Source organism: Vigna unguiculata, chromosome 1, assembly GCF_037176805.1.
Source record: "Vigna unguiculata cultivar grain cowpea cultivar isolate G323 ecotype 2 chromosome 1, ASM3717680v1, whole genome shotgun sequence".
NCBI classification, from domain to species: domain Eukaryota; kingdom Viridiplantae; phylum Streptophyta; class Magnoliopsida; order Fabales; family Fabaceae; genus Vigna; species Vigna unguiculata.
In genome coordinates this window covers 3,577,760-3,721,938 of record NC_140792.1, presented here as the reverse complement: position 1 = coordinate 3,721,938, position 144,179 = coordinate 3,577,760, and the positions used below count along the sequence as shown (strand labels likewise).

At 33.3% G+C, this 144,179-nt stretch overlaps 7 protein-coding genes and 3 pseudogenes across 16 annotated transcripts; 5 read left to right on the top strand and 5 right to left on the bottom strand.

Annotated features, from left to right (window-relative positions):
• Positions 1 to 14,513: 14,513 nt before the first annotated feature.
• LOC114194175 (protein LNK2-like) lies at positions 14,514 to 28,936 on the top strand. Of its 5 annotated transcripts, XM_085667644.1 has the most exons (9): positions 14,516 to 14,831; positions 15,791 to 16,043; positions 19,106 to 19,448; positions 19,615 to 19,747; positions 20,308 to 20,617; positions 25,592 to 26,296; positions 26,399 to 26,556; positions 27,898 to 28,271; positions 28,344 to 28,651. In XM_085667644.1, exons 3-8 carry the CDS (start codon positions 19,376 to 19,378, stop codon positions 28,238 to 28,240), a joined length of 1,722 nt encoding a protein of 573 aa, XP_085523770.1. In that variant the 5' UTR covers positions 14,516 to 14,831; positions 15,791 to 16,043; positions 19,106 to 19,375; the 3' UTR covers positions 28,241 to 28,271; positions 28,344 to 28,651. The 5 variants fall into 5 exon arrangements, with proteins under 5 accessions (XP_085523756.1, XP_085523744.1, XP_027940106.1 ...); XM_085667630.1 differs by lacking the exon at positions 15,791 to 16,043 and having other exon boundaries at positions 14,514 to 14,831; positions 28,352 to 28,651; XM_085667618.1 differs by lacking the exons at positions 15,791 to 16,043; positions 28,344 to 28,651 and adding an exon at positions 28,737 to 28,936 and having other exon boundaries at positions 14,515 to 14,831.
• LOC146888631 (uncharacterized) lies at positions 17,355 to 18,661 on the bottom strand (annotated as a pseudogene).
• A 3,594-nt stretch (positions 28,937 to 32,530) lies between the features above and the next one.
• On the bottom strand, positions 32,531 to 34,587 carry RPB5E (RNA polymerase II fifth largest subunit, E). The gene is made up of 4 exons (XM_028047929.2): positions 34,189 to 34,587; positions 33,944 to 34,120; positions 33,230 to 33,343; positions 32,531 to 32,849 (listed from the first exon to the last, which is right to left on the bottom strand). Exons 1-4 carry the CDS (start codon positions 34,411 to 34,413, stop codon positions 32,724 to 32,726), a joined length of 642 nt encoding a protein of 213 aa, XP_027903730.2. The 5' UTR covers positions 34,414 to 34,587; the 3' UTR covers positions 32,531 to 32,723.
• An 18,412-nt stretch (positions 34,588 to 52,999) lies between these two features.
• Positions 53,000 to 54,090, top strand: LOC146888630 (uncharacterized; annotated as a pseudogene).
• Positions 54,091 to 65,324: 11,234 nt separating this feature from the next.
• On the top strand, positions 65,325 to 90,449 carry LOC114173722 (protein LNK2-like). Of its 4 annotated transcripts, XM_085667485.1 has the most exons (9): positions 65,325 to 65,545; positions 65,671 to 65,781; positions 75,610 to 75,952; positions 76,121 to 76,250; positions 76,806 to 77,115; positions 81,676 to 82,362; positions 82,465 to 82,622; positions 89,412 to 89,785; positions 90,251 to 90,449. In XM_085667485.1, the coding sequence occupies exons 2-8, from the start codon at positions 65,758 to 65,760 to the stop codon at positions 89,752 to 89,754; spliced, it is 1,995 nt and encodes a 664-aa protein (XP_085523611.1). In that variant the 5' UTR covers positions 65,325 to 65,545; positions 65,671 to 65,757; the 3' UTR covers positions 89,755 to 89,785; positions 90,251 to 90,449. The 4 variants fall into 4 exon arrangements, with proteins under 4 accessions (XP_085523611.1, XP_085523635.1, XP_085523592.1 ...); XM_085667509.1 differs by having other exon boundaries at positions 65,491 to 65,781; positions 76,124 to 76,250; XM_085667466.1 differs by lacking the exon at positions 90,251 to 90,449 and adding an exon at positions 89,866 to 90,165 and having other exon boundaries at positions 65,492 to 65,781.
• A 2,094-nt stretch (positions 90,450 to 92,543) lies between these two features.
• On the bottom strand, positions 92,544 to 94,762 carry LOC146888629 (uncharacterized; annotated as a pseudogene).
• On the bottom strand, positions 94,693 to 97,816 carry LOC114164174 (DNA-directed RNA polymerase V subunit 5C-like). 2 transcript variants are annotated; one of them, XM_028048746.2, is made up of 5 exons: positions 97,490 to 97,816; positions 97,246 to 97,422; positions 96,543 to 96,656; positions 96,010 to 96,161; positions 94,693 to 95,112 (listed from the first exon to the last, which is right to left on the bottom strand). In XM_028048746.2, exons 1-4 carry the CDS (start codon positions 97,712 to 97,714, stop codon positions 96,036 to 96,038), a joined length of 642 nt encoding a protein of 213 aa, XP_027904547.1. In that variant the 5' UTR covers positions 97,715 to 97,816; the 3' UTR covers positions 94,693 to 95,112; positions 96,010 to 96,035. The 2 variants fall into 2 exon arrangements, with proteins under 2 accessions (XP_027904547.1, XP_027904540.1); XM_028048739.2 differs by lacking the exon at positions 94,693 to 95,112 and having other exon boundaries at positions 95,861 to 96,161.
• A 6,160-nt stretch (positions 97,817 to 103,976) lies between these two features.
• On the top strand, positions 103,977 to 107,848 carry SKIP5 (SKP1/ASK-interacting protein 5). 2 transcript variants are annotated; one of them, XM_028048681.2, is made up of 6 exons: positions 103,977 to 104,233; positions 105,143 to 105,287; positions 105,371 to 105,449; positions 106,576 to 106,634; positions 107,277 to 107,430; positions 107,509 to 107,848. In XM_028048681.2, the coding sequence occupies exons 1-6, from the start codon at positions 104,017 to 104,019 to the stop codon at positions 107,656 to 107,658; spliced, it is 804 nt and encodes a 267-aa protein (XP_027904482.1). In that variant the 5' UTR covers positions 103,977 to 104,016; the 3' UTR covers positions 107,659 to 107,848. The 2 variants fall into 2 exon arrangements, with proteins under 2 accessions (XP_027904482.1, XP_027904474.1); XM_028048673.2 differs by having other exon boundaries at positions 107,277 to 107,848.
• Positions 107,849 to 112,424: 4,576 nt separating this feature from the next.
• Positions 112,425 to 120,142, bottom strand: LOC114164126 (uncharacterized). Its single transcript, XM_028048661.2, has 11 exons — positions 119,934 to 120,142; positions 119,776 to 119,832; positions 119,444 to 119,598; positions 118,771 to 119,046; positions 118,216 to 118,345; positions 115,130 to 115,237; positions 114,917 to 115,019; positions 114,713 to 114,838; positions 113,379 to 113,566; positions 113,136 to 113,264; positions 112,425 to 112,696 (listed from the first exon to the last, which is right to left on the bottom strand). Exons 2-10 carry the CDS (start codon positions 119,826 to 119,828, stop codon positions 113,168 to 113,170), a joined length of 1,236 nt encoding a protein of 411 aa, XP_027904462.2. The 5' UTR covers positions 119,829 to 119,832; positions 119,934 to 120,142; the 3' UTR covers positions 112,425 to 112,696; positions 113,136 to 113,167.
• Positions 120,143 to 135,861: 15,719 nt separating this feature from the next.
• Positions 135,862 to 141,441, top strand: LOC146888628 (uncharacterized). The gene is made up of 3 exons (XM_085665236.1): positions 135,862 to 139,776; positions 140,164 to 140,294; positions 140,421 to 141,441. Exons 1-3 carry the CDS (start codon positions 135,862 to 135,864, stop codon positions 141,439 to 141,441), a joined length of 5,067 nt encoding a protein of 1,688 aa, XP_085521362.1.
• The last annotated feature ends 2,738 nt before the right edge of the window (positions 141,442 to 144,179 follow it).

Sequence of the window (144,179 nt, the reverse complement as noted above, 5' to 3'; positions counted from 1 at the left end):
TCGTAGAACATGGATAACATGGTGGTGGTTGTGTGGTATGGAACCAAAGGATAAGATTCCTTTGATGAGTTTATGCATATATATATATATATATATATATATATATATATATATATATATTTGATTTTCCCAGCTTTGGAAATGTAAACACTTGAAGTTTAAATTACATTTATTATGAATGACGATTAAAAAAGATTTTAATTTTCCGCATTTTGGAAAAGACATTTAATTAAACGTGACTTTATTATTTATTTTATTCTATATTATTTAAAATTAGTAATATCCAACCCGGATGTTACAGTTCGTATTGGGGAACTCCATTAGGTGTTGCGGAGTGTAGTCTGTAACAAGATCATTCTCACGTGTGGACTATAGGTGGTAGCCTGTAGTTGGAGGGGGGAGTAGACACTCATGGCAACAAGTATTAATCAATGTAATCATCAAAGGGTGTAGAATCAAGAGGCGTCCAAAGGAAGATTTGAAAGTTGGGTTTAAGAGTTGGGGTCTAATAAGGGACATGGGTTTGAAATTGTTATTTCACTGTATATTGTGTTTTATTTTATTTGATTTCAGTCTATCTGTGTGTGTTTGGCGATGATCATGTAACTCATTACATGTGAGCAGATGTTGATGCAGGTGAGCACTTGGACATTTAAAGCCGAAGAGGGGCCAGCATGGGGACTTTTTCATGGACTTATTTTTATGGATTTTCTCGTTTACTTTGTAATCATTTTCTATTAACTGTTTCGATAATTGTAAGCGTTGAATGCATTTATGGATTTTTTATATTTTGGCATTGATGAAATAAAGTTGAAAATTTTCTCGTGTTTTTGGGAAAGTAGCTTTAATATATGCGGTTTGAATTTATTTTTTATCTTATTTAATTTTTTAAATAAGAAATATCCGGCTAGGACGTCACACATTAGAACCTGAAGATGTTTATACTTGTGTTTCCTAAAGAGGGTTAAATTCGTGATACTTTGAGATGTTTGTACTCATTACCTAAAGAGGTTGATTCTCGTGTTAATCAAGAGATTTGATTAGTTGAATTTCTTAAACAACTTGCTTAAGAGACTAGACGTAATTAGAGGTATTACCTAGAGATTGTGTGCATTTTTCTATGTCTTACTCTTTATCTTATTTTACTTACAATAGTATGTCTATGCAAAATGATCACGTAATGTTTCCAAAATCTATTCATCTTCCCTTTTAGAGCTACCTTATACCACCAACCTTGTCATCCACCATGTCCATCTTCACAAGTGGTCACGATATAGAGGCAAATGATAAGTAGGGAAGCGAAAAAGAGAAAAATAGAAAAAAGTCAAACACCAAACAATGGCAGACTTTTGAAGTGACAAAGGGGGCCATGGCCCCCAATTTCTTTATATCTATATAATTTTTATGTTATTTTAAATATTTATTTTAAAATTTAATATTTTTAATATATTTTAATATTTTAATATTTTTTTATATATCCATATCTATATAAAGGAAAAATTATTTTTTTAATTGTCCACATTTATTTTTTCATTTTACTTTTTAAATATTTAAAAAAAATTATTTTATTAATATTATCTTTTAAGTAATTATTTATTTAATTTAACTATTTTTTTATTTGACTTTTTTTAAAATTTAATCATTATAAATGAAAAATAATTATAGTAAAATTATAAAATTATTTGTATTTAATTTGATAATTATAATGATAACAATAATTATAATTTTATTCTTTTTTATTATCACAAAAAAGTAAATGTAATGTTTTACTAGTTTGTGTAAAAATTTTGGAATTATTCTTTTGATTCATATTTTCGTTCAAAAATATCAAGTTGGTCCTTCAGTCATTTTTAGTCTCAATTTGTTCTTGAATTTTGACAAAATGATACAATTTCGTCATTTTTTGTTAAATTTCTTGAATCAGATCAAGGTTTTTTCATCAAAATTGAAATTGTGAATAAGGATGATTTGTTTTATTGGTGTAATGGACATAATCCTATGTCAATTTTGATGAAAAATCTTTGCCCCACGCTTCAAGAAATTTAATGAAAGAATCAAATTGCATCAATTTTTAAAAAATCGGGACGAAATTGAGACTTGAAAAAATTAAAAGATCTACTTAACATTTGGATGAAAAAATGAATGAAAAGAATAATTTAACCAAAATTATGATACTCAAAAATATATTGGTTGAAGATCCATCACTAACACTAGATATAGACATAGAAGTTCGAAGTGGATAATAGTAAACTCGTAAAGGTAAGGTGTATAATAGTATACGGGTGAAGGTAAATGACTTAAAAGACACAAATGTTGGACAACTTTCACAATATTAAGTGAGGATAGATGGGTAAATTCAATGGACTTTTTTAAAATAGTTAATAGTATAAGATTAATCTGTACTGAGTAATCACATATGAACATTATAAAAAAATAGTTTTATTTTTTTATTTAGGGTAAGTTTTTCATGTTACAATTAAACACCAAACGTATCTTTCAATAAAAGTTAAAAAGCTATAACTTTATAAAAGGCTATATCGTCAGATTTCTTTTCTTTTCTCAATCAAGATTTAAAAAAAAAAAAAAAAGGAACAAATTTGATTTCGAAGTTAGTTATTTAATTTAGCTGAAAAGGGAAAGTCAGAGGAAATAGGTTGATCATGTGCTGATAGCTAATTTCATATAACTGTTTCTTCGTTGCCTCTCCTTATCATTGATGGCACCCTAAGGATAATCTATAAAGAAGTATTGTGACACTAGACCCATGAATAGAAGAGATCTAAAAAATTGTTAGTTGCAATATTTGAAAATATAAATTTTTAATTCAAAATTTAATATCATATTAAATTTAAAAATTGCGTAATACAAAATCTTATTTATTATTAAAAAACAAAAAATATTTTTTTATATTTTAAAAATTATACATGTATGTATTTAAATTAAATTTTATGTATAAATATAGGCTTTATTTATTAACCTAGAAAATAAATGTGAAAACCCACCCTTTATACCGATCAAACTATTGAAAACATCAATGTTTTAATGCCATATCTTGCACCTTTCTTAAGCATGTGCTTTAGCTCAACACCACACAAACAAATACAAAAAATCTAGGTCACTTTCAATGCTCACACATCTTATCGTTGTCCACCAAATTATAAGCAATCAAAACTCTTTCTCATTCTCATTCATGTGTATATGAAGAGAAATTATGTGATGCCTTTAAATTTTGAAAGTTTTGGTAGAGTTAGTTTTTATACATCAAGAGTTATTAAATTGTTGTCTTCTTGCTATTGTTTCATTTAATAAATAAAATAATTACGTATTTTGATCTAATATTTTAAAAATTACTATTATTTTATTATATATATATATACATATATATATATATATATATATTAATCATTTTATTAAAAGCATAGTTTTAGTTATTTTTTGTTGATATACATCTTGGATACTTAAAATTCTATACAAATTTTTTCCTTTATATATATTATTATTTAATATATTGATAGACTCCTTTAAACGTTTACTAAGATAAAATTTTTAAATGATGATCAATTTTAATGATTAAATATATGTTTAAGGACCAATTTAAGACTAATTTTTTATTTAGAGACCAATTTTTTTGGTAACTAAAATCTTGATAACTAATGTTAATGATTAATTTAGATACAAATTCATAAAAAAACAAATTTAATTATTAATTTAAAGACCAATTATAATTTTATGAAACTATTTAAGTTATTAATAATTTTAAATTTATAAATTAATACTTAAATTGATCATTATTGTAAAATCCTAAAAAATGCTATTTTAAAAGTGATAGTGGTTTAAAAATAGTGAGACTCAATTATTTTAATATTAAAAGGTTTTAGCATAAATAAAATTGTTATAAACGAATCTCATTATTTTAAAACACACCATCTCTCTAGGAACCGCTTCTCTAGAGCTCTCTAACTTCTCTTTAAGAGTTATGTCTTTCTGGTCGTTTGGTTGAAGAACCCAAACCATAGGATTGATCCTCTCGGTGAACTCTTTCATTTGGACCGATCAATTTTTTCGTTCACGTAAGTTAAGTTTTTGTTGTCTTTTGGGTTTTTTCTATTTTCTGTTGCATGTAAGCCCTCTTCCGCTTGCATGCATCATTTTATTTATCAGTATGAGTCTCTGCTGATCAGCGATCATAATAGTATGTCCTAATCGTTCTTGTGATGTTTTTGTGTGTAGATAGAGCATCATGTGGAGTTTGAGACCCTGTGGAGTTAGAGAAGTTTGACGTTTATAGAGTTGTTTAAGAAAGATACCAAGTAAAGGAAGCTAATGTCTATTATGTCTCACAAACCTGTTACGAATGTTATTATGTGATTATTTTGTAATTGACTGATGTGTTTGATATGTGAATTGGGTTGTGATGTTTGAAAACGATAAATTCTTAGGTTATATCTGTTGTTTGAGAAAAATCGTATGTTATGGGTGCAATTGGATGCAATTGGTGTGAATATTTTCATAGAATTAATGTTTGATAGTCGAATGGTCTCTAGTGAAGGCTTTGGAGTTGTATGAATTGGTTGAATAGGTATAATTTTGCCTAAATCAGCTTTTGCAGAATTGTGTAGGTTTGCTCACCCGTTGGGCGAATGAGTTGATCTGCATAATTATGCAGAATATTGATATGCAAAATTATGCAAATTTGCAAACTCGCTGGGCGAATTTCCAAGTTGGAATTTCCAGACCTGGACCAGTGGTTGAGCGAGTGCCACTAGTTGGGCGAGCATAGGCCAATGGCTGGGCGAGTGCTACTCGCGAGGCGAATTTCCATGTTAGGAAATTCCAAACCTGGACAAGTGGTTGGGCGAGTGCTACTAGTTGGGCGAGCATATACCAGTGACTTGGCGAGGGATACTTGCTGGGCAAGTAAGTACATACTTAAAATTTTCATTCTTGAGTGATTTGAATGGTATTTTTGTGGTTATAGAAGCTTTTTAATTATCATGAATGATAGGTATATGATATAAGAATGTTTATATGAGACTAAGTTGAGATTGGTTTATGCTAACCCAAGGAGGATTAGCAGTGGTAGTGTGTGCATTGAAGTAGGGATTGTCTTGGCAGTTATCCGGACACTCTAATAACCATTCAAATTCTCAAGTAGAGAGGAATGAGGTATGTAGTGAGAGGAGCAGGAGATCCTAGCTTAAGGGTTTTTCCTTGACCATAGGTGTTATCGGACTAACCTTGTATGTGGTAGAGTTTTACTTTGTATATGTCGCTCTGCAGAGCATGAGATGCCAATACAAGTGCAAAACTGACTGGACCCAACCTCAATGCATGTATCCTGATTAATTGAGTTGTAGTTTATAAATATATGTATGTGAATATCTGCTTGTCTGTAATTGTTATATATATATATATATGTATATATATATATATATATCAATATTATATGGTTTGAGAAAATTCTTTAAAAGGTATTAGCTTACCCTTTTTTTGTGTTTTTGTCTTGTGTTGTATGTTTTCCTTTTGCGATGATCAGCTATTCGGTGGGAGCAGTGGTGGTTGCAATATCAGAGGCACCTCTAGAGGTTGAGAGCCATCTTTTAGGTCGGAAAGAAGTCTCAGTGAGAAATTGTTGTAAGTGATTAGTTTGCGTTTAGAGTTAGAAATGTTGGTTTGTATAATTGATATATTTATATAATCGTATCATTTGTAAGACTGTATTAATATACTTTATACATTTTATTATCTGATGTAAACACTAAGGTGAAACATCCTATTTTATTAATTTTAAGCTACTAAAATTGGGATGTTACAATTATAGTGTCTAATTATATTTTATCATTAAAATATGTCATTATTCAAAAAATATCTTCCAGTATTTTGGATAGATCATCATTCATTCCTTAAATTATCTCTTTCAAAAGTTCATCTTTTCAAAGTCTATAATTATGCATAAGTATTTTATATTTGTACTTTTTCATATATATAATATTTAAATATATAAAAAAATGATAATAATAACATAGGTCAAGAATTTATTTTAAAATGCTAATTATAATTGAAATAATAATAATAATATCATATGGTTGAAAAATGATATAATTATAATTTTTAAAATCACTATATTTATATCAATATAGAACCACAATCAAATTAATTTTAACCATAAAGGGATGTTTCTTTATACTTTTGTTTAATTAATTGCCCCTTTTGTTTTTATATGTTCTTGTTTTTTCATTACTGTGTTGTAAAGTTTCATTATGAATGATAATTAATGCGATATTAAAATAAATATTTGTCATGGAGGTTTTATATACAATATCAAAGCTTTTTAAGTACTTTAAAGAATTCAGAGTTTCAATTTTGAGAAGACGTGTTGGGTAGTAATTACGAATGTCAAAGCTTATGAAATGTGGCATGAAAATAAGACTTTTGTGTAATCAAAAGTAGTGATATTGAAAAAATGGAAGCAAAATTGAATTCCACTATAACTAGTTTCCAACTTTTTTACCTTTCTACTCCTGCTTTTAGTTACCTTGTATTCTAGAATATTTAAACTCTTTTTGTAGAGTTTTTTCGTCAGTTTTCCAATCAATACAATTTTCTTTCTTTCCTCTGCTTTTCTGTTTCTCTAATCTAATATGGTATCAGTTTGTAACCCTACCTTCCGCATCTAGTTTTTTTTCTTTTCTTTCCTTGTGTTCTTCATGGCTTCTCCTGTCGCCGTCAATCCTCCTACCGCTGTCCCAGTCTTGGATCCCCATGATCCTCTCTTCCTTCATCATGGTGATCATCCAAGCCAGAGTCTTGTTTCTACGCCTCTGAATGGTGACAACTTTGGTTCTTGGAGGCGCGCAGTCACCATTGCTCTTGAATCGAAAAACAAAATGGGTTTCATTGATGGATCCCTTCCCGAACCCACCGACCCAACCCATCTTTCTTTGTGGAAAAGAAATGATAGCATAGTGCATTCTTGGCTTCTTAATTCAGTAACGAAAGAAATCGCAACCAGCATCATCTACTTTCTACTGCTGCCATCTTATGGGAAGATTTAAATTCTCGATATAGGCAAAACAATGGTCCTAGGGTTTTCTAGTTGAAGAAAGTGATTTTCCCTTGCCAACAAGGCTCAATGTCTATAAGTCAATACTTTGCCATGATCAAAAGTCTCTGGGAAGAATTGGGTGATTTTCAACCATCTCCTTCCTGCACTTGCGGTGGCGTTAAACCCTTGATCGACTATCTGCAGTCTGAGCATGTCATGTCCTTTTTAATGGGCCTCAATGACAATTTTTCCCAAATCAGCGCTCAAATTCTTCTAATGGATCCTATTCCTTCCATTAGCCGTGTGTTTTCTCTTGTGGTTCAAGAAGAAAAACGACAAGAGGTTGGTGTTCTAACACAACAATCTTCACATATTGCTTTTGCTATTCCTCAATCCCAAAACAAACCACAACAATCTAGTTCCACAAAGAAAGAGCGACCAAGATGTAGTTACTGTAAGATTCTTGGTCATACTGAAAACAAGTGCTACAAGAAACATGGATATCCAGTCGGATACAAGAAACCCAATTCTGATGTTCACCAAGTCACGAATCTCAACAAAGGAGTGACCCCAATGCAGCTTACTAAAGCTCAATATGATCAACTCCTAATTCTTCTTCAGAATCAGGTAGCACCTGTTGGTTCTTCCCAGCAACCACATCCTTCTAATTCACCTAAAGACGGTATGTATAGTTTCTCCTTTTTTAAAAATTTAGCTTTCACCACATATCCAAATAAAGGAAATTCCTCTGTCTGGATTCTTGATTCAGGAGCGACTATCCACATTACATGTTCTTTGGATAATTTTATTTGCTTTAGTACTTTAGAAAATCAATCTGTATATCTTCCTACTGGGAATGTTGTTCCTGTTAAAGCCATTGGCACAGTTAAGTTAAATGATCATATCATTCTTCACAGAGTTTTATTCATTCCAGATTTTAAAGTCAACCTTATATCTGTAAGTTCTCTCACTCAATTTACACAAAACAAGATTCTATTTGACAATTGTTCTTTTGCCATATAGGATCCCCAGGCATCGAATGTGATTGGCAAGGGTAGCATCCTGGATGGCCTCTATATTTTTCAAAATACCTTCAATAAACTTTGTAGCACCTTGTTGCCTTCTTCTATTAATCTTGTTAACAATATGCATACGCATACGAATACTTTGAAATGGCACTATAGATTAGGCCACTTATCTGATGACATTCTTAGATTGATTCATGTTGATAAAAATCTGCATTTGCCTAGTAATTTTTCTTGTAAAACTTGCAGTGTATGTCCCTTTGCTAAGCAAAAACGTCTTCCCTTTACTTGTCATAATCACTTCTCTGATGCCTGTTTTGATTTAATCCATTATGACATTTGGGGACCCTTTCATACCCCTACTTATGGCAATCATCGTTTTTTTCTTTCAATAGTTGATGATCATAGCCGTTTCACTTGGATTTTTTTACTGAAATCTAAACAACAAGCCTCTATTTGTATTAAAAAAAATTCCTATTTGTTAAAACTCAGTTTCAGAAATCCATAAAATGCTTAAGAAGTGATAATGCAAAGGAATTTTTGCTAACTGATTTTCTCGCCTCTGAAGGAACTTTGCATCAATTCTCATGTCCTTATACATCAGAACAAAATTTTGTTGTAGAAAGAAAACATCAACATTTGTTAAATGTGGCTAGATCTTTGTTATTTCAGTCTAATGTTCCTATTGTCTTTTGGGGTGACTGCATTTTAACTGCTACATATATCATCAATGGGATACCATCTCCTGTTTTAAATAATTGCAGCCCTTATCAAATTCTTTACAATATTGCTCCTGACTATTCCAACTTTAAGATTTTTGGGTCTTTATGTTATGCTACTACCCAGAAACATGAAAGACACAAGTTTAGTCCCAGGGCTGAACCTACTATTTTTATTGGTTATCCTACTGGGGTCAAAGGTTATAAGTTGTATGGCCTTGAATCTGGAAAAATTATTATCTCTAGAAATGTGATTTTTCATGAAAATATTATGCCTTTTATCATGCAACATCACAACTCTACATCAAAATTAAATCAGACTAGTGACCCTTTTATCCATACTGTTATTCCTCAGCCTGCAAATGATTTTTCTCCTGCCACAAACTTTTTTCAACCACTAAGCACTGAAAACAGTCATCCTTCTCATAATGAACCTAATCATAATGACAATAATGATTTGACTGATCAACCTAATATTCCTAGAAGATCTTCTCGGAACATTCATCCTCCTGCTTATTTAAATGAATATATTGCTTCTATGCCTAACTTGCAGTCATCTAATTCTATATGTCACTCCATTTCATACGATAAGCTTTCTACTGCATATCGCAATTTTGTTATGCAAATCAGCAGCATTTATGAACCAACATATTATCATCAAGCTGTTCGTTTCCTTGAATGGCAAGCTGCTATGGATAAAGAGCTTGAAGCAATGGATACTAATCACACATGGGATATTGTTCCTCTACCTAAAGACAAAAAGGCCATCAGCTGTAAGTGAATTTACAAGGTAAAATATAATGTTGATGGTACCTTAGCCAAAAGAAAAGCTAGACTTGTAGCACGTGGGTTTACACAAGAAGCAGGTATTGATTTCCTTGACACTTTCTCTCCTGTTGCTACTATTACTATTGTACATGTTCTTTTATCTTTGGCTGCCATTAAACAATGGAATTTTATTCAGCTAGATGTACAAAATGCTTTTCTGAATGGTTATATAGATGAAAAGGTATACATGAAAATACCACAAGGTTAAAAGACCCCACAAAATGCTAATGGTAATCTTGTTTGTCGGTTAAATAGATCTTTGTATGGCTTAAAGCAAGCATCTCGACAATGGTTTAAACATTTTTCTACATCACTAAAATGTCATGGTTTTATACAATGCACTAGTGATTATTCTCTTTTCCGTTATGGTGAAAAAAACAACATAGTTTTTTTGCTAGTATATGTCGACGATATCATTCTTGCAGGACCAAACACAGATTGTTTAACCAGCTGCCAAAACATCCTTCAGAATCTTTTCAAGCTCAATGTTGTAGGAGATCTGAAATTTTTCCTTGGGCTTGAAATTGCAAAATCCAAACAAGGCATTAATCTATGCCAAAGGAAGTATATCATCCAACTCCTACAAGATACTGGTTTTCTTAATGCCAAATCTGCTGTTATCCTAATGGATCCCAATCTACATTTGACCTCCACAGATGGTGACTTGCTGCCTGATCCTTCTGCATACAGACGACTACTAGGCATACTCATGTACATTTGTATCTCTCGACCTGACATTTGTTTTGCTGTCAACAAGCTCAGCCAGTTCATGAACCAGCCTCGAACACCGCATCTTCTTGCAGTTCATCAGATTCTCCGCTACCTGAAGGCCAATCCTGGACAAGGGCTTCTTTTCTCTTCTCAATCTAGTTTCACCCTTAGTGCTTATGTGGATGCTGATTGGGGCAGTTGTTTAGACAACAGAAAATCCACCACTGGGCTATTGCTTCTATCACTTCAGAGTTACTTTGGCTCAAGCAACTCCTCCAGTTCTTTGACCACCAACCGCAAAAGGTTCTTCTTTTATGTGACAATGTTTCTGCCATCCATCTATCATCAAATCCTGTTTCACATCAGAGGTCTAAACACATAGACATTGATGTCCATTTTGTGAGAGAACACGTGGAATCTGGTTTCCTAAGGCTTATCCACGTAAAGTCACATCAGCAAGTTGCAAATCTCTTCACTAAATCCTTACCACATCAAAAGTTTGCACCGCTCATCAGCAAGTTGGCTCTCCAAAACATTTTTGCTCCAACTTGAGGGGGGCTTTTACCTTTCTACCCCTGCTTTTAGTTACCTTGTATTCTAGAATATTTAAACTCTTTTTGTAGAGTTTTTTCGTCAGTTTTCCAATCAATACAATTTTCTTTCTTTCCTCTGCTTTTCTGTTTCTCTAATCTAATAAACTTCAAAGTTGTTATTTTACTATTTTAAGTTTTAGTATTTTAGATTAAACTAATATTTTGGTATAAACTTATTGTCTTTTCCGATTTTTTTTTTAATAATTCCCCTTTTACTATAGGAGACATAGTTGCTGAAAACTAAATTGATATTATAATAACCAGTTAATCTAATCTAAACAATATATAATTCAATATTTAATCCACCATACACAATTACTACTACAATTATTGAAATCACAACAAGAAATGGTTGATGATGTCTTCAAGAATTAATAATATGTGAAGGATTTTAGAGATAAATTAACAAGTTTCTCACGAACATAAGTAATTTTAAGTTTATGTAATATAGAAATAAAAACATAATAAGATTATTATTATTTGACAATAAGGTGCTCGTAACAAAGAAATATTACATATATTATTGAGAACTTGAATAAATTTATGTTTTTGTATTCACACAATTGAAGATGATTGTTGAGAAGATGTGATAAACGCCTCACACACCTTAAATCTTGTAAGAAACTTCACATGACTTTGAATCATTTGAGTTAGCGGAAGACATTTCCTCTTGACAAATGATTCTATGAGTTTGCTTTCTCTTTGCTTGAGGATATGAGAAGGATTTTAGCTGTTGAAACGCGAATATTATCTCTTGGTATTCTTCATGTTTTTGCTTAGACAAAGGACCTTGCCCTTACATCTATGAAACTCATAAAAATTATTGGGTTCATATAATATGGCTTTTCTTTGGAAAATTGGCAATCGAAGGAAATTTTTCCATTGTACATGGAATTGACACACCTTTAACTCTGAATGATTACACCAAGAATAAGTCTCGTGGATTTGTTTCTCGTATATTAGTTGATGTTGATTTGTTATCTAAATTATCGAACCAAATTTTGGTAGAAACTCAAGATTTGCATTTTATTACTAATGTAGAGTATGAGAAATTGTCTCTATTTTGTTCAAATCGTAAAACGATTGGTCATGACTTATCTAATTATAGAAGATCAATACAAGATGTTAAAGCTAATTTTGGTGGCGAGAAAATAATTGGTGCAAAAATACAACAACGTTATCGTCTTAAGGGTGACATTGTTTCTCAAGATTCGGTTCTTGTGGCTCAATCTATCATGGTGGTGCAACCTGTGTTGGAGCCTATAGGGCAACCTCAATGGAGTTGGGCAAAGCTTGTGGTGGAGCCTGTGGTGCAATTGTCGGTGTAACTTGAGGTGCAATCTGTTGTTGAGTTTGTGGTATAATCTATGGTGTAGCTTGTGGTGCATCAATTTGTGGTGTAGCAAGTCCAACATCTGATACAACCTATTGTGGTTAAGTTTGTTATGTTGCTTATTGGATAGTCTTAGCATGTTGTTATAGTTCAACCTAATAATATTCGTGTTATAAGTACATATATATATATATATATATATATATATATATATTCTTTTGTTAGTAATTTAAATGTTTTTAATGATAGTGAGACAGTGGAGTCTAGTTTCTTAACTGACATGCCTTCTCTAGAAGATTTCACTCCCGTTGTAAATAGTTTGCAGGGCTTACAACAACTTGATTCACATCATCCTAATTCTGAGATAATTCCTAATTCTGAGATAATTCCTAATTCTTTGTCATTTAAGGAAGATCGTCTTGCAAAGGAATTCAATTTAGCTTTTAAATGGACTGATATGGTTCATGAGGGAGAAGATTCTAATACTAAAACAAGTGATGAGCCACTTCAAACTATTAGGAAACCCGTAGGGGTAAACTACCAAAGAAAGTAAATATTAAATCCTTCAAAGGAAAGACTTCTAATCAACAATAATAAGTTTTAGTATATTATGGTTTATGGGTTAGAAGTTTGACATATTTGATATTACTAATCAGTTTATTTCATTTGATGTTATGATCAATGGTGATAGGTTGTTCGTGTTTCATACTAATACGTGACATGTAGATTTCAAAGTTTCTCATGTTCTTTGTGATGGAAATCATTATGGGATAAGTTAGTCATCTTGGATTTTATTAATAGGAAACAATTTAAGTACTCTCCATGTATTTATTTAGAATATTTTCTAATAGATTTTCATGAGGTGTAATTTCTTATCATGTGTTTGGTGTGACCACCCCATGTTTTATTCTCATTTTTTTTTATATATTTCTAATAAAATTTTCACGTAATTGCTATTGTCAACATAGCTTAAATATGAAAGTTTAATGATACTTGACATAAATTTATTTGGAAATGTTATAATAATAGTGTCAACATACATATATAAAAGGGAAATAATAATTTAAAATATTAACATAAATTTATATGTCATACAACATATACATGTCAATGTAAAAAATACCTTTTGTGACAAAAATAAAATTGTTTCAAAGAATGAGAAGTTCTACCTAAAAAGTGGAACTCTTAGGACAAATTTTATGGTATAAATTCTATAATAGTTAAATAATACAAAATGTAAAAAGATAAAAAATGTCTAAAGAAAGTAGTTAAAAAAAGAATAAATTAAATATCTTTTTAGTTTCTACATTTAGATATAAAATTGAAATTTGTTCTTGTATCAAAATTTTGATATATTTTGGTATCCAAACTTTGAAAATAAATAAATATTATCATTTTTAATCAATAAATTAAAATCATTCATTATGTTAAATTTGAAAATTAAAATATATCAAAATTTAAGATAAACAATTTTCAATTTTGTCTATGATGAAAACTTTTAACTTTATCTGGACGGTCATCATATTATTTAGTGTTTTTTTTTTCTTTTTACCACAAAATATGATATTTAAAATCTAAATATTTTCAACAATTAATTAATAAACATCGAAAATATAATATGATATATATATATATATATATATATATATATAATTATTCTTTTTAATCACTTGATGAAGAAGTGGATAATGGCAAATTGTGTGTGAACATATTATTTTCCATTTACAGTAGCTACATTTCAAAGCTGGATTTTCTTCCTCCCAATTTTGTTAGAATCAGTTAAAAGCAGAGTCCTCTAATATTAGATGTTACACAACATCAGCACAAGAACCAAACTGTCCTGAAGGAGAAAACGGTTTATGATTTGAATTTGAATTTGATTAATGTTTGGTTGTAGTTGGAAATGTGAATAGAAAATCGTCGAAGTTGATTTTTCCTCACGGATAATATGGACACAACCACACCAGGCCCACCTGAAAGCGACCCCTTAAGCGACCCAAGCCACCAAACAGATCTTTGGTGGGCCCCACACAGCTCCCAAGGTCTCCAACACAGAAAAAAAAACCCAAAACGACACTGCCAGATCATAAAACGCAAAATCTAGAGGCAGAAGACTTAACCAATGAAATTTTAGTATTTGATAGAGCAATTCCTGGCCACTACTTCAGATACGTTTTCACTCACACGTGTCGCACGCATGAGACCCACCCTCCAATCCTTAACCAATCGCATACCCACGTGACGTCACGTGCAATCGACCCCATACCATTTCTCTACACATCTTACTCTGTTTCTTTTCCTTTCTCGAATTTTGCTTTGCTGAAGGTCCGTGCTGCTTCTTCGTCTTCTTCGTTTTTTTTACTTGTTGCATGTTTGTTTGTTCCTCTGTTGATCAGTGAAGTGCGAAGCGACACCATTTCGCTCTCAACTTGGTTTGATGGAGTGCGTTTCTCTGTGATCTCAAGGGGAATCCGGCGATGATTGTGTTAATGCTGTGCCTGATGCTTGATTCTAGTTTCGGTTTTGCGAGTTTGTTTCCTCCAATTATATGAGATGTTTGATTGGAACGACGAAGAGGTGTGTACATTTTTTCAACATTTTACTTTTCTTTTGGAATTTTTTAGTTTAATTTTTTTGTTAGTATGTGATTCGGTTTCTAGTGTAATTTTGTTGGTATTAGTAGACCTGCTTAGGTTCTTGTTGTTGAAATGAATTTGATGATTTGTAGTGTGTCAGTGCGTGGTGGTTTGAATATGGAATATTACTGGATTGAGGTGAGGGATGTTGTTTGTTTAGCTGTAAAATTACTTTTCTGTTTGGTTACATGCTTATGTCGTGCAAATATTGGGATGTCGTGGAGGCCTAACCCTTAGCTAGAGATAGGTAGAGAGAGACAGATATTGCTTAATACTTAGTTTGTTTAGATGGCCATAGCGTTCTTTACACTAGTGACTTGGGTGATGACAAAGTCCTGATATGGTCAAATACATGAGACGACCTGTTAGCCTTCTGTAGGAAGAAGCCTTGGAAAGTAAGTCACCATCATGACCATCTAATTTGAGATTTGGATCCAGGGGAGTGGAAGATGGCGTGGCACTAAAAAGACACTGTCATTGTAATCAGGGCACTAAAGCACTTGGCTTACTCATGAGAGCTGCTATTATAAGTGAAATATGCGTATGAAACATGTGATTGCTGGGAAGTTTGACCATAAAATTTCTTAAAGTAATGAAACATGAAACACCGGATGTATAAGTGCTGAGTCCGGAAGTTGGAGCTTGTATGCCACGGAACCTATTTTATGTACAACTTCAAAGGGTCCAATATAACGTAAACCAAGCTTAGAGTGTTTATTTATGCAATGCTACTGAATGTTGCCTGTAGGGCTGCAGTTTAACCAAAGCGAAATCACCAACTTGCAATTGTACATCACGCCTGTGTTTATCAGCTTGTTGCTTCATATAATTCTGGGATTTGAACAAATGTTGTCTTAATTGAGTAAGCAATTGATCCCAGGCTTTCAAATTTTCCTGCAGTGAAAGAGGGTCTGATGGTTGCAACTTATAACGAATAATAGATGGTGGAAGGCGACCAAAAACTGCTTGAAAAGGTGTCATGCCTAAGCTGTGGTGGAAAGAAGTATTGTACCACAATTGAGCCCATGGTAGAAAGGAAACCCATTTTTTTAGATTAGCATAGCTAAAGCAGCGGAGATACATTTCAATAGTCTTGTTATGGTTCTCGGTTTGTCCATCAGATTGTGGGTGATATGAAGAACTCATAGATAAGGTAGTACCTTGAGCTTTGAACAATTGCTTCCAAAAGGCACCCATGAATACTCAATCACGATCAGAAACAATAGATGTCGGAAAGCCATGGATTTTAACAATGTGAGAAATAAAGGCCTCAACAACAGAGTGATTATTAAAGTCTGATTTCATAGGAATGAAATAGCCAAACTTTGAGAATCGATCAATGACCACAAAAATAGTGGTAAAGCCTTGGGACATAGGCAAATGAGTAATAAAATCCATTGCAATCTCTTCCCAAATTTGATGAGGAATGGACATCAGTTGCAGCAGTCCAACAGGAACCACATTAGCAGTCTTTGCTTGTTGGCATACAAGACACTAATTAACAAATTTTCGTATATCATTTCTCATTTTAGGCCAGTAAAAATGTGCAGCAATCTTGGCTAGTGTTCTTCGAAATCCTGCATGCTCCCCAATTTTAGAGTTGTGATATCCTAACATTATCTGTTGTAATAAAGAATCAATACCAGGCAGCACAATGCGGTTTCTTATAAGAAATAAGCCTTCATGAATGGTGTAAGCGGTGGACTGCAGCTTACCCAACAAACAATCCTGATAAAGTTTGAGCTAATTAGCATGTTGTTGCGTGAATTCAATTAACATTTGGGACCAATTGGCAACAGGTTCAGAAAAATCCATCAACCAACTTAGTGAAAAAGCATCTGCGGGAACATTCTCCTTACCAGGACTGTACTGGATGATAAAGTCATAACCTAAAGATTTTGGGAGCCATTATTGTTGTTCAGGTGTGTGTAAAGATTGCTCTAACAACTCGTTTAAACTTTTCTGATCAGTCTTGATAATGAACTTATGGTCGAGAAGGTAATGTTGGAATTTAGCAAGTGTTGTAGCAATAGCATAGAATTCTCTAGTATAATCATCAATGGCAACGCCATGTTGCGAAATTGTGTGGCCCAAATAGTCAATCTTTTCAACACCAGAAGAGCACTTAGAGTGCTTAGCACATAATTGATGCTGTTTCAGGATGTAAAGAACCTTTTCTAAGTGAGTGAGATGATCATGCCATGTAGAGCTATAGATCAAAATATCATCAAAGAAACCTAAGACAAATTTCCTCAAAAAGCCAGCAAAGATGTCATTCATGAGACTTTGAAAAGTCCTTGGGGCATTGGTTAAGCCAAATGGCATAACCAACCACTCATAGTGACCAAAATGTGTCCGGAATGCAATTTTAAAGTGGTATGCAAGATTGAGCAAAATCTGGTGGTAACCCGATCTTAAATCCAATTTGGAAAAGAAGGAAGCTCCATGTAGTTGATCAAGTATTTCATCCACAGTTGGAATTGGAAAGTATCTTTAATCGTAATTGCATTAAAGCCCGGTAATCAGTGCAAACTCTCCATGAACAATCTTTCTTTTCAACTAAAATCATGGTGGAAGAAAAGGGGCTCTTACTAGGTCGAATAAGACCATCCTTCAATAATCCTTTCACCAAGTTTTCAATTCCTTCCTTTTGGCAATGCAGGTATCGGTAGGGTTTAACTTTGACAAGTGGCGACCCCTCAACTAAAATAATGGAATGGTCATGAGATCGGGGAGGAGGAAGTGCAGTAGATGGATCAAAGACCACATGATAATTATGTAATAGGGTAGCTAAATCTCGGTCCAGAGGATCAGAAAGATCCAAAGTGTGACTAGAGTGAGGAGAGTCATTGAGTAACTGCATGTTGTACACCTCCACAATAGAGTCTGTGTTAATCATGCGTCGAATGTGATGAAGTTGGGCGCATTCAGGGGAAACAGTAGGCTCACCCCGTAAGGTGGTAAACTGGTCATTCCACATAAATTTCAACTGTAAAGTATCATAATCAGCTATATGAGGTCCAATGTCTTCAACCAAGTAGTGCCTAAGATTAAATCAACACCTAAAATTGGTAATAAGAATACAGGAATGTGAAATATGTTCCCTTGAGCTTGGACTTTAAGGTCTCGAATAAACCCTTCTGCAGTCATATAATTCCCATTGCCAACCAATACCTTAAATAAGATAGCAAGCTCTATTGGTAATTTCAGAAATTTAGTGTCTTTGGGCTGTAAGAAATTGTTGGAACTGCCCCCATAAATGAGAACTGAAACTGGCATTGTGTTGATATAAGCCATGAAACGAATGGTGCCAACTCCCATTCCTCCTTTCAGAGCTTTTAAGGACAAATGATGATTGTCCACCTCCATACCCTGTAGTTCCTTAGCTGGTTGAGACTCGTAAAGAACAAATTCATCATTTTCTTCAACCTCTAATTGCAACAACATGAATTGTCGATTTAGACATTTTTGATTAAGGCTAAATTTCTCATCACAAAAATAGCATAAGCCTTTTTTCCTAGATAATTGCATCTCAGCAGGACTATTTTCTTAACCCCTGACTATCGGAGTGGAGGTCCTGGTGGTGTAGGTAATAGAAGTGAGATTTGCCACAGGGGAAAATGTGTTTGAAATCATTTCCAGCTTGTTGTGTGTATCTGTCCACCACCAAACAGGACTTGTATTGGTCATTGTTGCTGTCTGGTTTATATTTAAGCCTATATATCCAATGACATCCAATGCAATTTTTGTTGGGATGAAGTGGTGGATGAAGACAACAATTGAATCAAACATTCAAAACCAAACAAAAATTGCATTGTACTTGATACATCTGACATAATCTAACCAATTAGAAGGAGGCAAAACTTAAAACTTTGCACACTACCTGATTTTCATGAGTAGCTAAAAGTTATAACAAGGGAGGAGTGAAGTGATTTGACGATCACTCTAATATCCATTAATCATAACCGTATTAATATTTTCTATGTGATAATACCAAATCAGTTGGGTGTTTTATTGACATACACAATTAGTTGAAATGTTGAGTGTAGTTGTTAGTACAATTTTTGTAAATTTTGTTGTCTTTTTCACTTGCTTTGCACAATACTATTCTTCTTGGTGTCTATTTATGTTACTACTGTCAACATCTAGAGTGTACTTTTGTTAATTTATTTTCAAACTCATCAATAAAAATGTTTAATGATGGATTGTTTTCAGCTAGCTAACATAATATGGGGTGAAGGAGGTGAGAGTGATGATCATATTGTGCCTTATCCAGAGGTAAATGAAGATGTTAGCAACAAGAAAGAATTCAATCAGGAAGCTTCTACAACTAAGCTCACAGAGTTGAAGAGACCAGAGGCTAAAACTGATTTTTATGAAAGAAAGCTTGGAAGCAGTTCCAACCTTGATAATAGTGTAGAATTACCTGTCTCAGGATATGGAACACATGTCTGGCCTAACTTGTCTTTGTCCAGTTCAACTAAAATGGACCAGGGATCTCTTGGTACTGAAGTATCTAAAAATTTAAGAGAACTTGGCAAATTCAGTTCAAGAATTGGTAAAATTGCTATTTTAAGGAATTCTGACCAGAAACCTGTCAATTCATTTTTGTATTTATGTAGGCCCTTATCTATTGATGTTTTTTCTGCTTGTCTCACAAAATAGTAAACATGCAAGATACGTAGTTATTCTTGGCCATTTCTAATTGTACTAATGTTTGACAGAAGAATCTAAACAACATGATGAAAAGGATGCTGAAATTTTCCGAAGTGGTAATGAAGGTAAAGAGCAAGGTGATTTTGTTGATTATGAATGGGCCAACATAGGAAGTTTTGATGACCTTGATCGAATTTTTAGGTAAAGTAAATTTTCTCTGTTGTATTATATAATACATGTGTCTTATAGCATTATGTCACCAATGTATTTAATATCATTTCACTCTTTTTACTTAATTACTGAAGCCTAAAATGGTGTAAACTTTTCTCTCTCCTGTCGTCATATTTATGAAAACTGTGGTAGTATTCATCACTTTTCATAACTGCTCTCACTTTGCTCAATCATACTTTTAGTTCCTTCTATCAAACATGAATCGAAAATTATGAAGGTTCAGCGATAAAGTAATAATTAAAAGTGAAAAAAGGGGATTACATTATGAGTTTTTTTTAACAATTTTACATTTTAAACTAGGATGACTTCATTTTGCCTAAGTTTCAATTTAGAAATCTAGTCACTTGATAGTTTTACACCCCATTGTTTTCTGCATATGGTGCATGTGATGGATAACATCGGAAAGAAGTTTCGTAGTTCTGATTAACAGTGAATATTTTTAGACATACATCTATTCTTACAATTATTAGTCATTTATTTCACAGTGGCATCTATCTGACTGAATATTCTCACAAGTGATGATTTTGCAGCAATGAGGACCCTATATTTGGTCATGTAAGTCTTGATAATTCTAATGACCTTTGGTCCTCCAAAGATGTGAGCAACAATCCAGCACCTTTACCATTGGATACACCAAGTTCTTCTGGTGCTTTGAGGAACGGAACAAATCCTTTGGAAATCAAAGAAGAGTATGTTCAATGTAATGATGACAAATCGTTGGACCTCAGCTATGAGAAGATTGGGATTCCTGCATCCCAAGTTTTACAAAATTCGTGCGCAATCCCAGCTAATGAGGGAAATGATGGAGTTAGAAGCAAGCCTACAGAAAAGGAACATCAGGTATGCCAATTTTCCCAATGATAAAATCTTTTTATTATTTATCTATTTGTAAAGTGGACTAAATGAATAATTGTTTCACTTTTCTTCTTTAGACAATATGGTCAATAGTAATTTATTGTAATATAGTTGGTGTTTGAGGAAAAGGGCAAAAGTGGGACCCTTGGGACAATTTATGAAGGAAATAGAAGTTGGATTAAGTTTACAGGGAAACCTTTGCAGGGAGTGAATCCTTTATGTTGGATGCATTTGCAACGGACAATCTTGTTTTTCTTTTACACAAATGAATATGCAACGGGGAAGCTTCTACATCAATAGGTTCCTCCATTTGTTTGCCTATGGCAACTCATGCTTAGACCATGTAAATCTGATTATCGATTCGCTATAAAACCAAGGTACATTGTATACAACAAAGGGGTTGTTGTGAAGCTAAATATTAGGAGTTAAAAACAGAAAAGAATCCCTGAACATTAACTAAACTAGATCTTATAAAAAGAGAACAATGTTTTCTCTCAATAATTAACCATTCCTTTATTATTAGGATTTGTTGAGAAGTGGATTTAAGTCTAACTGAACCTCACAAAATCGGCTTGTAAGGTGAGGTTTGCATCTTACTTATATTCTATTAAATGGTCTTATCTCTTGTCAATGTGGGACTTCCAACACATCCTCTCACGCCGAGGTATATACATCTTGTATGTGGGACTAGAAATGAGTGATCCAATAGTGGTCCGAGATAACGGGTGGAATTATATGCCCAAAAAATAGAAATATTGTTAGGATAGACTGTTTTTTTAACTATGGCTCTGATACCATGTTAAGAAGTGGACTTTAAGCCTAACTCAATCTCACAAAACTGGCTTGTAAGGTGAGGTTTGCACCCAACTTAATATATTATGAAATTGCCTTATCTCTAATCGATGTAGGATTTCTAATAGGATTAAAATAATCCAATTATTTCAGAACCATTTAAACAAAATCAAACAATCCCCCTCAATCTGATGAATAGATGTCAATCATTCCCAGCCTGTAATTATTTGAATCAAATTCTGACTTTAGTAATGACTTTGCAAACATATTAGCTTCGTGTCACTTGGTTGGCACATAGTGTTGGTTGAAAGTTCCTGGTCCAATTTGACTTTATGTAGTTCAGGTCAATCCTCACATTCTTCATTCTATCACATTGAACAGGCCTGATAGCTGGTTTGCTATCAATGTAGAACTTATAGGAGCTTCAAGTGGAATAAATTGATCTTATAGTAACCTATATATTGAAATAAGCTCATAGACATTGCTAGGAACCAACAATTGAAGAGAGAGAAAACTTTATTGAATAGCTTGAAAAGAGCAAGAAATAAGACTCTCCTCCATGGGTTTCACTTTCACATAGCGCCACTGCTCAAATTACACTAAAAAAAAATGTGAATCACTTCTATCTTTCTTACCTTATTTATATCTAACTAGTCCCTCTAACCAACTAACCCACTAATATTCTAACCATCTCAATAAATTGTATCTTATAACATAACAATACACCTTCCTCCTAAAATCAACATTATCATTATTGTTGAAATTGTGGATTCCAAGTTCATCTTCATCTCCTTGATCTTCACTTGCCCTCCTTGGGAATGAGAATCCACTTGCTACTACACCCAAACTCAAGTTCAATGACTTAGGTGGTGGTGAGGACAAAGGTTGAATATGTTTAATAATAATCATTAAGAATCCTCAAAACCTTCCTTTTGTCTTTCCAGCAAACTTATAGTCATAGATGCAACAAAGATTATTGATAAAAGATAACCCAAAAAATTTGCATTTGAATTTTCTAAAACCATTGATGCCCCACCTATCGGAGGTGGTTGAATCTTCATCTTGTTTCTTGAGTAAGCCTACTACCTAGTCATCTAGTAGAAAACGAACTTCGTGCACCCACATTCTTTACAATTCGCAACATCGTAAGTAGTGTTGGTCAAAATCCATGGTTGTTGGGCGTGGTGGCGCTGGGTGCAACTCCCTGGTGGCGTTGAGTGCAGTTTCTCGGCGGGACTATGTTGCTTCTTATTTTATCTTTCATCTCTCTCAAGAGCACTTTACCTTCTTCACCAAGTAGGGTGACTTAGCTTCTTGTAACATTAAGAGTTGTCCAAATTTGCTTTTTCTATGATGAAGTTTTAGATAATTCATCTGTGCACCTTTCAAAGACGATTTATAAGCTTTTTCTATCTTCAGTTGCACCAGCACACATTTAAATGTCCAAAGAACATCTATGTTGTTATGTAATATCTGTAAAAGTTAGCTCATAGACTATATCATCTAGTGCACTTCATTTGTCTAAAACACTTATCATCTAACATGGCTTAAAAAGCTGATTTTAACATATATTTTTATTCAAAGCTCATTTTACCCCATTTGGAGAAATCCTACTTAAAACACTATATTTAAACATAATTACTATAAACAAAGCTAAGATTAGACCATGTATGAGTGCACAAAACGCACTCATAAATGCCTTTGTTAGGAGCAACTTTTGAGATATCCATACAAGATGTGCCAAGAGAAATATTAGGAGTACCAACAGTATCATTATGAGACGGTTCTCATATGAAAGAGACAAAATATGACTCAAGAGATTCAAAAGACCCAACTTCAAAAGAACCTTCCCCCTGAAGTTGAGGATATATGTAAAAAGATTTAGTTTCATCAAAAGTGACACCCATGGAGGTAATAAACTTTTGACTCGGGGGATGGTTACAATGATATCCTTTTTATTAGATGCATAATCAAGGAATATGCATTTAACAACTCTAGGATCTAATTTTTCACGAATTTAGTTTCATCAAAAGTGACACCCATGGAAGTAATAAACTTTTGACTCGGAGGATGGTTACAACGATATCCTTTTTATTAGATGCATAACCAAGGAATATGCATTTAATAACTCTAGAATCTAATTTTCCACGAATTTAGTTTCCTCAAAAGTGACACCCATGGAGGTAATAAACTTTTGACTCGGAGGATGGTTACAACAATATCCTTTTTATTAGATGCATAACCAAGGAATATGCATTTAACAACTCTAGAATCTAATTTTCCATGAATCTGACTATGTATATGGACAGACACAACACATCCAAACACTTAACTATAAAGACTAGAGACAAAAGGAACGGATGGAAATAAGAAGATTGTTATTCAATTGATTCATTTGAATCAATGCATTAGCCTCTGTATATAAAGAACTCTAACACTAAAATAAAGTGATCTCTAGAATCTTCTAACACTAATATTCTACCAACTTCTAGTAATGCAATTAACATCCTATTTACTACAATTTTCTTTGAATTTCATCCTCATATGTTTTGTTAAATCTTAGGTTACAATAGTGAAATTTTTCTTCAAGGCAAGACTGGGGCAGATTCTCAGGATACCAAACACAAATTCTTAGAGTATTGAGTAAAAGAGAAAAATTAATTATAATTACTCTAAAGTTTACAAAATGAATGTAATTTATCAATTTAAGTAATATATTTTGTTACTAACTTTGATCACAAATGTTCCCTTCAGCAACTATCAATATTGGTAATAAAATATTTATTGTGTATATTGCATAATTTGTGTTTAAAATGATATTATTTAGAGAAGTAAAAGATAATTACATCAAGCCGTTATAACAAAGTTGGGATTGATTAGCATCTTTGATCCAACTTAAAGGGGGTGTGTTGATAATCATGTATTTTGTTCTTTTGCTCAGCAGTGTTGATAATCATGTGTAATTTGTGTTCAAAAGGTATGTCCTTTACCGTATGTACTAGGGTTAGTGATAGTCACCATGTTGCTGTTGGAATGGACAACTGCTAGTTGTAAATGATACATGGGCAAATGACCCTTAGTTCATTTATATTATTGGTTTCATCTATAAGTGCACCGTACCAACATTCCTTGTTTGATATGTCTAGTCTTGTCACTTGTGAACTAATTTGGTTGTTTGGTTTCTATACCTTCTCATTTTGGCAATATAAATTTTGTTATGTCGAAAAACAAGTTACATTATTCAGGAGTTTATAGAGTAGTGGATATTGTTAGGAATCCAAGTGTGAGTCTAAGTCCCACATTGACCAGAAATGAGAAAGTAGAGCACTATATAAGAATAAAGACCCATAAATCCATTGCCTTAAGGTTTTGGGTTAAGAGTGGTGTCAATATCTTATGTGGTTAGGCTCAGATCTCATTGGTGTTGTTCTCCCCAGTGAAACCCCCTCTTAAAAACCTGACAAGTGGTATCAGAGCTGATGGTTAAAACCGGCTTAAACGAGTGCAGTATGGTCCTAGTATCAAAAGTCTTCCTGACAAAGGTCCCAGGTAAGAGTTCCAGGTAAGCGTGAAAAGGGCAGAAAATGAGTACTCGTGGAGTACTCGTGGTTGGGCAGCTTCCGCTGGAGGGGGAGTGTACCAATGTGGTTGAAGGGACTCACCCTTGAGGGGGAGATTGTTAGGAATCCAAGTGTGAGTCTAAGTCCCACATTGACCAGAAATGAGAAAGTAGAGCACTATATAAGAATAAAGACCCATAAATCCATTGCCTTAAGGTTTTGGGTTAAGAGTGGTGTCAATATCTTATGTGGTTAGGCTCAGATCTCATTGGTGTTGTTCTCCCCAGTGAAACCCCCTCTGTAAAACCTGACAGATATTTGTCTTGGTTCTAGGTTGAGGAAATTTGAAATATGCAATTTAGCTTCTTTAGAAAGCACCGGTTCTTTCCCTGATGGATATCTTTTTTGCTTAAACATTTTTGTGTTTAGAATTGTACTTATATTTGTCCTTTGGTGTATTTTTATTCTGATTAGATGTGTATGTCTATCATACATGGCTAAATCCCGTTGGCATAATTATGTGCTACAGCTCTAGCAGAAGATTTATACGTGTTTCCTTCTCAAAGTCAAGTAAGTATCTGATCTCTTTCATTTCATATATATGCAGGTTTTTAGGCAAAAGAATCTTCTGAAAACTCGGAAAAAATCACAGGTAAAACAACAGGAGAATAACTTGCAAGATTTTTATGGTAATTGGTCTCCTTCAGCAGCACCAGCAAGACAATTTGAAAATGAATTATCACCATCTGTCATACAATCTTCTCCCTCTCCAATTCTTGGTCAACAAAATCAGATCCAAGGAGCTGAAACCTTATTTCAGAATATTGTAAATCCATATGTGTCTTCTTCTGTGTATGAGAACCTTACTAGTACATATCCTGCTATGCCAATGCTGTCGCAGACTCTGTCAGGTGATCTTAGGCAGCAGCCTGTGCTTTCTGGGTACGAAGTGTCTCCTGGTATAGTGAATCCTGTGAAAAATTCTGTGGACTCAGTCAAACCTCAAATCATGACTCCTCAGGAGAAAATTGAAAAATTGAGGAGGCGGCAGCAAATGCAGGCAATGATTGCTATTCAGAAACAACGGCAACAATTGGGCCATCAAGTCCCTAGTAATACCAAATCAAGCACCCAGAAATGCCCTCCAGACATCCAAAGTCATCTCAGTGACGGGACTGACGAAGATCTAAGAATTCTTCCTGCTCCAGATCCACCTATTGAACAAGATGATTCTAATACAATGTCAGTGGCAGTTGGAAATGATTTTGTTGAAGACACCATATTGTGCCAGCTTCAGGATATTATATCAAAGGTATGGTTGAATTGATACTAGCTAATATTATAATATATTTAATTGTTTCCTTGTATACTAATCTTGATATGGCTACAATGCCGAGGCAAACTTTTTCTACAGTTGGACCTCAAAATAAGACTCTGCATCAGAGATAGTTTGTTCCGGTTGGCACAAAGTGCAACTCAAAGGCATTATGCTAGTGATACTAGCAGTACAAACAAAAGTAGCAGAGACCAACTTGAAGTTGTAGCAAGAGAAGAAAGCAATACACAAAATAGGTAGGAAAGCTACCAAATGCACTACAACTTTAAAGGCCATTACTTTTGCTTTTACAAAGAGCACTTATTATGAATTCAGTATCATTCCATCATGATTCATCAAAAGCAGTATACGAGGAAAATGCCGTAGGTTTATGTGAAAATTTCTGGTGTTACCGAGTTCTATGTTTTTCCTTTTACCTCACTAATGGACAGATGGACAAATTTAAACACAGAAAAAGTTGGGAGTACATTATAAGTAAGCTATCTGGTGCTTGAGTTTCTTGCTATTATAGCCTTGGAAGTTCAAATCTTCATCTATGGTGAAGTAGAAAAGTACAAAACATTGTAGACACAAATATTTTGGTTAAATTACACCAACCCTAGCAGAGAATTTCGTTCAAACCATTACAATATCTGTCACAAGCCCAAGCCTAATTCCCCTAAAGCCTATTTTCATTAAAAACAACCAAGTAAATTGAAATAATCATCAATGCAAGTTGGAAAGATTCGTTGGAGGTAGAGGTGCATAGTAGGAGGTTAATAGGAGATTTGGTATGTTGGTGGAAGGGTCGCACCATAGAAAGGGAGGCATGACCACAGCTAATATGGGTTGGTAGTCATTTGTAGAACTCTTCATGCGAAGAGGGCAAACTGCAGCAGAAAAAAATAGGGGAAAGGGAAAGAATACCAAAGCTCTTGAATTTAGATTCTTGGCTCTTGCAATCCAGCTAGAGGATCATGTTCTTTGAAATTGGAAATCGCTATCCTCTTCATCCAAGATTAACACTTCTGCTATTTGACCCTGCCTATGTTTAAGTATTTTTTTTTTTTTGGGTGGTGGGATCCCATCTTCAACTGATTTTTAATCTCTATCACATTTGTCCTGGTTTAGACCCTCCAATGTCCATTGTACAAGAAGAATTTTTATGTAGCCTATGAAACTCTTGTTTTTTTTCTTGATTTTTGAGATTTTACTCACAGGAAACCATGTTTGCTAGCCACCTTCTAGGATTCCATTGGGAACTATACCTGGAGTATTGCTTATTCATGTGCAGGAGTTGTTTCACTCATGTCTAGGAAGTGTGGCACTTTTATTCATAAATAGTAGTTAAAGGTTAGACCAAGTAAACATCAATTCGTGGAGTAGGGCTTCATTTCACAGTTTTCCTTATTTGATATTTCAGTATTATCTCCAAACTGCAGTATAACTATAAGCATGTTTATCTTGTAAAAAAGCAATGAATTTTAGAACCGTCATTGTTTTTACTGTATCAACCATGATCTCAAGTAGGTTGATTGTACTTTAAAGATGCTATGTTGCTAACTATTTTTACTGTATGAACTATGTTGGTATTACAGATATGCCAGGATGCCAGATGTTGAAACAGAGACGAATCCCATTGATAGAACCGTAGCCCATTTACTTTTTCATAGTCCTATGGAGCTAACCCAGAACTATTCTGACAAGCTTGAGTCACCTGTTTCTACTAAGGTGCAAAGTGAAAGCAAAGCAGCTAACCTGGTGAACTTTCCCATGAGTTGCTTACCAGATGAGGACTCGAAAAACAATCAACAACTTTCTCACCTTGAGCTGAAGAATTCCTGGTTTGATACCCAGTCTATGGATCAAATTAGAAACAGTCCCTGCGTAGACACTTCTGAGAATGCATCCAACACACAGGAACTTGAAGCCTCTCAATGAAGAAGAAAGAGGGCTCTCCAGATATTTGAGGGTAAATGCTTCCTTATTTCTTTCAATTATATATGTATTTACTGGTAATTCAAATGTTTTATTTTATTGTCAGCCACTCAGATCATAAGCAAGCACAATTATGGCTGTAGAATCCTGGGAACCAGTTTCATGGTTATCATATTATTATCGTTTCTTCTGTTTCAAAACATGACGGAGTATGTATATCTGTATCCGACCATACTTAAGGTCGCGAGTGCTATGTTGTTTCGTTCATAACTGCAACAAAATGTTTCGCACTCAGATGTTAAATTTAAGTCTTTGACTGACTGACTTAGACCAGGCCTTAAAGTTTGTGTCGTATTTCTGTATGTACTGTCACCATTTGAAATTGAGTCATAAACTTGCGATATTTTATTTGAATTTAAGTTTTTCACCGTTTCTTTCAAAACACTAACCGAGACATATCAAGCCATAATATTTGTATTCATTTTAATTAAATTTTCAGGTTGACTGGCAGTCTTATATGGGACAGTTTACTCGGTTAGTCTCCCCATTTCCCTTTGATTGTATTTCAAGTCGATGCTTATATTTTGCAATGCTTTTTGAAGGCAAAGTAGATTGTTAGTGGCATTTTGATAGTCCACTCAATACGTGCTGTAAGATTAATTACCTGATTTCAGTAAACTATTTTCGTCCTTGCCTGCAGCTTGAGTGCATGATATAAGCTAAAAAAAAAAGTCATCTATTTAATTCTCAGATTTTTTGTTTGTTACCGCTTTTTATTTTGTCTGATGTTGAAGACTGTTCAGGTTCTTAATATGAAAGAAATAGATTATGGGGAGATAAGGGCGATGAGGAGAGGGGACATGGTTAGGATTGCGCAACCAATCTATAACCTTCCACGGTCTTACTGAGGGTTGCTTCTACATGTTTCTTTTTATTTAAAACTCTTTTTCTTTTTTCCCTATAGAATAGGGAAAAGATTTCTATACAAATAATAAATACCTGAAGCATAGTAAGATATATCAGGTTTCTTCCTGCACCTCCCTTTTTTCTCCCAACACCCCATAAAACACTTAATTCCCGAAATACTCCTCTACTCGGTCCCTCACCCCCTCACCCCTCACTGTTTGCCGGCGAAGAATGATGGCGGCGCTGCAAGCACGATAAATGGTCCATGTTTAGAGATGGTGTAGGCAACGAAATCAAGAAACACATGACTATATGGCAACTATGGTGACGAAGAGTTGAAAAGGTGGCGCAAAAACACAGGACTAGGACCCACATTTTGCATGTGAATATTACAGAACATGGAACTTTTGCAAATGAACATTACAAAAGTTAGATCGAATCAACGACGAGAGGAAATTTAGGAAGAATGTTATCCTCTACAAAATTCACAGTAAGGAAGGTAAGATTATCGTCAAAGGAGATTGTCATAGAGGTCTAGAAAATATAAGACAAGAAAGTTGTTGACAAAAAGGTTGGTGGGAATTTTTCCCAAAGAAATTGAAAAATTATAAAATAATATAATTATACCATTATTTCAATCATTCTTAGATCATCATATTACACTATTAAAAAAATTAAAATAAATAAATAGATAATTTAAAGGTGATAAAAGTGATGGGTTAAAAATAAAAAAAAAAATTGATCAAAATATCACTGTCTTTTTTAAAATATTACATTATAAATTATTTTAATAAAATCTTCATGTTTATTTAATATGAACTTATTTAAAAAATTATAAATTATAAAATAATAAATTTTAAGTGGTAAAGATTAAATAAAACGGCAGGCAAGATAACACTTCAATCATTGAGTTATCGGTACAGAAAAATCATAACACTGAAAGTATGGAGTTAATCAAAACATCATCTCATTAACAGAAACATGTGACATAGAAACTTAATTAAAAAATTTTAAATTTTTGAGAACTCAATATAATACAAAAATATAAAGACTCATTTTTAAAATCAAAAGATCTGAATGAAATAACTATATATAAAAGTTAAAATTAATATTCTTCGATTATAAATATTTTTAATAATTATTAAAGTGTATTCAAGACACACTAAAAAAAGTCATATAAGAAAATAGATCAAATGATTTAAGACAGCTTCTTTTAATTATTACTTTCAATAACTTTTAGTTAGATCATCTATACTCAATTTATAACGAAAATTTCTATTTCTTAAATAATTTTTAAAAAGTATATCAATATTACTCTAATTATATTTATCTGAATTAAAGTAATATATAATTCTTAAAATGTATACAAACTATAGGATTACCTTTTGTTACTTTTTTTATTATTTAAATTACATAAGTAGAAGGTAATGCATGTGTATAACTCAAAGGTTAGATTATGAAAAATTAAAAAATATTTGAATGTTCAATAGTTGGTGGTATTTTTTGGTTTCATCTTTAAATTAAGGAACCCATATCTTCTATGTTTTCATTTTTTTTACCAAAATTTTATTATTATAATAATTAATAAAATTTTATTATTAAAGTTATAATATTTTTCTTTTAAAAAAAGTATGTACATAAAGCAAGTTATGTTTTATTCATTAATTCATATAATGTTGTTATGTTTATTCAAGGAACAACAGTTTAATTTCCCATCACAGTAATTATTAGTTATTGGGTGCAGTTATTTAAAAATCAATTAAATTAGTTACAATTATATAAATAATTGAGATCAAATTGAGACTAAAAAAATGGAAGACCTTGATATTTTTGGAAATAGTAACCAAAAAAGTAATTAAACAAAATATTTAATAAGATATTTTTTATTTTCTTTCTCATTGTCTTCTTAGTTTTTCACTCTCGTTTTTTTTTTTGAAAAAAAAATAAAGTTATATATATATATATATATATATATATATATATATTATTTTTGTTCTTATTTCTTATTTGTTTCTTTTCTTTCTTCAATAATAAGATGTAACTCTCTTATCTTACTTTATAATGAAATATTAGTTAACAGTTATTAAAATTAATTTTTTTATCTCATGAGTATCTTGTATATTCATTTTTTATTTTTATAGAAGTAAAAAATTATGTATTATATATTTTTTCATAACCGATTTTTATTGTGATTTGACTACCATATATTTTTCTTTTAATAATTATGTTTCTTAATTTTTTATTAGATTATAACAAACTATTTTTTAATATATTTAAAAAAAGTATATCGATGAAGAATAAAATAATAAATATTTTTATAAAAGGATAAAAGAAAAACTATGTGGAGATGAAAAACAATATAGATTCTACTTCTTCACATCTTTTGAAATATTATACCAATGATCCAATCTAATGATTTTGAAAATATTATACTAATGATTCAATCAACATCAAATAATCATATTACTTTGATCCCTCCAACACTCTTGATCAAGATCCGCCACCGGTCTAGAACAAACCTATATCAGGTTATTTGATGTAAAAATGATTTTTTTTTTTTTAAGTTTGAAGTTCAAATTTTTATACTACATGTTTCAAATGAATATTTTTTATTACCGGCTTTCTATTTCATAAACAAATAAAAAAATATAACCTATACACGTAATACAAATATCGCATCATTTTTATTTTGGTATCTTATGCAATAAATATTATAAAATATCAAATTATCTTCGATTGTCAAAAAGAAATTATATTAACGCATTTTACCAATTTATAAAAATCACGCTTATCGAATAAAAAAAATTATCACATGTTCCCTCATAAGACCTATATATACTTTTAAATTGGTCGACACAATAAAGAATATTTTTTATATTTTAAAGAAAAATCAAGATAGAATATTTGATATAATTTGAAATTTGTTGTTTTGAATTCTATTTTTCAAAACCTTCAAAAGCATTAAAACATTGTGAGAAAAAAAAGTTAATGAAAAGAATTAAAATAAAGGAACTCGAGACGTAAATAACATTGAAAAGTAACATGTGGTGACCTAAAAAATTGACCTAATTAAGAAAACTTGGAAGAACATATTTTAAAAATCCCTACCTTTTTAAACTACTTTAAAAAAAAAATCATATATGTGATTATAAAATCATATTAAACTACCTTAACTCACATCAACTAATCTAACATATATGTGATTATAATATAGCTATACTACATTTCAAGCACATTTTAAATTGTTCTACTAATAACCCGTTCTCTTGGAAGAAAATTGACCTAATTAAGAAAACTTGGAAAAACATATTTTAAAAATCCGTACCTTTTTAAACTACTTAAAATAAATCATTTATGTGATTATAAAATCATATTAAACTAGTTAAATCACATCAACTAATCTAATATATAATATAACTCTACTTCATTTCAAGTACATTTAAAATAGTTCTACTAATAACCCTTCCTCTAGCCATGGCTCCACCATAATAAAGTTTTTGCCATCATTGCTTACAGTTTTTAAAGAGATATAACATTGAATTATTTTGTGTTACCTTAAACATCATATGAAACAGATGTACTATGCAACACAACGGTAAGTCACGTGAGAATCAACCATTGGACCACTATGAGTGATTTTGACAACTTGTCCTTTCTCCAGCCCATAATAACGAGCTATAACATCACTTCTTAACATGCAAGGGAGCTGAAAAAACAAATTCATTTATGCCACTACCAATTCAAAAATAGTAACTATTTTTGCATAAAATTCCAAAACACACTTAATAATGTTTATTGCTCAACTCTTGAATCATATAACAAGTTAACATAATAAATATCTAACCCAAAATAGTTAAATTACTAGTTAAAGTATATTAGCAGTTATAATAATTCACCCAAATAGAATATGTGCAAACATATGTAATACATAATTCTAAAACAAAGAAGAATCCTATGATGCTTTAATTTGTTTTTCAGCTAAAACATATCTAATTCATAATGTATATTGTTATAAAGGTAGTTTCCAAATGCAAAATTTTCTCATAACTTTCTTATTAATAGAACAATTTAGAAACATATATTTACCTGCTTCTCTTCCAAGCTATGCTTGGTGAGCAGTGCTTTCTTCTCCTCGCCAGTGAGTATCTCATACTTTGGTTGTAAGACATGCTTTGTAATGTTGATAAGCAAATCTTCAATCTAAGACAGAAAAAAATAAAAAGTTTTATATATTCTACACAAGGACAAGATTATCATATGAAATTAATTATTGTTCTCAAGAAAACAAAAAATACAATAAACACATTTTTAACAAAAATGAGGGACGTCTCTTATTTTAAAATATCTTATGGGTTTAATTGTTTTTCTCTCCTTCTGTCATAAGGATTTTTCTATTTTCGTTAATGTTTTCGATTTGTTTCAAATTAGAAAAAAATATATATTAATGTGAGAACTTATGTCAAATCATGATAATTTATGTCAAAATTTTGAGAACAGCAACTGTATGACTAAAATATAAACATTTAAATCAGCAAGACAAAATTAAAAAAAAAATCATTATAATAATTAAAAAAACATTAAGCTTACTTATATTTACTCTAAAAAATTAAGATAATAAATAATTAAATTATGTTTGCACAGGTCGGTTCGTTTTCAAAGCCATCCAATATTATACATATATATGATAATAAAATCCTAAACATATTATACAATTGTTCGAAAGATTCTCCACTTAATTTCCATACACAAAATAGCATCAATATTTAAACTGATTTTTGTAGAATGAAAAGGATTAGTTACCCTGATAATCTCAACTTTGAAGGGCAAGTTCATCAATTTTTTGTGTGCGTAGGAAGTGATTTTGCTCTGCAGAATGATTATGAGCGATTTCAAGCTTCCACTGTCGACAATCCGGCTGCATATTTCCATGACGGTTGTCATTTTTATAGTATCGGTTCCGGCAAACGCCACCTGGACCTGCACACCAAAACGATGAGGAAAAATACAGAGAAGAAAAAAATAAGAGAAGAGAAAAACGTGCTTACAGTGTTGGAAGGATTGGAGAGATGCGAAACGCAGAAACCGAGGGCTTCGTGGTTTGGTTGTTGGCCGAAGCGGGAACGGAAGTCGCTGAGCGAAGAGACGAGGTTGGCGTGCTGAACGACGTCGTAGCCTCTGTCTGCCAGCATCTCCAACACCGTTCCACGACTCAGGAAGTACCGGCTGCTCTCAACGCTCCCCTTGTCTATCAAATTCGCTATGCATTCCATTGTCGATGCTGCAAAATTCAAATGCGTCGGAAATGCAAATGCAAATGAAATTATCTGTCGTTTCTGTTTCTCACACTTTTCTGTTATGGGAGTGAGCGAGTCAGTGAGGTATATATATTAGTGGGAGGGAGGGAGGACGAAAGAGCACGAACCAGCTACATGTCAATAGTGTGTGTGACCCTCTCTCTCTCTTGCCCCTAAAGTTTGTTACTTTTTTTTTTTTTTTCATCTAAATAGAGAATCTTTTTATCAATAGAAAATAAATAAGGCGATACACAAAACTGAATTTTTAATCTTCCTATAGCATGGCTTTCAATTTTATTTTCGTAAGTAACATACTCTATTTTAATTTTATTTTAATTTTTTTAATGATGTAGTATAATTTTAAATTTGATTTTGAATTTTGGAAAATTCGACTATTCTCTTATTTCTCAAACTTCCAAAACCCTCTCTTCTAAGATTTATCTTCCTCCTAAGATTTATTCTTAGGTTAATTTACTCACTCCAATACGATGATTATTACAAAAAAAAAACACACAAACAATACATACAATCAGAGAAAAAGATAAGCTAATTTAAAACTTCCAATCCACAAACATTCTAATTTAATAAATAAAAGAGTCCTTATCAATTTTTACCCAAAAATATGCATTTATCTCTAAATAAGCATAATATATAATTATAGACTCTTTATCCGTATTTATGCATTGACTTAGACACAAGAAGCTTTGACTTGTCATAAAAGTGGATTGTAGCAAAAATCCTCGCTCTACTTGGCATAACCAAATTGAATAAAATTATTTTGCATATGGTAAGTTAACTTATGGCACATCTAAACTCAACATTCACCATCTAAACTCATACTCTATATGAGTTTGTAAACCTAGTAAAGTATAGGATAACTTCTAACCAACATGTATCCCTAGTTAGTGCATAACACTAAACTAGCAAGGATTTGCACTTCTTCCTTAAAAACCAAATCCCTAAAAATTAAATAATCAAACCATTAAACAAAATCTTCACATTATCGTTCCATTAAACCACTCCCACATTCATTTAAAAACCAAATCCCTAAAAATTAAATAATCAAACCATTAAACAAAATCTTCACATTATCATTCCATTAAACCACTCCCACATTCATAAACTCATTATCTTTTCCATCAAATCAAATTTTCTAGATTATCATCACATTCTAAATCACAAAAATCATCACAATATTGGCATACTCGCTCAACGAGATCAAATGCTCGCTCAACGAGTTCCCAGGGAGGATTCCTCGCTCAACGAGTAAAAGTCTCGCCCAACAAGTTGAGCATTAGAACAAAAATACAAATTTATTTGCTCAACAAGAGTAGACTCATCCAACAAGATATCATCTCCTAACTCTGCCAAATTTGAATTTGATCATTGCTCAATGAGAGTATGCTACCCTAACGAGCATGCCTCCCCTAACTCTGTAAACTCTAATTTGGAACTCGCACAACGAGAGGAGGGCTTGCCCAACGAGTTTACATAATGCAAACACCCAAATATGTATTTATAGATAGTTCACATCACCCAAATATATTATCTTATGCTTAAATTAACACATTAACATACCAATTTCAATCTAAACTCATTACACTTCCAGACATGACAATTCACAATTTAATTAAAACTTTTGCATCTACACATCAAAATATATAAACATCACAAATTTTTCATCATATACATTCTTCATCCCAAATCTACTCAGTCCAAGCAACAATCCAACAATATCCAATTACCCATGTACCAGCTAATAAAAACATACTTCAAAGCACAAGACATTGAAATTTGTTAAATCAGATCTATCTAATATAACTCAACCAAGAGAGGGGGTGAAATGGTTATTGAATCTTTTATTGATTTTGAATGAATGTTTCTTTAATCTTTATGACCCCAAACAACCAGTTTTCTAGTTTTGTATTAATGGACTCATTAAAGCAATTAGGAAAGGCATAAAAGATGAGAGAAACAAAGAACACAACAATTTTTATACTGGTTTGATTCAAAATGAATCTACATCTAGTCTTCTCCTAAGTAACCCAGTTAGGAGGATCCACTAAAACAATAGAGATACAAGAATTACAAGAGCATCTATATAATTCAGGACTCTAAAGACTAAGGAGCTTGATCTACAAATCAAGAACTCCCCCTAGATGCAATGCATCCACACAATTACACCTAGACCTTCACTTTACATAGTGAATCAATCTGTAAATAGAAATACAATAAGAAAAGAAACAAGAACGAATACACCTAATGGATGTGCAAATTTGTCACTTGATCCTAGATCCAAGCTTGATCCACCAAGGTTGAATCCACCATCAATCTTCTTGAAGGTTCACTTGAATGATCTCTCAAGAAAGCACAAGAACTCTGTAGATCTCAGAAAAACAGTCTCTCAATTCGTAATTTAGTAATTCAGTTAGTTTTGTCTCTGTTTTTAAAAATGATTTCAAAACTGATTTTATACCAGAGTTCTGTTGTAGTGACTAATAGATTAAGAATTTACCTAATAGATTATCATGAGTGTATTTTCACTGCATCAGTGCAGTGCCCTCATCTAATCTATTAGTTAAGTAGCTAATCTATTCACGAGTTCACATTCAAGAGTTTGATGGCTCATACAATTCAATGCAAGCTTGTTTTACATGTAATTCTTGATTTACAACATCTAATGCACAAGTTAGAAAATTAGAACTAAGCCTAAACCAGTGATGCACATGATGCATAGCTTTGGACATCATCAAAACCATCTTCATTGGAGTTGAACAAGCTCCCCCTTTCAACAATCTCCCCATTTTTTATGATGGCCAATATGTGTCCTGCAACATAAAGATGAACAACCTTTCTCCCCCTTTGGACATTAGCAAAAAGAGCAGTAACATTTCAAATCACTACACAGAATATGACAATAGATGCATGGCCATGGTAGCAGGGGTAAGCAGAAATGAATGGTATCAGATACACACAACAAATATAAGCATTAAACAAAAACAAGCAGAAAATAATGAGCAAGTACTGATTGCATGAGCAGATCCAACAACAATATCATCAGAGTGCATACAAGCATAAATCATATAAGCAATTAAGTAGTGCAATATCAGAGTGCAAAGTATGACGTCAGAGTGCATACAATTAGTTAAGGATTATAGTACTAGCAGATGACTAATCTAATGAATTATGAAGTGTTCAGAAGCAAATGAGCCATAACAGGAAAACGATAATCAATTAGAGAATTACCTAATGGATTAACTAGCATGTAAAACATATAATACAAATCAACAGAATGTGGTTTAATAACAAAGTACGCAATTTCAATCACATTATCAAAACACAATATAACAGCAACACATGCATCTCAACAGAAGGTGATTTAGTAGCAATCAAGGCACACAATTTTAATCAAGCACTCAAAACACAGAATCACGACAACAATCAATTTTAATCAATTTGCAGCTATTCTAATGGATTAATTTATGCAGAAATATGAAAAGTGCACATTTTACTTCTTTTTTAGTGAACAAACATACAATAAATTCAAAATATGGGAGTACTTCAACCAAAAATTATTCTTGATCACAATAGAAGAGGAACTTTTCACCTTGGCAATGCCTAAAATTTGACTTTTGTTATATGGTGGTTCAAGAGTTTGGAAAGTCTAAAACAAATTTAAAAAATGAGGTTTTTTATTTAAAATTTATTTTTTGAGCATTGTTTGATGAAAAAAATGTGACCTTTGAATATAATTTGACGAAGAAAAGTGTCTATAATGTATATCCTTAGGAAAATCTATATCATTGATTTTAATCGAACCCTTTTCTGCCAATAAATCTTTCAAATTTGTATCAATATTCTTCCATTGGCTTTGATCATATATATATATATATATATATATATATATATATATATATATATATATATATATATTATCAAGAGTAAAATCATCATCTAGTATCTCAATTTTCTCTTCGTTATCATAGGTTTAAGAATAAAATTTATTATCATCACTAATTACTTCTCTTTCTCTATTGTGGCTTTCACCTATATCTATATTATTATTATCTTGTTTCTTCAAAGAGCACCCATATGTATTTTTTATTTCATTTTTCTTATCTATTTTTATAAAAAAAATTTCATAGCTCCTTTTTGTGATGCAATTAAAGCATCAATTCTTCTTCTTTTTTTGGATTTTTGAATTCAAGTTTTCTAGTTGACATATCTATATATTTTTATGTAAAATAAAAAATTGTAATATATAAAATACTAAGTATATAAAACGAATGAGTTAAAACAATAAAACCTGATTTTAATTGTCGGAAAAATAAACTCGATAATAAACTTGTAGTGTCTTGAAGTCTGAATTTTCTTTCTCCTTCTCAAATCTCAACTTTTTCACAAACATGTAAAGTTTGTTTTAAAGATTAATCATTAATAAAAAATTATTATTTTTCTCAACTTGATAGTAAGTTTTTTTTTCCAAACACTTGAATTATCTTTCTACAAAAAACTAAATTTTGAATTATGCTCTAATTATTCTATTATCCACCTAAAAAAGAAAACTAAACCTTAAACTAATCAATAGTTTTGTAGAAAAATTTTAGTTCTTCGTCAAAATATAAGCAAAAAAACTCTCAAAACTCGTAAATATAAAAGTATTGAAAAACAAAAGAAAAGTGGGTAAAAGAAATGCAGTTCTAATTATAATACAAATTCAACTAACAGAAGAAAAAATTTTCTAACTTAAAATGAGGATGAAAGAATTGGTACACACAGACAATATGGTATTCAAGAAATGTAATTTGTCAAAACCCTATAAAAAGGACTCTAGACCAGAACAAAGAACAAAGTAAGGAGAGGCAAGAGAAGTCACCAAGAGATAAAAGAATAAAATAGAATCAAGATTCATTATAAGAAAATAAATATAACTAATCATTTTCTTTTTCGTAAACAAAATTATAATTTACTAAAACAAGGTTTTAACTCATTAAATCTCCTTTTTAATACCAATAAAAATTAACAAACAATAATAGTAATTAAATTAAATTTTATTCTCAAATATAAACTTATAATTAATTTAATAGAGTTGTGTTAGTAATGAAATATTCTTTTTGAAACATTTTTTTCTTAAACAATTTAATAATTAATTTAATAGAGATATATTAGCATTACAAAAATTTTGATGTCTCTTTTCTAAAATATCATATTATAATTAATTTAATAAAAAAATATTAATAATAATTTTTTTTGAAGTCTTTTTTAAAAGCTTAAAACGAGTGTTTTATTTACTTTATCCTTAAGTCGATCTACAACATATTCATCACATCTAAACAAAAAAATAAAGCAAATACATGTAAAGATAAGTTATTAAAATAATTTCTTACTTAACAAAATAAGTATAAGGAAAACAATGTAATTTGATAATGAAAAACAAAATTAATTACATGGAAACACCAATATTAAAAATCATAAATTTATTCATCAATTGTATTCAATAAAAGAAATATCCAAATATTTATATTAAATACGTCCTAATATATATTAACATTTTATTCAATTCATAACATATGACAACACAACAAAGGTGTTCGTATCAAATACATTAAAATTAACTTGAAGAAAAATACAAAATATTAAAAAAAGCATGCGTTAATTTGAAAATTTTTAAAATAATTTAATAAAATTAAAAATAAAATAGTTAATAAATATAGTTTTACATTATGGTAGGTTTTTAATAGTCTAAAAAAGATATTAGAATGTTTTTAATAAAAGAGAAAAAGTATGTGAAGGGAGATTTAAAATGTCTAATATATGCGTCTCACAGCTTTCTCTCCTTTCCTCATTGATGCAAGAAAAAGAAGGTGACTAACCTGCACCTTTTACTCTGTTGCAAAGTAAAGAAAAACGTGAAAGACACTCAATCTGCAATATGCGCAGAGAGGACAGAGTTGACCGAAGGAACAACAATGGCATCAAAGGGTTGAAGCTGATCCAGGTTATTAGAAGGGAACATCTTCTTCCTCCTTTCTTCTTTCCCTAATTTCTGCTTCCTCCACTCATTTCTCACTTACTTACCCTTTCTTCTTCAATTTATCCAACACACACGCGAGTCACGTTAAGCGCATACTTCTCAACACCCATTTTCGTTCAGAAAAATATAAAAATAATAAAAAAATAAGTGTTAACTTAAAAGAATAAAAATAAATTGTCAAAAAAAAATAATAATAAAATTTTAAAAAGAGATTTTCTTTAATTTGTGTTTAAAATGAATTTTAAAGAAAAGAGATTTTTGTTTTGAGATAAAAAAATAAAAAGTGAAATACAAAAATAATATAAAGTATAGAATTGTTTGAAAAATAATAAAAAATAATTTAGTTTTGAATGTTTCTGTTTTTTTTTTCTTTCTCATGTTTGGTTTTTACAGAACACCCTAACACCCTTTGTGTTTAGTTTGTGCACCTCGTTGCTTTCTCCACCACCATCTCTTAATGCCAAAACAAAAAGAGAATAAAATAAATAAAACTTTGTCCAGAATAGCGTGGCGGGAATAATTGAGGTTTTTATAAGAGAAATGATATTTTGACAAAAATATTTTGACAAACTTATGTGGCAGTTGTGACAAAGAATGTCATTCATTTCTCTCCCCATCAGAACCCTAATTTCACATTTTTAAATCATCATCTTCCTCGTTTTCTTTGTGCACATTCTCTTCCTCTCGATCTCTCTCTCGACCACAATTTCAACATTTATGTTTTATCACAATGCCTTTCGTAATTGCTCACACATTTTGAAGTGAAGGAAATCATTAACGAAGAGGAAAAAGTAGAAAAGGAAGAAAAAATATTGACGCATGGTGAGAAAAAGGAGCCGATAGTGTTTTTTGTGATTACATGAGTTAGGTGTTCATGTCTCCATTTTCATCTTACAAAATTAGGTAGAGATGATATAATTCACATATGTATTTAATCTAGTCAAGCATATCCTTAGCATATAAATATTTATAATTTTTTTTTACTTTTAACTTATTTGTATAGCTACTTGACAAGTTCCAAATTAGACTATGGTGAATAAACTGGAATTTTATTTTGTTTTGCAGCTTGTCCCAAATTAGACTATGGTGAATAAACTGGAATTTTATTTTGTTTTGCAGCTTGTCCCGAGTGTTGGAATCTCTTTCTCTTCCAAATGAATAAGCATATTTATGGATTTTTTTTTTTCAATAAATACATCTAATGTTGATCCACATGTTGGTATGCAATATTTGAAAAGATTTGGATGCTTGAATGAGCTTCTTCATAGGCCATTTTATGCAAGAAAAATTAGAATAGAAAATGGATGTGACTTCTTCACAAGCACTGTATATTTTAGGCAATTCCAGAAAAATGAATTTAAAAAATATATATTTATTGTTTTTTTAAAAGTATTAGGTATCAAACATAAAATAATTATGTGACAAACATAATGTTACTTTTGTTATAATTATAATAAATGAGTGGTTAATTATGTTGTTACTTAGGCATGAAGAATTTTTTATGGTCACAGTTGAATGATATTTACAAAATGTGTAGGTTTGAACTCTTGCAATTGGAAAAAAATTAATTTCAAAAATATATATTTCCTATTTTTTCTTAAGTATTAGGTACCAAACACAGAATAACTATGTGGCAAATGCACGGTTACGTTTCTCATAATTATAATAAGTGAGTGGTTAACTACCTTGTACACATTATGAAGAATTTTTACAAGTTCATAGTTGAATGATATTTAAAAAATGGGTAGGCTTGGTCTCTTGCAATTGAGAAAAATGAATTTAAAAAAATAGATGTTTACTATTTTTTTCAAAGTATTAGGTACCAAACATAGAGTAATTATATGGAAATGCAGTAATACTTTTTTCATACTTATAACAAATGAGTGGTTATTTTCATGTAATAGTTATGAAGGATTCTTTCAAGCTCACAATTGAATGGTATTTACAATATGTACAAAATTGGAATCTTGCAATTGAGAAAAATGAATTTGAAAAATATATATTTACTTTTTTTTTCAAAAAATATTTAGGTACCAAATATAGAGTAATCATGTGACAAACGCAGTGTTACTTTTTTCATAATTATAATAAGTAAGTCGTATACGTTATAAAGAAATTTTCAAACTCACACTTAAATATTACTTAAAATATGTATAGACTTGGACTCTTACAATTGGGAGAAATGAATTTAAAAAATATATATTTACTATATTTTTTTCAAATAGTTAGATACCAAACATAAAGTAATTATGTGGCAAACGCAATGTTACCTTTTTCATAATTATAATAAATGAGTCGTATACGTTATGAAGAATTTTTCAAACTCACAATTCAACATTATTTACAATATGTACAGGATTGGACTCTTGCAATTGGGAGAAATGAATTTAAAAACTATATATTTACTATTTTTTTTCAAATATTTAGGTATCAAACATAGAGTAATTATGTGACAAACGCATTGTTACTTTTTTCATAATTATAATAAGTGAGTCATATATGTTACTAAGAATTTTTCAAACTCACAATTGAATATTATTTACACTATTTACCGGCTTAGACTCTTACAATTGGGAGGAATGAATTTAGAAAATATATATTGATAACCCTGTTTTTTACCTTTTATTGATGTTAAGTTTTGTGAATAAAATCAACTCCTACCTAACTTTTATCTTGTTTAATCCTCTAGTTTATGTTGTTTTTGCATTGTTTCGTATTTTAGTTGTTTTATGTTTTTTTACTTCTAATCTCTATTATGAGTGTGTGAAATAAAACAATAGGAAGCAATTCTGGTGGAGGAAAACAAGTTGAAACTCAAGAAAGCATGATTGGACATGAAAGATTGACTATTACACAAATACCCATGTCGAGGGGCACAAAGATCAAGTCCAGCACTGCAAACATTGAGAAAGGACTCACCTATATGTATATACTGCATTGGACCAACCTTGGAAGGCCAAAAAAGGACCATTGGGCGCCAGGGTCACTCGCTGGGCGAGATGGTAGCTCGTTGGGCGAAAATGACAGACCAGAACTGCAGTATTTGAGTCGTTGGGCGAAAATATGGCTCGTCCAGCGAGTTGCATGTCAGAGAACGTCGATTTTAGGCCTCGCTTGGCGAGTGTGAAGCCGCTGGGCGAGAATATCGACCCCAATACGCGAATATGGTTATTTAATCATGTTTCTACGAGAGTATTAGGAGATTCCTCATTTTTTACGAATAGAAACACCATGGGTGCTTGAGAGAGACTCTTGGAGGCTATTAGGGGTGTTGGGAAACTCTCCCTTCTCCTTCTTGAGTCTCCTTCTTCATCCATGGAGGTTTTACCCCTTTTGGGTTGGAGAGGATGATGGGCTACAAAATTGGAGGCGAAGATGCGAATGGGAGGCGCAATTAGAGCATGAAGCAGTATTCAAGAACCTTGGGAGAGGGATTGTTTATACTTTATGGTTCCAATTTCTTCCCTATTCTTCAATTTTGTAAAACCCTAGGTTCTCCACCATGGAGAGCAATTTCTATTTGTTGAGATTAGATGTAAAACATTGAATTCTTGTGTAAAATTGTGTTGTTAATTTTATGCTTTTCCGATTCATGTTAGTATTTGATTTTCATGCTTAATGCTTATTGTGGTTTAATCACCCATGGCTTGTTTGTGGTTCTTGAGGTATTGGAAAACATCTTTAGAACCTAGATTTGAAATTAAATATCTAATGGATGCTTGTATCTAAGAATAGAACTTGGTTCATTAGTACTCTTAGATTCTTGAAACTAATGCATGATTTCACTTGTTGAGGATTCAAGGAATTGAAACTTGATGAGTAATCATAGGCTCAAAGACTTTAGGAATAGGATTTGAATTCTTACGAATTGATTTTAACATGAATATGGAATTGGGATAATTTATAATGCATGAGAATGAAATGGTTGAAGTCTAATTTTGATAAATTGTAAATACACTATGTTTATTTATTGTTGCACACCAACTGTATCATAAAATACAAAAAAGAGTTTTCATTGTGTTTGTGTGAACTTTGTGTCTAATTGAGTCGTGAATTGCGAGAGTTATCATATGTTGCACAAGTCCCTTGGGAGAGAACGATAAAATACTTATTACTTGCTATGTGCGACCGGTGCACTTGCCGTGTTGGTTTTTCACTAACATATATTTACTATTTTTTTTTCAAATATTTAGGTATCAAACATAGAGTAATTATGTGGCAAATACAATGTTACTTTTTTCATAATTATAATAAGTGAGTTGTACACGTTATTAAGAATTTTTCAAACACAAAATTGAATTTTATTTACAATATGTAGACGCTTTGACTCTTGTAATGGGGAGAAATGAATTTAAAAACTATATATTTTTTTTTCAAATTTTTAAGTACTAAACATAGAGTAATTATGTGGCAAACATTGTGTTACTTTTTTCATAATTATAATAAGTGAGTCGTATATGTTACGAAGAATATTTCAAACTCACGATTGAATATTATTTACAATATGTAGAGACTTTGACTCTTGTAATTGGGATAATGAATTTAAAAACTATATATTTACTACTTTTTCAAAATTTAGGTACTAAACATAGAGTAATTATGTGGCAAACGCAATGTTACTTTTTTCATAATTATAATAAATGAGTGATTAATGCATTAACACCATTAATTTATAGGTCCCAATAACAAACCATCATTTATGTCTACCAGACTAGAAAGACATCATGCAACTCAAAAATAAACTACTCTTTTTATATCGATAAATCCGAAGATCTTATAATATAGTGATTCTTGGCATGTCTTACTTAAGAATTACAAACAATCCTATAGGATATGGACAACATAAAAGTAACATTTTTAGTCACGTCACTAAGCTTTTCATCTCCAAAACTAAGTTTCGTACAATGACAGAAGGGTCTAAGAAAATGTATATAATATATCAATCTATATATTCAAATTACTATTTTTGTACCAAAAAGTGCAGCCAGCCATATGAAACTAACTTCATGAATTGGTTTACACATCTATACTCCATTTTTGTCATTCCAAGTATGTGGGATAACGTAGATTTTCATTAATCAAACTGAAATTTCTACAAGCTAAACTACATAATTAAAAAAGGGAAAAATTGATATAATTATGCATCTATACTCCATTGCTTTCACTTTATCCCTAGAATCATCATAAACCTCACTTGCTTTACCATATTTCCACAACTATATTTCCACAATCTCGAAAGCATAATCCAAAGATTCTACAAACAAATGAAAAGATACCAAAATTTGATCGAGAGTCATACATGAAAGAGATTGATACAGTGGCAATGAGTGAACAAATGTTATAAAATGGAACATTCTTGTTGGGCCCTCAATCTACTGCCCTCGAAGAAACACCCTAATTCCAATTGAATCAAATTCAAAACAACTAAAGCAAGTTAATGTTACTGTCATTGGATACCTTGAAAAACATACATCCTATACATCCTCTAAACCTTAGTGAAAATCCTAATCCACTAACACACTAACAATTCCCTCTACCAAATTGTGACATTCCAATGAGTAGTGCAAAACCACAACACTAACATACATAAAAAAGCATTCCAATTCCTATTCCAAAGTAAAATATTGGATAGTTACCATGGAATTTCAAGACCTAAAAATAACAATTAACCTTCTTCAATAGGTTTCATATCCAAAGCTCTAAAACCGCAATGATGCCCAAAACAAACCCCAACCATAATGGAAAATCAATCCTTAGCGACATAACCATAGAAAATCATAGATGAAGGCACAACAGTCCAAAACAACAAAATTGGGCCTGGAGGTTGTCGAAGAGAGAAAAGAGGGCCAACTTCGGGGGAGAGATCAAAGTCACGAACACCAATCATCCAAGCGTGATATATTTACCTTACGAGAGACAACTAAAGAAAATGAGGGATGAAGGTCCAACCTTGCAGGACGGAAGACAAAACCATGGTGGAAACAGAGGTTGTGGAAGAGAAAGTCATTTGATGGTGTGGTGTAACATCCTGGCCGGATATTACTAATTTACATAAAATAAAGTAAAATAATATTAAATATGTCATTATTATTCAAAGTTCTTTCCCAAAACGCAGGAAAATTAAAACTTTACTAAAATGTCCCAAAATTCAAAACCATAAATAAATTCCATGTTTACATAGTTCAAAAATGATCAACTAAATATTTACAAAATAGTCAAATATAGTCTATAAAACTTCCCAAGCTAACCCCTCTCCGGCTTTAAGTGTCACCAGCTCCACCTGAAACAACGTCTGCTCCCGTGTAACGAATTACACGATCATCGCCAAACACACACAGAAAGGGTGAGCTCATATAACAATATAAACATATAATTTAATACATAGAAGTTCACTCCCAAATTAATTTATTTCAGTCAATGCTTAACCAAGAAACCTTATTGTCTTAAGGTTTCCAACCCACAATTTCATGACCGTGGACCCAGGATATATATGCTTCCACGAACCTGCCCGCTCGTGGTCCTCCCTCTATGAACCTCCTCGCTCGTAGTCCAACTCTAGGGACCTCCCCGCCCGTAGTCCAACATACATGATCCAACAACAACTACGGAACATACAAATCTCTCTGCTCGTATCCTCACACGAGAGCATCATAATATGAACCTCCCCGCTCATATTATCACGTGTTCACCACCAGCCATGAACCTACCCGCTCATGACACAGTCAAGCACCTCCTCATCCAAGTCCATATCGTAACACATTAAAACGAAATTAAGAAAAACACACTGCCTATATAAGATACATACTCAAGCTGGTCTTAGGGATTCCAATGCTTCCACGAACCTGTCCGCTCGTGGTCCAACTCTACGGACCTTTCTACCCGTAGTCCAACTCTACGAACCTACCCACTCGTAGTCCAACATGCGTGAACACCTACTATGAACCTCCCCGCTCATAGCAGCCTCAAGTATGAGCACGGAACATACGAACCTCCTCGATCGTATCCCCACACAAGAGTATAACATATATGGACCTCCCCGCCCGCATCAATCACGCATCTCAAATCTCCGTTACGAACCTCCTCGCTCATAACTAATCCAACATATCCCTAACCAAGCCCTCAAACCCATCCATGCAAATCCATTTGCAATGGATCCTTGCCCATGCATTATCGTCTGGCGTTGCTAAAGCGCCACCAGGCGAAATGGAAGTGTAGACCGCTTGGCGGTTTCATAACACCGTCAGGCATCACGACACATAAAGCTTCCCTATTTCTGGTTATTGTTTGGCAGTTCACTCTGCACCGTTAGGGGCTACACCAGTAATGTGACACTACTGGTTTTAGGTACTTTAATTAAGTTCCTAGCATCCAACAATTTAATTCTCAAACATCCAGAATCCAAAATATGCATTCATATATTTCATATACTTAAATTTATAACATCACAACTTATATGCATCATTCAAGTATAATCACACATCTATCCCTTTATAAATTCATATAAAACCATGAAAATAAAGTGTTATACCTAACACAATCATAAACAATCAAACAATATACAACCCAGGAAGAATACATAATCATTGCCCCAAAATATCATACAGACAATAAAGTAGTAATGATGATAATAATAAAAATAACAATAACAACAATAATAATGATAATAATTATAATATTAATAAAATGAAACAATAAAAATAATAATAAAATAAAATGAAACAATAATACTAATAAGATAAAATAATAATAATAATAATAATAATAATAATAATAAAATAAAGCAATAATAATTATAATAAAATCATAAATAAAATAAAACAAGTATAAAATTAAAAATAATAATAAAATAGTATAATCATAATCATAATAAAATAATTATAATTATAATAATAGTAAAATAGTAATAGAAATAATAATAATAATAATAATAATAATGACAATAAAAATAATAATAATAATAATAATAATAATATAAATAACAATAATAATTATTATAATACTAATAATAATAATAGTAAAAGAAAAGAAAAGAAAATAATAATAATAAATAATAATAATAATAATAATATTAAAATATAGTAAAATTATTAATAATAATAAGAATAATTATAATGATAATAGTAATAATAATAACAATATTCAAATAAAATAATAATAATAATAATAATAATATTAAGGAACATAATAATAATAGTAATAACAATAATAATAATGATAAGAATAATAATAATAATAATAGTAGTAAATGTTGGTAGGGGGAGCTACTTCACCTATGAATGAAGAATGATTTTGATGATGTCTACTTGTTTAGAATAAAACATAGCTTGGTCTAGTTAGGATATGCATTAGGAAAATAGCTTCTCTTTATCAGATGTATTTTAGGCCTGTTGTGTAATCTTGCATATGATTAGTTTTTTAACTAATGGATTAGCTGTGAGTATGGCACCAAGGAAGTGAAAATATACCCACGATAATCGATTAGGTAAATTGCTAATCAATTAGTGATAGCATAAAACTTTGTATAAAAGCTGTTTTTAGAATCTGTTTGGAGACAAGAGAAAATTGATAAATCATGCAGTTTTTCCTTCTGAGAGAGAATCTTCTGATAGTCACAAAGAGATTGAATAGTCTGGAAGATCACTCAAGTGCAGATCCAAGAAGATTGATGGTTGATTCTACCATGATGGGTCTTGCTTGAATCAAGGAGCTTTTTGTCAAATCTGCACAACATAGGTGTATTCGTTTCTTGATTTTGTTTACTGTATTTCTGATTACAGTTGCTTCAGTGTTTGAAGTGTGGACCTAGGTGCAATTGTGTGGATGCATTGCTCCTAGGGGGAGTTCTTGATTGGTAGATCAAGTTCTTGGGTTTTTAGGGTCTAGAATTATATAGGTGTGCTTGTAATTCTTGAATCCTATCTGTTTAGTGGAATCCTCCTAAGTGTGTTACTTAGGAGAAGACTGGATGTAGATTCGCCCTGAATCGAACCAGTATAAATTGTGTGTCTTGCTTCTTTCTTCTCTCCCATAATCTTTCTTGATTGATTTAAACAGTCCATTAACCTAGAACTGTGAAATTGATTAATTGAGCTTTAAAACCTAAAGATTCATTCAAGATTCATCTTAAACCAGATAAAAGCCTATTAATCAATTCAGATCCCTTTGTGGTTAAGATAATTAGACAGATCTGATTTTAACAGTAAACTAAAATAACAATAATAATAATAAATAATAATAATAATAATAATAATAATAATAATAATAATAAATGTGTTGGGTTTAGAAGAAGAGCTCTAAACATGTACCCTAAAAGTCGAACGCAACTAAAGTCAATTAATTAAATACCAACCTAAATTAATAAAATCACCTCTGCAATCCCCATTTATAAACCCCTTTCTATAACTATTCTCTTCCCCTCTTATATAATATATTAAAAATTATTAATTATACCACATCATAATTTCTATATAGAAAAAAAAAAAACACTACCAAAGAAAATTATTAATTATTCTAAAACCTTAACTGCAGCATACCAAAAGTTTAGTTACTACCAAAGCTTAATACCCAAAAGCTACAAGTCATATATAATATCAAATACAACAAAAAAAAAGGAAAGAAAGCCAACCACACTTCTAACCTTCTTTAAATATATATATTTATATTAAAAATAAACTATTTAGTATAATCGATACTCTACACCAAAGCAAATAATTTTTTTCCTTTTTTTTCTTTAATATTATATAAATTACCATATGATGAATGTCATAAAATATCCTCCTAAAATATTATAACATACCATAACACCACATTTATCTACTTTTTCATATAACAAAAAAAATGAAAGCTTTAGAGTTCGACCCCAAATCATGCTGTTGTAAAAGAAAAACATAAACCCTAACCTTTCCTTTGCATCATTCACCCACAAATCAAGAAAATCTCAATGCATTCATGCTATATTAGATTTTGTATCACTAAAATTCATCAATCACATACTTAACATTCAAATGAATATTTGATGATACTATATCACCATTACAATCAAAATTTCTAAAATATAAAACAAATGCATCACATATATTTTTTTTATTGTAAACAATAATTCAATCAAACAAAACTTAAAATCTTCTTTCAAAGGAAGAGATTAAACTAGTCAGCTCCCCTTACCTGGAATTCCCCCGCTCCAATTGTGCTCCTAACATTCCTTTTTGCCCCATTTTTAGTGCTCTCACATTCTCCCTTAGCAGTTGTACCAAAAACCCCTCCAATTCCCACTAACCCTCCTTTTAAATCTCATTTTCAGCCCTTAAAATACTTTACTAAGATTAAAATACGAAAATTTAAAACAAAATATTAATGGCCATCAAATGACCATTCTCCCTCATGCCAAAGAAAAGATTTGGCAAAAGGAACCTATCTCACATCCCCCAAGATTCAAACCCACAACCATATAATTTCAAAGCAAGTGTACAACCAATTCAACCAACTCACATTTCATGATAATTCCTATACATCTAGGATTATATTATCACTCATCACGGCCCAATATTTTATTAAAAATAATAAACAATTAAATTAACATATAATTGGCATACACATGACTCAAACCCAAGTCCTCTTAACACAACCAAGTACTCTTAACCACTTGAGCTAGTACTATTTCTTGTCTTCTCTCTCCACATTAATTAACTTAAGGATTCTTGTCGTCGCATTTATTAAATAAATATTTTTTTTTCCTGGGTCTTACATGTGGACGAAGGCATTGCGATGAAACATGGACATTGAAGTTGTGGTTGAGAAGAGGAAGAAAATGTGCAGAGAGAAATTGAGGAAGATGATAATTTGAAAGCGTGAAATTAGTGAAGATAGGAAGGAACAAGTAACGGTTTGAGTTTGAATGTCATTCTTTGTTATGTACGTCAGTGGATGGAGGAAGAGGGAGAACATAAGCGCGAAATGAAAATGGACCAAAAACCAGGATTTCTCTCCTTTGACACACGAAAAAGCTTTTGAAAATTAAAAAAAATTTGAAAACAGTTGCCACACAAGTTTGTCAAAATATCATTTCTCTTTTTCAGTGGCGGATCTTGCTCAATAATGTTAGGGGAGTCAAAAAATATACTCAAAATTTATATTTTTAATTATTATCACTAATACAATAAAAATTAATACATAATTTAGTATAATTGTAACTACAAAACAAATTACACATATCTAAAGTATTGTTTTTTCAGATTCTTGAACTCATCAATAATTAAATCAAAACTAAAATTTTTAGCTATCTTTTTAAAATAAATATGAAAACCTTTCTAAAGAATTAATACAAAATTTCTCATGCAATTCGTTGAACCTTAAGAAAAGATCCTCTAATTGAACAATATGATCATTAGTATTATGCTTCAGAATAGGTAAAAAACTGAATTTGTCTTGTTTTCATCTTCACATGTAGCTTCCCTTTTATCACTTTAAAATAATGAATCTATTATTTTGTTCTTCATCAATATTTATCACAATCTAATACAAAATTGAGAGTTCCTAAAAAAGATTAAAATCAAAAAATAAGTTATCACAATCTAATAAAAAAATGAGAGTTCCTAAAAAAATCTATGATAATGAAATCACAATTAAAAATTAGTTATGAAAAAACACATCGTACATTACTTTTACTTATATTTTCATAAAAAATTAACATAAGAATCATGAGATAAAAAAATAATGCTAACTATTAAACAAATATTTCATGATCAAGTAAGTCAAGAGAATTACATTCTTTCTTCAATAGTGAAAGAAAACAAATAAAATGAAAGAAAAAAAAAGTGTTTGTGTCTAACTTTTTTTTTTCAAAAAAAAAAGAAAAACAGAAGAAAATAATGTTAGAAATATTAATATAATTTTAAAAAAATAAATAAAATATTGTTGTTACTAGGGTTTTAATACAATGTTAATTCCAGATTTAAATTCTATTTATGTATAAACAGTTTTTATTCTTTTCATTGATTTGAAATTAATTTTGGTTTAAATCAGTTTGATGGCCATTTACTCTTGTGTCTCCTTTTCTCACCTATAAATATCACCTAGTTTCATAAGGAATAGACACACAACAAACACTAGAGTTCTTCCTCTTAAAAGTGTTCTTCTTTTCCTTCTCTATATTATCTCTTAAAACACTGGTGTTCATAAGGTTCAGAGATCCTTCGCTGCACTCGATCGATCTGACGGATTGTTGTATCTTGGGGGAGGAGCGCATAATATTGAGTATTGCCCTATGCAGTGGGGGCGTTTTCTCTCTAAGGATAGTGCTCAGCGTGCCTCAACCCAGACTTACTTTATCCTTATCTCATTTACATATTTACATTATCTTTATATTGTTATTGTTTGTTATAAGAACAATTTGACTTGATCATCTCTTTTATCCATATTTCTATATTATTTCTGGTTTATCATTATTTCTAACATTCTTAGAGAGAAAAATATTAATTATAAATATATATATATATATATATATATATATATATAATTCTTTTTCTTATTATGTTTGCCATGGATATGATTAAGTCACTCTCAAGTAAGCCTGATAAGCCTGAAAAGTTTACAGGTGAAAATTTTTTCTATTGGCAACAACAGATGAGGTTTTGGCTCATTGAAATAGGATTATTTTGTGTGATTTCTAAAACTACTGATTCTTCTATCATATTAAGTGATTCTTCTTCTTCTTCTGATACTTCTGATAAAGATATTTTATGTCATGGACATATTTTAAGTGCTTTGTCTGATAATATTTATAAAATATTTTGCCACACCAAAACTGCTATTGAGTTATGGGAAGCACGTGAACTTAAATATGGATCTGCAGAAAAAGTTTTATCTAGATATTCTTGTGAAAAAGTTATTGAATTTCAAATGATAATAAACTCATTTCTAATCAAATTCATGAGTTTGAAAATATTGTCTATGACATGAAATTAAAAAATATTATTTTACCAGACATTATGCTTGTGGCTCTTTTGATCTCTAAGTTACCTCCTTCTTGGTCTGATTGTGCTTGAAGTTTAAAACATAAGCCCAAAAATTTCTCTTTTGATGATTTGCTTGTGTGTCTTCGTATTGAGGTAAAACGTCATTTTTCTCAAAATTCTGTTCAAAATTCTCAGTTTAAAGCCTTTTTTGTTGAGAACTCTTACAAGTCTAATCTAAACAATTCAAAAGACATGGTTTTAATAAAAATAAGTTTACTAAAAAACCTTCTTTCTCTAAACCAAAGAATAACTTTTCTTATAACAACAATAAAAATAAAGATAAAAGTATGGGGAATGAGATGTTTTGTTTTGTTTGTGGGCGAACTAATCATCTAGCCAAAAATTGCTTTCAGCGTCATCGCGAACCTGTGTCTAATTCCAAACCTAAAGCTAATACTATTACTATGGGTGTTGCCTCTGATTTCCCATCTGAAAGGTACCATGTCACTAGCCCTGAGTTAAATTATGTTTTTAACTCAAAAGATTGGTTTATAGACTCTGGGGCTAATGTTCATGTGTGTGCTGATAAAAAAATATTTTCTCTATATCAGGAAACAAGCACACGTACTGTGGGTATGGGAAATGGGAGCATCGCACATGTTCTAGGAGAGGATCAAGTGAAATTAGAGTTGTCTTCTAGAAATTATCTTATTTTAAATGAAGTCTTTCATGTTTCTGAAATTAGAAAAAATCTCATAAGTACTTCTTTGTTAGTACAACAAGGTTACAAAGTTGTTTTTGAGTCCAATAGAGTTGTTATTACTAAACATGGTGTTTTTATTGGTAAAGGATATATTTGTGATGGTTTGTTTAAATTAAGTCTTATGCCTTTTTCTTCTAATAAAATATATGATAGTACTTCATTGACTATTACCAATGTTGAAAGTTGTGATATGTGGCATGCTAGACTAGGCCATATAAATTTAAATTCTATTAGAAGAATGATGTCTCTTAATCTTATTCCTAAATATTCTATTGATTTGAAGAAAAAATGTGAAATATGTGTTCAATCAAAGCAACCAAGAAAAGGTTTGCATACATGCATGAAAAAGAAAACTAATCTACTTGAATTGATACATAGTGATGTATGTGATAGTAATGATGTTTTAACACGTGGTGGTAAAAGATATTTTATTACTTTTATTGATGATTTCTCCAAATATTGTTATGTGTATTTAATAAACCACAAACATGAATTTTTTGAAAAATTCAAAATATATAAATCTGAGGTAGAAAATCAATTAGAAAGAACAATTAAAATCCTTTGTTCTGATAGAGGGGGTGGATATACATCTTTAGAAATGAATGCTTTTTGTGAAACTCATGGTATTATTCATGAAACAACACCTCCCTATAGTCCTCAATCTAATGGTGTAGCTAAAAGAAAAAATAGAACTTTGCTTGATATGGTGAATGTTATGCTTACAAGTTCTGGTTTGCCAAAAAATATGTGGGGTGAAGCTTTATATTCAGCTTGTTATATTCTCAATAGAATTCCTTATAAAGATTGTGATAAAACTCCTTATGAGTTATGGAAGCAAAGAGAACCTTTACTAAAATATTTTAAAGTGTGGAGGTGTCTTGCAAAGGTTAATATACCACCTAATAAGAAAAGAAAATTAGGAATTAAAACAATTGATTGTGTTTTTATTGGTTACTCTCTGCATAGCACCACTTATAGATTTTTGGTTATTAATTCTGAAGTGAATGAAATCTCTAATAATACTATTATCGAATCTAGAGATGCAGTTTTCTTTGAAAATATTTTTCCTTTAAAAAATAAAATGACTAAAACTATTTATGATACTTCTACTTTTGGTTTGCCTTTTGGTGGTAATGTTATTTGTGATGGTTCTAGTTTTGTTTTTCCTTCAAGTGAAAATGCTAATAAAAGTATTCAAAATGAGCCAAGAAAGAGTAAAAGAAAAAGAAAAGCTAAAGATTTTGGACCTGACTTTTATTCTTTTATGCTTGAAGATGATCCTAAAACTTTTGGTGAAGCAATGAGATCTATTGATGCTCCTTTTTGGAAAGAAGCTATTAATAATGAAATGAATTCTCTTAAAGAAAATAACACTTGGTTTTTAACTGATCTTCCTCCTGGTTGTAGAAGTATTGGATGTAAATGGATTTTTAGGAAAAAATTAAGGACTGATGGGTCTGTAGATAAATTTAAGGCGAGACTTGTTGTTATTGGTTGCCAACAAGTAGAAGGTGTAGATTTCTTTGATACATATTCACCTGTTTCAAAAATCACTACCATTAGAGATTTGATTGCTCTTGCTTGCATTTTTAATTTACAAATTCATCAAATGGATGTTAAAACTGCATTTTTAAATGGTGATTTGGAAGAGGAAATATATATGAAACAACCTGAGGGCTTTATTGAGTCAGGGAAAGAAAATAAAATGTGTAAACTTGTTAAGTCTTTATATGGTTTAAAACAAGCACCAAAGCAATGGCATGAAAAATTTGATGAAGTTATTATTTCATATGGTTTTCATATTAATAATAGTGATAAATGTGTGTATGTAAAACAATATGATGATGGTGTTTATGCTATTTTATGCTTGTATGTAGATGACATATTAATATTTGGTAGCAACATAGATGTTATAAATGATGTGAAACATATGTTGTCCAGTAATTTTGATATGAAAGACCTTGGTCATGTTGATGTTATTTTGGGTATTAAGATTTTACAAAAAGATGGTGATATTATGTTAACGCAGTCTCATTATGTTGAGAAATTATTGAAGAAATTTAATTATTCTGATGTGAAACCTGTTTTAACGCCTTTTGACCCATCTATTAAACTAAATAAAAATTTAGGTGAAGGCATTTCTTCTCATAAATATTCTCAAATTACTGGTTCCTTATTACATTTGACAAATTTCTCTAGACCTGATATTGCATATGCAGTTGGTAGATTAGGGAAATATACACATAATCCTGATCATTCTCATTGGACTGCTTTAAAACGAGTGTTTAAATATTTGAAGGGAAACATTAATTATGGAATTCATTATAAAAAATTTCCTGTTGTTATTGAAGGATATACTGATGCAAATTGGATTTCTGATTCTGATGAAACAAAGTCAACCACTGGTTATGTTTTTACTTTGGGTGGAAGTGCAGTATCATGGAAATCTGCTAAACAATCTATTATTTCACGATCTACCATGGAACAAGAGATTATTGCTTTAGATACTGCTACTGCTAAGACAAAGTTTATTAAAAGTTTTCTATATGATTTACCATTGTTAAATAAACCCATACCTCCTATTTCAATGCATTGTGATAGTCAAGCTGCCATATCTAAAGTTTCTAGCAAAAACTTTAATGAAAAAAGAAGGCGTCTCAAAGTGAGACATAAATCTATTAGAAACTTAATTACTAATGGTATTATTTCTCTTGACTTTGTCAGGTCAAAAAGAAATATTGCGGATCCGCTTACTAAAGGGTTGACGCGTCAACAAGTACTTGAGTCGTCGAGGGGAATGAGACTAAAGCCCATAAATTAGTTGCAACAATGGACACCCATCTCCACATGAATGGCGATCCCATGGAATGGAGTTCAAGGGGTAACAACGAAGTTGTTTGTTGACTAAAGTACACCAATTGATTTGATTAAATGTTATGTCTCATTCCTATGGCGAGGTGTATTATAAATTGTGACAATAATAAGGTTGAGGTATATGTATTATTATGTTTTTTTTGTAAAATGCCTCTTAGTAAACCCAATGACAATTTTGTAGGGGTGTGAGTCACAAACCACCCTTTGAGGGTTTATCTAGTGAGTGTGATGGTGGGGCCGCCATTGTGAGACATGGGCAAAGTCTCTAAATGACACTCATGACACAAGATACATGCACAAGGACGTAACGTGCAACCACTGATTAGAACCTATAATGAACATCAATATTGTATGTGTTATTTACTAAAACCCGGTTACAGGGGATGTAGTTCAAGACAATCAAGTCTCTGCATTTTCTCGGGTGAAAGTTTATAAGCACTAGGTGTAAGGCTCAAACCCGGAAGGTTCCTTATACTGAAATACAATATTTTGTTTTAAAAAATAATATTTGTTTTTAATTATGTGGGGGATTGTTAGAAATATTAATATAATTTAAAAATAAATAAATAAAATATTGTTGTTACTGGGGTTTTATTACAATGTTAATTCTATATTTAAATTATATTTATGTATAAACAGTTTTTATTCTTTTCATTGATTTGAAATTAATTTTGGTTTAAATCAGTTTGATGGCCATTTACTATTGTGTCTCTTTTTCTCACCTATAAATACCACCTAGTTTCATAAGGAATAGACAAAACAAACACTAGAGTTCTTCCTCTCAAAAGTGTTCTTCTTTTCCTTCTCTATATTATCTCTTAAAACAGTGGTGTTCATAAGGTTCAGAGATCCTTCGCTGCACTCGATCGATCTGACAGGTTATTGTATCTTGGGGGAGGAGCGCATAATATTGAGTATTGTCCTGTGCAGTGGGGGCGTTTTCTCTCTAAGGATAGCGCTCAGCGTGCCTCAACCCAGGCTTACTCTATCCTTATCTCATTTACATATTTACATTATCTTTATATTGTTATTGTTTGTTATAAGAACAATTTGACTTGATAATCTCTTTTATCCATATTTCTATATTGTTTCTGGTTTATCATTATTTCTAACAAATAAGAGATGAGTCTAATATCTAGAAAACTCAAAAAAAAAATGCATCTTAATAAATATTTTTAATTTTTATTATATTTGATTTTATGTTTTATCATTTATTATTATTAAATGTTATTCTTTATAAAAAAATACCTAATTTAATAATTATAAGTTTTTAAGATAAACTACATATAATTTAAAAATTGTGGGGAGGAAATTGTTAGTTTCAATATTTGAAGCTATAAATTTTAATGCAAAATAATATTAAATTTAAAAATTGCTTAATACAAAACTTATTTATTATTTAAAAAAAATAGTTATGTATATTTTAAAAATTATACATGTGTGTATTTAAATTAAATTTTATGTATAAATATAGGCTTTGTTTATTAACCAAGAAAATAAATGTGAAAACCCACCCTTTATACTGATCAAACTATTGAAAACATCAATATTTTAGTGCCATATATCTTGCACCTTTTTTCTTAACCATGTGCTTTAGCTCAACACCACATAAACAAATATAAAAAATCTAGGTCACTTTCAATGCTCACACATCTTATCGTTGTCCACCAAATTATAAGCAACCAAAACTCTTTCTCTTTCATTCATGTGTATATAAAGATGACCTTTAAATTTTGAAAGTTTTGGTAGAGTTAGTTTTTATACATCAATAGTTATTAAATTGTTGTCTTCTTGCTATTGTTTCATTTAATAAATAAAATAATTACGTATTTTGATATAGTCTTTATTTGACTAAAATATTTAAATGTTATTATTATTACAATTTAATAATTTAATTACTTATTTAAGAAAGTTATTAGGAAAAGTTTGATTTGACATACTTAAGCATGTATTTGCTAAAGTTGATTTACTGTGTATGAGGAAGGATGAGCGAGTGATTGAATGGATTTAAATTGTTTGTTTTAAGAAATTGAACGGATTTGTGTGGTCGGATATAAAAAAAGTACTATTTTTCTATCGACGCATAATGGAGAGATGAGAGCTCATCACTTCCATTTTTCCAGTTTTGTCCATTTCTTTTCAAGGAATGGAAATTTAAAAAGAACAAGAAAAATCAATATACATCATATAATCAATTTTTCATTTTATTATATATATATATATATATATATATATATATATATATATATATATATTTATATATATAATATAATGTAATAAAATAATTATAAAATAAATTGTATTTTTGTAATTTTAAATAATAACTTCAATTTTATTTTAAAATAATTTTTATTATTTATATTCAAATTTATATCACTTTTATCCTCAAGGATACAATGATAATCATATAATTTTAGCAATTAATTTTTTTTTAATTTATCATATTCGTCAAATCTTATCCAAATTTTCATCTCAAATATACTCAAATCATAATATTTATATGTTAATTCAAACAATATCATAATCCACTCTCGATCCCCTCAAATTCATCCACTCACTCTCTTTCAAATCTTTTTCCCAATGCAAACACACCTTAAAGGTTAGAAAGATATCTCCAAATATTTTGAAAATTACTATTATTTTATCATATATTTATAGTAATCATTTATTTATAGTAATCATTTTATTAAAAGCATAGTTTTAGTTATTGTTTGTTGATATACATCTTAAATACTTAAAAGTCTACATAATTTTTTTATGAAATTTTTTCCTTTTTATATATTATTACTTAATATATTGATTGACTCTTTTAAAAGTTTTTCCTACAAGAAAATTCCTAAATGATGATAATTTTAGCGATCAAATATATGTTTAGGGACTAATTTAGAAACTAATTTCTTAATTAGAGACCAATTTTTGAATAGCCAAAGGACTTTGCCCCTGCATCTATGAAACTCATAAAAATTGTTGGGTTCATATACATGATTTTCCTTTGGAAGGCGATTATTTCCATTGTACATGGAATTGACACATCTTTAACTCTAGATAATTACACCAAGAATAAGTCTCATGGATTTTTTTGCTTGTGTATTAATTGATGTTGATTTGTTATCTGAATTACCAGATTTTGGTATAAAGGTCAAGATTTGCATTTTTATACTAATGTAGAGTATGAGAAATTGTCTCTATTTTGTTCAAATTGTAAAATGATTGGTCATGACTTATATAATTGTAAAAATTAGCACAAGATGTTAAAGCTAATTCCGGTGGCGAGAAAACAATTGGTGCAAAAATACAATAACATTATCATCCTAAGGGTGACATTGCTTCTCAAGATTTGGTTCTTGTGACTCAATCTATTCTAGTAGTACAACCTGTGTTGGAGCCTATAGTACAACCTCAGTGGAGTTGGGCAGAGCTTGTGGTGGAGCCTGTGGTGCGGCCACCAGTGTAACTTAAGGTGCAACCTATTGTTGAGTCGGTGGTAAAGTCTATGGTGCAACTTGTGATGCAACAATTTGTGGTGTAGCAAGTCTAGCAGCTGATGCAACCTGTTATGGTTAAGTTTGTTATGTTGTTGCTTATTGGACAATCTTATCATGTTGTTATAGTTTAGCCTAATAATATTCATCTTATGAGTATATCTTCTTCTATTAATAATCTAAATGTTTCTAATGATAGTAAGCCAGTGGAGTTTGTTTTCTTAACTGATATGTCTTCTATAGAGGATTTCACTCCCATTGCAAATAGTTTGCAAGGCTTACAACAACTTGATTCACATTATAATAATTTTGAGACAATTCTTAATTCTTTGTTGCTTAAGGAAGTTCATCCTGCAAAGGAATTCAATTTAGCTTTTAAATGGATAGATATGGTTCATGAAGGAGAAGATTCTAATACTAAAACAACTGATGAGCCAATTCAAACTACTAGGAAGTCCCACAAGGGTAAACCACCAAAGAAAGTAAATATCAAATCCTTCAAAGCAGAGATTTCTAATAAACACTAATAATTTTTATGAGATTATGGTTTTTGGATAAAAGTTTCACATATCTGTTGTGGTTAAGTTTGTTATGTTGCTGCTTACTGGACAATCTTATCATGTTGTTATAGTTTAGCCTAATAATATGCATCTTATGAGTATATATTTTTTCTGTTAATAATCTAAATGTTTTTAACGATAATAAGCTAGTGGAGTCTGTTTTCTTAACTAATATGTCTTCTATAGAGGATTTCACTCCCATTGCAAATAATTTGCAAGGCTTACATCAACTTGATTCACATTATAATAATTTTGAGACAATTCCTAATTCTTTGTTGTTTAAGGAAGTTCATCCTACAAAGGAATTCAATTTAGCTTTTAAATGGATAGATATGGTTCATGAAGGAGAAGATTCTAATACTAAAACAAGTGGTGAGCCAATTCAAACTACTAGGAAGCCCCACAAGGGTAAACAACCAAATAAAGTAAATATCAAATCCTTCATAGTAAAGACTTCTAATAAACACTAATAAGTTTGAATAGACTGTGGTTTCTGGGTAAAAGTTTCACATATTTGATATTACTGATTAGTTTATTTCATTTGATGTTATGATCAATGGTGACAGCAGTGGCGGACCTTTGAAGGTCCGCAGGGGGGCCATGGCCCCCTAAGACTTTTTAATTTTTTTTAAAATATTTTAAAAACTTTTTAGATTTATTTTTATTTTTTTATAAAATATAATATTTAATATTAATAAATAATAAAATTAAAAATTAAACATAATAAAGAATAATAAAATTTATTGAGATATTTTTTTGTTCTTTCTCATTTTAAGTTTCTCACGTATTGTATTTATTTATTACTCTTGCATTTCTTGTTTTTTGTTTTAAAAAAGAAATAGAAAGTTAGACATAAATTCATTCTCTCGCTCTCAGTTTTCATCCGTTCTCTTCTAAGATAACAAAAAAAAAGTAACTTTCTCCTTTCTCTTGATAGGAAAATATTAGTTTGATATTTAGTTTATTTTTTTCATCTGATGAGTTTCTTTGTATATTTTTTTATGAATATCAGAAGAGAAGTTATGTACTATATGTTTTTTCATAATCATTTCTTAAATGTGACTTCATTATCACGTTTTTATAGTAATTACGTCTCTCAATTTTTGATTAGATTTTGATAAATTATTTTTTACTTATTTTTGTAAACAGGTATATTGATGAAAAAGTAAAATAATAGATTTATTTTTCTTAAGTGATAAAAGGGAAGATATCATTGAAGATGAAAATAATACAAATTTACTTTTTTTTACCTATTTTCAAGCATGATACTAGAAATTCAATTGTTGAATTAGAAAACCATTTATTAAGATTCAAAGAATTATAAGTGAAAAGTTTCATATTAATTCTTTTGAATCATAGGCAAAATGTTTCATATTAATTCTTTGGAACTTATTATAAGAAAATGTTCTCAAATATGAGAATATACATGGAAAGAGATGAAATTAGAAAAAAAATATTTAAAATGAGTTTCATATCAAATACAATTTCAAAACTATAATGTTTTTAAGGAAAAACATATCAGGATTCCAATACTAAATTATATATACTTTTGTTATATTAGTAATAATAATTAAATATATAAAATTTGAGTATATTATTTTGGCCCCTCCAAATTTTTTGATCAAGATCCGCCATTGGGTGACAGATTGTTCGTGTTTTATACTAATGCATGACATATGGATTCCAAAGTTTGTCATGTTCTTTGTGATGAAAGTCATTATGTGGATAAGTTAGTTATCCTCGATTTTGTTAATAGGGAACAACTTAACTGGTCTCCATGTATTTAACATAAAAGTAAAATAATAATTTAAAATATTAACATAATTTTATATGTCATGCAACATATACATGTCAATGTAAGAAATACCTTTTGTGACAACAATGAAATAGTTTCAAAGAATCATAAATTCTATGTAAAAAGTGGAACTCTTACGATTAAGGATGGCAACATGGTAGGACGAGGACGAGTTTTGCTATCCCATACTCATCACCATAGAAAAAATTCATCCTCATCCCCACACCCAAACCCAACGACTATCAAACTTTTGTCTCATCTATATCTCCACCGGGTAGCGGATATAATCTCGTACCTATACCCGTACCAGTTTTACTACTTCAATATTAATTTTAATTAGTTTTTATAAAATAATAAAAATTACGGTAAAGGAATCAAATATTCAATATTAGGAGGATGATTGTTTCTTCATTATCAAATACTTTAAAATAAATTATAATAGTTTACATTTTAGATTAGAATACCATAAAAAATTTCATGAGAACCAAACATTAATGAAATCTAGTTGATAAAATTTAAAAATATTTTTAAAAAAATATAAAAGAAAAACAAATATTCAAATTAAAATATACAAATAAACAAATTAACAAACAAACATTCTACATGATGAAAATAAACAACAAATCAAAATATTAAAAAATTAACAAATGTGTCTTAGAAACAATTTGAGAGACTATTGAAAGAAATTTCACAAAGGAAAACAAATGTATAATTAAGGGTATGATAAGATGAAAAATACCTTAGAGATCGAAGAAAACTTTTCAAATATCAAGATATATACTTAATGGTTGAGAAATAACGAAAATTGTTTTAGCGAAATAAAAGAGTTCTTGAAATGAAACAAAAATTATTAATAATAAGTAAAAATACTTTCTTTTTTTTATATTACATATTAAATGAAAGGTTTATGCTATTAAACACTTAAATTGAGAGTATTAAATATTTTCATGTGAAAGAAAAATATACAATAAATAAAAATATTAAAAAATAATAAAAATATTCAAATATAAGACATAATTTTTTTTAATTGACATACATTATTTTAACATAATTATACATAAAGATTATGATAAAATGAAAAATATAGTAAAGATGCGAATGAGTTTCATGACAAACAAAATAATTAGAAGAAATAAAAAATAGAGGTGTATATATATATATATATATATATATATATATTGTTACTTAATTAATTGTGAATATTTTAATAATTTAAACGGGACGGAGATATGAGATATGGCAGGAACATGTATTATGGCAGAGATATGTACATTCCCATATCATCCCCATATCCAATTGTAAAAGTCGGGAATTCTCTATACCCATGTCCAGTCAATGCAGGGATTCTCCATCAAAACGGGGACGAGTTTAGGCAATACCCACGAAGACGAGTTTATTTGTGATCTCTACTTACGACGAACTTTATGGTATAAATTTCTATAATAGTTAAATAACATAAGATGTATATAAGATAAAAAAAAATACCTAAAGAAAGTAGTTAAAAAAGTAATGAATTAAATATATTTTTAGTTCCTACATTTGGATGCAAAATTAAAATTCGTTTTTGTGTCAAAATTGTGATATATTTTGGTACCCAAAATGAATATTATCATTTTTAACATTTAGGTTAAAATTAACCCTTAGGTTAAAATGATTATATTAATTGATTTTTTAAATTTGTGAACCAAGATATATCACACTTTGAGAAATAAATAAATTTCAATTTTACATGTAAATTCAGAACCAAACATATACTTAACCCAAAAATAATTTTATTATTAATTGTCATAAACTATAAACTCATATATCTATCATACCATTAAGTTCATATTTAAAATAGCATATACAGGTCTATGATGAAAAGTTTTAACTTTTTTATATTGGATAGCTAGTTTTTTTTTTTACCATAAAATATGATATCGAAAATATAATATGATATTAATATATATATAAAATTATTCTTCACTTGATGAAGAAGTGGATAATGGCAAATTGTGTGTGAACATATTATTTTCCATTTACAGTAGCTACATTTCTCAGCTGTCCTCCCAATTTGGTTAGAATCAGTTAAAAGCAGAGCCCTCTAATATTAGATGTTACACAACATCAGCACAAACAGAAGTTCAGAACCAAACTGTCCTGAAGGAGAAAACGGTTTATGATTTGAATTTGATTTTGATTAATGTTTGGTTGTAGTTGGAAATGTGAATGAAAAATCGCCAAAGTTGATTTTTCCTCACGGATAATATGGACACAACCACGCCAGGCCCATCTGAAAGTGACCCCTTAAGCGACCCAAGCCACCAAACAGATCCTTGGTGGGCCCCACACAGCTCACAACGTCTCCAACACAGAAAAGAAAAACCCAAAACGACACTGCCAAATCATAAAACGCAGAATCTAGAGGGAGAAGACTTAACCAATGAAACTTTAGTATTTGATAGAGCAATTCCTGGCCACTACTTCAGATACGTTTTCACTCACACGTGTCGCACGCATGAGACCCACCCTCCAATTCTTGACCAATCGCATACCCACGTGACGTCACGTGCAATCGACCCCGTCCCATACCATACCATTTCTCTACCCATCTTACTCTGTTTCTTTTACTTTCTCGAAACTCCGTTACTGTTTTGCTTTGGTGAAGGTCCGTGCTGCTTCTTCGTCTTCGTTTTTTTTACTTGTTGCATGTCTGTTGATCAGTGAAGTGCGAAGCGATGCCATTTCGTTCTCAACTTAGTTTGATAGAGTGCGTTTCTCTGTGATCTCAAGGGAATCCAGCGATGATTGTGTTAATGCGGTGCCTGATACTTGATTCTAGTTTCGGTTTTGCGAGTTTGTTTCCTCGAATTATATGAGATGTTTGATTGGAACGACGAAGAGGTGTGTACTTTTTTTCAACATTTTACTTTTCTCTTGGAATTTTTTAGTTTAATTTTTTCGTTAGTATGTGATCCAGTTTCTAGTGTAATTTTGTTGGTATTAGTAGACCTGCTTAGGTTCTCGTTGAAATGAATTTGATGATTTGTTGTGTGTCAGTGCGTGGTGGTTGGAATATGAAATATTACTGGATTGAGGTGAGGGATGTTGTTTGTTTAGCTGTAAAATTACTTTTCTTCTTGGTTACATGCTTATTTCGTGCAAATATTGGGATGTCGTGGAGGCCTAACCCTTATCTATAGATAGGTAGAGAGAGACAAATATTGCTCAATATTAGTTTGTTTAGATGGGCACAGCGTTCTTTACACTAGTGACTTGGGTGATGACAAAGTCGTGATATGGTCAAATGCATGAGACGACCTATTAGCCTTCTGTAGGAAGAAGCCCTGGAAACTAAGTCACCATCATGACCATCCAATTTGAGATTTGGATCCAGGGGAGTGGAAGATGGCGTGGCACTAAAAAGACACTGTCATTGTAATCAGGGAACTAAGGCACTTGGCTTACTCATGAGAGCTGCTATTTTACGTGAAATATGCGTATGAATTATTATTGAACCAACCCAACTGAAACGTCAATAATAACAAGGGTTATGGTGAACCCAAAATGCAACTATGTTTATATAGGTGTTCTGTATTCTGCTACTGGACCTGAGAATAGAAAAGAGAAATTAAAATCAGTGTTTAAGCAGAGGAGAAAAGAATACTGCCAGAGAAGGGGAGAATTTTAAGAAAAGATTGTTACTAGATTTCTGTCATGCCTTTCCCAATACGAAATCCTTCCATTTATTGTTAGTTTTCTTCTTATGTGTGGCATGCCTGACATGTGCCTTTTCTGGATTAGTTGACACGTGTCTTGATGACCTTATACTCATTACAATAAGTCTCACCCCAATCTCACCGATTATGATCCTTCGTAGACTGGGAAAAATGCTTTGAGAGTCCAAGCAAGAGAAAGAACCAAATCATTCTCTAAACCGTTGAATGAAATTTTACTTCAGCAGTTGAGATCCACAGATCCACCGTGGCAGGTTGAAGAAGAATGAGAGGAGAAGGAAACATTAAGAGAAAGAGAGATTCTTTGGTTGTTGAACCTTGGAGCCACCATGCATTGCCGACAGTTGAAATAGGTAGTAGAAAGTTGTGAAGAGAAAATTGATGAACAATTTATTTTCTCGGGAAAGGGAATTTTGAGTATAAAGAATGAAAAAAGAAGGGAAGAGAATAGAGATCTCAGTTAGCAGGATCTGCAGTGGATGAGTAGAGGGATTAGTGATGGAAGTTTCAAGTATCGTCAGAGGTAGTATGAGGTCTGGGAGTGCATCCAGAACTGTGTGATGTGCAAGTACAGAGTGGTTCCTATGTCAACAGTAAATAAATAATAATCGTGCTTTGGCTGGTTGAACCCATTGGCGAGTAAGATGGATACTTTTTCACAAAAGCACTGCTTTGAAGCTTGCCTTAAGCCATAATGACTTTTTCAATTTTTATTGTAAGTGGAATATCCTAATGATAAATGCCTGTAGAAATAATTCTCTATTCAAGAAAACATGCTTGACCTCTAACCATAAAAGGTGTCACTTTTTGGCCACTGCAACCGCTAACAAAACTTGAACAGAAGTGAGATTTGCCACAGGTGAAAATGTGTCTGAAATCTATTCCAGCTTGTTGTGTGTATCTGTCCACCACCAAACAGGACTTGTATTCATCATTGTTACCGTCTGGTTTACATTTCAGCTTATATATCCAATGACATCCAATGCAATTTTTGTTGTGATGAAGTGGTGTGGTGTTATGAACCAAGTTTAAACTCTAAATCGTGTAATTACTCCTTCATAGCTCTTCTCCATTCTGGATATATTACTGCCTGATGGCAATATGTGAGTTAATAGGTAGTGGAAATTTGACAGTTTCTGTTAAATGGGGAAGGTTTAGCTTAGACAAGGAAGTTTTGGTTAGGATAAGAGATGTTGTTTGAATGGGTAAGATAGGAATAATCTTTTGGGTCGGCTGGGGTTTTGATTAGTCAAATTGATGGTCATAATGTTTGGATCGGACCTTGGATTGAAGGTGATTTTAAGTATGCTGTGCAGGTGAGTAATTGTAGGATCAAGTGTTGTTGAATGGCCACAACAAAAATCAGTAGTTAAACCAAAACGCCATCACTTATTGAATCATGTTGTTATGTACTTCAATCTAAAGTTCCTATTTCTTTTGTGGGAGAATGTGTCTCTATAGCTGCTTATATCATCAATTGACTTCCTTCTCTTGTCTTAAAACAATAGTTACTCCTTAAGCTTTTGTATCACAAACTAATTTAGTATGGGTCGATGAGAGCTTTTGGTTTCCTGTGCTATGGAGCCATGTTAAAATCACAGGGAGACAAGTTCACTCCTTAGGCATCATCTGTAGTCTTGATTTGCTATCCACTTCTTTACAAGTCTATATGCTCTAATACTATATCAGAACAAAAGCTCAGTGAAGGATGAAGTAAACAATTGAATCAAACATTTAAAAGCAAACAAAAAATGCATTCTCTCAACTATATATATATATATATATATATATATATATATATATATATATATATATATATATATATATATATATAGGGTGACAACTGACTGATTTATAGCGAGAAGTAACCGAGTGACTATTTAAGAACTATGCTAAATCTGATAATTAAGTGCATAAATTTAAAGGGGGAAAAGGGTATCTTGAATTTGAATTTTTTTACTACCGGTTAGGAATATCTTTGAAAGGTTTTCAGTTAGGGTAAAATCATGTCTTACTTTGAAGGGGAAAGGCCTTCAAGAATAGAATCAACATGTTTAGCAAGAAGAACTAGACAACCAATGCTAGCTAATTCATCAACAATAGACTTGATGCGACTTAAGTAATCATGCATGGTCTACGTGTCATGGGACTGATTGCAAAGATCAATACGGAGTTGACAAGCACGAGCTTTAGTTTGGTTAGAGAAATATTCGTGAATATGCTCCCAGACCTGATAGGAGTGAATGACAACAATAACACGATATGAGACACCCTTGGAAAGGGTAGACTACAACCAGGTAAGCAAGATTTGGTCTTGGACTTCCCACTTTTCATAAGTAGGATTTACAGTTCCAGAATCACAATCACGTTCAAAAAGAAACCAGGGAAGAATAACGGGATTAACAACAAACTAATGGAGTTTGTGGGCTTTAATTACAGGTTCAACTTGTTGCTTCCAGTGGAGATAATTGGAATTGTTAGAATCTGTTTTATTATTTGTATTAATTCTATCAGGATTTGTGTTTTATTATTTCCTTATTTAGCAGATTATAATTGCAGTGTATGATGGTATCCCTAAATTATAGGGATTTGATTGTCTAGGTGCTATTATTATATTTCCTAAAATAGGATTCTAGCCTTGTATATAGGAATTGTATTCTCAGAATAATATATTGAACAATTCTACCCTAAATTATGAGATGGCATCAAAGCTCTCAAATTCTGGGAGCCGCCTTTGACTGCGGACACCAAAACCCTAGACAACAGCCTTCATTGCTGCCACCATCCCTTTAAGGTTTCAGAACAGCCTTCATTGCTGTCAATCATTTTTTTTTGGGTAGTCAGCCTTCATTGCTGCTGCTGTGTTTTTTTTTTCCTCTCGCAACAATCAAATTGCTATTGGTTACAATACATTGACATGGTAGAACAAACTGCTGAAGTTGTGAACACTGTGTCACAGAACACTCAAGAACAACTGCAGAACCTCAACACTGCCTACCGATTGACTGGAAAGAATTATTTGAAATGGGCCCAACTTGTTCACAGAACTTTGAAAGGTAAAGGGAAAGCTAACCACTTGACTGACGCTGCTCCTGAAGAAGAAGATCCCAGATATACAAAATGGGATGAAGAGGACTCTATTATCATGGCATGGCTATGGAACTCCATGGTCCCAGAAATCACTGATACTTGCATGTTTCTTAATTCTGCAAAGGAGATCTAGAATGCCATGTAGCAGACATACTCCAAAGCTAAAGATGCTGCTGAAATATATGATGTGAAGGTGAAGACTGTCGCTGCCAAACAGGGAAACAAGACTGTTACAGAGTATGCCAATCAAATCAAATCACTATGGATGGAATTAGACCATTACAGGGTCATAAAAGCAAAGTGCCCAGATGATTCAGCAATGCTCAAAGAGTCTATTGAGCAAGATCGAGCCTATGATTTCCTAATGGGGCTTAATTCTGATTTTAATCAAGTGAGAGTCCAAATCCTTGGAAAAGAAAAAATTCCAGGAATTAATGAAATAATAGTTATGGTCAGAAGTGAAGAAAGCAGAAGGGGAATAATGTTAGAAACCCCAACCATGGAAAATTCAGCCATGGTAGCTTTCGGATCAGCCATGATGGCCGACCAAAAAAAAGGGGGAATAACCAATGTGGAGAAGAAAGGTGAAGGAGTATGGTGTACCTTTTGTAACAAGCCTCGCCACACTCGTGATAAATGTTGGAAGCTGCATGGAAAGCCACCTAGTAGAGATTGGGGATCCCAAAATCGTGACAAGGAGTGGGGAAAAAAAGGAGACAACACTAGAAAGGGAGGACAAGCACACATAGGGGCTGCAACAAATGAAGAAAACAAAGGAGGAGTGATTCACCTTAACCAGGATGAAGTAGAGCAGATGAGATTATTCCTCAACAAGTTGGACAAGTCTCCAGGTAGTTGTTCTCTGGCACATTCAGGTACGTTTGGTAAGTTTCCTTCTTTTGGACTTAATGCCTCAAATAAAAACTATCACCCATATTGGATACTAGATTCTGGGGCTACCGACCACATGACACCCCAACCTAAACATTTCTCTTCTTACACCCCTTGCCCTAGCAACTAGAAAATATCCACAGCTGATGACTCTCTGATGACTGCAACAGGTCAAGGAGAAGTCCAAATAAGCCCATCCATAACCCTTAAAAATGTCCTTCAGATTCCTAAATTGTCTGTTAGTTTGATTTCCATAAAAAAGCTCACACAAGATCTCTCATGTAATGTTATCTTTTATGACAATGTTTGTCTTCTACAGAACAAGTACTCGGGGAAGACAATTGGACATGCTAGAGAATGGAATGACTTGTATTACTTGGATCATCCAAATCTGCTCCCAGACCCGGAAAATAACACCTCTTTTTTCTCTGATTCAATAAAGACCAACAGGGAGAAGGTCTTCCTACATCACTGTCGCCTTGGACATCCTTCCTTTAGGGTCATAAAAAGGTTATTCCCTTCCCTTTTTAGCAACTTAGATGTGGCAAGTCTCAACTGTGAAGGGTGTGAACTTGCTAAGCACAAATGTGTTCCTTTTCCATTTAGTAATAATATGAGCATTTTTCCCTTCTATTTAATTCATACTGATGTGTGGGGTCCCTCAACTGTTCCAAATATTTTTGGTGCCCGTTGGTTTCTTACCTTTATAGATGATTGTACTCGTGTCACATGGGTTTTCTTACTAAAACAAAAATCCAAAGTCAGCCATGTGGTTCAGCATTTTTTCTCCATGATAAAAAATCAGTTTGGTATTAGCATTAAGAGGATTAGATCCGATAATGCCAAAGATTACTTTAATCATGGGCTTATTTCCTTTTTTCAAAAAGAAGGTGTCATTCATGAGTCATCCTGTGTTAAAACACCTCAACAAAATGGGATTGCTGAGAGGAAAAATGGGCACCTTCTAGACCAAACTCGGGCTCTTCTTTTTCAACATAAGGTTCCTAAAAGGTTTTGGGGGGAGGCTGTTCTCACTGCATGTTATCTAATTAATAGACTACCTTCTAGTATTCTAGCTTCCAAAAGCCCTATGGAGGTTTTGTCCTCTTTTTATCCTAATGTGTCCACTTCCAACCACCTTGTTCCAAGAATATTTGGGTGTGTCTCTTTTGTCCACGTCCACAGTGGTGATAGAGGTAAACTTGATCCTAGAGCCTTAAAATGTGTTTTCATAGGATACTCATCAACACAAAAGGGATATAAATGTTATCACCCCCCATCCCAAAAATTATGTGTCAAGAGATGTCACTTTCTTTGAACACCAAAGTTATTTCCACCAAACTCATCTTCAGGGGGAGACTTCAAGAAATGAAGATGAACTCCTTATGCTCCCTGACTTAAGTTTTGGACTAGAAATAAAGACTAAAAGTGTAACAACAGAAAAGGAACCCACTAAATCCACTCAAGATGGGGCTGATGTAAGATTTGGGAAAAAATTGGTTTATACAAGGAAGACAAAAGCCATTCTAGAATCTGTGCATGTCCAACAATCCAACCCAACATTACTTGAGGTAACTACCCCTAATCCTTTAATATACATTGATTTTCCAAATGTACAAGAACCTGAATCTAGTTCAACACCACTTTATGAAAACCTAGATATTCCAATTGCCCTTAGGAAAGAGACTAGGAAATGTACCACCAAGCCACTATACCCTCTAGCCAATTACCTATCCTTTAAAAACTTCTCACCTACCCATAAAGCCTTCCTCACAAGCCTAAACACTACAACCACACCTACCTCTTTATCTGAGGCATTGAGTGATAAAAAATGGAAACAAGCCATGGATGCCGAAATGGAAGCATTAGAGAAGAATAGTACCTAGGATTTGGTTGCTCTCCCAAATGAGAAAAAACCAGTAGGGTGCAAGTGGGTATATACTATAAAATACAAGGCTGATGGATCCATTGAGAGGTACAAAACAAGGTTAGTAGCTAAAGGATTCACTCAAACCTATGGAGTGGATTACATGGAAACATTTGCTCCAGTTGCAAAAATTAATACAATTAGGATGATATTATCCCTAACAACTAATTATGATTGGAACTTGCAACAATTTGATGTTAAAAATGCCTTCCTTCATGGAGAAATTGAAGAGGAGATCTACATGAAATTGCCCCCTGGATATGGTGGAAAAACAACTGCCAACACTGTTTGCAAGATAAAAAAGGCATTGTATGGGCTTAAACAATCACCACAAGCATGGTTTGGAAGGTTTACTAAAGTTATGACAGGTCTAGGCTTTAAACAAAGTCAAGGAGACCACACTTTGTTCATTAAACACTCTAAGTCAAGGGGAGTAACAGTGTTACTGGTTTATGTGGATGATATTATAGTGATAGGTGATGATGAGGAGGAGCAACAACAGTTAGGCCAACATCTGGCCAAGAACTTTGAAATTAAGACCTTGGGAAAATTGAAGTATTTTTTGGGAATTGAAGTGGCCCATTCTAAAAAGGGAATATTCATATCTCAACAAAAATACATCACTGATTTGTTAAAAGAAACTAGTAAGACAACATGCAAGCCTGCAAGTACACCAATTGACCCAAACCTAAAATTAGGAAGCGCCGAAGAAGATACTGCAGTGGACAAGGAAATGTATCAAAGGCTAGTTGGTAGACTGATATATTTATCTCACACGAGACCTGATGTTGCATTCGCTGTGAGTCTAGTTAGCCAATTCATGCACCAACCGAAGGAGGTTCACTTACAAGATGCACTAAGAATTGTGCAATATTTGAAGGGAACCCCAGGCAGGGGAATTTTGTTTAAACGAAATGGGAATGTAAGTCTGGAAGCATATACAAATGCAGACTATGCAGGGTCAATTGTGGATAGGAGGTCAACTACGGGATATTACACTTTCCTTGGAGGGAATCTTGTGACTTGGAAGAGTAAAAAACAGAACGTGGTAGCCAGATCCAGTGCTGAAGCAGAGTTCAGGGCAATGGCACAACGGATATGTGAACTACTCTGGCTGAAGATCATCTTGGAAGACTTGAGGATAAAATTGGATGAACCAATGAAACTTTATTGTGATACCAAATCTGCTATTAGCATAGCTCATAATCCAGTGCAGCATGATAGAACCAAACATATTGAGGTTGACAGACATTTTATCAAAGAAAAATTAGATAGTGGTCTGATCTGCACTCCATATGTCTCCTCACAAGAAAACCTTGCAGATATTCTAACGAAGGGGCTGAAGAACAAGAACTTTGAGAGTATTGTTTCCAAGCTGGGAATGGAAAATACTTATTCACCAACTTGAGGGGGAGTGTTAGAATCTGTTTTATTATTTGTATTAATTCTGTCAAGATTTGTGTTTTATTATTTCCTTATTTAGCAGATTATAATTGCAGTGTATGATGTTATCCCTGAATCATAGGGATTTGATTGTCTAGGTGCTATTATTATATTTCCTAAAATAGGATTCTAGCCTTGTATATAGGAATTGTATTCTTAGAATAATATATTGAACATTTCTACCCTAAATTATGAGAGGAATCATCCAATTTCTAAGCAACAGAAGTGGGAAAAATTTGGGAGGGAACTAGAACTGGGATTGGCCATGGTGAATCATCAACCAACTTGTGATATCATACTAGAATTGGAATAAACAGAGAAAACAGTGGTGTGACTGTGTCAAAACAATACTTAATATTAAGTTTTGGAAAAGATACAACTTACTTGCAGTTATGGGTGGTTACAAACTAGTGTAACCTCCAAAACTTACAAAATAAAGAGAAATAAAAAACAGAAAGAGATAAAATTGTACTACAAAACAAGAACAAACAAACAATAAACATGTAACATTAATAAATACAACCAAGGTATGTAGATAGGGCTGTCAAAATGTTGAGGTACTATATAGGCCATCAGTATGTTGATTCACATGTTACATGTGGCTAGAAAGTGGAAGTGATGGAGGGTGAACTAGATGACTCTACACAGTTCGGCATGAATCTTCTTCTTGTGTGGTCAATTAGCTATGGGTACAAAACCAGTGATACTAATAAGGTGAGATTTGTACCCTTGACCACTACCACTAATCCATAACATGACGTTAGCCCAAGTAGACTAGTTTGAACCATTGAATTGGCCAACCCAAAAAAAGAAGTCTGAACTGAAAAAGACAATCATTGTGCTTGTTACATATGTTAGGATCAAACCAATTAGAAGGAGGCAAAACTTAAAACTTTGCACACTACCTGATTTGCATTAGTAGCTAAAAGTTATAACAAGGGAGTAGTGAAGTGATCTGACGATCACTCTAATATCCATTAATCATGTTAGAAATGGAGTTTAAGCCTAACTCAACCCCACAAAACCGGCTTGTAAGGTGAGGTTTACACCATACTTATATATTATGAAATTGCCTTATCTCTAGTCGATGTGAGACTTCCAACACACCCCACTCACGCCGGGATATATACATCTCGTGCATGGAACTAGAAATTAATAGGTGGTCCGTTAGAGGCCCAATAGCAGGTGGAACAGAACGTGCAAGAAATCTCGTTAGGATAGGTTTTTTTTTTGCACAATGACTCTGATACCATGTTAGAAGTGAAGTTTAAGCCTAATTCAACCCCACAAAACTAACTTGTAAGGTGAGGTTTGCACCGCACTTATATACTATGAAATTGCCTTATCTCCAGTCTATGTGGGACTTTCAAAAAATCATAACCATATTAAAATTTTTTATGTGATAATACCAAATCAGTTGGGTGTTTTACTAAAATACACAATTAAATAGGGATAAATTAGTTGAAATGTTGAGTGTAGTTGGTAGTAAAGGTTTTGTAAATTTTGTTGTCTTTTTCACTTGCTTTGCACATTACTATTCTTCCTGGTGTCTATTTATGTTACTACTGTCAATATCTAGAGTGTACTTCTGTTAATTATTTTCAAATTCATCAATAAAAATGTTAAATGATGGATTGTTTTCAGCTAGCTAACATAATATGGGGTGAAGGAGGTGAGAGTGATGATCATATTGTGCCTTATCCAGAGGTAAACGAAGGTGTTAGCAACAAGAAAGAATTCAATCAGGAAGCTTCTACGACTAAGCTCACAGAGTTGAAGAGACCAGAGGCTAAAATTGATTTTTATGAAAGAAAGCTTAGAAGCAGTTCCAACCTTGATAATAGTGTAGAATTACCTGTCTCAGGATATGGAACACATGCTTGGCCTGACTTGTCTTTGTCCAGTTCAGCTAAAATGGATCAGGGATCCCTTGGTACTGCAGTATCTAAAAATTTAAGAGAACTTGGCAAATTCAGTTCAAGAATTGGTAAAATTGCTATTTACTGGAATTCTGACCAGAAACCTGTCAATTCATTTTTGTTTTTATGTAGGCCCCTCTGTCTGTTGATGTTTTTTCTGCTTGTCTTAGCAAATAGTAAACATGCAAGATATGTAGTTATTCTTGGCCATTTCTAATTGTACTAATGCTTGACAGAAGAATCTAAACAGAATGAAAAGGATGCTGAAATTTTCCGAAGTAGTAATGAAGGTAAAGAGCAAGGTGATTTTGTTGATTATGAATGGGCCAACATAGGAAGTTTTGATGACCTTGATCGAATTTTTAGGTAAAGTAAATTATCTCTGTTGCATTATATAATACATGTGTTATAGCATTATGCCACCAGTGTATTTAATATCATTTCACTCTTTTTACTTAATTACTGAAGTGTAAAATGGTCTAAACTTTTCTCTCTCTTGTCATCCTATTTATGAGAACTGTTAGTATTCATCACTTTTCATAACTGCTCTCACTTTGCTCAATCATACGTTTAATTCCTTCTATCAAACATGAATGGAAAATTATGAAGGTTCAACGATAAAGTAATCATTAAAAGTGAAAAAAGGGCATTAAATTTAGTTTTATTTTAACAATTTTACACTTTAAACTAGGATGACTTCATTTTGCCAAAGTTTCAATTTAGAAATCTAGTCACTTGATAGTTTTATACCCCATGGTTTTCTTCATATGGTTCATGTGATAGATAGCATCGAAAAGAAGTTTCGGAGTTCTGATTAACAGTGAATATTTTTAGACATACATATATTCTTATAGTTATTAGTCATTTATTTCACAGTGGCATCTATCTGACTGAGTATTCTCACAAGTGATGATTTTGCAGCAATGATGACCCTATATTTGGTCATGTAAGTCTTGATAATTCTAATGATCTTTGGTCCTCCAAAGATGTGAGCAACAATTCAGCACCTTTACCATTGGATACACCAAGTTCTTCTGGTGCTTTGATTAACGAAGCTGATCCTTTGGAAATCAAAGAAGAGTATGTTCAAACTAATGATGACAAATCGTTGGACCTCAGCTTTGAGAAGATTGGGATTCCTGCATCCGAAGTTTTACAAAATTTGTGCACAATCACAGCTATTGAGGGAAATGATGGAGTTAGAAGCAAGCCTACAGAAAAGGAACAACAGGTATGCCAATTTTCCCAATGATCGAATCTTTTTATTATTTATCAATTTGCAAAGTGGACTAAATGAATAATTGTTTCACTTTTCTTCTTTAGACAATGTGTTCAATAGTTGTTTATTGTAATATAGTTGGTGTTTGAGCAAAATGGCAAAGGTGGGAACCTTGGGACAATTTATGAAGGAAATAAAAGCTGGATTAAGTTTACAGGGAAACCTTTGCAACGAGTGAATCCTTTATGTTGGATGCATCTGCAACGGACAATATTGTTTTTTCTTTTATACAATAAATATGCAACTAAGGGGAAGCTTCTGCATCAATAGGTTCCTCCATTTGGTGGCCTATGGAAACTCATGCTTAGACCATGTAAATCTGATTATCGATTCGCCATAAAACCAAGGTACATTGTATACAGCAAACGGGTTGTTGCGAATCTAAAGATTAGGAGTTAAAAATATAAAAGAATCCTTAAACATTAGCTAAACTAGATCTTACCACGGGCCATATGAGGTCATTGAAAGAATAGCGGAGGTTGCATACAAACTGAGGTTACCAAAGGGCAGCAGGATACACCCAGTTTTCCACGTATCTTTATTAAAACCCACTATGGCAGCGGAAGTCAATGTGTAGCCACTTCCCAAATGTGTGACTGAAAATTGGGAACTAAATGCTCAATAAGAGGAGATCCTGGCTATCAGACAGAAGGAAGATCTAGAATGGGAAGTCCTGGTGAAGTGGAAATATATGCTAACGTGCGAAAATTCCAGGGAGTGTTTATCCCAAATGAAAAATTCTTTTCCAGAGTTTCACCTTGAGGATAAGGTGCATTTTATGGGGGGAGGTGTTGATACGAATCAAGCCCAGAACTAAGAAGATGAGAAACAAAAAGAGGTTAAAAGGGTGTATGAAAGAAAAAAATGGAAAACCATTAATTGGGGCTTACAAGCAAAATCTGAGAGGGGGAGTGATAACGGTTTTAGTGGAGATGGCAAGAGGAGAGAGAATAGCGAATCTTAGAGATCCTTTTATGGTTAGAAAGGGCAGGAGGAAATATAGGTGGAGAGGGGGGAGGAGAGAGAGAGGGAGGTTTGACAGGCTTTTTTGGCTGAGGTGATAGTGTGCTCATGACAACCATTGTTCTCCGTTTTTCTGGATTTCATACTTCTAATAAAACAGTAGCACTGTGGTGCCGGTGCTGAGTCCTTTATTTACTTCTACTTTAGATTTGTGTGTCTATTAACAAACATAGACTAAGAACGGAAAAGGATGAATGCCCTAGATGGGAGACAAGATGGAAACATAGACTAAGAATGCTACAAAACACTTTAGGTCATCTCATGGGTAAGTTTTTGAACGAAAATAAAATTATCAAAAAGTTTTAGAACATAAAGAACATCTTTAAAGTTGATGGAGGGCAAAAGAGAATCATTACCTCCTCCAATTATTGGGATACGAATCACATTGGCAATTATAGTGTAGTTACCCAAAAAGAGAAACATTTGAGGTTAAAAGAGATGAATGAAGGGTCATATGGTTTGTTGCACTGGAGTCTAGAACCTAAGAGTCCTTGCATATAGTTTTAGAAGCTTTGAAAGATGAATTGAAGTTCTTACCAGTCATGGCTAGAGTTGGTTCTTGTATGGGTTAAAAGATGATCCAAAATATTCAGAAGACTCAGCTACAAAAGAACTTTCCCCTTAAAGCTGAGGACGGTCGTAAAAAGATTTAGTTTCATGAAAAGTAACATATATGAATGTAAAAAACTTTCTCGGAAGATGGTTATAATGATATCTTTTTTATTAGATGCGTAACCAACGAATATGCATTTAACAACTCTAGGATCTAACTTTCCACGGATCTTGACTATGTATATGAACAGACACAATACATCCAAACACCTGACTATGAAGACTAGAGTGAAAAGGAACTGATGGAAAGAAGGAAGATATGAACTCAACCAAACTCTGACCATCTAGGACTTGAGAGGGTATTCGGTTAATAATATAGGCAGTTGTGAGGACAACCTCTCGACCATAAAATTTAGGGCATTTATTTTGAAAATAAGTGCCTATGTCACCTCAAGAAGATGCCTATTTTTTCTTTCAACAATGTCATTTTGTTGTCGTGTATCCACATAAGTAAACTAATGAACAATACCATTTTCGAAAAGGAATTTAGACATGTCATGATTTACATATTCCCTCCTATTATCAGAGCATAAATGTTTGTTTGACTTCCCAATTTGTGTTTTTACCATACGGAAGAATTTGGCAAATAAAGTAAAAACTTCAAACTTTTCATTCTTGAGGAAAATCCATGTAACACGGGTGGCAATCATTAATAAACATGACGAACCATTTAGCACCAGAAATACTATAGTTTGATGTAGGCCCCCAAACGTTAGAATGAATTAAATCAAAAGGATGGTAACTCTTTGTATTACTAGGAGGATATCGGTCCTATGGTGTTTTGCAAGTTGACATTCATCACATTTAAATGACTCCACATACTCTTTCGAAAATAAGGAAGGAAACATGAACTTTATAACGGGAAAGGAGGGATGTCCTAGACAAGGAGAAGCCAAATTTGAGAGGACTCAAAAGTAGTGCAAGATTGGAGACAAGAGATACCTGTTTGTGCACTAATACTATCTTTACTTCCTAAGTTGTTAAAACAATACAATCCTTGTTGTTCCTTAACAGTTGCAATCGTCCTCCCCGTAGCAAGATCTTGGAAAACACAATGAGTAGAAAAGAAGGTTACAAAACACTTTAGGTCATGGGTAAATTTTATAATGGAAATAAGATTATTAGAAAGGTTTGGAACATGAATAACATCTTTAAGATTGAGGGATAGCAACAAGGAAATGTTACCACATCCAATTATTGGTATATGAGTTCCATTGGCAACATTAATGTGGTTTCCGAAAAAAGGAACATATTATGTTAGAAGAGATAAATGAGGTGTTATATGGTTTGTGGCACCAGAGTCGAGAACCCAAGAGTCCTTACATAAAGTTTTAAAAACATTAAAAGATGAATTGAAGTTCTTACCGGTCATAGCTAGAGAGCTATCACCAGAAGGTGACTTTGGTGGACTCCAAAAGAGATTTCAAACGTTCAATTTCAACACGTAGTGTCTGCATCTCTGAAGTTAGAAGCTTAACATTGCTTAGTTGAACTTCCATGCTTAATTAAATAACAGGATTCCTTAGCCTCCTCTTAATTAAAAGAGAACAATAAGAAAAAAAAAATGCTCCAGATGTGGCAGGGCAATGGCAAAAGCTCTAACAAGAAAGCTCGACGACTACTCCAACAACAACTTCGACGAGGGCTAGCGATAGCTTTGGTGAATGTCCAGTGAAGGTCTGACGACAGCTTCGACAAAGGTTTGATGATAACTTTCACGAAGGTTCGGCAGCAACTCCGATAGACAACAGAGTGCAAGAACGGACAAAACCATAAGTTGGGTGCACTTCAGACAATTCTAATATTTAAAAGAAATGGGTGCACTTCAGGCAACCCTAAAAGGAACTGTAGCTAAGATGGAGAAGAAATGCAGAAGATTGTTATTCAATTAGAAAGGGGGCTCCCAAGATTGGGAGTTCTGATACCAACTAGAAAAAAAATAATATAAAAGAGAGAAGATTGTTATTCAATTGATTCATTTGAATCAATACATTAGCCTCTATATACACAGAACTCTAACACTAAAATAAAGAGATCTCTAGAATCTTCTTACAACTTCTATTAACTTCTAATAATACATTTAATACTCTACCAACTTCTAGTAATGCAATTAATACCCTACTTGCAACAATTTTCTTTTAATTTCATCCTCATATGTTTTGTTAAATCTCAGGTTATAATTGTGAAATTTTTCTTCAAGGCAAGACTGGGGCAGATTCTCAGGATACCAAACACAAATTCTTAGAGTATTGAGTAAAAGAGAAAAATTAATTATAATTACTCTAAAGTTTACAAATGAATGTAATTTATCAATTTAAGTAATATATTTTGTTACTAACTTTGATCACAAATGTTACCTTCAGCAACTATCAATATTGGTAATAAAATATTTACTATGTATATTTACTAGGGTTAGTGATAGTCGCCATGTTGCTGTTGGAATGGACAACTGATAGTTGTAACTGAAAATAAATGATACATGGGCAAATGATCCTTAGTTCATTTATATTATTGATTTCATCCATAAGTGCACCGTACCAACATTGCTTGTTTGATATCTCTAGTCCTGTCACTTGGGAACTAATTTGGTTGTTTGGTTTCTATACCTTCTCATTTTGGCAATAGAATTTAGCTTCTTTAGAAAGCACCGGTTCTTTTCCTGATGGATATCTTTTTTGCTTAAACATTTTTGTGTTTAGAATTGCACTTATATTTGTCCTTTGGTGTATTTTTATTCTGATTAGATGTGTATGTCTATCATACATGGCTGAATCCCCTTGGCATAATTATGTGCTACAGCTCTAGCAGAAGATTTATACCTGTTTCCTTCTCAAAGTCAAGTAAGTATCTGATCTCTTTCATTTCATATATATGCAGGTTTTTAGGCAAAAGAATCTTTTGAAAACTCGGAAAAAATCACAGGTAAAACAAGATTTTTATGGTAATTGGTCTCCTTCAGCAGCACCGGCTAGACAATTTGAGAATGAATTATCACCATCTGTCATACAATCTTCTCCCTCTCCAATTCTTGGTCAACAAAAGCAGATCCAAGGAGCTGAAACCTTATTTCAGAATATTGTAAATCCTTATGTGGCTTCTTCTGTGTATGAGAACCTTACTAGTACATATCCTGCTATGCCAATGCTGTCGCAGACTCTGTCAGGTGATCTTAGGCAGCAGCCTGTGCTTTCTGGGTACGAAGTGTCTCCTGATATAGTGAATCCTGTGAAAAATTCTGTGGACTCGGTCAAACCTCAAATCATGACTCCTCAGGAGAAAATTGAAAAATTGAGGAGGCGGCAGCAAATGCAGGCAATGATTGCTATTCAGAAACAACGGCAACAATTGGGCCATCAAGTCCCTAGTAATACCAAATCAAGCACCCAGAAATGCCCTCCAGACATCCAAAGTCATCTCAGTGACGGGACTGATGAAGATCTAAGAATTCTTCCTGCTCCAGATCCACCTATTGAACAAGATGATTCTAATACAATGTCAGTGGCAGTTGGAAATGATTTTGTTGAAGACACCATATTGTACCAGCTTCAGGATATTATATCAAAGGTATGGTTGAATTGATACTAGCTAATATTATAATATATTTAATTGTTTCCTTGTATACTAATCTTGATATGGCTACAATGCCGAGGCAAACTTTTTCTACAGTTGGACCTCAAAATAAGACTCTGCATCAGAGATAGTTTGTTCCGGTTGGCACAAAGTGCAACTCAAAGGCATTATGCTAGTGATACTAGCAGTACAAACAAAAGTAGCAGAGACGAACTTGAAGTTGTGGCAAGAGAAGAAAGCAATACACAAAATAGGTAGGAAAGCTACCAAATGCACTACAACTTTAAAGGCCATTACTTTTGCTTTTACAAAGTGCACTTATTATCAATTCAGTATCATTCAATCATGATTCATCAACAGCAGAATAGGAGGAAAATGCCATAGGTTTATGTGAAAATTTCTGGTGTTACCGAGTTCTGTGTTTTTCCTTTTACCTCACTAATGGACAAATTTAAACACAGAAAAAGTTGGGAGTAGATTATAAGTAAATTATCTGGTGCTTGAGTTTCTTGCTATTATAGTCTTGGAAGTTCAAATCTTCCTCTATGGTGAAGTAGAAAAGTACAAAACATTGTAGATATAAATATTTTGGTTAAGTTACACCAACCCTAGCAGAGAATTTTGTTCAAACCATTACAATATCTGTCACAAGCCCAAGCCTAATTCCCCTAAAGCCTATTTTCATTAAAAACAACCAAATACATCAAAATAATCATCAATGCAAGTTGGGAAGGTGCATAGTAGGAGGTTAATAGGAGATTTGGTATGTTGGTGGAAGGGTCGCACCATAGAAAGGGAGGCATGACCATAGCTAATAGGGGTTGTTAGTCATTTGTAGAAATCTTCATGCGAAGAGGGCAAACTGCAGCGGAAAAAAATAGGGGAAAGGGAAAGAATACCAGAGCTCTTGAATTTAGATTCTTGGCTCTTGCAATCCAGCTAGAGGATCATGTTCTTTGAAATATATTGCTACCCTCTTCATCCAAGATTAATACTTCTGCTATTTGACCTTGACCGTGCCTTCAAATCAGTATTTTTTTTTTTTGGGTGGTGGGATCACATCTTCAACTGATTTTTCATCTCTATCACATTTGTCCTGGTTTAGACCCTCTAATGTTAATCTTATTTCATAGTTTCCTCTATGGTGAAGTAGAAAAGTACAAAACATTCTAGATATAAATATTTTGGTTAAGTTACACCAACCCTAGCAGAGAATTTTGTTCAAACCATTACAATATCTGTCACAAGCCCAAGCCTAATTCCCCTAAAGCCTATTTTCATTAAAAACAACCAAGTACATCAAAATAATCATCAGTGCAAGTTGGGAAGGTTCGTTGGAGGTAGAGGTGCATAGTAGGAGGTTAATAGGAGATTTGGTATGTTGGTGGAAGGGTCGCACCATAGAAAGGGAGGCATGACCACAGCTAATAGGGGTTGGTAGTCATTTGTAGAACTCTTCATGCGAAGAGGGCAAACTGCAGCGGAAACTGTAAAATAAGATGAAATAGGGTTTTGGGATTAATCTCCCTTGTGTAAACCCTACACAAAGGACAATTTATTTATATTGATAATGGGCCAAATCCCAGAAATACATAATGGGCTGAGCCCAACTATTAAACACAATATTATATCATCTAACACTCTCCCTCAAGCTGGTGCATACAAATCGTATGTACCAAGCTTGTTACAAAGATAATCAATTCTAGGTCCTCGAAGAGACTTAGTGAAAATATCTGCTAATTGATCACTTGAGTTGACAAACTCGGTCTTGATGTCCCCGGATAGGATTTTTTCTCGAATGAAGTGACAGTCAATTTCAATGTGTTTGGTCCTCTCATGAAAGACAGGATTAGAGCTAATATGAAGAGCAGTCTGATTGTCACATATGAGTGTCATTTGAGTGACATCTCCAAATTGCAATTCTTGAAGCAATTGCTTAAGCCAAACAAGTTCACATGTGGCTAAAGCCATAGCTCTATATTCTGCTTCTGCACTAGATCTTGCCACAACACTTTGTTTCTTGCTCTTCCAAGAGATCAAATTACCACCAATTGAGACACAATATCCGGAAGTAGATCTTCTGTCGGAAGGAGATCCTGCCCAATCAGCATCTGAATAACATACAACTTTTGTATCAGAGTTGGAATCATATAGTAAACCTTTTCCAGGAGAGCTTTTGATATACTTTAATATGCGAATAACTGCATTCCAATGTTCTTCACATGGGGAATTAAGGAATTGACTCACCACGCTAACAGCAAAGGAAATATCAGGACGAGTAACAGTAAGATAATTCAACTTTCCAACTAACCGTCTGTACTGTTCAAGATCTGAGAAAGGCTCCCCCTGTTTAGGTAGAAGTTTAATATTAGGATCCATGGGTGTTTCTACTGCTTTAGAATTCATTAATCCAGTTTCCTCCAGAATATCCAATGCATATTTCCTCTGAGATATGACAATACCACTATTGGATTGTGCTACTTCAATACCCAAGAAATACCTGAGTTTTCCAAGATCTTTGGTCTGAAAATGACGACAAAGATGTTGCTTTAAGAGGGAGATGCCAAGGTTGTCGCTTCCTGTGAGAACAATGTCATCAACATACACTATTAAGTAGATACATCCAGCACTGGAGTGACGATAAAAAACTGAATGATCCACTTCACTGCGAGACATGCCAAATTGTTGAACAACACTACTGAATTTTCCAAACCAGGCCCGAGGAGACTGCTTTAGGCCATATAAAGATTTGTGAAGACGGCAAACCAATCCAGAAGACTCCCCCTGAGCAACAAAACCCGGAGGTTGCTCCATATAAATTTCTTCATTCAAATCGCCATTGAGGAATGCATTTTTGACATCAAGTTGGTGAAGAGGCCATTGGCGAAGAGCAGCCATGGCAATGAATAAGCGAACAGATGCCATCTTGGCCACTGGAGAAAAAGTATCACCATAATCCAAACCAAAGATCTGTGTGTAACCTTTGGCAACAAGGCGAGCTTTGAGACGGTCAACAGTGCCATCAGGGCCAACTTTGATAGCATAGACCCACCTGCAACCAACAACAGATTTCCCGGATGGTAATTGAACAAGATCCCATGTTCCACTATGCTTGAGAGCACTCAATTCATCAAGCATGGCCTGACGCCAACCAGGGTGGGCTAATGCATCACCTAAAGATTTTGGAATTGACAAAGAGGAAATAGACGAAAGGCATGTATAGAAAGATGGAGAGATTCTATGATAACTCAAAGCAGCATAATGAGGGGAATGATTACGGATAGAATGCATACCTTTACGAAGGGCAATGGGAAGATCATACTCAGTTGTTGGAACCGGAGGAGACAAATAACTCGGCACTTGATGTGAGTCATGTGTTGGTTGTTGGCAACGATGTCTTCTGCTATAAACCTGAAGAGGTGGTCTATCCGCAATAGGTACACTCGGAGGTGGCTGAGGAGAATCCGAGGTGGCACTGGAAGTGGGCACACTAGGAGGATCACACACAACAGGGATATCTATAGTAGTAGATGGTGGCTCACAACGAGAAGAGGGGTGTGTGAAGTAAAAAGAAGACTCGTCAAAGGTGACATCAGCGGAGATAAAATGATGGTTGAGGGAAGGAGAGAAACACTTATACCCTTTTTGTGAGCGGGGGAATCCTAAGAAGACACATTTGTGGGCTCTCGGAGACAACTTATCCAAGCCAGGACTAAAATCATGAACAAAACATGTGGACCCAAAGACTTTAAGAGGTAAAGGGTGAAGAGGGTCGTGAGGAAATAAAATAGAATGAGGAACTTGGTTATGCAAGACTGAAGAAAGCATGCGATTAATAAGATAACAAGCAGTAAGAACCGCATCACCCCAAAAATGTGAAGGAACTGCACCATGAATTAAAAGAGTGCGAGTTGTTTCAATAAGGTGCCTATTCTTGCGCTCAGCCACTCCATTTTGTTGGGGTGTATAAGCGCATGATGTTTGATGAAGAATACCCTGAGAAGCCATAAAATGTTTGAAGGATTGAGAGAGATATTCACGACCATTATCACTCCGCAAATTTCGAATAGAAACCCCAAACTGTGTTTTAATTTCATGAAAGAATGATTGAAAAATAGAGAACAACTCAGAACGATTTTTCATTAAATATAACCAAGTACATCTTGAATAATCATCAATAAAAGTAACAAAATACTGAAAACCTAAAGTAGACTTAACACGACTAGGTCCCCAAATGTCTGAATGAACTAATGCAAAAGGGGACAAAGCTCGTTGTGAGCAACTACAAGGAAACGAACTACGACTATGCTTTCCTAATTGACAAGACTCACGCGACAAACTAGATAACTTGGACAAGCTGGGGACAAGTTGTTGCAGTTTGGCAAGGCTGGGATGACCAAATTGTGCATGAAGAAGGGATGGTGATTCCATAGCTGCGCCAACATGTGAAGGAGGACGAAGATGATACAGACCATGAGACTCACATCCGGTGCCAATCATGTGTCTCGAACTCCGGTCCTATAAACAAATAGAATCTTTGGTAAAGGAAATAATACAATCAAGAGAACGAGTTAGTCGACTGACAGATAATAAATTGAATGGAGACCCAGGAACATAAAGAACATGATCAATGGATATGGATGGAAAAATATTAACAGTACCAACACCATGAGATGAGACTCTAGACCCATCAGCCATTGTAACTGAGGGTAAATGATCCGGACAAGACAAAGAAGAAAACAAAGATTTGTTACCAGTAATATGGTCTGTGGCGCCTGAGTCAAGAACCCAAGGACCAAGAGAATCAGAGTGAGTCAGGCCAACGAATGATGTACCTGTGCGTGCAACAGAGGCAGATGTAATGGAACTAGAACTCTGACGTTCCTCATACCATTTGAGAAAGTCATTGAAAATGGCAGGGTGCCCTGCGGTATCAGATGAAGCAGGATCCACAGTCGCTGATCGGGGAGGAGGATCAGAGTGAACTACTGCAGCAGACCGAGGAGGACGTCCATGTAGAGCATAACATTTGTCAATCTTGTGGCCTAATTTGCCACAATGGTCACACTTGGGTCGTCCCTTTCCCGGCTTGCGAGAACGATTGCGATCATCCCGCTGAGAGACCAAGACTGAGGAATCATCAGCACAAGTAGATGTATCAATGATTTGTTTTCTTGGCACACGTAAAAGGGCAGAACTAGTAGCAGTGAAGTTGGGCACAACAGGAGACCCCAAAATCTGGTCGCGAACATGGGAATATTCATCAGAAAGACCATGTAATGCCAACAACATAAAGAACTTTGACCGTTGCTCAAGTTCTTCAGCTGGAGTGGAGGCCGGAGGCAATAACTCATTAAACTCATGCAGAAGGGCATGAATTTTGCCCAAATATTCAGCCATGGGTCCAGGACTCTGCGGAGCAACAACTTTGAAAAGATCCTGACAAACACCATAAAGACGCTGAGTGTCATTGGTGTATAACAACTTGGCCTGTGCCCAAACGTCTGAACATGTTTCATATGAACGAAACATTTGTTTCAGCGAAGAGTTAATGGTGGACTTAATGACAATGCATAATTGGGCATCAATTTTCGTCCAGCGGGAAACTTCATCTGCAGCAACTGTAGTTACACTCTGGGTGAGATGATCTTCATATCCTTGACTCTTGAGCCAAAGTTTGATATCGGATGCCCATGTCGCGTAATTTGTGCCATCCAACTTGTCAATGGATAAATGCAAATTGACGTAGTTGGTATAAACAGAGGGTTCAGACAGCGGAGTGCTTAAAGATGACACACCCGAATTGGCAGCGGAAGAAGCCATAGAGGGAGAAACCCTAAAAATTCAAGGTGCTCCGATTGAAACAACAACCACAGATTCAGAAAGAGCTCAAGAAGGCGATTCAGGCGAAGTTGATCGGCGCAGAAAACGACCGGCGACGCGCCGTCACGCGCGGCGGAGAGGTGGCGGCTGCCGGAGCTTGCGGCGGCGCGTGGAGGCGCGTGAGAACTCCGATGGCGGCGATATCTGCGGCGTTGGAGTCGCCTGGCCGAGACGAACAAAACCGTCTGGTCGTCGGTCAAAACTGCAGCTCCGGTGACGGCGGCGGCGGAGGCGACGGTGACGACGGCAGAAGCGGCGGCAATGAGCGGCGGCGGGACGGTGGCTGTAGTAAACTAACCTAAGCTCTAGATACCATGTAAAATAAGATGAAATAGGGTTTTGGGATTAATCTCCCTTGTGTAAACCCTACACAAAGGACAGTTTATTTATATTGATAATGGGCCAAATCCCAGAAATACATAATGGGCTGAGCCCAACTATTAAACACAATATTATATCATCTAACAGAAACAAATAGGGGAAAGGGAAAGAATACCAGAGCTCTTGAATTTAGATTCTTGGCTGTTGCAATCCAGCTAGAGGATCATGTTCTTCGAAATATATTGCTACCCTCTTCATCCAAGATTAATACTTCTGCTATTTGACCTTGACCGTGCCTTCAAATCAGTATTTTTTTTTGGGTGGTGGGATCCCATCTTCAACTGATTTTTCATCTCTATCACATTTGTCCTGGTTTAGACCCTCTAATGTTAATCTTATTTCATAGTTTACCTTATTTGATATTTCAGTTTTTTTTTTAATCGGCAATTGGTTGTTAATTTTTGTTAGAGGAAGAGTTGAACCCACACCCTCTCTTATCCTCCATTCTAAACCTCACAAAACCAATCTTATTTTTCCAAATTGTTAATAGGAGGAATCAAACCCCCGACTTTCTCCTCCCTTCTCTTCCTTTCAACCACTAAACCAGCTTATGACTCCATTTGATATTTCAGTATTATCTCCAAACTGCAGTATAACTATAAGCATGTTTATCTTGTATAAAAACAATGAATTTTAGAACCGTCATTGTTTTCACGGTATCAACCATGATCTCGAGTAGGTTGATTGCATTTTAAAGATGCTATGTATCATCACCTTGATTTAACTGTAAAGTTATGTTGCTAACTATTTTTACTGTATGAACCATGTTGGTATTACAGATATGCCAGGATGCCAGATGTTGAAACAGAGACGAATCCCATTGATAGAACCGTAGCCCATTTACTTTTTCATAGTCCTATGGAGCTAACCCAGAACTATTCTGACAAGCTTGAGTCACCTGTTTCTACTAAGGTGCAATGTGAAAGCAAAGCAGCTAACCTGGTGAACTTTCCCATGAGTTGCTTACCAGATGAGGACTCGAAAAACAATCAACAGCTTTCTCACCTTGGGCTGAAGAATTCCTGGTTTGATACCCAGTCTATGGATCAAATTAGAAACAGTCCCTGCGTAGACACTTCTGAAAATGCATCCAACACACAGGAACTTGAAGCCTCTCAATGAAGAAGAAAGAGGGCTCTCCAGATATTTGAGGGTAAATGCTTCCTTATTTCTTTCAATTATATATGTATTTACTGGTAATTCAAATGTTTTATTTTATTGTCATTCACTCAGATCATAAGCAAGCACAATTATGGCTGTAGAATCCTGGGAACCAGTTTCATGGTTATCATATTATTATCGTTTCTTCTGTTTCAAAACATGACGGAGTATGTATATCAGTATCTGACCATACTTAAGGTCGCGAGTGCTGTGTTGTTTCGTTCATAACTGCAACAAAATGTCTCGCACTCAGATGTTAAATTTAAGTCTTTGACTGACTGACTTAGACCAGGGTTTAAAGTTTGTGTCGTATTTCTGTATGTTCTGTCACCATTTGAGATTGAGTCATAAACTTGCGATTTTTTATTTGAATTTAAGTTTTTCACCGTTTCTGTCAAAACACTAACCGAGACATATCAAGCTATAATATTTGTATTCATTTTAATTAAATTTTCAGGTTGACTGGCAATCTTATATGGGACAGTTTACTTGGTTAGTCTCCCCATTTCCCTTTGATTGTATTTCAAGTCGATGCTTATATTTTGCAATGCTTTTTGAAGGCAAAGTAGATTGTTAGTGGCATTTTGATAGTCCACTCAATACGTGCTGTAAGATTAATTACCTAATTTCAGTAAACATTTTCGTCCTTGCCTGCAGCTTGAGTGCATGATATAAGCTATTTAATTCTCAGAGTTTTTGCAAGTTGTTACCGCTTTTTATGTTGTCTGACGTTGAGGACTGTTCAGGTTCTTAATATGAAAGAAATAGATTGTGGGGAGATGATGGCGATGAGGACACATGGTTAGGATTGCGTAACCAAGGTATAACCTTCCACGGTATTACTGAGGGTTGCTTCTGCATGTTTCTTTTTATTTAAAACTCTTATTCTTTTTTCTATATAGAATACGGAAAAAGATTTCCCGATACATAAATAATAAATACGTTACGTAGAAGGTAAAAGTACGTAAGAAACGTCAAGCTGTAGTCCTGCACCGCTCCTTTTTCTTCCTGCATCTCATAAAAATCTTAATCTCCAAAATACCCCTCAATTCTCCTCCTCAGCCCCTCATCCCCTCCCTCATTCGTACGCCACCCAAGAATGATGGCGGCGCGGGAAGACGAAACGCGGTTCATGTTTAGAGATGGCGTAAGCAACAAAAATCAAGAAAAGGGGCAACAAGATAAACATATGACTAGGCAACTGTAAGGACTAGGACCCACATTTTGCAAGTGAATATTGCAAAGCATGGAGCTTTTGCAAGTGAACATTGCAAAAGCATGGAACCGGACCGAATTGGAAACTTATTTCTAAAAAGCGAAATCCCTTAGACGAGGAATTGTATCATTTTGAAGAAATTAAATTACTTAATAGTTAGAATTATTTGCAATTGAATTGTTTTTATTTCTTGAATAATAAATTTAGGTGAAGTAATCGAAATGTTTTAAATTTAAATTTTTTTTTGTTAAAGTAATTTAATTTTTATTTTACGGTGAATTTAATTACATTTGAATTTATCTTAACTCGACTTTTAATTTTAGCTTAACTTGACTTTCAACATGGTACGAATTGTCTTTATTTTTTATTTAAGTCGACTTTCGACTTAGCTCAAACTTCGGTCTTATCCGATCCAACTCAACATTTGATTTGACACAGGTTGATCGGACTTAACCTTTGACATAGACCGGTCCAACTCGACCTTTGGTCTAGCTTGGTCTAGTCAAGCTTGACTTTCAACTTGGTTTAACTCGACCTTCAGCTTGGCCAAGCCTAGTCGACCTTTAGGCTTGACTTTTGATTTGAGTCGGCCCAATTTGACCCAGTTTAGCCTAGGGCCTGGTCCAAGATGGCTTTCAGGCTTATCCAGTTAGACATTTGGTCTAGTTTGACCTTTGGTCTGGTTCGGCTCCACTCAACCTTTGACCAAGGTCGGCCCGGCTCAAGCTTCAACCCGAGTTGGCTAGGTTCGATCAGGCCTGACTCGACCTTCGACTCGACCAGGCTTGACTCGACAACCCGAGCTGGTTTGGTTCTACTTTCGACCCGAACTAACTCGCCACGACCTTCTGTCTAGTTCAACTCGACATTTTGGACATGTGGAGCATGGTTCCCATTATAAGAGGAAGAAATATGTGAAAGTGTTATCTTCTACGAAATACACAATAGCGAAGGTGAGATTATCGTCAATGGAGATGTTGGCATAAAGGTCTAGAAAGTTTTGGTGAAGAGATTATAAAATTATAAAATTATAAAATTACAAAATTATAAAATTGTAAAATTATAAAATTATAAGATTATAAAACTATAAAATTCTAAAAATATAAAATTTATAAATTATAGAGTTACATGGGTAAAAATGAAGTAAAATGATAGGACAAATAACATTCACATCACTCTTTTAATTATCACATCATCTAACTAAATAGAACACAAAAGTAAAGACTCAATTAAAAGTTTTTAAACTTTTTAGAAACTTAAAATTTAATTGAACCTTTTTTAAATCTACTAAAATTTCATCTTAATTATTAAACTTATGAAAAGAGAAAAAGTCAAAATCGAAAGGTCTAAATGAAATTAATATACATAAAAATTAAAATTAATATTCTTTAATTATAAATGTTTTAATAATTATTAAAGTGTGTTGAAGACACACTTAGAAAAGCCATATAAAAAATAGATCAAATGATTTAAGACTAGCTTCTTTTATTTATTACACTTTCAATAACTTTTAGTTAGATAATTTATACTCATTTTATAACGAAAATTTCTATTAAATAATATTTAAAAAGTATATCAATATTACTCCAAATATATCTATCTAAATTAAAGTAATATATAATTCTTAAAATATATACAAATTATAGGATTATTAGCTCCTGTTATTTATTTATTTTTAAATTCCATAAGCCAGAAGATAATGCATGTTTTTAAAAGAACAAAACAAGCATAACCAAACGGCTGAATAAGTGAATAAGTAGGAGACTTACCAAACAGTCTTTCAAAAAGAGAGAGATTTTGAAGAACCAAGGTGGGAAGTCTATTAATATTGTAGACAACATTAAGAGCAATTTTTCCCTAGAATTTTTCTAGACATGAGGCAGAGATCAAAAGAGCACAGATAGAATCAAGAATATGACGACGTTTACGCTCTGCTCGACCATTCTGTTGAGAGGTGTGAGGACAAGAGTGTTGAACAACAATGCCATGTTGATTTAGAAATTGATGTAAAGAGGAATTTCTATATTGCATTGCATTGTCTATGCGAAGAGTTTTAATGACAAGAAAATTGAGTTTTTATCATATTTGCAAATGTAATATAAATTTGAATAACTCAGATCAATGCTTTAGAAAATATATCCATGTAAATCGAGAGTAATCATCAACAACAACAAACAAGATAAAATAACGAAAACCATGTATTGAAGGAATAAAGGAAGGACCCCAAATGTTAGAATGAATTAAACTAAAAGGATTTTCGAAAATAGAATCATTATTAGTAAAAGAAAGTGTTGGTTGTTTTGCAAGTTTACAATGCAAACAATTAAATGACTCAAACTTTGTACATCCTAACAATCCACGAGAAATTAAAGGCTGAATTTTGCTAACTAAGGCATGTCCAAGCCGAAGATGCCATTGGTGAGTGGAAGAGGTGATGGTAGTAGCAAACACATATTTGGAAGGAAGATGAAGAGATTATAGCTCAAATAGCCACCCTACCCTATGACCCATCCCAAGAATTTTTCTCATTTGTGGATCTTGTACCTGAACACCAGAGGAAGAGAAAATAACATTTAGCCCATTTTCACACAACTGACCAATAGAGATAAGATTAAGGGTTAAGTTTGGAATATAGTAAGTGTCAGGAAGACTTAGGTTGGAGATTGACACATGATTAGTGTGAGTGATATGCATTTGAGTGCCATTTGACATGTGAATTGATGGTAGAGAAGAAATAGGTGTACCAGAAGATAGGGATTTAATAGTAGCAGTCATATGATTACAACAAGCAGAGTCAAAAAACCAAGAAGTACCTAAGGTAGCAGACATCGCAGTAGAGGTATTGGAAGAGCTAACCAGTTTGAGTAGTGCCTCAAGATCACTCATAATGATTGCACTAGAACCCTCAATGGTAGCAATAGTGATGGAGGAAGATCTAGTCCTTGAGACAGTCTTAGATTTGGAGAATCCACCCTTTGGTCTTGGAGGTTGTGTAGGACAGTGCTCAAGAATATGGCCAAGGTTATGACAATATTTGCATTCTACAGTAGGACAATTAGAAAAGGCATGACTAGTTTGATTACAATTCTTACATACTTGGGTGCCAAATTTCTATTGTGAGGATCGAGTAGTTGCAAGAGTTATATCAAATTGGGGTCTTTTATCCATATTGAGGCAAGTTTCTTCAAAAATAATCTCTTGAGTGGCAACATCCAATGATGGTAGTGGGTGCCGATGTAGTAGAAAGGCACGACCAACTTCATATTCTGGGCGAAGAGCCATAAGGACTTGAATGAGATGAAGAGGATCTTCACTAATTTTGGCCCGAGATATTTGGTTCCAAAGTGATTAGACTTGAGCAAGAAAATCATTGACAAATTGACTAGATTCTTGCTTCAGAATGAGAAGTATAGTCCACAACTGATAATAGTGAGCAAGTCTAATGGTTCAATATCTATTAGCCAAAAAATCCCAAATTTATTTTGCAGAATTGTAATTAGCAAATTGAACAAGGATTGCTGGAACAGAAGTATTACAGAACCAAGTGATGATTTGATTGTTTTTATTATCCTAATCCTCAAGATAATTTGCAAATTTGGCTTCAATTTCATCTTGAGTTGTGATTGGTTGAGTGATATCTTCGGTGATAATACGCCATAGTTTGCGTCCTATAAGGAAACTTTTCATTTCTTGAACCCAAAGGTTGTAGTTGGATCCATTCAAGACAGTTTGTAATGGGCTTCGAAACATCATATTTGTCCATGATAGAAATTGACAAGTGAAATTGTGATGACACACAATCGAAAATGCAGTTGTAGAGATACAAAACCACGGAGTAGCCAACAACTACAAGGGTTTTCAATGGTGACTAGCGTTGCGTTCGGTAACCCATGGATGGATGGTGATAGTGCCGGCATGAAAACTCTTTACGATCGATGGAGAATCCCACAACGATCGCAAGTGTGAACGACAATGGAATAAGACCAGCAAGATAGGTTATGCAGAATACCCCTGATTCGAAAAAAGATGGAGAGAACCTCGCTCTCAAAAGGTTTCTTTAACGCCTTGGAAGACTGAAAGAATAAAGGTGGGTAGTGGGCACCCTACGGAGAAGTAAGGAAGGGAAACAAAAAGGAGTTATCATGGGCTCTGAAAAAAAAACTAAAATTATGCTTTGTATACCATGTTAAAGAATATACAACATATAGAAAGAAATATTGGGTTTTACTATATATTATTTAGTGATATATGAACCACTTATATATCGTCGTCCAATATTTAATTATGAAGAAAATACAATAATATCTCCTATAATTAAGCTAAAAATATCTCATAATGTTTCATCTATTATTTTATCATAATATTACGCTAATATTATGCTAACACATTTTAAAAACCCATACCTTTATAGTAGCATACATCAGCATATTTATGAAGGAAAAGTTATGTATCATGTGTCTTTTCATAACTGATTTTTAATTGTGCTTTATTATCATAAAAAAATAGTGATGACAACTCTCAATTTTTTATTAAATTATGATAAGTTATTTTATATTATTAAACTTTTCTTTTTAAAAATACATTGATGAAGAATAAAAGAATAGATTGATTTTTTAGAAGTAAAGGAAAGTTATGGGTGAGGATGAAAAGATGGGTTCAATAACATATTCTGAAAGATAATACTAATGATTGAATTGTGCAATTAGAGGAGTCTTTCTTAATGTTAAAAGAATTACATATAAAAAATTTCATATTAATTCATTAAAACATGGTATAAGAAAATGTTTTCAAATATGAGAACATGTAATGAGTAAAAGAAATGAAATTATAAAAACTTATTTAAAATTGGAGTTTATATGAAATACAACTTTAAAATTGTTGTTGGTACTCCTAATGGTCCATATTTGAAGAATTTATTAACATGTTTGAATTATGTCAATTTTTTGTCATCATTGCTTACCGTTTTTAAAGAGATATAACATTGAAGTCTTTTGTGTTACCTTAAACATCATATGCAACAGATGTACTATGCAACACAACGGTAAGTCGCGTGAGAATCAACCATTGGACCACTATGAGTGATTTTGACAACTTGTCCTTTCTCCAGCCCATAATAACGAGCTATAACATCACTTCTTAACATGCAAGGGAGCTGAAAAAAAAAAACATTTTCATTTATGCCACTACCAATTCAAAAATAGTAACTATTTTGCATAAAATCCCAAAATACACTTCATAGTGTTTATTGTTCAACTCTTGAATCATGTAATAAGTTAACATAATAAATACCTAACCCAAAATAGTTAAATTACTAGTTAAAGTATCTTAGCAGTTATAATAATTCACCCAAATAGAAAATGTGCAAACATATGTAATACATAATTCTAAAACAAAGAATCATATGATGCTTTAATTTGTTTTTCAGCTAAAACATATCTAGTTCATAATGTATATTGTTATAAAGGTAGTTTCCAAATGCAAAATTTTCTCATAACTTTCTTATAAATAGAACAAGTTAGAAACATATATTTACCTGCTTCTCTTCCAAGCTATGCTTGGTGAGCAGTGCTTTCTTCTCCTCATCAGTGAGTATCTCATACTTTGGTCGTAAGACATGCTTTGTAATGTTAATCAGCAAATCTTCAATCTAAGGCCGAAAAAAATAAAAAAATTTATATATTCTACACTAGGACAAGATTATCATATCAAATTAATTATCGTTCTCAAGAAAAAAAAAAAATACATTGAACTATAAACACATTTTTTTAACAGAAATGAGGGACGTCTCTTATTTTAATATATTTTATGGGTTTAATTGTTTTTCTCTCCTTCTGTCATATTTTTCCATTTTTGTTATTGTTTTCATTTTGTTTCAAGTTTTCTAAAAATAAATTAATGTGAGGAACATGTCAAATTTTGATAACAGTAACCAAAACGTTCAGAATAAAAAATGAGTTAACACGATCAGTTTCGTCAAATTTACAGCAACTGTATTCCTCAAATATAAACATTTAAATCAGCAAGACAAAATTTTTTAAAAAAATTAAGCTTACTTTATATCATACACTAAAAAACTAAAATAATAAATAATTAAATTATGTTTTCTTTAGTGAGTGAAGCATGAGTCGGTTCGGTTTCAAAGCCATCCAATATCAAAAGATTCTCCACTTAATTTCCATACACAAAATAGCATCAATATTTAAACTGATTTTTGTAGAATGAAAAGGATTAGCTACCCTGATAATCTCAACTTTGAAGGGCAAGTTCATCAATTTTTTGTGTGCGTAGGAAGTGATTTTGCTCTGCAGAATGATTATGAGCGATTTCAAGCTTCCACCGTCGACAATCCGGCTGCATATTTCCATGACGGTTGTCATTTTTATAGTATCGGTTCCGGCAAACGCAACCTGAACCTGCAGGCCAAAACGATGAGGAAAAATACAGAGAAGGAAAGATAAGAGAAGAGAGAAACGTGCGTACAGTGTTGGAAGGATTGGAGAGATGCGAAACGCAGAAACCGAGGGCTTCGTGGTTTGGTTGTTGGCCGAAGCGGGAACGGAAGTCGCTGAGCGAGGAGACGAGGTTGGCGTGCTGAACGACGTCGTAGCCTCTGTCTGCCAGCATCTCCAACACCGTTCCACGACTCAGGAAGTACCGGCTGCTCTCAACGCTCCCCTTGTCTATCAAATTTGCTATGCATTCCATTGTCGATGCTGCAAAATTCAGATGCGTTGCAAATGCAAATGCAAATGAAATTATCTGTCGTTTCTGTTTCTCACACTTTTCTGTTATGGAGTGAGCGAGTCAGTGAGGTATATATATATATATATATATATATATATATATATATATATATATATATATATATATATATATATATATATATATATATATATATGTGGGAGGGAAGACGAAAAAGCACGAACCAACCAGTTACATGCCACTGGTGTGTGACCCTCTCTCTCTTGCTCCTAAAGTTTGTTACATTTGCTTTTACTTCTTTTTTTTTCTTCATCTACCTAGAGAATGTTTTTATCAATAGAAAATAAATAAGGCGATACACAAACATGAATTTTTAATCTTACTATAGCATGGTTTTCAATTTTATTTTCGTAAGTAACATGTACTCTATTTTATATTTACTGATATAGTATAATTCTAAATTTGGTTAGAATTTGATTTTTGGAAAACTACACTATTATCTGATTTTTGTTTTATTTTCTTTAACTTTTAATTATTTAAAAATAATTGTTCAAAAAAATTGAAATTAATTATACAATATTTAATTAATCAGATAAATTATTTTTTAAAAAAATAAATATATTTTAAGAAATGTTTAGAAATAGATGTAAATAAATAAGAAAAATATATTTAGGAAAACTATATATAAATGTATAAATGGATATAAATATTTAGAAAAATCAAATATAAATAAATATTCAGATAAATATATATTAAAATCAGATAAATAAGAAATTAGAAATACATATATTTTAAATCAATTTAAATTACTAAAATTTTTAACTGAAAAATTTTGTACAAAAAAGAGATGAAGATTTTGTAAGAGTAATATAATGTACATAACAACCCTAAAAATATTCTAAATGTAAGAAATAAGCATTCCTTATCGATTTCTGCATAAAACATACATTTATCTCTAAATAAATCGATCACAAGCATAATATATAATTCTAGATTTTTTATTTTATGCATTGACTTAGACATAAGAAATCGTGTACCTATAAAAGTATATTGTATCAAAAGCTTTGACTCCCCTTAGCCTAACAAAATTGAATCAAACTCATCATAAAAAATTCCTTCAACTCACCCCACTTATACCACACTCTAAATGAGTTTGTAAGCCTAATAGTATAGGATAGTTTATGACCAACACATATCACTGGTAAATGCATAACACTAAAGTAGCAAGGATTTGCACTTCTTCCTTAAAAGTCAAATCCCCAAAATTTTAATAATCAAACCATTAAACAAAATCTTCATCTTACCGTTCCATTAAACCACTCTCACTTTCATAAATTCGTTATCTTTTCCATCAAACCAAATTTTCCAAATTATCATCACATTCAAAATCACAAAAATCATGTATTGGCAAACTTGCTCAGCGTGACCAGATGCTCGCTCATTAAGTAAAAGTCTCACCCAACGAGTTGAGTGTTGGAACAAAAATACAAATTTATTCACCCAGCGAGAGTAGACTCGCCCAATGAGGCCTCATCCCCTGACTCCATCAAACTCGAATTTGATTGTCGCTTAACGAGAGTTTGCTCGCCCAACAAGCAAGCCTACCCTAACTTTTCCAAACTCGAATTTGGCACTCGCACAACAAAAGGAGAGCTCGCTCAATGAGTTTGCATAACTAGATCACTAAATATGTGCATTTTTTGAGTGTGCGAATTACCCAAATATACTATCTTATGCTTAAATCAACACATTAACATACCAATTTTGATCCATTACACTTCTAGCCATGCTAATTCACAATTTAATTAAAACTTTTGCATCTGCACATCAAAATATGACAACATCACATATTTTTCATCACATACATTCTTCATCCCAAATCTACTAAGTCTAAGCAACAATCTAGCAATTTAGATTCAATTACCCTCATATTAACTAATCAAAACATAATTCAAAGCACAAAGACATTAAATTGACTTCCCTTACCTAAAACAAAGAAAATCCCTTTTACTCATACCGTTGCTTAGAGCTTTTTATCCATAATATCACAGAAACACCCAATCAGGATCTTAATTAGAGTTCTAAGCATCACATTATGATTATAAAATAACAAAAGTTCACTAAGAGCAATCTTGAATCACATACATTGCCCTATACCTCGTATTCAACTCAAGAACTAAAATGTCTAAAAGAGACAAAACAAGGACGTTGTCTCACATTCTTCGTCGAGCAACTTTGTCCAATGGTAGCAATCATCTAGCAACCCAATTGAGGGTTGTCGGCAGCAAATTGTTCGAGGTTTGTGCAGTTTAGTGAGGTTTGTCCTTGAGGTTTGTGCAGTTCGTCCTTCATCTGATGTTCATGCAATTCATCCCAACATCGACTGAGCTTCGTTCAGATCAAAATGCAACCAAAAGTCATTGCAGATAATGTGGTCTGGGTCAAATCCAGTGGGCTTTGCGCCTGGCGACACTGAGTGAACTGTCAGGCGGTCTGCAGCTCGAGTTCGTCTAGCAACGCGGGTGTTGCGCCAAGTGATGTTCCAGGTCTATCTTGAGTATTTTCACACGACTAGTGGCGATGGTCTTGGGTATAGGATATGCTGAGATCATATTACGAATGGGTGGTTCGTAATGGAGATTGAACGTGTGATGATCACAAGTAGGAGGTTCATGATGGTAGAAATCTTGTGTGAGAATACGAGCGGGAGGTTTGAGATGGTTCCACATGTGTTGGACTATAAGCAAGAGGTTCGTAGAGGTTGGACTATGAGTGACAGGTTCGTGGAATCATGTGATGTCCTTAAGGCCATGGACATATGGATAGGGTAGGAGACCATGTTTCCTAATGCATAATGAGAAAGGTTCTAACAAGGGGTAAGTGGTTAAGTTAGAATGCTTTGGGTGAAGGTTTATGATATGTTTTATTATGTAGGTTTACTTTCATTGAGTTCACCATTTCTGCTTGTGTTTGTCACACGGGAGTAAATGATGTTGCAGGTGAGGCATAGATCCGGAGTGGAAGCTCGTTCGGGATTTATTTAGAGAATAATATTTCTTTTATCATGTATTTCTTTTAATTATGGTTTTACATGTCAGAACTTGTAATAGTTAAACTGAATTATGATTTTTGGATTTAGAGGTGTTTAATAAAGTTTTGAATTTCCCACAGTTTTGGAAACTTGATCATTAATTGAATTTATTTCAAATTATAAGTTATTTATTTAAGTAATATTTGCCTAAGATGTTATAAAGGATAGAAGAAACATTTAAGTTTACAAGGAAGTTTTGTTGAATAAATTTAAATGATAGTTAATGTTATTGGATAAACTTAAGTGAGACTTAATATATTAACAATTTTAGGGTGGAAAGGCCAAGAATTAATGGCTAGCATTATGTCTTTACTTGCAATAATTAACTGCCTTTAAGTAGGGATGACAATGCAAAGCATGCCATGTGGATCAATCTGCAATAAAATATGAGGGGTGGGCTAAGTATTTTAGCTTGTTGGCCCGCATAAGCCCACCTCACATAACCTGCAGCCTGAGCGAACCAATGACGGGGTTGGTTTGCATTTGGCCCGCATAGTTCACATTAACTTAGATTCCTAAAATTTAACGCTATCAACACAATACCTTATGTGTGTTTCTTCTAAGCAACTTGCTTATTCATGTTTCTTCTATAGTTCATCCAAAAGTAACTCTATCATTCATGTTTCTTAAGTTGTTTCAGTCTAATTTGAAGTCATTTCTATTTTTAACATACTTGTACTTAAAAATTAGAAATTATAAAATTGTAAATATTACTAAAAAAAGTTAAAGAATTTATTATTCTACTAATTTAATTAATAAAAATACATTATTAAAATCATGGGCCCTAATATTTTACAAAATAAATAATTACAAAATAAATAATTTTTTATGCAAGTCTTAGGCTGACTTGCAAACCTGCAGGCCAAATGTTTTACTGGTGAAGTAAGAAAATTAGCATGCATTTTTTATGTAAGACAGACCAATTCAACTAATTTTTTACAAATCAAATGTAAAACGGGACAAAATAGAATAAAACGACCCTCGTTATCATCCCTATCTTTAAGACTTGGAATTAAAAAGTCAAATTTTAATCTATAAATTGATTGATGAATGAAAAATGAATTACAATATTCTTATATATAAAAGACTTTATGTGATCATCCTCCTTTACAATCCACTGAATACATATAATTAGAACTCATTTAGCTCATAACATTTGTAAAAAGAATCAATCCTTTATTCTAATTAAATATTATTCAAAATCTATAAATTTAGAGAAGGCATACAATCATAACCAAATTTTAAGTATGTGATAAAACAAATTAAAATGATCAATTTTCTTAATTAATCCGGTCAAAATTGATAACAAAAATATAAAAAAATAATAATAAAATCTTTAAATAATAGGAACTTACAGTAAAATGATCGAGGAAAAAAGTTTCTTGATTCTTTAATTATTGTGAGCTACAATTTAATTATGAGAAAGATGAAGTGTGAAGAGATGAAATTAAAGAAAAATTAGAGTGAAATGGAAAGGAAAAAAAATTAAAAAAGAAAAAGTGAAAAGGGAAGGGCACGATTCTCACACCTTGTTTAGTAGAAAGGGAACAAATAAAGAAACAAATTAATTAAACACAAATAATAATGGATTGTTTCGTATTGTAATTAATAAAAAATTATTGATATACATTTATATAATTGATTATTTTAATTTAAGGCGTTTATAACTGTTTTATTTTCATTCAGCTATGCGAAGAAATAAAAGAATATTGTATATTTTTATCAAAAGATCTTTGTGTATTTTTTTTAACTTTTTTTTTGTCGTGTTAAAAAGCCATGTCAGTAATTTTTTATTTATAATTTTATTAAATATTTATAATCACTAGGGAAAACATATATGCCAGCTTATATATATATATTTATATTTTTATTATATTAAAATAATATAATTTAAAAAATGTGTAATTATGTAAAAGTAATATAAAAAATATTTTAAAATAATACAAATTAATATATCGATAACAATATATAAAAATATTTTCTCTTTTTTATTTACATTTCAAAATTTCAATTTCATCTTTTATAATATAATTATTTATTAAATTTTTAAAGATCGACGTTTATTTTGACAAATTTTTATTAAAACATGTTTTTTCTCTTTTTTTTATATTTATCAATCATTATTTTTTTATATTTTCTTATATATTTCACTTTATTTTTAATAAATATAATTTTATTTTATATATTAACTTAATAAAATTTTAATATTATTACTTATTTATATAATATTATATATATTTAAAAAATTATACACATAGATACTAGTGTATATATATATATATATATATATATATATATATATTTTAAATAATGTCAAAAAAAATTATTTGATAATTATTTATAAAAAAGAAATTATTGAGTTACTGGGAAAAAAAATCAGTTACTTATTTTATTAAATAGATAAACTATTTTTTATTTATTAAAATATAAAAAATTTCGGTCCAAAGATAACATTGACATTACTACACGGTTATCTTATTATATATATATATATATATATATATATATATATGTATATATATATATATATAAAATTATATATAAAATTATATATTATATAATCATATACATTAATATAATTGATACGACTTTATTAATAAAATAAAATATTAAAACATAAATAAAATTTTGAAATAAAAAATTTAATAAAATATTTTTACCTTAGGTAACCACAATAACTAAAACACATGTTTTAATATGAAGTAACGTAAACATATGTTTATCAGAAAAAAAAAAAAAAATATATATATATATATATATATATATATATATATATAATTTTTTAAATATAATGTCAAAAATATTATGTGATGATTATTTTAAAAAAATTATTTTATTACTGTGAAACCAAAAAAATATATTATTCACTTACTTATTTTATTAAATAAAAAAAATATTTTTATTTATTAAAAACAAAAAATTTCAATTCAAAGATAACATTGAAATTCCTTAACGGTGTATCTTATTATATAATATATACATATTATTGATGCGACTTTAATAACATAATACCTTTTTACCTAGATCGGTAGTTTCTCAAAATTTATTAGAAAAAACTTGGTTAACCTATCATTCCCCTTATTAATAACACAAAACATTAAAACATAAATAAAATTATGAAGGAAAAAATCTAATAATTAAAAATACGTTTTAAGATGGAGTGACATAAACATATGTTTGTGAAACAAAAAAACTAAAATATCCGGTTCGGTGGATGCATAATAAAAGCCAAACAGAACCTAAGGAAGAGGAGGGACATGGAGTTGGTTCACAGAAGAACACGAGGGCAATGATGGATGACCCACCACTGAAGCAACACTTGAAGAGGTCGCAGAGGACAAAGTCCTCTTCTTCTTCTTCTTCTTCCCATATCACCAATCTCGATGATGGATGTCTTATGCACATTTTCAGCTTCCTTCTCCCTATTCCAGGTATAACCCCTTCTATCTCCTTTTTTTCCCCTTTGACCTTCTAATCTTTTTTGTCTAAAATTTCATTCTTTTTGCCTAATTCAACAACACCCTTGTTTTTGTTTTGTTCAATTTTGCTACTTTGACGTGCCTTGGTGGGATTTATGGTACTTAACCTGCTTTTGAGCTGGCAATTAGCACCGTGAACTAGGTTTTGTTTTTCATTTCTCCCCCTGTTTGTGATTAATTGGTGTTTATCATTTTTTCTATTGTTTTCGTTTTGTTGTGTTATGAGAATGAAAAGCTTAAAATTTGATACCTCAACCAACTGTGTGTTGGGTTATGGTGTCAAAATTTGGAGCCTTAAGATGGATAATTGTGAAATAAATATACAACCATGCTCATGTATAGTTTCATGTTATGCAAGTTTAGTGAAGCCTCTGAAATGAAGTTAACCACTTACCATCGCCATCCTTTTTGGCATGATTGTAATCTGTCCATAGTTCTCTGTCATCGAGCTGTTTTTCTAGCTAGTAAATTGGACCTGCATCTGTTATTTGATGCTGAATGCATTCATGTTGGAGAGTGTTTCCTTGCTGATAAATCTATTTTGGCTCAATATTGTGTTTTGATCCTCTCTATCTCTCTCTCTGTTTGGTTTTCTTGTTCAGACCATATATGTCTTAAGGATATGACATTATTATTTTTGAAGGTGAAAGCCCTGCTGCAACGTTACCTTTTCTCTTGCTCTGCTGTCTTTTCTCTATTATTTCTGCTTGTTTTAGATGATGCTATATCCTTACTCTCTTGGTCCTTACACTTGGATCTTCTCATCAATTAATTTTCCTTCTATGAAAAAGAGAAAAAATTAAGAAATTAATAACATACTGCAGAGTATTCTCTATCACAACGTTGCTATTGAGTTTGCAGATCGCTTTAATACCGCCCTCGTTTGCCACAGATGGAAGTATTTGGCATGTCATCCTCGCTTGTGGCTTCGGGTAGATAGATCAGTGAAAGACTCATCCGAACCTGGTGTTTTCCCCAACATTGAAACTGCTGTTGCTGCTTCAAGGCATGTAAAATTAATGCTATTTGTGTATGATTTTAGATTTTTCTTCAGGCTATGGATTCTAACTGTCACTTTCTTTTTTATAGACCAGGTGATACCATTTTAATAGCAGCTGGTGGAAGCCATCATGTCGCAAACATTCAAATAAGGAAACCACTTTGCTTAGTGAGTTATCCAATTTGTGTGCGTGCGTAGATTATTCTACCTTTAGTCAGATTTTTTAATCTCATCCAGTTTCCGCTAACAACCATCCTTGAGATTAGGCATTTGACTTTTAGAGTCTATCCAAAGCTAACCAAAGGTGCTTTTTTAATGGGGTTTCACTGGTTGAGATATGATAGGAACTTGGGTTTCTGGGATGCCTAAGTCCCACATCGAGCGTATTCGATGCTCCAAGTGTTTGGTTCTCCCTCCTTAATAGTTTGCTTTTAAGGTTGGGTTCTCCAAGTGCTTGGGTACTTAACAAGATATTTGGATGGATATTGGGAAACTTTATTGTTTGTTGCATCAATTTTCACTTTTATTGTTTGCTGTTTTGTTATTTTTCTGAGTAATGAGGAGGATTCCAATCTCTTAGTTTTTTGTTTCACAAAAATAAGACAATGATTGTACATCCCTTCTGATCTCTATAAGGTTGTCCCAATTAGTTTAGGTCAACTAGTGATGCTGCAAATAAGTAGATTTCAAAAATTTCTATGTTGTGGATTGGATTTATTATTGGCTCTAGATCAGGAGTTGTTTTCATTGGAGTATGGGTAAAACCACATATTGGAGTGATTGAGTGACCAAATTGGCAAAAAGAACATTAAAAATGGAATCAGAATGCAGAACAGAAGCACAGCAAGAATGTTCAGACTCTATTGCTAACAAGAAGAATTTTCTCAGACTCGGATGCGTCTACCATCACAATGGATATTAAGAAGCACTATTTTCTTCTGCATCCAATCGCCCAAAAGTGGTTGAGGTTGATGACATGTTTGGCAGTGCTCTTTTCATGAAGATGATGCTCTTTTCATGAAAATGATGCTCGTGCTTTTAATCTCAGTGGAGAGAAAATGGGGAGCTAAAACAAGTTTTCTAAACAAGAGTTTTCATTTGTTATTGTTTTCTAAAATGATTTTTCAGAACTGTATTGAAATAATATTACTAAAAGGACTTAAACAAACAGAGTGCTATTGGTTTCATGTCACTGGTTGTACTACCTTCTCGTTATTCTAATTCTCAAGGAGACATTAATGATAGAAAATCTCTCCAAATTTTTGGTTTTCCCAAATCAATGTTGTTTGTTCAGATTGGTGCAGGTGAACTTCCAGACGACACAACACTTGTTTGTTCTCGAGGCTCAGACAGGTTTGCTTTCCTTTCATTTAAACTTTGTGTAGTGTGTTCTTGTGAGGTAGTAGCTAGGAACCACTTCTATGCTGCTGGTTTTCAATGGATAAGATTCATGGCCAAACAGAAAGTTCTATATCCTCTTACAATGAATGTTAGTTCATAATATCTGTAGCCATCTCAACCATTATCCAGTAGCTTGGAAAGGACTCATGGAAACAAAACAAGCTCTCATAGTCCCACGGTGATTATAAGTGTTTGTTTCGTTAGTCCTTGACCTCAGCAAACGTTCCTTTTTAAGTCCCTGGCTTTACAAAATATCTTTTACTTTCATCATTGATGATCATTACATTTTCCACTGACATTTTGCAAATTTTTAAGGGATAAAGTGCTTTCAGCCAATGCCATTTTGCAAAGTTAGGGTGTATTTGAAACATTGAACTGAACAGAGGTTTTACATTTTTCAATGCATTGAGTCAAAAGTTGTTTGTTTGGAGTCCAAACACCCTTAAAGATTGAAGTACAAATTTCACAATATCATCATGCACTATAATGTTTACAATCTTGGTCAACATTAATTTTATCCCTTGAAAAGTACCACCAGCAGATAATGTAATCTTCAACAACACTTGGTATGTGTTTTTTGTTTTGTCTGAGCAGTGCACTAGAGTTCCTATCTACATGCAAATTAGCAAACTTAACTGTGAGGGCTGAGCTTGGTTGCTGCTTGCTACATAGAAAGGGAAGGTTAACTATAGATGGATGCATACTTCAATGTGAATCTAATCCTCTGGATTATCTCTCATGTCCCATTGTGAGTACAGCCAGTAGTAGCAGTGAGGTGCTTCCTTCACAAACAAAGAGTAACAGTGATGGTGTCTTTGTTTCACAGACCCGAATTGAAGGGGGTGCCAAAGCTGTTCTAACAAGTGGGGATTTGGCTTTGCAACGTGTGAGAGTGATTTATGCTCGAACTTCACTTCTTTTCTGGTTTGATGTAGAGCAGATGTGTGATCAAATTGACCATGACAAGCCTCTCTGATATCATTATTTGTTCTGGTTACCTACACTTGTCTGTAACTTTAGTAGTGATTATGGTATTTTCATTCTTTGACTTGTGCTCTTTTGGTTCTTGTGATTTACTATTAGGATGTCTTGTAAGAACAAACATTCAGTTTACCATGTTCTTCATAATGAGTTTTCTACATTTAATGCAATAATTTATAAGGCAAGTTACTCTTTCATGAGATTTAATATGTGATGGACGAATTAGGATATGATATATTTAGAGGTTTATCTCTGTATATATATAACTCACATAATAAAATAAATGCCAGTGTAATAATTTTTTTAAAACAGTACTAAAATTGAAAATCATTGCTTAATATGGTTCAAATTAAGAATATTAAATATGTTAAACTCAAATGTATATATATGATTAGAAATATCAGAGTATGGTTTTAAAACATTGTTATATATTAAGGAAAACAATGAATATGATTCAGATGTTGTATGTACAAAGGTTGGAATGATCTGACACTGTTAAATAAGCTTGATTTTATCTCTTATATTGTTTGGATTGACAAGTTGTATACTCTCTTTTTCTTAATTAACACAAGGCAAATGCATTAGTAATATGAATAAAGAGATATGATATATATTCAGATTGAAGCTTTTGAGGATTTGTCAACCTATTTCGAAGCTTTTTAACTTAAGTTATTTTTTCTTGCACAAAGAATTACCTTCAATTAAAGGTAGCTAATAGTTTACATCTAGTAATTTAATTTGACTTGGATGTATTGAAATGATTGATTGTTGGGGATTGAAAGAGAGATCGCTTTACATTAAAATTAAATGTTTAATTACTCGGATGATAACTACTTTCGTTTTAATACTCGTTTTTAAAAATGTGTCAATCTAGTTCCATTTTTTGAAAAAGTGTCTTAATCTGGTCCCTTTGAGACAAAAATTATTAAAACCGTTAACTTAATTCATGACTTTTACCACTAAAATTTAATATAAATATCAATACTTAATTTTGTAAGTTATTTTAAATATCAATATCGTTAACCGTATTAATAATTTTTTGTTGAAAATGACCTAATTGAGACATTTTTTTTTCAAAAGTTGGGACTCAATTGATACCTTTTTAAAAACGGGTATCAAACTGACACATCTAAATAAAAGTGGTATCTTTCGACTAATTAAACCAAAATTAAATAAACTTATGATTTGAGTTACATATAACTATTAAATTGAATTTGTAGTTTGAATTAGTTGCTTTTAGTTCGAATCAAGTCATATGCAACTCAGTATATATATTATAGAATGTTTTGGATGTTTAAATCATGTGAGACAATTTGGAATTAATAGATGTGGTATTTATCAATTGGCCGTAGTTGAAGTTTAAGTAATGAACAGTTATTATTTATACCAAACATTAATCACGTACAAAAGTTTTATATTAAATATAATAAAATATTAGTTAAATTTATTTATATTATTAGAAAATGAGGATAGATAATGTTTTGAAGATTGACTTATTCATTTGCTCACAGTACATGTAGCTGTATAAAAGTACAAATATTTATTACTGATTTCAAGCCAATTTTTTTCAAGTAACAAGTATTACCAAAACAACATGGTATTATTTCACCAGTTTTAAGACAAAATTAGTTTAACAGATAAAATTTTATTTAATAATAATTTGCAAATATTTATTGTAAGGCCCAATTTTATTTCCCTGCCCTAATGTTTAAGGGTTGACCTTAATCTGTTGGGCCTAAGGGCTGTCCATAGGGTGCTAAGGTCCTAAAGCTGCTAGGGTTTCCCTTTCAGCCTCACTCTTGCAAACAGATCCTAAATGTTGCCTTTCTTCCGTTCAGAGCTCTGCTAGGGTTAGCCGTCAACTCTCTCCAAGCGAACTCCGACACTTACACTCCATGTAAGTTACTTCTGAGCTCGTAGTAGTCTTCCTCTAGCTTTATTTTGGTGTTCCCTTGAGGCTCATCTCAATAAACCGTTCTACTCTGTCTCTTTGTTTCCTTTCCAGCTACTTATTTTGTTCCTAGAGCTGCTGCGCTCTTACGTTCAGTGTCGAGGTTGCGTCAGGATAGTCTACTAGCTTATTTCCAGGTAAGGGAAGCTAGAAACCTTTCTATTTGATGTGATTGATGTTTGATCTGCCTTTGTTCTGTGATTACTGAGCTTGTATGCTACTGTGGATGCATGTGCGGGTTGATACTATTGTTTGGGTATTAAAATCATACCTTTTGCAGGATGAACAATGGCGAGACCTGTTATTCTCGCCCAAGCGACCCTATCTCGCCTAGGCGAGACTTGTAGAGGACAAACCCTAGCTCGCGCTCGAGCTCTCGCTCAGGCGGAGGGTCTTAGTTTGAGCGAGGCACTATCTCGCTCAGGCGAGAGACACTCGTCTAAGCGAGAATGCGTGGGAGCTCAAGGTGTCTCGCTGCAGTGCAGCCTAAGCGAGGGACCTCACCTTTGGGCGAGGAGTGGGCTTGCTTAAGCGAGGGAGGGCTCGCCTAAGCGAGTGCGCGAAAACCTCCCAGGGCCTCTGTCGCGATCTGGCCTAAGCGAGGGCCTGTCGCTTAAGCGAGGGAACTCCTCTCACCTAAGCGAGGGCTTTTGGCTTGAGCGAGATGTGTTGTGGGCCGCGCTGTTTTCTCCACTTAGGTGCTATAAATATTTTGGTTGATTGATTGATGTGTTTTAAGTATGAGGTATGAGAAATGGCATGGAATATATGTGGTATGAATTGAATTGATAATATTGGTGTGACCTTAGCATGTAAAGTGAATGAGATGGATGTTATTGAAATGACAATGGTATTAGTATGAGACGAGACTCTATACTCACGAAATTGGTGAATGAGATGGCATGGTTCAACATGGAATACAAATGGGATGTGGTTACAAATGTTGACACGAGGTTCGAATGGATGATTATTGTTACTTGGTTGTATGAATATATTTGGTATGTGTCAGTGCGTAATTCCTTGGAGTCTCTAGGTGAGACTTCAGGGTCGTGCTTCAGTGGTCGGAACGTAATTCCATGGCTCTTGTTAGTGGGTGCCCATGGTGGTGCCCCATCTATATAATTTGGTAAGGATTCAAGGTAAGGATTGCATCCTGACACTCTAAAGAATCAGTTAGTCTCACCTAGAGCAGACTGACTCTTGTGGTGAGAGTAGCAGGAGGCCCGAAACTCATTAAGGGCTAACCTTGTGCGTGGGAGAATTGATTCATTGTAACACTTGTAACACATAGCTCGGGGGTGAGCAGCTCGGAGGTGAGCAGAGGTATCCACCACAAGTGCAAGCATCCGCTGAATCCGACCAGATTATATGTATCCGGATGAGTCGAGTCGTAGTGTATTGATGGAATGTTCATAACATGCTTGGATGATGTATGTGTTGTTGACTGTGAAAGTATGCCTGACTTCATGATAAAATCACTTTTGGCTCTAGTTTACCCTTCTGTTGTTTGTTGTGTGTTTTGTATGTGTGGTTCTCTCTTTTGCGATGATCATCAACTTGTTGATGTGAGCAGATGTGAGGAACACCCTTGGTCATCAAAGAGGTGATGGTTCCGTTGCTTAGTCATCTAGATCTTCTACTTTTGGTTTCTTTTTTGGGTTATGGCCCATGTACCAGCTTAATTCTTAATTTCCTATTTTGTTTCTATTGAACTTTGTATTAGTTTAGTTTTGGCATCGTGGTGTGTCTTGGATAATTGTAAAGAGTTAGGTTTAAACTCCGAGACTGCGCTGTTATATTTTATTTGTGTGACGCTTTATTTTAATTATATTTATTAATTAAATGGGATGTTACATTTATTAAGCACAATATCAACTAAAATGTTAAACAATATAAATTAAATAAATAATAAAAGTGATTTCTAATATAATAATAAGTTGAAAATAGTAATTTATTAAAAAAATAAAATGTGAATCACACAAAAGTGTGCTTACTTAAAACATAATATGTAAAAGTTCAAAAAAATGAAGATTAAAATTTCATATGCATTTGAAGACAATCCCCTTCTTAGAACACGATTTTAACAGCTGAAATCTTACATTCAACTGTTTCTTGTTTTTAAAAGAAAAGAAGAAGAAAAATAGGTTTATAATTAGGTTCCTATATTTAGGATAATAACTTACTTATATTTGTAAATAAAAAACTTAAAAACTAAGTTACCTTCTAGAATGTTAAAATTTTGTCAGTTATATTTTGGCGACATTTTTCCTTTTCAGCTTTTTAGACTCCTCTTACAAAAACTTGTTTTTTTATTTCATAATAATAAAATTAATCATCTTAAAACCAATTTTTAATAATATTATCAAAACACAATTATAATATCACTTAATAATAATAATAATATAATTATTAATATAATTAGTTATTGAATTAACCTAATTTTTACCAGCAAACATTTTCTTAAAAATTTCACATTCACAAGAAATAATAACAATTATTATTATATAAAAGTTGTTCCAAAGTTCATCTTATTAAATTGATTTTATAAAATTAAATTAAACCTAAATTTTATTTTCTTTAAGATGATATTAAATTATATTCTAATTTACTTCATTGAACTTATCATGTATGTCATTATCTCACATTTCAAGATATCCGGTTCTTATCATGAAAAGGGGTTATAAATCTCATATCAACTAACTATATAACTAAATTATAATATATAAATACAAACTTCACTTAAACTTTATTTTCTTAAGTCATCTTTTAGTTTTATTAAGTAAAATGTTTTTTCTTGTCCAAACAAGAAGTTAGAGTCCCAAAAACAACTGGACAATAAATTTGTATACAATGTCTAAGAAGCTGTTATAATTTATTAATTAGTAAACAAATACTAGTAAGCCTAAGTGAATGGCCATGACCAGACAAAAAATTGAAATGACTATAGGGTTATATCCGTTAGAATCTTCCTATATATTTTTCCCTGTTATAATTTCTCCACCCCAATCCCCAGTATCATACAAGATTATTTTCTTGTACATATATCACTATCCCGCCATTCTCAGAGAACACCACAAACAACCTGAAAATTAAGCACCAAATGTCATTAAATAGACGTTCCTTTAAAACAAAATCCATTGCAAATATTAGTGCAAAATCCTTAAGATAGTTGGATAACAACAAAGTTAATAATTTACTGTTTCTGTAAAAAATCATCAATAATATGTTTGTAGTGAAGAATTGCATGTTGAATTTCTAATTAAGATGCTTATTCAAAATTAACCCTCGTAAAAAAGAATGAAGACTGGTGAAACATATGGAGCATACAATTATAGAAAGAAAGAAACTCATCACTATTACTAGGTGAGTTCCGTGCCTTGTTTCATTGACTATCTATGCTCAGAAACCAAGTTCTACACATATGTTTTCTATTTCTAAATTCTGTTTCATCAGTACTCTAAAGGAATAAACTAGACACATACAAAATGCAAACATAATAAAAAATTTAATAGATTGCTTACCGTTATAGGACCAAACATTGTGGTAGCTGAACTCAATTCCCTGTAGTAGGTCTCTGTTTCACCACCAAATCAGCGGCAGAGTAATAATCAGCTATCAGCCGGTACATATATGATGGGTTATGCCCTCCACTGAGAAGTTTCAAAACCAGAAAATGGAAGAAAAGGAAAAGATTAATACATATATTTTCTCAAGTCAACAATGAAGCAGAGCTAATTTTCTTGATTAATTCCAGTTTAACTTACGTGCCAGTAATGAAGAGACTAACAAGGTCTGGTGGCACATAATCAAATGCTGGATTAACAACATGAAGAGAACCAACACCAGTTGCAGAATCCATCAAATCTGAGAATTCTCCAAAGTCTACTAGTTCGGATGGGGATCTCAATTCATTCAGTAGGACATGAGGATTGTGAGGATACAAAGGGCACAACTGTCAATAAGATAAATCAATTTTCAATAAATTCAAATAGTCAAATAACATGCAGCAGATCACAACTTAATTCCATATCAGGATGAGGTAACAAGGTTTACGTACTTGCAATTAAGGGGCACACACGCATACTTGTGTGTATCTAGTAGTTTTATTAGATATACATGCTCTAAAATTGAGGACACTTCAGCAGCACATATCGGTGAAGTATTAAAAGTATCAAATACGTTAACAAATAAAAGTATTTGTGCTTCGTAGATCTAGATAATTCATTGATATATCGATGAAGTAACCTAGAGTATCAAGATTGGATGTGGATATATGAAGCATATTGAAGCAGTGGTGCATCAAAGTGTATTAGTGATACCATCATGGTGTAGTATATAAAAGTATCAGTATCATATACGGACACAAGTTACATTACAGCCACAGTTAATAACTGTAGATAACCATCACAACTGAACAGCTTGGCTGATAGAGACAGATAACAAATTATGTCTACTGCAGCTAATATTAGCTATACCATAACATAGATCTATTTCAAAAACTCTTTTATTCATAAATTCCAAAGTCTATCATTTATCACTTCATAATAAGTTGTCTAGATAGCCTAAACAAGGACAAAGGTTTAACAGCTATGGAACATTTTAGATTGATCATTCATTGCCAATTAAATATTTCTATGACTATCCTCAATTTCTACATTTTTAAAAATAAAAAAGATCAGGTTCAAAGTTGTTCACAGTTAAGACTTCATTTTAATTCAAATCAAATTATTACGTTGCCTAAAAGTTGGTTGAACTATCAATTACTGTATGGTAATTCATTTTGAAGACTTTGTATAATATCTAAAAACACTGCAGTCATTTATTAGATTATTATATTTTAATTTACAAATTTAGCAAAATGTATATTATTAGATCAATAAATGCACAGACACATAACAACTAGTTCTAAAATCTCGAGTTTAAAATATAAAATATCAAACTCCTTGCCTCCAACAGATTTGGCAGTAACCTATCCACTCTGTTTCCATACATAACAGAATAGGAAAGAAATAATGGAGACATCAAATGTCATAAGAATTGTTGTTTCCTTCAACATGACATATGTAAGGGTGTTAGAGATAATATATTAACAATTTACCTTATGACTCCCAGCAAGTACAACAAAAGGAACAGCATGCCTACGAGCTGCAAGTGCAACCATATGCAACCCAATTGGGGCAATTACTCCACCATTAGCCATGACGGCATGAGCACCAACTATAACCTAAATAATTATAAGCTGAAATCAATTTAAGTTCAGCAAAAGAGCCTTGATTCAAAAATTTACATCAGAATCACCTACCATATTCACCCTGGAAATCATAGCAAAACTTGCAGAATCAGCAATGACTGTGGTCTGTAAGCCTCTAGCAGCCAATTCTTTTGCAAGGAGATGTCCCCGATACCTGATTGCATATGCAAATAACATTCAGTGGTTTCTGGAAGAAGACAAACAGAGACTTTCTAATAAACCAGAATCATGCCTTGCAAATGTTAATTAGCCATAACTACAAACCTCGGGGCACCTTCAGCAACAAAAACCTTAAATGATCTTTTTTTCTCCTTTGCAGCACAAAGAAATTCGAACACTGTTTTTGAACTGCCTAGCGTCAATATTACCTCACTGAAAAGTAGCAATTTGTAAGCAAATAAGAAAAAGAATATAAGATTTTTATTTTTTCTAAGAAATAAGTAAAACAAGATCATAAAATCAAGACATAATCACATCCATCAACAGAGTAATGTTTATCTTCGTTACTTAGACAAAATGGATGTAAGAAAATAAATAGTAGAAAAACACAAGAATAAGGTATGGAATCTAGCGTTAGTCATGTAGATCAAGCAACACGAAATAAATTAATTTAATCATCATTTTATTTATTCTATTACATCCAAGACCAATAATGCAGCCCCAAGGAAAGGTAAAATAAAGCACAAACAGACTACAAGGGAAGTTTTAACTATACTTTAGCTTGACAAACTCTACCATTTAATGGTTAAACCAAAAATAATTGGAATCTTCCACTGTGTTAGTCCTCGCTTTGTCAGTCCAATCTTTCCCTCACAATCGATGTAAAAAGAACTCAAAGAAAGTGTTAGCGACCAAGAATTGAAAAGAGAAAGATAAGAAAGGTTTTTTATTGAATAAACCAAAAAGAGCAAAAAATAGGAGAGCACCTAAAGCTCAATCTACAAAATGCACCTCCTTTTCCTCTCCTCTCCTTGTTTCCTATTTATATCTAACTAACACCTCAAGTAACTGACTCTAACTATCTTAACTAATTTCTCTTCTCCATGTATCCTAACAATACACTCCTCCAAAAATCAACCTTGTCCTCAAGGTTTGAACACTGGAAGCTTGATCCCATGGCTCATCTTCATCAATGTGTTATCTACCCTTCCTGATAGCATTGTAATACTATCTTATCATAGGAAGGGAACCCTGATATAGTAAAATAAAGGGAAGGGCAATTAAGGAAGATCCAAAAGGTTTATGAGAGGAGAAAGTGGAAACCCATTGCTTGGGGCCCACACACAGATGCGCCATGATTCTGTTGTAACAAAATATTACACGTGTCTGAATGGGAGGGAGCAGGGGAATAAAGGAGTGAGGGTCAATCCTGGGAGGGGAGGAAAGGATTGGGAATGTTTTGGGGCAAGGATAGACTAGAGGCTAGTCTGGTTTTGTAGGAATGAGGTTTTCTAAAGCCTCTCTTGTTCCTGTTATTTGAATTATACATTGTCTTTCTATTCCTTTATCTTACTGCTACATTAATCTTATCAAACCCACTGGCTACTGTCTGAATGGGAGGGAGCAGGGGAATATAGGAGTGAGGGTCAATCCTGGGAGGGGAAGAAGGGATTGGGAATGTTTTCGGGCAAGGACAGACTAAAGGCTAGTCTGGTTTTGTAGGAATGAGGTTTTCTAAAGCCTCTCTTGTTCCTGTTATTTGAATTACACACTGTCTTTCTATTCCTTTATCTTACTGTTACATTAATCTTATCAAACCCACTGGCTACTGCCTACAAATTCAGGTCTGAAGGCTTGGGTGCAGGCAGAGATCAGAGTGGTTTTTGTATAATAGACTCTGAACCCAGGAAGTTGGAATCCAAAATTCCATGTCATTGATGTTCCAATCATTATCAAATCTAAGTTCAACAATGAATTCTTATTCATATTATGTAAATCTGATTTTGGGGGAAAATGTTGCTTGGCTGCATCTCCACCTTCAACTCTCTTATTTGATAACTCTATACTTGGGTTATCAAGAAATTGACATTCACAGCCCATAATCTTCACTCTCTTTATTGATGCATACCCTTCTTCCTCCATCATTTTTTTTTTCTGTTACAAATCTCACTTCTGTTTTGGTTTTTTGTTCACTACAGAGGGTTTGATTCTTCATTGCTGACCCTTCTCCCACATCTATAGTAATCTCCATATTTCTAATCAAGTCCTTTGGATCCTGTTGTGGAATTTGATTTTGAATGTTAGATTGCAGTCCTGCAAAGAAATATCTCTGCAATTGATCTTCTGGTGTTTGATTTGCTTGTGACACCAACCATGAGGAGTCATTCCCTTCAAATATGGGTAACTCCACTGTTTTAACCCAAGGTCTCAACAATTCTTCTCCCTCCTCACCTAATCTACTACTTTGCTGATATCCTTCTTCCTTCTTCTCTTCATCATTAACCAAGTACTCTCCTCCTTCATAGAGTTTCTTACTTTTCTTGATTTCTTGTAACAGTTCTTTGATGTCTTTCTTTCCTTTCTTGACATCTTGAAAGTTACTCAATCCCCTTCATGTCCCGTAGGGTATCTTTAATAGTAGACAAATCTGTCTTCATCTCTACAATCACTCTTACTTGCTCACTGGCCAATCTTTCCAATGAACTCACTCTACTTTCCATAATTCCCCCTTCTTCGGATCCAACAGGTCGGAGCAATATGTTAGGAACCAAGAATTGAAAAGAGAAAGAAAAGAAAGGGTTTTTATTGAATAGACTGGAAAGAACAAGAATAGGAGAGCACTCTCTCCTTCAATGGTTTTCCTTCACAAAGAGCTAAAGCTCAATCTACAAAATTCACCTCCTCCTCTCCTCTCCTTCTTTCCTATTTATATCTAACTAAAACCTCAAGTAACTAACTCTAACTATCTTAACTAATTTCTCTTCTCCATGATCCTAACAGAAAGTACCAAGTATTGAATAAATGCATTGTCTCCTTACATTGCCACAACAGTTAGTTTGCGATTTAAGAATTTAAGCCATCTTGAAATAGTTGTAATGTTAATATTCACTATATGACATGGTAAACAATTCTCAGCTCACAACACAAAAGCTTTCAATCAACCAAAGAGAATTCTTGGGTGCTGGAACCCTTTGCCGGTGCCTATTTATGACCAGTGATAAGAAGTCCAACTGTCGTATCATTGATGATAAAAGAAAAGATTACGTCGTGGAAAATAAATTGACATGTAAATATGTTTTTCCTCTAAAGTTTTGAATCTCAGATCAATCTGCTTTTGGCATGTTCTGAAACAAGCACTTTAAAGTAGCAAGAGATAAACATGTCTGTGAGTAGTTTCGGATGAGACGAACTTTTGATGAATATGCTCTACTGCTTGTTCTGCTATTTGTTCATGGCAAGAGGTTATGTCTTGAATAAGTTCATTGACTGCTTCAATGACATCATGCTTCAACTTCCGACCTCTTGTACCCTTTTCAACAGCTGTAATAACAGAAAACTAAAAGATAAATGAAGTTGAATACCCGAACAACAATATCTTCATCAAATGCCACACAACAACTAGGAGCCAATATTTTACAATAATCAATGGGATCGATCAACACAAAAACTTATCAAGTAATGTCAATGAAGTGTTCTAATATTTTTATAAAAAAAGAAAAACAATTACATATTGCATTTTAGCATTAACTTTATCGGTGAGAATTATCTAAAAGAATAAATCTTCTGTGAATTAGCATAATATTTTTGAATGAAAAAAGATGAAATGAAAAAGTAACTTTTCTATTGCATTTAAGCTTGAACTTTTGCATATCAAATATCAATATTTTTTATCAAAAGGCAGAAAGAATATATCACGAAAAAGATTGAAAAGTTATAACAGAACTCAAGTTTCACGCTATCCTCACATCTACTTTTCCCATCAGAGTCACCCGTCGAGGAAGGAGTTGCTGGAACGGCAGCTGAATCAGTCACATCCTCTAGAAGAGTTTGTAATGAGGGTGGACGCAAGGTGCTTCTTGCAGCAGCTGCAACAGCAGCAGCAGATAAAGCAGGATGATCATCTCGCTCCACATCATCTTCATCATCACTTCCAAACCCAGCCAAAGCATCTGTAACAAGGGAAAGATCCTCCTCCCTTATAATGTGAAGAACACGCCTCACAATATTTCCCACAGATAACTCTGCAATCCCATACATAACATGTTACAATATGCAAACAATTAATGCATCTCAATTCCAAATGACTGAAGGGCCCTTTAAACAGAACTTCTTCACTAGGCAATCAGGAAGCACAAAGATCAGAATATACATACTTTGACTGTTATAAAAACATTAAACACAGCACACACAAAATGTGTTTGGGGTGCCTAGGGTACCAGCCAAGAACCAGAGACTCCCCCGAATGGTACAAATCCGTGTAAGGTGTTTATCTCTCTCAACAAATTTTTTCCATATACATGAACTTCAAGACCAAACCCCTACCCACATGCTAAACAAATACCAATTCACACTAACACATACCATTATATGTATATTTCTGTTATAAAATAAAAAAGTATGAAAACTTGATATATATACCAATAGGATTAGCATCAATAATCTTCTCCCCCACAGTCCTTATTGCATTTATCAGAGATGTGGCCTGGTTTGTGTGTGACACCCGCTGATGCGAAATCACTGACCGGAGCAACTCTGCTGTCTGCTTCGCTGTGGCCTGAGACCCTTCAATTTTACTACCATCACAACAACAAAATCAATACCTAGAAATTACAAAAATAACAATTTTACACCAAATCAAACACACACATACAGAGAAAAAAAAAATCAAATTCTAAACCTCAAAAGTAATACCTTGATCCCAATTACACCATTCATCGAACTCAAACATGACCAGAGAAGGAAAAACTCACCGCTTCTTGAGCAGATTGACAAATTCATTAACAAGGGCTTGAACATCTGGCATTTTTCTGAAAAAAAAAAACACAATAAAAATTATACTATATTATAACAAGAAAAAGAGAAACGGGAAAAGGAATTTACTAATTGAAAATATAAGTAAAATGATGACCTAATTAAAGAAGAGTTAGAATAACAATATATGAAGTTAGTAATAGGGAGTTCAAAATCGGAGATGAGTGTTAGTGTTTGGGTTTGGGTTTTATTCCCAGTTGCGTATGCTTTATATAGTTGGGTTTGTAGAATCCGATAATCCAGTTTTGAATCCGAGATACCCGCCACCGCTGTGACGTGAAAATGCTTATAAATTGTATCTGTTACTTGTAGTAATAAGGTCTCATGTTCTAGTTTTTGAATATGCAAAAGAATTGTCTTAGAATATAATAAATAATAACATGTGGAATACTTTATAATATTTACTATCTATAAACTATAATAGTTAAAAGCGTTTTTGTCAAAATATAAATACTGAAAAAGAATAAAAAGATATACATGAAATGATGTTGAGAAAATTCAAAACAATGTGAGGAAATAATTTAATAATGATTATAAATTAGTCCTGGTTAGGCAGGATATATTTGTTTTAAAAAACTATTTCCATTTTATGTAACTTCTTCTATCAATATAATGTAATATTAGTATTTAAAGGTTAGAAAAAAAATGGGAGAAAAAAGTTCTATCATGGACGGTGAGATAATTGTGGACCACTGTAAGAGAGAAATAATATTAATAGTTTTAGAACTAAAACATATATTATTTTAATATATTTTTCATCTGAATATAATTAATAAAAACACACGGTGCAGTATACCACATTCGTTTATTATCATTTAAAATTAATATATATATATATATATATATATAGAGAGAGAGAGAGAGAGAGAGAGAGAATATTCTTCTTTGGTGTCTATATTTACTTTTTTTAATTTTATTCTTTAAATAAAAGTTATTTTAAATTAAAATTATTATTTTATCATCATGTATTTTAAGTGACTTTTTTTAATTTAATATTTTTTTATTTAACCATTTTCTTTAAATTAACTATTTTTCTAATTCAAAAAAATTCCTACAAAACAAAATAAAAGTTATCTGCAGTAAAATTATAAAAATATTTATATTTAATTTTAAAATTGTAAAAAAATATATTTTTTATTAATGTAAAAAAAAAGTGAACTTGATGTGTTCTCACTATTTAAAATAAGAAAATATGGTTAAATTATAAAGTTATTTAAGAAATATAAATATAAAAATAAATGATTTTAATAATTTTATTATATGTAATTGTAAAAAGAACTAAACATTTTAAAGAATATAATCATAAATAATTCAAAACCTAAAAAATTAGAATTAATGTATTATTTATTCATTTCTTCTAATAAATACATTTAAATTCACTTTAGATATATAAAAAATTATTTTAATTAATAAAAATATTTGTAAGTATGATTTATTGTAAGATCCATTTTCTGTCTAAAAGATTTTGGGTTTGATTTTTTTTTATTTGAGGGCCCTGAGTCAGCCCACGTAGTAATTCCAATACCCCTTTCCAGCTACTAACTCTTTTCGTCTATCTTATTCACCAAGGATTCCTATTCTTCCTCCCAGTGCTGAAGTAGGAGTTGTGCTAGGGCAGCTGCAAAATGCCCAGTGTCGGATCTTCGACCAATATTTTGGGGTATCAAAATTTTGGTTGAATTACTTTTTTGGTTCATTTTTTGTAAAAAATGTCAAGTTGGTCTTCTAGTTTATTTTAGTTTCAATTTGGTCAGATTTTTTAAAAATTGATGCAATTTGGTTATTTTCATAAAATTTCTTGAAGCAGAGTAAAGATTTTTCATCATGACTGATAATAAGATTATGTCGTTACATCAACAAAACAAACCATTATTATTCACAACTTCAATTTTGATTAAAAAATCTTGATGTGATTCAGAAAATTTAACAAAAAAGGATCAAATTGCATAATTTTTTCAAAAATCGAGATCAAATTGGAACTAAAAAAAACTGGAAGACTAACTTCACATTTTTGAACGAAAATAAAAATCAAAAGAGTAGTTTCAAAATATTTATATAAACCGGTAAAACATTGTATTTACTTTTTTTAAGATAATAAAAAGTAATAATATTATAATTATTTTTATCATTATAATTATAAAATAAATACAAATAATTTTTATAATTTTACTATAATTAATTTTCATTTGTAATGGTTAAGTTTCAAACAAAACAATAAAATAAAAAAATGGTTAAATTAAATAAGTGATCACTTAAAAGATAATGTTAATAAAATAATTAGTTTTATTTTTACAAATATTAAAAAGGTAAAATTGAAAATGTGAAAAAAAAATAGAAATATATTAAATATAGATATATAAAAAAATTTAAAATATCAAATATATTAAAAATATTACTTTTTAAATATATATTTTAAATTATATAGATATAAAAATTTTGGGGGGGTCGTGTACCCCCTATGTCTCTTCAAAGGTCCGCTATTGAAAATGCCCCTTCCAGATAGCGGAAACTATCTTTCACTATGTAAGTTGAGCTCTAAACACCCATCCCTTCGTTCTTCTCTATTTGGTAGCTCTAGTTCCATGTGAGTCTCATTCGTGGTCTCATTCTTGTCTCCCATGGTTCTATTTTATAGCTTCTTAAATTTGCTTCAGGTCCTAGTGTTTCTCTCTTAAGGGTTTCTTGAGTTAGTTCTTAGTTTTGAGGTAAGGGAAGCTAGGGTTTAAAACTTTTTATGATTATCGCATGCTTTTATGGTTTTAAATCATGTTTATGATGTCTGCTCACTATTGTGGTTGCCTGGAAATGGTTGAAATGTTGTTTGGTACTACTTTTCTAGTTTGCATGTGTGAGCATGAATTAGCTATGTTGTTTTCACCCAAGCGAGCAACCCTCGCCTAAGCGAAATTAGCAAGAAGTTCACCCTAGGTTCTGCTCGAGTTGTCGCTCGTGAAGAGCTCCAGTTTTGAGCAAGAGAAATCTCGCTCAGGCGAGGAGGCCTCGCTTAAGCGAGAACTCGCGAACCCTCACAGTGCTCTCTGATTTCAATCTCGCCTAGGCGAGAGCTTTTCGCTTGAGCGAGAGGCTCATGTTGCCTGAGTGAGAGCTCTTTAGCTTAAGCGAGATTGACAGCAGAGTTGTTTGAATGCTTGTATGCTCCAATGATTGATTTGTTTACCTTTTTTAGAGCATGAAGTATGATGCCACATATGTTTTATGCAATGTGATGATACAGTCATATGTTGTGCTTGGCATGAGATGAGACATGAATTGGTTGGTTGGTTGGACATTAGTATGAGATTATAATGCTTGAGATAGCATGTGGAATGATGTTGGTAAAAGAGTTTCATGGGAAACTCTTGGTGATGGTGTTGTTAGTGTATACCTTGATATAGGAGATGTCTAGATAAAGGAAGGTATCCTGAACTCTAATCATTGTTCACACTCATATAGAGTATAATGATTTTATGTGTGGTAAGAATGGCAGGATGTCCTAGTCTTTAGCAAGATAATGGCCTTAGATCATCATGGGATTAACCTTGGGGTGTGGTTGGGTGATAACCCATTGTGTCTAGACTCTGCAGAGTTTAGAAACCGGGTGCATACTTCTTTTAGAATTCTATATCAAGCGTATAATCTGGATAATCGAGTTGAGGATCTTTCATTGTTTGCCTTCACATGTTTTGAGTGCTTACTGAAATGTCTATTTAAAAATCTACTTGTATACATATATGGTGAAATTTATTTTTATCTCTAACTTACCTTTTCTCTCTGTTTCTGTTTGGTTTTCTTTTTGCGATGATCACCAAATCTTTGGTGTGAGCAGATGTGGAGACTCTTAGTGATCGTGATGTTGGCGGGGAGGTTGCGTTGTAGTTAGGCTTTCTAGATCTTTTGTTGCTCATTGTTGAGTCTTTCTTCTTGTGTATTGTTATTTTGTAGTTCCTTGCTCTGCGAGCAAATTTCAAGTTTAATCTAATATGTGTTTAGATTTTGTTCATGAAATTGTGTTGTGCCTTTGAGTTTTCATTCCAATATAATTTGGGATAATTGTAAAAGGTTAATTCTAATATACTTTTTGTCGGTGCTCTATTTTATACTATAAACATGCGACGTTCTATTTATTAGAATTATTCTATTAAATTGGGACATTATATTTATAACTATTAGTATATTTATTTATTAAATAATTTTAAGTTTCATTTAAAAAATAATGTAGTGTGAGTTTCAAAATAATTTTAGAAACATTTAAAAATAATTTTATAACAATTACTTATTTTATAATTAGTTTATAAATATGTTTTTGTATAAATTTATAATATCTTTTATTTTAATATAGAATATGTAACATCCCAATTTAGTAGAATAATTCTAATAAATAGAACACCACATGATTATAATACAAACTAGAGCACCGATATAAAGTATACTAGAATTAACCTTTATCAGTTATCCCAAATTATACTAGAATAGAAACCCAAAGACACAGCACAATGCCATGAATAGAATCTAAACAAAGATTGGATTAAACATGAAATTTGCTCATAGATCAAGAACTACAAAATAACAGTACACAAGAAGAAAGACTCAACAATGAGCGATAAAGGATCCAGGAAGCCTAACTACACCGCACCTCCCCGCCAACATCACGATCACCAAGAGGTCTCCACATCTGCTCACACCAAGGATTTGGTGATCATTGCAAAAGGAAAAGCCAAAGAAGAGAACAGACACAAAGAGAAAGGGTAAGCTAATGTAAATAATTTTCAACATGTCATAGCAAGCATATACCTAAAACAAATTATAAACATGCAACACAGTAGGCACTTAATCATGTGATAGCAAACAAGCAAACCTCTAATACTCAATATCCGGATCATACTCTTGATATAGAATTCTAAAGGAAGTATGCACCTGTGCTGGTTTCCAAAATCTGCAGAGTCTAGACACAAGGGGTTATCACCCAACCACACACATAGTTAATCCTCTAATGTCTTGGGTCAATATGTCCCAAGACTAGGACCTCTTGCCACTCTCACCACATAAATCATTCTGCTTTATGTGAGCATGAATAATTATTAGAGTTCAGGATACCTTCATTTATCCAGACATCTCCTATATCAAGGTATACACTAATCACCATCACCAAGAGTTTCCCTTGAAACTCTTTTACCAACAAAATCCACATGTCATATCAAGCATTCAATTATCATGCCAAACCACCACTAACCATACAATCATGTTTTCCATTTCATACACAACATAACAAGATCTCATTCAATCTCATGCTTTATAAATGCATACCAATGTCCAACCCAACCAAGTCATGGCTTATTACATAACAACACATTATACAAACTGTAAGACCCGAGAAATTTAAATAATTAAATAAATAACTATTTAATAAATGCGGGTCTTGGGAGCCTTTATGGCATTTAATGTGGTTTGTTATGATGTGGAAAAGTACTAGCTCAAATGGTTGAGAGTACTTAGTTATGTTGAAAGGACTTGGGTTCGAGTCTTATGTATGCTATTTTAATAAGTGTATTATTTTAATGTTATGTTTGAATGTGCTTAGTGATAATGTAAACCTAAAATTATAGGAATTATCATAAAACATGAATTGGTTGAATTGGTTATGCATTGAATTGGTTATGCATTGACTTGGTAATTGAGGGGTTGTGGGCTCAAACCTTGTTAAGAACAAATTTAACTTTCTTTTTGCCAAATTTTCTTTTGGCATAAATATGAAAGGGCAGAGAAGCCCTAGCTGCAAGAAGGACAACCTAGTGGGCTAGGAAGGCAACCAATAATAGTCTTTCAATGATCATTAACACCTAATTGAAAGCATTTTCGTAAAACGTGAAAGGGTAGTGGACAAACGAATTTGAAAGTGGAAAAGTGAGTCTGAAGGAGAGTTTTCGTGTGAAATTGACAAGAGCATCAAATGCATTGGGAGAAGGCCAAGGTGGGACTATTGGTGACACAAGAGAAGCCTTGATTCTTCAAATTGAGCAAGGATTAACAGGTTAGGGGAGCTGGAACCGTACCTTTAATTTTGTATTATTTGATTGCATGAAATATATGATTATTAGGTGTTAGTAATCTGTCCAAATTGTATGAAAATTCACGTTTCTGGAAATTTTCCAGAAACCGCCTGGTGGGCTACTCATAGCCGCCAGGTGGCACATGCATGTTAGCCTATTTCTGGGTTCCTGAAGAGGAACCGCCTGGTGGTAAGCTCCTGATCGCCAGGCGACGCATAGCTATTTAACCCAGTTTTCTGGGTTCTGATGAAGGGCCTGCGGTGGTGACTGACCCGCCAGGCGACGCAAACCAATTTTTGTTCAATTTTGATGCTCTGGATGTTTTGGGATGATTTTGATAGGGGAAAAATGCTACTCTAACTATGTGAGAATGATTATATGTCATAGTCATTGGATTAAATGTAGTTTGGGATCAAATTGGACGAAAATCTCATAGACGTCATGTTAGGGTTGTGAATTTGGGGAATTTAGAGTTGGATTAAATTGAATGGGTTAAATTAATGGAATTCCGTGTGATTGGAAGTTGTATGAAATAAATTGCAAACCTAAACACTTGAGTTGTGAGTATGAAGTCTAAAATCGAAGGGAATCAGAATTGTAGGTGTTGGAATAAGGTTCACAGGTGTTGAGGAAATTTCTGGGTTCTTGGAACAGCAAGAACCGCCTGGCGGGCGCCATACTAGTGATGTGTGGTGCTCTGATTCATGAAAAACGCTGTTTTTCGTATTTTTCGCGGAACAAAAACTGCCTGGCGGTAGTATAGTCCCGTCAGGTGCCACCAATTTTTCTGGTTCATGCAGTTTTCGTAAAACTGCATTTCCCGTTTCGTTAACCGTCCGATTTAGGTGAAATTTTGGAAGGTGATTCACAACATGTTGTTCTTCACTAAATGGTGGAGATTTGAATTGGATGCCTGTAGAGGGAGATATACATCACACATGATTGGTTGTTTGAATTCCCTAATAGTATGATTACTAATGGATGATTAAGTGTGCTCAAGTGCTGGTATGACCTTGATTGGTGAATGTATATAGATAAATATAAAGATGTGTGATTGATGAGTATGTTTTTGGCAGTGCTTGCTGATACATGTTGAATATACGAACCTATATATGTTAGTTTGAATGTATGATGTTATAAGTGTGTGAAAAAGGCCACTATTGATGATATCACTATGACCGAGTGTTGCATGATCATGACGGGTTTCGGGAAAGTATGGGAACATGATAATCATACTTTAAATGTAATGGAATTGTGAGGGCATGTGAAGTAAGTATATAGCTTTGATTGTGTCTTATGTGGGGTATGTGAATTGTAAGCATGAAAAGGGTTGGGAAAATAAGAAGGGGAAAATAAAGTGTGTTGGAATTAATTTAAGAGGTAAGTATATATGAATTATAAAAGAGAGGAATGTGTGCTTATACTTGAAAGATGCATATGTGTTCTGATGTTGTAATTTGGAATATATGAATATGTATGTCGATTTCTGGATGTTTGAGAATTGAATGGTTGAATTCTATGAAATAAATTAGAGTACCTAAAACTAGTAGTATCACATTACTAGTGTAGTGCCTGGCGGTGTAGAGTGAACCGTCAGGCGATAGTAGGAAACAAGGATGTCTTGTGAGTTGTGGCACCCGACGGTGACGTGGAACCGCCAGGCGGTCGGTACTGCCAATTCGCCTAGCGGCGCTTAGGCTGCGCTACGAGCGGGTAGGTCCTTAGAGCAGGACTACGAGCGGGGAGGTTCGTAGAGCAGGACTACGAGCGGGGAGGTTCGTAGAGGCAGGACCACGAGCGGGCAAGTTCATGTGAGCATCATAAACCCTGAATCTGAGGCTAACTATTTGTGTGTTGTGAAGGTTGAAAAACCTTGGGGATTAAGGTCTTGGCGAGGATTTAACTAGAATAAAATAGATGGGTGTATCTTGACTTTTTTATTAACTTTTATGTTAACTGTTTATGAGCTCACCCTATCTACTTGTGTTTGGCGATGATTGTGTAATGTGTTACACGGGAGTAGATGATGTTGCAGGTGGTGCTGGTGAGGCATAACATCGGAGAAAGGGTTAGCTGGGAAAAGATTTTACTGGAGTTTTATCATTATTGTTTTTATTAACTTTGTAAACAATGTTTTACTGATTTGTGAATTTGGATACTATATTGGAGTTTCATAAATTATGGATTTTTTTGGATAACTTCCGAATAATAAATGTTTTAAAATTTCCCGCGTTTTTGGGAAGCGAAGTATAATAAATTAGGTTTTCATAATATTTCTTAATTTTATTACTTAAATTAGTAATATCCGATTTGGGATTTTAAAAATAAAATTGTAGTTTGTGTAAAGCTCCAAAATTTTTGTATTTATATTCAAATTAAAGATTATTGAATCAAGAACCAAATGCAACAAGAACCAACTTAATTGAATAACTATAGAGAAAGTTATGCACCAAACAAGCAACGAAGGTCAATGTTGTCAACAACCAAACTACATGGACCTTGCGATAAAAACTGCTCTCACTACAAAGCTCCGATTCAAGATCCGACCGGTCAAAGTCAAGAACTAGGTGTTAAGGATCAGCTGTTAAAAGTTTAGCTCGATCCAGCGGTTAACGAGTTGGGAAAGTCAATTTTACTAAAACTACGCATATTAAAAAAAAGACATAGTCGCCCAACGACCAAGGCACTCGCCCAGCGACTATCCGACGTGTCCAGAATACGAAAAATAACGTCAAATATCAAAGTTTTATTAATATTTGAACCCCTAACTTGGAAATACAGAAAAAATTAACGATTTCCCCAATCTTGTCAAGTATTTCACAAAACACTAATCAAACTTATCCAAACGAAACAGGAACAATCAAAAGAACTTAAAAAAAGTGAAACCTAACTTCCCTTACCTGGAAAAAGAGGGCTAAAGGAAACGATAGCCCTAACAGAAGCTCACCACAACTCAACAGCAGCTTAAGAAACTGAAATAAGAGACGTAAGAGTACGAAAATAACTTAGACTTATGGAGATTGATGTGAGTTTAGAGCTTAAGAGCTGAAAACGAAAGGAACCAAGAGGAGGGATCAACTTACGTGGTAGAAGGAGGTTTCAACTTTTGAAATCGAGGAGTTCGTTCAAGCCCTAGCAGAGATTTCTACTTCAGCATAGGAGACACAGAAGGGAACTGTTTATGTGAAATGAGGCAGAATGGAATAGTGAGTGATTGAGAAGGGGTCTTGGGATCCCAAAGCGGGCTGAACTTGGTCCCTCGAGAAGGTCAAACCCAACCCTTTTTACAGAATAGGGTGTAAAAGAAAAAGAGGTCTCACAAAATATTGATAAAAGATTATGTTGTATACAATTTTTAAATTTTTAAAGATTATCATTAAAATAAGTTGTGAAAAACAACTTTTGTACTTATATACCTACAAAACAATTAAAACCTTTTACTATAAATTATAAAAGTTTTTAATATTTATTTTTATTAATTAATTATTTTTTAATTTAATAATATTTTTTAAAATTTGTTATTATTTTCACAATGATAATTTATTTTATTTTTTATTATCATAAAAAAGGGGAAACATAGGTGGACATTTAGTATCAAGAGGAAAACTAATATTAATTAAGTTTGAATACTAATTTGGTCTATATTTTTATTGAGTTTTTTAAATGTGATTCTAGTTTTTTTGTGTAATCAGGTTTTGATTTTTGTTAATTTTTCTCAATTCAGTCTTTTTTGGATAAAGTCGTTTAAATAGTTTACGACATGTGAATATGGTATGTGCGTGTTAGTTTGTGTTTTTTCTTGTTATTTTCTTTTATTTTTTCTTAATTTAAAAAAAAAAACATATTCACAAGTCAAGTCAGCATTGTGTCATTGTGTCACGAGACAATATCAGTACCACATGAAAGTGTCAGTGTCACGTGTCTTTATCAATGTCACGTGTATTCAATTCAGATCTTGTATTTTTTATTTTTGTTCAATACAATCCTAATTTTTTTTAAATTGATTAATTTTTTTTCTCTAAATTGAAACCAAATTTAATTTTCATATAAATATTATACTGATATTTTTATTAAAATCCACATTCTTATTAAATATTTCTAAATTATTTTTAAACCAACTCTAACTATATCACTACAAGTACAAGAAAATCTCTAAATAGTGATCAATTTTAGTGTCAAAAAATAATTATCCACTATAGTTATGATATATGAATATGATACATACATAAGATACGACACATACCTCATAATACGTTTATTTTGAAAATAATAGAATATAATACATGATATATGCATATTGAAAAGTGTATACAAATTCCTAAAAACATGATAAATATTTGATTGTTATCATGTGAATCCAAATTAAAATCATATATATTAAAAGTTGTCAAAATAAAAAATTATAAATTATTGTCATATATCTGGAAATCTGGAAAACAAAAATTCAAAATTGGCGAGCCAACCTGCCAGCCAGTGGGCCGGGTTGATTATTTTATAATTTTATCCCATATATCTCGGCTCAACCCGTATAAGACGAGCTAAAATCGGTCGGGTCAAAACAGGTCGGGTTGGCCCGTGTTGACAACCCTAATTAAGAACCAAGTAACAAACATCATCAAATTTCAACTTATTACCTCCCGACGAACTACTCACAACTGTGACGGTAGCCTTCCAGCTTTCTAGTAGGGAAGACAAAGGTATCAATGCTCATACTTCCTCATCAAATTCTATTGCAACATAACTCAATTGGGTTGTGACTATATTGAGTTCATTGAGATGTTCTATTGTTGATGCACCTTCTGTCATCTGTAAATTGAACATTTGTCTTATCAAATGAACTTTGTTCGAGGTCGAAAGATTTTCATACATTCTAGAAAGAGTTGCCATAAGACTTTTCTTAGGTGCTTCTTTTACAATATTGGATGCAACATTGCGAGATAATGTCAAACGAATAACTCCAAGGGCTTGCCTATGAAGAAGAGCCCAATCTTCATCTTTCATGTCCTCTAGTTTATTTCCTAAGAGATGTTGATACATCTTTTTCTGATACAAATAATATTCAATTTGCATCTTCCAATAGGCTAAAGTCTACACCATCAAACTTTTCAGTTTTCACCTTTCCTTCATTTACATCCATTGCTCCCACTTAAATATGATTCCCTCAATCATTTATAACAATAAACAATAGTAACAACCTAGCTTTAATATCAGTTGTTAAGAAAAAAAATGCACATATCCTATAATCAAATTTATGGAAAAAATATAAATGCGAAATAATCACACATAAAATTCATAACCCCTAAGTCTTTGGGTTGTTGCAGACTTTTTATTTGAAAGAGAAAATTACAAAACAATTGTTTACAAAACACTCAACTCATAATCCGAATAAACCTAGAAAAATAAATATTGTTTCTCTCTCTCTTTCTTATCTCTTTTTTTTCTCGTTATTGGAATTGCTTCATAAATTTTAAGGTATAATATATGCATAACACAAATATATATAATCCTCACATTTTGTTTTTCCTATAATTAAGCATTCTATTAATTTATTGATACTTATCTTTCTCTATTCAAAAATATATATTTCTCCTCCTAATCTATTGGTTACCAATTCCAACAATCGGGTAACTAAAATAGTTTTTATTATGAATAAAAATTATAATTTATTTCTAAATTAGTGATTAAAATAGTTTTTATTATAAATTGGTATCTCAATTGGTCACTAACATTAACTATCAAAATTTTGACTACCAAAAACATTGGTCTCTGTATTGGTCTCTAATTAGGGAATTGGTCTCTAAAAATATTTCTAGTCATCAGAATTGGTTATTATTTAAGATTTTTCTTGTAGTGTGTTATTATATTTATGTTTGATCTTTGCTACAAGTAAAAAATAGGGTTAGAGTTGGTTTAAAAAAATAAAATTAAAATCTTCTAATTTTAAACCAATCTAACCCTATTATTTCAACCAACTATAACCTATTTTTTGTACAGATAAAAAAATTAAACATAAATCTAATCATTATATTCTAATAATATGGTTAGAATTGATATAAAAAGAATTTAAAAATATTTAATAAAATTGTGAATTTGAATAAAAATATTTGTATAAAATTGCCAAATTTTAAAAAAAATAGATTGAAATATATATATATATATATATATATGTGTGTGTATATATATATATATGTGTGTGTGTGTATATATATATATATATATATATATATATATATATATATATATATATATATATATATATATATATATATATATATATATATATATATATATATATATATATATAGGGACTGAATTTAATATAAGACAATGACTCGTGACATTGACACTGCCACATGACACGAGTGTCAATGACACGATATTGACTTGATGCGTGAATTTTTTTTAATTAAAAAAATTAATAAAAAATCACAAGCTAACACGTGACATACCATATCCACATACCGTTAACTATTTAAATGGTGTTACAAAAAGGACTAAATTGACAAAAAATAACAAAAATTAGAACTTGATTGAAAAAAAAATAGAAATTATAAATGTCAAAATAGGAATCAAACTCGATATTATTCTAAATGCCCAAAAAATATCATATTCGTAAAGAAGAAACGTAAAATTACTCCTCTGTGTGACGTCCCATTTAAATATTAAACTTAAATAAATGCAACATCACACAAAATAATACAAGAAGCAAGTCCTGGAGTATAAACACTACTCCTTATAGTTGTCCAGAAGTAATCAGGAAATAATCAAGACACACCACGATGCCAGTCACAAAGTGAAGTAAAGAGGTCAACATTAATTCAAAATAAAACCTAGAGAAAAGACACTACATGGGCCATAGCCCTAGAGAAAAGCCCAAATAATGGAAATCCAGCCCAAGTGGGTTATGCAGCGGAGTCATCATTTCCCTGTTGACCACGAGTATTTCTCACATCTGCTCACATCAATAAATTGATGATCATTGCAAAAAGAGAAAAAACGACACAAATAGTACATACAACAAACAAAAAGGGTAAACTAGAGTAGAAAATAGTTTATCATACAATTACATACTATTTCATAGTCCAAGAAGTATATGTCAACCAAACATGTTAAGACTTTTCAAACAATACACTAAGACTCAGACACGACTCATCTAGATACATATAATTAGTCGGATTCAGCGGATGCTTGCACTTGTGGTAGACTTCCCTGCTCTACCGAGCTAAATTGTTACAATGTCTCATCCCCCCACACAAGGTTAGCCCTTAATGAATTTCAGGCCTCCTACTACTCTCACCACTAGAGTCAGTACGCTCTATGTGAGACTAACTGACTCTTTAAAGTGTTAGGATGCAACCTTACCTCGAATCCTTACTGAATTATATAGATGGGGCACCACCATGAACTCCCACTAACAGGGGTCATGGAATTACGTCCCAACCAACTAAGGTACCACCATGAGGTCTCACCTAGAGACTCATGGAGTTACGCCTTAACCAATGAGGTACCACCACGAAACTATCATGGGATTACGTCCTAACCATATACGAATCATGTTCCACCAACCAAGTAAATACTTATCATGCATATAAATCTCATGCCAACCTTTATAACCAACCCTCATTCGTATTCCATGTCAAAACCATATCAAACTCATCATTGTCAATCCATGAAACCATCCATACATGCGACATGCCCCAATCATGTTAAACTCCTCCATCATAGACTATAAATCATCTCACTCATATATAATCACCTAATTCATACTTTAAAAGCAAGATCAATACAAACATATAGCCAACATTTGAGAATAGAGAAACAACAGAACAAGTCGCATTCTCGTCCAGCTTCTCGCTCAGGCATAAAGGTCTCGCTCAGGCGAGAGGGACTCTCCCTCAGGCGAGCTCCTTTCGCCTAGGCGAGAGCTCGACAAACAGGAACATTGGCCCTCTGCACTTGCTCGCTTAGGCGAGATCTCCTCGCCTGAGCGAGACATTCTCTCGCTCAAAACAAAGATTGGTCACCTGAGCGACAACTCGCGCAAAAGACCTGGGCGATTCTCTGCCAGTCTCGCTTAGGCGAGACAAGCTTGCTTGGTGATATCTCAATTTCTATACCTTCATATTGAAGCTTATTGCACTCATTTGCCATTTTTAGTTTCCTTTATCTTTCATCATAGCTTAAAAATGTGATATTTTAAAGTTGTCTTCAAAAGCTGCAGTATCGCCTGGCGGTATTTGTTACCGCCCGGCGCATCTTAAAGGATCATTTTCCACTGTCACGTTCCCGCCTGGCGCTATCCTTATTCCGCTAGGCGCTGGCGGAAAAACGCTAGTTTTTCAGCACTGACCTTTGCTGCTTGTTTTGATCATAACTCTCTCTACAGGTGTCCAAATGAGTTGGTTCTTGTTGCGTTGGATTCTACACTCAAAGAGCTTTAATTGAAGTGGTAGAACGCAATTTTTGGAATTTTGTGCGAGATGCAGTTTCCTCTGGAAGATGGCAGCAGTTACAAAGGCAAAAACCACCTCATGTTTTCGTTGAAAACTTGGTGCATTTAGCAAAGCCTTGAGCAGACCCTTTCTTCACCTAATGGGCCTCTTCTCTGCACATGGAATAGCCCAAAAAGGAAGCTGATCTAGGGTTGGCCATCATTGCCACATCAGCAGACAAAACAGAAGAAAAATTTTGTTTGGACTGGCAGCACACACACTGAAAAAGGAGGATAAGCTTTTGGCAGCTTTTGCGGGACAGAATGTTGTTAGGAATTTGGAGAGGCAATTTGGTGCAGAGGGGAGGGGGCTGAAATTGGAAAAAGAAGGGACACAGAGAGACCTCAATTTTTTTTTTACAGTTTTCTCGTTTTAAAAAATAGAACGCATGTAACTCAGTTTCTCTCGAAGCTTTTCTGCAAATTTTCTCAGTAGAAGAGGGTAATGGTTAATACACTCGGGTAGCTTTTCATTTTTTTTCTCTGAAGTTTTTCTTATGCTATGAGAATGAATGTTCATCAATTTCTTCTAGCTTTCTATTGCAATTTCCAGTTTAGGAACGAAGTAATCTTACTCTCGGGTAGCCATAGTCCCTCGTATTATACTTATTTCTCACTGTTCCATTGCCTCTGATTTTCTTGATCTTCACCTCATTTTTAGTGCTACATTCTAGGTTTGTATGTGTTTTATCTAGTAGTGCTGAGATCAATGGTTGACTTTGCACAATGAACTCCAATCCAGTGTTAATCTCTGATTTTCTGGACTACTATTTCGGCCACTGGTTCTGCACTATTTTACCATGCTATTTGCTGCCTTTTTCATCTTTTTGAGCACTAGATTGGAGCACTTGCTATTTTGTTGATGCTTTTCTTTTGATATCTACTTTTACAGTTTAGTTTGATCTTGCATTTCACTTAATCTGTGCTGCGCTTTACATTCCAATCTTGCCTTTTTATTTTCCCAGTTTTACTGAAAGTAGTACCTATTTTGTTCTCTGTTACACATTTCTCTTTTCAGTTAAATCTTGGTTTAGTTGCATTTTTGTTTTCTAGTTTCACAGTCTGTATGTAGTGTTAATTGCATTCTAATTATTTTAGTTATTACTACTTTCTGTTCTTACTTCTGAAAATCCTCAAAAATCTGTCTTTCAACACAATCAATGAACTCATTGCATTGACTCCATCCTTGGACTGACCTGAGTTGATCCTTATACTGCATTAGTAAAGGGTGATTAATTCAGTTTGTTTGGGACAGTTTAGGCGACAAAATCTGTCTACCAAATTGGCGCCGTTGCCGGGGATGGTGCTAGTGTTTTGAGCTTATTGAATGTTTTTCTCTTGCATTTTGTACAAATTTAGTATATAGTTTCTTTTTTTATTTTTCTAGATTTTTCTCTTTGGCTACTAGTTCAATAAAACTGATTTCTGAATGCATCTCTAATCTATGCTTGTTGTAGTTTGTTGCACTTGTGTGTGTTTCATGTTTTATGACCAGGTCTAGGATAAAAGAAAAAGATTTGTATCCCTTGGACCCTGAAGTTGCAAGAACATACAAGAGGCGATATAGACTGCAACAACAAAGAAAGAAACAAGGAGAGTCCAGCCACACTGTCTCATATTCCAATAGTGACACTGCAAGTTCTCATTCTGAATCAGAAAGTATTGAAGATATGGCTGGAAACCAAGAGAGGACTTTGAAGGAGTTGGCCAATCCTGATATTGGTTACCAACCCCTATGCATACAACTGCCACAACAACCAGAAGGTGCAGTAAGCTATGAGTTGAAATCTGGTTTGATACATCTGCTGCCCAAATTCCATGGTTTGTCTGGAGAAGACCCTCACAAGCATCTAATGGAGTTTCACGTAGTCTGTTCTACTATGAAACCAGTTGATGTGCCTGAAGAGCTAGCGAAGATGAAGGCCTTCCCATTTTCATTGTGTGATGCAGCTAAAGATTGGCTTTACTTGCAACCAACACCAATAACCACATGGACCGATATGAAGAGAAGATTTTTGGAGAAGTTCTTTCCTGCCTCCAGAACTACATCAGTGAGGAAGGATATCAGTGGAGTGAGACAGCTGCAAGGAGAGTCCCTATATGAGTATTGGGAGAGGTTTAACAAGTTATGCTCATCATGCCCAAACCACCAGATCACAGAGCAATTGTTGATTCAGTATTTCTATGAAGGTTTGCTGCCCATGGATAGAAACATGGTGGATGCATCTAGTGGAGGCACTTTGATGGATAAAACCCCTTCTACAGCAAGAAGTCTAATTTCCAATATGGCTGCAAACTCACAGCAGTTTGGTGTAAGAAATCTTGGAAAAGCTGTACATGAGGTGCAAACTCACAATGTGGATGTAACTGAGCATTTAAGGTTGGAGAACAAGTTAAATGAGTTAACTTCTATGGTGAGGCAGCTAGCAATAGGCCAACAAACCACTCAGACTCAACAAACTCAGCAGAGATTATGTGGGATTTGTGCTGCTGATCATTTCACTGATGTGTGTCCACAGCTGCAAGAACCAGCCCCTGCTGGAGTTTTCCAAGCACAATCTAACACTTCTAGATCTCAACAAAACCAGCAATACAACCCATATTCCAATACCTACAATCCTGGTTGGAGAGATCATCCAAATTTGAGGTATGGACCAGCACAAACACAACCGCTAAGAGGGCCATTCCCTCCACCCCAGCAACATCAATTTCAGCCACAAGTCAATCAATATCCACAACAGCAGCAGAGATACGTTCCTCCACCATTGAGGAACAATGCAACAACACCTTTGCCTACCCCAACACAACCTCAAGGCAATGCAACAATTGTGACTGAAGATTTGGTAAAGCAGATAGCTGACAGGATGGCTATTCAAACGGCAGAGAGGATGTCTGCACAGATTGAGCAAAATGTGACAGCAACCATACAAGACCTAAAGACCCAGCTTGGCCAGTTAGCAACTGAAATGAATGAGGTGAAGCAACAAGGGTCTGGAAAGTTGCCATCCCAGCCAATGTTGAATCCACATAACAATGTGAGTGCCATTACATTGAGGAGTGGCAAGGAGTTACAAGAAGGCACTCAAAACAAAGACAAAGGAAAATCGGTTGGTCAAGAAGTGCAACAACAACCACCACAGCAAGCACCAACAGTGCCACTGCCTTTTCCTTCCAGAGCTGCTACAAATACCAAGAAGTTGGAGGATGAGAAAGATTTGATGGACATGTTCAAGAAGGTGGAGATCAACATTCCCCTGCTGGATGCAATCAAGCAAATTCCGAAGTATGCAAAATTTCTCAAGGAGTTGTGCACTTATAAGAGAAATCTTCGCAAGAGGCATCTCCAAACAGTTTCATCATTGTCACAACTTGGTTTGCCTCAAAAGTGTGAAGATCCAGGGCATTTCACCATCCCTTGTACTATTGGAGAGCTTACCATAGCTAATGCTCTGGTGGACTTGGGAGCTTCAATCAATGTGATGCCAGAATCTGTGTATAGGATGCTTAATTTAGGTAGATTGAAGCCAACCAATGTGGTGATTCAACTAGCAAACAAAAGCACAGCTGAACCTTTAGGAGTCCTTGAAGACGTGTTGGTAAAAGTAAATAGATTGATTTTTCCAGCTGACTTCTACATTCTTGATATGCAGGATGATCGAGCCATGCACCAATCCACTTTGATCTTGGGAAGACCATTCCTAATGACTGCAAAGACCAAAATAGATGTGTACTCTGGTACTATGTCTATGGAGTTTGGAGATGATATAGTAAAGTTCAACATCTTTGAAGCTATGAATTATCCAATAGAGGGTCACTCCATTCTATACGAGCATCCAGTTTTCATGTGTGATGCTGTGAAACCTGGACCAGTTACTGACTTTTGCACAAACATAGATTTAGGAGTTGATTTCATTTTAGATGTTGATTTTGATTTATCACTTTCTGAATTTGTTGATCTTTTTGATATAGACTTAGACACACTCACAGATTGCTCTTGCACTGAGAGCACTTGTGCTGCTTGCACTGAGATATTTGCTGTTACAACCTCCCTTTCTAGTTGTTTTGCAGAAACTGACATTGAGGTTAATGTTTCACAACAAGCAGCATTAGAGCAAAAGACATGTAAGCAACAATCAAAAATGGAGTTGAAACCTCTGCCAGAAAATCTGAAGTATGCCTATTTAGATGAGGAGGAAAGGTTTCCTGTGATTATAGCCAACAACCTCTTGGATGAGCAAGAAAATGAGTTACTGCAAGTGTTGAGAAAGAACAAGAAAGCCATTGGCTGGTCATTAGATGACATTCCAGGGATTAGTCCAGCTGTTTGTATGCACAGGATCCTGCTAGAAGATGATTGGAAGCCTGTGAGGCAACCACAAAGGAGGCTTAACCCTACAATCTTGAATGTGGTAAAGGAGGAGGTATCCAAGCTATTGAAAGCTGGCATCATTTATCCTATATCAGATAGCACATGGGTTTCTCCCATCCAAGTGGTGCCAAAGAAATCAGGAATTACTGTGGTGCAAAGCAAGGATGATAGTTTGATTCCAACAAGAGTTACCAACAAATGGAGAGTTTGCATAGACTATAGGAAGCTCAACCAAGCCACTAAGAAGGACCATTTTCCTCTCCCATTCATTGATCAAGTCATAGAAAGGTTGGCTGGTAAGACACATTATTGCTTCCTAGATGGTTTTTCTGGTTATATGCAAATACATATTGCACCTGAGGATCAGCATAAAACTACTTTCACATGCCCTTTTGGAACATTTGCATACACCAGGATGCCATTTGGATTATGCAATGCACCTGCTACTTTTCAGAGGTGCATGTTAAGTATTTTCTCTGACTTGATTGAGTGTTGCATGGAAGTCTTTATGGATGATTTTACTGTGTTTGGCACTTCATATGCTGAATGTTTGCATCATTTAGATAGAGTCTTGCAGAGATGCATTGAGACTAACTTGGTTTTAAATTATGAAAAATGTCATTTCATGGTGAGTGAAGGCATAGTCTTAGGCCATCTCATATCTGACAGAGGCATTCAAGTAGATAGGGCCAAGATTGATGTGATTACTTCTCTACCTTACCCCTCCACTGTGAGGGAGATCCGTTCCTTCCTTGGACATACAGGTTTCTACAGGAGATTCATCCAGAACTTCAGCAACATTGCATTACCATTATCCAAGTTGCTACAAAAGGATGCACCCTTTGAGTTTGATGAGCCATGCAAGAAGGCATTTGATGAATTAAAGAGAAGGCTCACTACAACACCTATTTTGCAACCCCCAAATTGGGAGCTCCCCTTTGAGCTCATGTGTGATGCGTCTGACTACGCACTAGGTGTTGTTCTCTCACAAAGAAAGGAAAAATTTCCTTATGTCATAGCTTATGCCTCAAGAACATTGGATCCTGCACAGAGCAACTACACCACAACAGAAAAGGAGTTGCTTGCCATTGTTTTTGCATTGGACAAGTTCAGATCATACTTGGTGGGTTCCAAAATCACTGTCTTTACCGACCATGCTGCTCTGAAGTATTTACTCAAGAAATCTGATGCCAAACCAAGACTGATCAGATGGATGCTCCTCCTACAAGAATTTGATTTGGAAATCAAGGATAGGAGTGGAGCCTTGAATCAAGTTGCTGACCATCTCAGCAGAATTGAGGGCACACACAACACAGTGCCAATCTGTGATGATTTTCCTGACTCACTCTTATATTCTTTACATTCTTGTAATTCTATTCCATGGTATGCTGACCTTGTGAACTATTTGGCTACTAACATTTTGCCTTCTCATGCATCTAAAGCTCAAGTTGACAAGTTAAAAGCAGATGCAAAGCATTTTGTTTGGGATGACCCCTACCTTTGGAAGTTCTGCAGTGATCAAGTGATAAGAAGGTGTGTCCCTAATGGTGAGTTTGAAGCTATTCTACACCACTGCCATGACACATCGGTTGGAGGCCATTCTGGGCCTCACAGGACTGCAAGAAGAGTGTTAGACAGTGGATTTTACTGGCCAACAATCTTTAAGGACGCATACAGGTTTGTTAAAGGGTGTGAGAAATGCCAGAGGGCAGAAGGTAACATTACAAAGAGAAATGAAATGCCTCAACAACCTATAATTGTGTGTGAAGTATTTGATGTGTGGGGCATAGATTTTATGGGGCCTTTTCCCCCCTCTGCTGGTTTTTCTTACATTCTTCTAGCTGTGGATTATGTGTCTAGATGGGTGGAAGCCAAAGCCACCAGGACTAATGACTCTAAAGTTGTTGCAGATTTTCTCAAGACTAACATTTTTTGCAGATTTGGGGTGCCAAAAGCAATCATCAGTGACCAAGGAAGCCACTTCTGCAATAGAGTGATAACAACACTACTCCTGAAGTATGGGGTGACTCATAAAACCTCCACACCTTATCACCCCCAAACCAATGGGCAGGCTGAGGTTTTCAACAGGGAAGTGAAAAATCTGCTACAGAAATTGGTGGAACCACATAGGAAGAATTGGAGCCAACTATTGGATGAAGCCTTGTGGGCACAAAGGACAGCGTATAGGACACCCCTAGGCATGTCACCTTTCAGAGTAGTCTTTGGGAAAGCATGTCATCTCCCCGTGGAGATTGAGCATAAAGCCTATTGGGCAGTGAAGAGATGCAATTTGGAGTTGAAGGAAGCTGGGAAAGAGAGAAAGCTTCAATTGCAAGAGTTAGAAGAAATTCGATTGCAAGCATATGAGAACTCCAAGATCTATAAGGAGAAGGTGAAGAAATATCATGACCAGAAAATCTTAAGAAAGGAGTTTTATAAAGGCCAAAAAGTGCTCCTGTTTAATTCCAAGCTTAAACTCATGGCTGGTAAGCTTCGATCTAAATGGGATGGTCCTTATGTTATAACTAAAGTCTTCCCTTATGGTGCAGTTGAAGTTTTTGATGAAGCTACCAACAGTACATTCAAGGTTAATGGCCAGCAACTCAAAGTCTTTCATGACAACACACCAAGGCCAAAGGAGAGCATTGAACAACTCAGTCTTACTGAGCCAATGAGAGAGGAGGATGAACTCCTCTAAGCTGTTAAGATCACCATACCAAGTTTGTTTACCCTCACTCACATTGAGGACAATGTTGGACTCAAGTGTGGGGGAGGGGTTTCAATTTTCATTTAATGTTTTTGTGTTTTTTGTTTAAGATTAGGTATTTTGTTTCTATTATGTTAGGCATGTTTGTTAGTGTTTTGATTGAGCCTCGTTTAGTCTTCATTGTTGCACTGAATGAAAATAAAGGCTTTTTGAGCACATGTGAATAATTTTGATTCTCCATCCTTAGTTAGAAGTTTTCACACCTGATTGACATGTTCATGCATTGTGTTTAGTTGGATTCTCATGAGAGTTAGATGACGGATCAGATTTGATGAATTATATCCTTAGTGAGCTTTGAGCCAAATTTCTTCATTGTGTGATGTACTCATGCTTGCAATGTGATCTAGAACTTGATTGAACTCTTTTTTATGCTACTTGTTTGTTTACACTCTTGAAAGGATCTAGGCATTTTGTGTGAACCATCCACTTAGCCAAACAGCCTTTCCTTGCACTATTCTCCATTGCACCCTACTTTGAGCCTAATTGACCTATTTTTGTTTGTGATATTTCAGCTCATTACAAGCCTTGAACCTTAAAACCATGATCAACCCAACCTTAGAGTTGTGAGGAACCTTGGAACTATTTTGAGCCCTATTGAGAAGTCTAAGTGTGGGGGAAAAAGGTGCAGAATTTGATTTTGGTGCATCATAAGAGTTTGGAAGGGTGTATGAATGAGAAAAAGATTGAAAAAAAAAAAGAGGTGGTCTGCATTGAATTACAAAAGAGAAAATTGAAAAAAAAAAGGAAAGAAAAGTGGAAAACAAAAGAGAAAGAGAAGAGAGTTTGCTGGTTTAATTGTTCAATTTTTGCAGAAATATAATTTGCACTTATTCTTCTCACATTTCTTTATTGCTCCCTCACTTCTCTTTGGTTTCTAGCTCTAAACCTCTCACTTTATTCCTCCTTCACCTTGACCACATCACAAGCCATATAAAAGTCCTTTTGATCTTGAGTTGTATTCATTTGAGTGGTAGAAATTAGAGGTTTTTCAAGCTTATGGCAATGCATGCTTGCATGAGGTGTGGAGTGAAATTTTTTCAGAAACACATGAGAGAATTGAGTGATACACATGCTGTGAGAGTTTGTCAATTTTGATCCTAGATCTGATTTGATTGAGATTCTTGTTTGTAATGCTTTAAACATGCTCTTGACTGGTTTGAATGATTCAAACTTTGATGGATGAAGTTTTTCTTTCCCTGCTCACATCTCTGCTCACAATTTTGAAACAATGTGCTTACAATGTTTACACTTTTCTTGGCTCATTCTCGCTTTGTCTAGTTCTTGCTTGTCTATGTTGTCTCCACAGACTCAACTAATTTTCCAGTCTGTGATCCGCAACTCTTGATGGTTGGGTTTGTGCTTGCTTGAGTCTGGTGTTATAGGTTTTTTTAGTCTTAGTTTTGCCCAGGAGTGCAAAAGTCTAAGTGTGGGGGTATTTGATAACTCAATTTCTATACCTTCATATTGAAGCTTATTGCACTCATTTGCCATTTTTAGTTTCCTTTATCTTTCATCATAGCTTAAAAATGTGATATTTTAAAGTTGTCTTCAAAAGCTGCAGTATCGCCTGGCGGTATTTGTTACCGCCCGGCGCATCTTAAAGGATCATTTTCCACTGTCACGTTCCCGCCTGGCGCTATCCTTATTCCGCTAGGCGCTGGCGGAAAAACGCTAGTTTTTCAGCACTGACCTTTGCTGCTTGTTTTGATCATAACTCTCTCTACAGGTGTCCAAATGAGTTGGTTCTTGTTGCGTTGGATTCTACACTCAAAGAGCTTTAATTGAAGTGGTAGAACGCAATTTTTGGAATTTTGTGCGAGATGCAGTTTCCTCTGGAAGATGGCAGCAGTTACAAAGGCAAAAACCACCTCATGTTTTCGTTGAAAACTTGGTGCATTTAGCAAAGCCTTGAGCAGACCCTTTCTTCACCTAATGGGCCTCTTCTCTGCACATGGAATAGCCCAAAAAGGAAGCTGATCTAGGGTTGGCCATCATTGCCACATCAGCAGACAAAACAGAAGAAAAATTCTGTTTGGACTGGCAGCACACACACTGAAAAAGGAGGATAAGCTTTTGGCAGCTTTTGCGGGACAGAATGTTGTTAGGAATTTGGAGAGGCAATTTGGTGCAGAGGGGAGGGGGCTGAAATTGGAAAAAGAAGGGACACAGAGAGACCTCAATTTTTTTTTTACAGTTTTCTCGTTTTAAAAAATAGAACGCATGTAACTCAGTTTCTCTCGAAGCTTTTCTGCAAATTTTCTCAGTAGAAGAGGGTAATGGTTAATACACTCGGGTAGCTTTTCATTTTTTTTCTCTGAAGTTTTTCTTATGCTATGAGAATGAATGTTCATCAATTTCTTCTAGCTTTCTATTGCAATTTCCAGTTTAGGAACGAAGTAATCTTACTCTCGGGTAGCCATAGTCCCTCGTATTATACTTATTTCTCACTGTTCCATTGCCTCTGATTTTCTTGATCTTCACCTCATTTTTAGTGCTACATTCTAGGTTTGTATGTGTTTTATCTAGTAGTGCTGAGATCAATGGTTGACTTTGCACAATGAACTCCAATCCAGTGTTAATCTCTGATTTTCTGGACTACTATTTCGGCCACTGGTTCTGCACTATTTTACCATGCTATTTGCTGCCTTTTTCATCTTTTTGAGCACTAG

What these genes read in the sequence shown, in the direction of transcription:
- LOC114194175 (XM_085667618.1), top strand. Translation starts at nt 14,808, where the DNA reads ATGTTTGATTGGAACGACGAAGAG. An exon ending in CAAATTCAGTTCAAGAATTG is followed by an intron (nt 19,449 to 19,614) that starts GTAAAATTGCTA and finishes AATGTTTGACAG; the next exon opens with AAGAATCTAAACAACATGAT. An exon ending in GACCTTGATCGAATTTTTAG is followed by an intron (nt 19,748 to 20,307) that starts GTAAAGTAAATT and finishes ATGATTTTGCAG; the next exon opens with CAATGAGGACCCTATATTTG.
- SKIP5 (XM_028048673.2), top strand. Translation starts at nt 104,017, where the DNA reads ATGCATAATAAAAGCCAAACAGAACCTAAGGAAGAGGAGGGACATGGA. An exon ending in TAAGGAAACCACTTTGCTTA is followed by an intron (nt 105,450 to 106,575) that starts GTGAGTTATCCA and finishes TTGTTTGTTCAG; the next exon opens with ATTGGTGCAGGTGAACTTCC. An exon ending in TGTTCTCGAGGCTCAGACAG is followed by an intron (nt 106,635 to 107,276) that starts GTTTGCTTTCCT and finishes TTGTCTGAGCAG; the next exon opens with TGCACTAGAGTTCCTATCTA.
- RPB5E (XM_028047929.2), bottom strand. Translation starts at nt 34,413, where the DNA reads ATGGAATGCATAGCGAATTTGATAGACAAGGGGAGCGTTGAGAGCAGC. An exon ending in TCAAAGTTGAGATTATCAGG is followed by an intron (nt 33,344 to 33,943) that starts GTAACTAATCCT and finishes TTTCTGTCTTAG; the next exon opens with ATTGAAGATTTGCTTATCAA. An exon ending in ATAGCTTGGAAGAGAAGCAG is followed by an intron (nt 32,850 to 33,229) that starts GTAAATATATGT and finishes TTGTTTTTTCAG; the next exon opens with CTCCCTTGCATGTTAAGAAG.
- LOC146888628 (XM_085665236.1), top strand. Translation starts at nt 135,862, where the DNA reads ATGACCAGGTCTAGGATAAAAGAAAAAGATTTGTATCCCTTGGACCCT. An exon ending in TCATAGCTTATGCCTCAAGA is followed by an intron (nt 139,777 to 140,163) that starts ACATTGGATCCT and finishes GCTACTAACATT; the next exon opens with TTGCCTTCTCATGCATCTAA. An exon ending in AGGTGTGTCCCTAATGGTGA is followed by an intron (nt 140,295 to 140,420) that starts GTTTGAAGCTAT and finishes GGACGCATACAG; the next exon opens with GTTTGTTAAAGGGTGTGAGA.
- LOC114164174 (XM_028048746.2), bottom strand. Translation starts at nt 97,714, where the DNA reads ATGGAATGCATAGCAAATTTGATAGACAAGGGGAGCGTTGAGAGCAGC. An exon ending in TCAAAGTTGAGATTATCAGG is followed by an intron (nt 96,657 to 97,245) that starts GTAGCTAATCCT and finishes TTTCGGCCTTAG; the next exon opens with ATTGAAGATTTGCTGATTAA. An exon ending in ATAGCTTGGAAGAGAAGCAG is followed by an intron (nt 96,162 to 96,542) that starts GTAAATATATGT and finishes TTTTTTTTTCAG; the next exon opens with CTCCCTTGCATGTTAAGAAG.
- LOC114164126 (XM_028048661.2), bottom strand. Translation starts at nt 119,828, where the DNA reads ATGCCAGATGTTCAAGCCCTTGTTAATGAATTTGTCAATCTGCTCAAG. An exon ending in TATTGATGCTAATCCTATTG is followed by an intron (nt 119,047 to 119,443) that starts GTATATATATCA and finishes ATGGGATTGCAG; the next exon opens with AGTTATCTGTGGGAAATATT. An exon ending in AGTCTCTTCATTACTGGCAC is followed by an intron (nt 113,265 to 113,378) that starts GTAAGTTAAACT and finishes GAAACTTCTCAG; the next exon opens with TGGAGGGCATAACCCATCAT.
- LOC114173722 (XM_085667485.1), top strand. Translation starts at nt 65,758, where the DNA reads ATGTTTGATTGGAACGACGAAGAG. An exon ending in GACCTTGATCGAATTTTTAG is followed by an intron (nt 76,251 to 76,805) that starts GTAAAGTAAATT and finishes ATGATTTTGCAG; the next exon opens with CAATGATGACCCTATATTTG. An exon ending in TTCAGGATATTATATCAAAG is followed by an intron (nt 82,363 to 82,464) that starts GTATGGTTGAAT and finishes CTTTTTCTACAG; the next exon opens with TTGGACCTCAAAATAAGACT.